The sequence below is a fragment of the Callithrix jacchus genome, chromosome 4 (genome assembly GCF_049354715.1).
Source record: "Callithrix jacchus isolate 240 chromosome 4, calJac240_pri, whole genome shotgun sequence".
NCBI lineage: Eukaryota > Metazoa > Chordata > Mammalia > Primates > Cebidae > Callithrix > Callithrix jacchus.
Genome location: NC_133505.1, coordinates 119,013,749 through 119,135,644, shown reverse-complemented (window position 1 = coordinate 119,135,644; position 121,896 = coordinate 119,013,749). Strand labels below are relative to the sequence as shown.

Here is a 121,896-nt window from a genome sequence, read left to right as displayed (position 1 = left end):
GAAAAGCCTATACAGAGGAAACAATCTGAGATAGAGAAGGAACTGAAAACTTTAGGTGAAGGGACTGGTAATATTTTGCTCAGAGAATAAGCCATTCAATGAAGGATAGTTTTTTGCAAATATTTTTTTAAAAGAGAAACAGAGATAATCTTTGTTTTATTTAGGCCCAAAAGGTGCAGTTACGACAAATCAATTGCAGTTAGAAAGACAGAATTTGACTCAAGATAAGAATGCATTTGTAGCAATCAAAATGTTCCCAAGGTGGACTATATTAGCATCCAAGGCAACTAAGCTTCAATACTAGAAAAATGTTCAGAAAAGGCTCAAAAAGAGGAAGGACATCACAGTGTGAAGCAAGCATTGAAGGGCAAAGTGTATCAGATCAGCTCTGTGAATCCTTCTGCAGCCATTAACCTATTTGGGTAAGAAGATGTTAGTGGCGTTCCTCAGTTTCACAGTTTCCTAAGTCAAGGTATGTTTACATGAAGGCCAAATTCTACAATACTATACTGTGGAGTATGAGAAACTCAAAATCTGGAGCTCTGAAAATCTGGTTTAAAATCAGGCTTTAGCGTTTCCTATGTGTAGATCATTACCTGTAAGTAAAGGCTGGCTAATAATGCAAAAATGTGTGGTTGAATCAGGGCTACAGAGAATTTGAGAATAGTTCTACAACCAAAATACTAAATGTAACTAAGGCTGTAGAAAAACTAATAGATGTTAATAGAGGCAGTTACCAAACCTCTCTGAGTCTCAGTTTCTATCTGTATGATGGAGCTAAAGATACATACTCTATCTTCTCAGAAATGTGTCAATCAAGTTAGATAAACAAAAATCCATGCTTCCTAAAATATTAAATGTCAGTTATGAGTAATTTTATGGCTAATTTAGAAGGCTTTTTTGGTAAATGTGTTAGTAGGTTGATTTTTTAGCAGGCTGCTGCCATAGTTGAATTGTTCATGTTTGTATTTTCCTTAAAGCAGATATTCATGTAACTCATAGTTCAGATAGACAGAAGTTTAATAAATTAACCAAGTTATGTTATAGTCATGAGCTGTCTCCTGGTTTATTCTGTTTTGATTTAGCAGGGAATCCTCTGCTGAATATTTTCACAATTTCAATAGAACAATAACTTTTCTATATAAATAAAAGGATCAAATAGTTAGTTGTTAAGTCAATAATCCAAAGGATTGGAAGCCTGAAAATGTTAAAGTGGCACAATTATACAGATGTAAGTACAATGGGCCGGTAAGATGCATCCTTATTTATGCCCATTCAAGGAGATTCGGAAGAGACTCAAGGAATACGGGTTCGGAATTCCTGCATGCAGTGCCTTCATCACTCCAACTTTCTTCCTTCCTGAGAATATGGCAGTTAAATCTGTCTTTCTCTTGGTTTGTACAGAATTCCAAAAAAAAAGTGCCTGCTTGGATTTCATTAGGCCATTGTATGACATTTATCCCTGAGGATGTGGGAGAAAGTGCCTCCCATATTACACAAAACAGGCTTATTCTAGTTTATAAGTATATGCACAGTAACATATGCAGTTGAACCTTCAATACAATGTTTTGTAGCTAAATCAAGGGAGCAGAATTATTTAATGGGACCATGATTGTAGCTTGAGGCCATGTGCTCACATTTTAAAACTTCATTTTCCCATTTTCATCTTATTAAGATGATACAAATACAAAAATTAATTTTAATTACAAAAACTAGTAACTATTTGGAATATTTTAGAGTTACTTGTATAGAAATGGTATATTCTCTATTTAACAACTAGACAGATGATGATCATTGGTGTTGCAGTCTGGGTCCAGCCAGGAAAATAGAAACCATTTAAAACTGAGAGAATTTGATGTAGCAAATTAATGATGGAAGAACTATTAATCCTAAGTTTGGTGAGGGAACCTGAAGATGAGCAATAACAACATGCCTCCACCCCTAGTCTTAGGCTGGACAAGATTTTACTGTAGTTTAGCAGTTGGAGTGACTCAATAGCAGTTGAGATAGTGGCAAACTTTTTTATTCCTAATAGGAGTTGGAGCCACAGAGAGGATAAAACTGCTGGAGATGCTTCCTGAGGGAGAAATGCACAAAAATAAATACCCTAGCCCCTCCTTTACTTCCATCCTCCAGTTTCCTGTCAACTTCTGTTGGGCAAACACAAGAAAAGCCAGCTAACTCAGTAGGTTAGTAATGAAATATGTAGGATTCAGTCCTCTGTGACACAGAGCCTACCAGAAGAAAGCAGGGAATGAATCTGAGGGAAAGTGAGCCCAGGAATGGCATAGATAGGTCCACATGGTCCAACAATCAAATGTATTTGCTCAAAATTTAATTATCTGTGCTGCAGTGTGCAGGATATTACTAAGAATTGCATTTTTAAAGATCTTTAGTAAATGAGAATAAAAAAAGTGAAATCTCAGAAGAAAAATATCACATTTTAGCTTTATGATGAGAAAAGATAGCACATTTTAGCTTTATGATGAGAAAAAATTCAAAACTATTGAATTTATGAACTCGTTCATCTTTACCTGAATCCTTAGAGTAATGTATTTGTCTCAACTAATGTGGAATCAGGTGCTAAAGGCTGATATTTATAGAGATGCTGCATGTATTTATCTTTGTTTTCGCTAGTAGGTAGCTTCATTTTTTCTCTACGGACACCATCATGAGAGGCACACCCTTTGCCACAGGCAGCAGTAAGATAGAGCAATATCAACTAATCCCAAGTTTATGGAAAACTTTATGGCATATATTCACAGCACATGACACCTTCATATTCAACAACGGAACAAACAAAATTTTAGGATTATGCCAGACTGAAACTATTATAACCACTAGAGGCAAATTACAAAGGAAACTCCTTCAGATAGTCCCTGTATATTGCTGCTTAATCTGAAAGCTTCTCGAGATGAAAATATATAGATGTTGTGCTTTCATGATGACAAATATCCAGATGTTTGGGAATATCCGTAAGTTCCTTTAAATGCTTTTTCACTTTCATCACTCTGTTTGGAGTGACAGCATCATAGCTAACATATGGAAATTAGTTCGAATGACATAATATAGCTAAGAACAAATATAACTGCTTTTGTGTTTTCATAGTTTTCTGATTTTGCACATGTGGACTGTACTGTAATTAGACAGATAATTTTTAAAATCTAGATGAACATGTTCAACGTGGTGAAACCTCATCTCTACTAAAAATACAAAAATTAGCTGGTCCTGGTGGTGCACACCTGTAGTCCCAGCTAATCAGGAGGCTGAAGCAGCGGAACCGCTTGAACCCAGGAGGCGGAGGTTGCTGTGAGCCGAAATTGCGCCACTGCCCTCCAGCCTGGTGACATAGCAAGACTCTGTCTCAAATAAAAAAAGAAAGAAAGAAAGAAAAAATAAGCTTCAATACTATTGTAATTAACCTTAAAAGAACAATACCAAAAAGCTCATTTCTTGACCCTCAAGTCTTGTACTTTCATTCATTTTTCACTGGCCCCCTAGTGAGGTCTCTTGTTAGTGGATCAATGCATTATAGCTTTAATGCATTGAATATAATTTATTGAAAAATAAATACTCTTTAGTTCTATGCTAAGCATTTTACATATATTTACTGAGTGCTTACTCTGTGGTAAGTGCTTGGAATCCTGATATGGTGATATACCATGAAAAATTGTTGTCGTTTTATGAAAGAGGGAACTGAGATTTAAGAAGTTTAGAGAAGTTTTCCAAGATCACAAAATCTAGTAATGTTTTCCTAGGATTCCAGCACAGGAAATCAGACTTCACTGTCAATAATCTTAAGTTTATGGTTCTCTGTCTCCTGCCTTTCAGTTCTTTGTTTCTCTCTTCCTCAAGAAGTATTTTAACTCGTTTATTTGTACTGAGGTATAAGTTTCTAACTAACATCAATATGTAGTGAACTGTGGGTATTAATTTTCTTGCCTAGCAAGCATTCTTGTTTATTTTACATGGTTATAGAACTATCCTTTTGTCACTTGGAATAGAAATAAGTCCTATGCCTGGCCAGCATGGTCATTCATGGTAAACTATAATCCAGGTAATAGTTATTGGTCCATGAAGAGTACATGTGACACAAATTACTGCTATAGGATTACTATAAGAATAACAGAATAAATGGAATCTTTCTCTCTCTCTCTCTCTTTCATGATTATCAATAGGATGAGGTTGCTGGGCATAAGAAAACCCTGTTTACAGAAAAGAATGGAACACATATGCAAAGAGAATAAAAAATAAATGGATAGAGAGAAGAGAGGGGGGAAAAAAGAGAAAGGCAGAAGAGAAAAATCTCCTGACAGCACTAAATCTCCAATTCAATCCCTAAGACTGGTTCCAACAGATATTCCTTTTTTGTTGTTGTTCTTGTTGCATATGGAAATTTTAGTTCTATCATTGAAAATGCACAAAATTATGACAAATTATCCCTTGAAATATAACCGATATTTATAAAAGATGTAAAGCCTTAAGCACATAAGTGTCTAACATGATAACTTTTGGTGTTAATAAGACAATAATAAAGGCATACCTTTGTGCTGGGGGGGCTTATCCCTCACAACATATGCTTACCGACTTCTATGCCTTATTGCTTGTGGCTCTTTTACTTCATTGAACTCAATTTTCCAGACCAGTAGCCTCACAATAGGGATTCTGGGCTGTTTTATTTAGTTAATATCATATTAGGACTGGAATGCTTTTAGGTGGCATAGGGACACTATCACAGTTCCTTACAACTGTTTATTTAACATCTTGCCTGCATGACTTTTCCTGACCTTTAAGGCATTTAGTTTTATAATTCCTGTACTAGAAATTTTCTTGTCATCCTGCTTCTCCTTCAAAACATATCCATTTTTTCCCCAGTGCATCAAGATTGACTCTGATTTCCAAGGCAAAAACTTTTTTTTTTCTGGTACATTAATTCATCTGAATATTCAGCTAGTAATAATGTATGTTTTGTGGTTCCATCCAGATAAGGGATATACAAATTGGAAAGTAAGAATATGAATGAACTGGAAACATCAAGCCTGGATTCCATAGAGAGAACAAAATTTAAATTTCATCATAAAAATCGGCACCCCTGATTATCCAAAATAAATTAAATATAAAATTATTTCAGTTGGCACTCATTTTATAATTGTCGAGAATGCAGTTGATAAGGTTAAACAGCAGGCTACTAATGCTATGGATTGCAATCCCAAGCTCTAATTATTTCCTTCATAGATCAAAGTTATTTGACAACCACTGTATCAGGTGGTTTTAAAATTAATTGAATATTGAAAATATAAATCTTAAAAGTCAATAGTGTATTTGTGATGGAGACAGTGGGATGTGAATTGACTTTTTTAGTTTAACGAAATGGTGTTTAGTTGTTTCAAGAAGACATAATGAAAATGGGTATCTGGACTCATCCAGTCTTCATTCAGATGGAAGCAATGAAAAGGCTAAGGGAGATAGCAAGTCAGGATATTGGCAAAGGTATAATTGAAACCATAAATCATGGATTCTAAACTGGATTATGAGTGAAGTTAAACACAACTAAGCTGAATTGGTTGAGGAAAGTAGAATACATGGGTAGACAAACGAAATAATCATCTAGGAAAAATTCAGACATTTTTCAACTGACATTTTATGTGTCATTTAAAATATTGAAACAAAACTGACATTTTTTTAGCAGAATTCGAGAGAAAGCTAAGAATATTCTATGCTCTTGACTCCTAAGAAGTTCTTTCTGTCAAAGCTTTAAACATCAATTTCTACCTAAGAATATTTCCATCATTTTCTGTAGAAAAACCCTTGGTAAATTGTACTGAACACTTTAGCATGCTGTGTGCTATTTCAATATGGAACTTAATGTCAAATCACCTGTTTCTAGTCAATTTTAAATGGAAACACTTCCTAAATGTGCTACATTTAATGCAATATCTGCCAACTTTCATATGGTAGTTTTCCCATTTCAGATAGACACAAAGCTGACATTGATGGAATCTGAATGGGGTTGGTTTTCTTTAGTGGGATTATCTAAATTTTTATACAAATGACATCTATTAAGTGTATAACTTGCCAGGTTGTGTGGTAGATACTGGGAATAGAGATCTTAATAGGAAATTGTTTCTAATCTTGAGAGTCCAGGAAAGAGACAAACCTATACTGTAATGACATGGTTATAAGCAGAGTGCAGTGGATTTCAAAATTCAGATCTGACTACCTACTGCAATAGGAAAGGTTCATTAAGTAGGCAACATTTGTGATAGGTCGTGATGGATATGCCAACAAGGAATAATGTGTGAGATATACACCATGTTGATAAGAAAATATTCTGATCTACTTCTTCTATCTTTTGGTAGAACTTATCTACCACTTACCTATTTCTTTTTTGGGTAGAACATATTTCGCCACTACTCTGCTAAAGGGCTTGACTATGTGTCTTGCTTTAGCCAATGAAAGCAAGCAGTCATGATGCAAGCAGGGCCCACCAATATGTTCACATGGTTTAATGTGGCCCCTTGCATTCAGTAATCTGCCAGAAAGAGAATATACTCTGAATGGCTGCTGGTCCAGGAAGAAAGAGGAAGCACACAAAGCTGACCTAATTCCAACCCACTGCCTGGACCCAAGCCCAGCAGATCTCAGCTGAGCCTAATCTGAATGAAAGCTGCCCCACAAAGTGCGTAAGTGAAAAACAAAAATGTGTGTTGCTTTAAGACAGTGCACTGCGTTTTGAGGCAGATTTTATGCCTTATTATGCCACATAGCTAAATAATACAAAGGGAAAGCCTTGCTGCATAGAAAGACGAACACCATGTGAAGGAACATAGCTGTTACATTGCTATGGTTACACTATGATTACACATTGAGTGACTACAAAGGAAAAGTAGGAGCTGGAAGACACAGTTTGAGGGCCAATTATGAACTAAAGAGTTGAACAGAATCTGATAGATGATGAGATGTGATCAAAGGATTTTTTTTTCACAGAAGGAATGATATAAGCATACTCCACTGAGTTAATCTTGCAGTTTTATCTAGGAGAATATCTACAAACTCACTATCTCAACAAGGATTAATGAGCATCAACTATGTGTTAGATATTTTTGATACATTAGTAAATGCAAATGAGATCTTTGCTCTTACCTCTTAGTGGAGGGAAATAGACAACAAACAATAAACATGATAAACAATGTACAGGACATATCAAAAAGTGATTAAGTGCCAAGAGAAAAAAAAAGCAGAGCATTGAAAAGAGGGTTGCAATTTTTAAAAGGTTAGTTGAGGTAGGTCTCAATGAGAAGGCAACATTATCTTGGAATCGGCAGTCAAATATTCTTCAAGACTGGCAGCTAACACAAAAAAATGCAAAAATTATCTGGGTATGGTGACACACAACTGTAATCCCAGCTATTTTATAGGCTGAGGCACAAGAATTGCTTGAACCCAGGAGGTAGAGTTTGCAGCAGTGAGTGGCAATCATGTCACTGTACTCTGGCCTGGGTGATAGATAGTGACTGTCTAGAAAAAAAAAAAGACTGTCAGCTATCATGCAGCTATAAGCTTCTAGCCAAGAAAATTATGTAAATGACTACAATTAAAAGTGTAAACTATTTCTTAGAAAAAGCTGGTGATTCACAAAATTGGTAAAGCATCAGGCACAGAGAAGTTGTATAATGTCATGACTCCCACAATAACAGCAAAGATGTCTTTGTCAATATGTACGTGGTTCTATTCTGTGATAAAATGGTTCATCAATAGGCAGTAACTGCTGCTGCTGGGCCACCTGTCATCTTGTGATGAAACATATTTTCAGCACCATAATCTAAGTCTTTGCTGGTGAGAAATGTTGGTTTATGCTCATCAAGGCGTGAAGCAGAACCTTGGCAATCCACCCCTACTCGGCCTTCTGGAAGGTATCTTCATGCTAGAGAATTCAAACACTATGCCAGGCCCTTCTCCAGGAAACAGCTGAACTAATTCTGTTATGGTTTCAAGTTACATTTCATGTTAAGAAAGATGGCATAAAATTATTTGAGTATTGCAGAAAGGGTCCAAAAATTCTTATTTTGCTTTACAGGGGACACAGCATGAATCACAATTATCTTAGTTTGTTTTGCTTTATTTTAAGTAGAACTATACTGGTAGTCACTCTAAGATACAGATGTTGTAGTATAATCTTTCCCTTTTTAAAATCTCTTGGCCTCTGCTCCATGAAAACCAAACCATGAAATTGAGCCATTTACAGCATATTGTCTCCATGCAGGACCAGTGCTGACAAGTACCAGGGCTGGATGAGGACTGGAGGATTCAAGCTGGCATGTTGTCCTGTGAAAGGGATTCTGTAATCTCTCTTCCATTTCTGAAATGAGTTTGAGGGGAGAAAAAGTGGTAGAAACTCCAGATAAATGTTGATGGCTTTCCAAATACAAACTATATGCTCTTAACAACAAAATTTCTAAATAGAAACTATTTCCAAGCCACCTTGGAAATATTAATAACAATCTCAAGTAATTGCCTCTAGCACCTTTGCAGGGCTAGAGAGACGACATAGATCATGGAGATCTGGGGCAGAGAAGGCCTGAGGAAGACCCACCAAGTTGCCATGACCCTAGAGTGCCATGGGAAAGCAAACATGGAGGGGCTTTCTAGTCTAGCTGTGTAAGATGCAGATGTGGTTATGAAGTACACCCATTAGAAACATCAGACTCGTGGTAGACATTAGAATAAAGATCACATTCAAATGCCAAATAGGACAAGGTAAAGTTTAGTGAAGGCCACTTGGATGGGGAATGGGAGCCACCAAGCAGATGTCTGCTCGATGACGTGATGGCATAGAGGTGCTTAGAATATTCCAAGCTGGGGAAAAGACACAGGGAAAGGGAAATATGGAATTAGTAAACTTAAAACTGAAATAATTAATGATATCCTACAATGGATACATCTACTTAAAGTTTAAAAAGTTGAATTTTCTGCTACTAAATATAATAAATCAAAGTAAAGATCCAGTTAGACTAAGGAAAAAAGCAAAGGTAGCAATATTTTTGTACACCTGAATTGGTGGCTTGAAAAATTGTACCTATTCCATTAGGAAATACACAATTGCAATCAGCACTTCAAAAATTTTATATCCCAGTTGTCTATCAAAGTAGCTGGCATGTTTTATTAAAATAGACAAAAGGCATACATTTTATCTATGGCACTAATTCCTCCAAGAAAGGCAACGTGTGCCTTAATAAAAATATTTTCCTGAGAAAAACACATTGTTTCTTCTAATATCTGTATTCAAGCATTATGGAAAGGGTCAAATTTTTACTTATCAAAGACAGATATTCATATTTGTAATGCCACAGCTTATTCTAAGGACAACTCCCCACCATAGTTTGGAAACACAAACTATGGTCTTATTATATACATGGCTTTCTCTCTGGTCACTATGAAGAGTTAATCTGATTCTTAGATTTTCTCACTTCCTCTAACTTGGAGGTTACCCATTGATTGGAATGTAGAGGAATGTAGTCCTCTACATTCCTTGCTCTTCTGTCCCCCTCCTCTGCCTCTCCACAGGTGCCTCTTGGGAAACTGGCATTACACATAATTAAGGCTTGAGATCTGGACAGCATTCATACTAGTAGAGCTCCCCAGTGTCCCAACTTTGAGCAATGACAGAATTCCTCTGCTTCCACTTGAGAAGTTGTTCTCTGTCTCTGTCTTGGTACTAGTTCCCTATTTTTAAGAGATCATTCTTCACAAATTATCCTGTGGGTCACATTGATTCCCCAGGCCCTTTCTATGCCAGCAGCTTCTTCACAGCTAGTTTCTATAGAACACACACACACACACACACACACACGCATATATAACTCCACAGACTGGATATTTGGGGTTAGTAGGGAGTTTCAGTTTTCGCAGTGGTTCTCATTTGCTTCCTTCATTTCCTGGCTTTGTAATCAACATAACACAGATGTTAATTCCTTTTTAAAAAATTAATTGTAGAAAAAAATATGGAAGCTTTCTAAATTTACCCTACAGTGGCTAGTAGTAAATGAAAATTCTCAAAGTCTCATTTCTCTTATTCATAAGCATAAATCATTAGTCAATATTTCCACCCAAGAATGAAAAAAAATGGTTCTTAGACCAGTTTTCATTATTTTTAAAGTACTTAGGCATTTAACCAAAATGATACATGTTGGCTTAATTGCTGTTTCTGTGTAGGTTTTAGTGAATCCTACTTATTTAAGAGTTCAACTAAAACTGATTGGGGGTTGTTTTAAAAGTAATAAACAATGGTTAGGCAGTTTGCATCCCAATCAACTTAAGAAGTTAATGCAATAGGCAGTTTTCAAAATTTATCCCTTGATTTGGAAACCTATATACTAAGGATGCTATGTGATACTACAATCCTCTAGATGAACTATGACTCTTTTCCTCAAAACTCTGCAGAAATTGTGTTGTTGCAAATATAGCAGTTCCCCCTCATCTGCAGTTTTGCTTTAGTTACTTGAGGTCAACCATAATCTAAAAATATTAAATAGAAAATTCCAGAAATAAACAATTTGTAAGCTTTTAATTGTGTGCTATTCTGAGTAGCATGATAAAACATCACACTGTCCTGCTCTGTTCTTCCCAGAATGTGAATCATCACTTTGTCCAGCATTTCCACGCTGTCTACTCTACCTAACCCTTATGTATATCATAGTTACCTCAGTTATCAGATCAACTATTTCAGTATCATGTGGCTTATATTCAAGTTACCCTTATTAAATAATAACCCCAAAGCATAAGAGTAGTAATGCAGGCAATTTGGACATGGCAAAAAAAAGCCAAATATATGTCAAAGCAAGTTTTTAGTCTCCTACTGTGCCTAATTTATAAAGTAAATTAGGTATATATCATAGGTAAATTATCATAGGTATGTATGCATAGGAAATAACAAGGCATATACAGAATTAGGTACTATCTGCAGTTTCAGGCCTCCATGGTGGTCTTGAAATGTATCACCCCTGGATAAAGGGGAAATATGGTAATATTTTGAGCAAAAGCCTGGGGCAAATTTTTATCCTCCTTTTAAAAATCTTACATTTATTCTGTCTCTCCATATAAAGTTGTGTATATAGATATATACATATCTATATACATTTATGCATATGTTATATATATACTGTGTGTAATTTTTTTCCTTGAGAAGGTAAAATAAAATTTTCTTATATTTTCCTTGGAAAGCAATCTTTCAAACTGAGCTCTTTAGTGGTTTCCTTAGGCTTTATTTTCTTTATTTCTGGTGCTTAATCTGGATGCCATTCCACGTTCTAGATTTTCAATTGGCTTCAAAATAATGTGGCTAAATTCTACTTGAGATAGTTCCTTCTATATATCTAGGCAATGTTTGATTTCCTCCTTTATAACTTGAGCAGGAAGACTTGATATTTATATTATCTACTTAGCCATTCAGGTGCTTGAGGAGGAAGTGAAGAACGTCAAGGCCATGGGCATCTGCCATTTGAAAAGGTTTTTCTCTGTATTTGTTGCAGTCCTTTTTCAAGGGCCAGTTCTGCTGAAGAGGGAGCCTGTCTTTTCTTACTTGTAAGCGTGGCCTTCAGGCATGCTACCTTACCAGCCACTCTGTAGCAAAGTCAAGGAGAGAAGTAGCTTTTCATTTAATGTGGCTATTACAGCTTCTGGTAAAATTAGTTGCAAGAAATTGCTCCTCAGTCTTTTATCTTTCCCTCCCTCTCTCCTTTCTCTCTTTCCTTCCCTCCTTCCTTTCTGTCTTTCTCCCTGCCCCTCTCTTTTTCTTTCATTTTTCTTTTTTTCCTCAGCTACTTGTGCCCAACTTCTCCAGATCAGGAGTTTCTTTTAACAGTGGAAGTAAGTTGAGCCGCTATGAGAAACCCAAGTTTAAGATAAAAGGAATGATGAGATGTAAATTCCTACTTTCCTTCCAGCCCCCTTGCAGAGGCTTTGGAGTACTGACAAGCAGCAGTGAAGGTTCTGAATGGAGCATTTCTCAGCGTCCCCAGTGTGTGTCCATCCTTTCACCTTCACATTCAGCTACATTAGTGCTCACGCTTAGGTTTTCATTATATAATTATGCCTTCAAGGAAAACAACTGTGTCAACGCTAGGATTCTTTTTTTTTTTTTTTTTTTTTTGAGACGTTGCTTCGCTTTGTTGCTCAGACTGGAGTGCAATGGCACGATCTCGGCTCACCGCAACCTCCGCCTGCTGGGTTCAGGCAGTTCTCCTGCCTCAGCCTCCTGAGTAGCCGGGACTACAGGCACGCGCCACCGTGCCCAGCTAATTTTTGTATTTTTAGTAGAGACGGGGTTTCACCATGTTGACCAGGATGGTCTGGATCTCTTGACCTTGTTATCCACCCGCCTCGGCCTCCCAAAGTGCTGGGATTACAGGCGTGAGCCACCGCGCCTGGCCAACGCTAGGATTCTTCTCCCAGTTTACCAAAATTGTATCAAAACTGGAAGGTTATCCTCCAGGTCTCTCGTAGGAGGAGGAGGCTGCATTGTACCCTATTCTCAACAGGAGGGGATATTGTCCCAAACATGTTAGGAGTTTTTTGTTTTGTGTGTATACACACAAAGAGAAATATATAAAATTATTCATAGGTATTATTATATATGTATAAAATTAAATTTCGGGGAAACTGCAAGTTTGCACCTTTTCCTACTTCCCTGAATATAAACTCAGATTTTTTTAATTTTAAAAATTGTATGTTCAACTAATATTTTTAAATAATAATCCTTTTAGAAGGTACTTGAAATGTGATAGAACTGAGTTTAAATTCCATTTGAGCCACTTGTATCAAATGGCAATGAGCAAGTTCTCAATTTAGCCCAAATTTTCCATCATACAAAATAGAGGTAATATGATAGGTCTGGAAAAGTTGTGAACATTAAATACAACATATATAAAGCATCAGGGCTGAGTCTGATAAATAAAAGGTACATAATGAATGAATAAATACATTTATTTGAATCTATTTGTTTAAATTAGTTATAAATTTTAAGTTCTACTTTAAGTAATTGAGTATTTGACTACATGATTCCTAAAATAGAATACTCTAATTATAAATGGTTGTTTGATACATGTCCCCAGTAACCATATTGGATGGTGTTATTTAAGTAACGTGGGAACCAGAACCACTTCTCTAAAGTCTAAGGAGACTGAACTTGCTTCTTTTAAAAGAAAGCCTCTGTGGACACTGATCACAATGGCATTCTCAACCACTTCTCATGCTTGTCCTTTTCTCCAATGTTCTTCACAAACCTGCAGCAAATTAGATAAAAAGTTCTGTGGTAATCTCCATGATTGTTCTCTGGCTTTTGTGTTGTAAATAATCATTCTGTATACTCAGCAGGGATACAGAAAATGGGCAGGGATAATTATAGGGTGTACTGCAAAAATAAATCACTTCTTTAAGAAAAGGATTTTTGAAATAGCATCATCCCTTTAATTCTGTAACTTGAGATTTATAAACTATTGTTTATTAGTTTACAACTAATGTATAACTTATTTATAAAATATATTTAAGTTATACATATATAATTTTATTATAGTTTATAACTTGAGAGTTATACTCTACTATTTTATTATTCCTTGGTGGCAGCTAGCATGCACTTCCAGTAGAAATAGCATACTAGCTAACGCCAAGGAATAATAAAATAATATTGTAGTAAAACTTCTTATAATACAAGGTTTACATTTATTTTGATTATTATTTTAATGCAAATAGAAAAACCTAGATCTTTTTCTGGATGCTACAAGGTAAACGATTCTTCATGTTCATGCTTTGCAGTAAACTTTTGAAGAGTTTCTTTCAAACCAACCGAGAAAGGACTAACCCACCAAAGGAGTTTGTCTGAGAATATACAAACTTTTCTTTATAAAAGGCTTTGTTTTCCAGGTCGATATTACTTTCGACTAAGGTCCATCAAGAAAAATGGTTACTTTTTCATAAAGTAGCCAGACTAAATGGCCACTGTATTTATACATTTTCTGCTGTCTCTGTGCAGAGAGAGATTACTTTACCATTTTCTCTGTTGATCTATAATTTGGCTTGGCAGTGAAATAGCCTGAGAAATGGCACTGTCCCAGGAGCTGACTGAGCTGGTCCCAGCCTAGGACAGGAAGCCATAGTCTAAGTCTGAAAGGAACTGAAAGAAGACAAGGAGTGTGCTGACTCTTGTATCAAACTACACATGCCAATTAAAGTAAGATGACCTTACTCAGCACATTTTGCTTTTGACCACAGCTTCACAGGTCTTATTTTTAATCTGTAGCATGAAGTGAGATAGGGATCTCTCGTGATCACCGTAATTCCATGCTTGCTTTCATGAGTCAGGGAACGTGGATAAAGGAGAAGAAGTAGGAATATTGAGCTTCAATAACCACCTGGACTAGCTCTATGGTTACATCATTTCTATTCCTTTTTTGGCCTGATAAGCAAATCTCCATAATACATCCCAAAATGTTCAAGCCAATCTTTGTGTCTGTGAGACTTCCTATCTCAAGGCCTTGTGGCCTTGAGTAGAGTAGTGATCAAGAGAAAAAACCATTAAGTCAGACAGTCTGCATTCAAATTCCAGCCCTACCTATTACTAATTGTGTGATCACTGGCAAGTTACTCAATTCCTCTGTCTCTCAGTTTCCTGACCTAAAAAAAAAAGGGATAAAATTATATTACTTAACACATAAGATTGTTATGAGATTCAAATTAATGTATTTAAAGTACTGAATTTCACAGGTTATACTTGATATATGCCATCTACTTTTATTATTAAATTAAAATACTCTAAAATTGGTTCAGTGGAATATGTATTATAGTATCCATCTTCAAAACACAGAATTTAAGTTTCTAAATCCATAGTAAATGATTCATGAGGGGATACAAATATAACCTGTAAGCCTGACAGCACCTGAATATCAGCTTCTTTGAGCTGAAATTCCCAAATAAGTGCTCCATTTTCATTTCTTTTTTTCTGTATTAACAGAAAAAAAATGTTGCATTGTGCTTTTGAGAGATTAATAGAAAAATCCCACATCACTCCTGTATTGAGGGCCAGATGAAATGTAAATTAGGTGACTTGCCCAAAATAGTGTTGCCAAATAAAACATAGAACTGAAGTTAAGTTTAAAGTCTAGATCAACAGCAAATAATATTTTAGTACAGGTATGTCCTGTGAAATATTTGAAGCATATATATACTAAAAACAGATTAGATTTTTTGAAGTTAAGAGACTTTAACTGAAGGAGATGCCAAAAGTGAACATTTTCTATACTTCCCAGCAGAAGTATCAAGCACAAGAAGAATATCTAATATTCTGCTGCCTGGTTAGGAGTTATTTAAAATACTAACTTGTCTCATAAACAAAAAATCTGGACAAAAATTCTAAACACTGTTCATTTTCCAACCATAATACATATTTATATTTAAACAATTATGTTTGCTATTTGTTTTGTCCTTTTTTCTTTTTCATTTTGAGACTGAGTCTCACTCTGTCACCAGGCTGGAGTGCAGTGGCACCATCTCTGTTCACTGCAACCTCCATCCTGGATTTAAGTGCTTTTCCTGCCTCAGCCTCCTAGGTAACTGGGACTATAGGTGCATGCCACCACAACCAGCTAATTTTTTTATTTTTAGTAGAGATAAGGTTTCACCATGTTGGCCAGAATGGTCTTGATCTCTTGACCTCATGATCCTCCCACCTTGGCTTCCCAAACTGCTGGGTTACAGGCTTGAGCCACTGGATCTGGCCTGTTTTGTCCTTTAAAAGATACAATATGTTCAAAATGTGTCCCACACCTAGAATATGGATGGGATGGAGATCACCTCTAAAAGAGAAATGGTAATACAATTCACTGTGCTTACATATTAACCAGTTCAAGAATGATACTATTAAGGGGTCTAACATGGTGCTTGCATCAGAAATGATCTTTAACTATGTTATTTATAGAATTCCATGCCTGAGACTCTATCAAGAAATAAGCTGTTGTCTAATTTTTGTAGCTTTTAATACCTTCTAGATCTACTATAACCTTCCTTTCCCCACATCTCCAACCCATCTGTAATCTCCCATTCCTTGAAAATCCCCTCCGCTACCCCATTCTTCACAATCTCCATCTTCCTCACTTGTCCCTCCTCCACACATCTCCCTGTTTCACCACACTAGCCATTCATCTCCCCCACCATCTCATCTACCCTCCTTATCACCATCATCCTCACCACTCCTTTCACTATCTACCTTTTTTATTTCTTTGACAAGAGGGCATTTCAGAGAGTAGTGGTTCAATCACATTTGTAACTTCTTTCCTGTCAAGCACCCACTCATTAGCACCTTATTATTGGTGCATGCTATCTTCTTCCAAGTGGTTCCACTACTTTTTCTAATGATCTTAGATGGTTCATACATCTTTATGAACAGCAAGGAGATGTATGAAGGTCACAGTTGCTGTGGGTGAGAAGCCATAATTCTTAGGCTTGTAATTTTTTGCTATGTTTCAATAGCAAACATTTTGCTAAACTCTTTAATTTAGCAACATTCACATGTTTCCTGCAGAGATGTTTAGTCATATAGCACCATTCAGTATGATTATTGAGAAAAAATATCAACTAACTATTTATAAATGAAATACTCTATTTTAAGAACCATGGTACCAAATACTCGCTGACTTAAAATGGAATGTAAATTTCTAACTAATTTAAACCAATAGCTTCAAATTAATTACTGATTTATCATTATGTACCATTACATGCTAAGCATTGTTCTACATCCTTACGTATGTTATGCATAGTCTTCACAACAATTTTCCAGATATATATCACCCCTATTCTATAAAAGGGAAACTTAGGTTATTTCAGTCCAGAACTTGCTCATAGCATTTAAGTGGCTTAAATGGAATTTAAACTTGGATCTATCTCATTTAAAACATCTTTTAGAAAAAAATTCATTACTTAAAAATATGAGTTTAGCATACAACTTTAAAAATCTGAATTCTTCTGCTTGGTCAATTCGGCTATTGAAACTTGTGCATGCTTCGCAAAGTTCTCGTATTGTGTTTTTCAGCTCCTTTAATTCATTCATATTCCTCTCTAAGTTATCCATTCTTGTTATCATTTCCTCAAATCTTTTTTCATATATTTTTCCAAGTTCCTTAGTTTCCTTGCATTGATTTAATACATGTTCTTTTAGCTCACAAAAGTTTCTCATAATCCACCTTCTGAAGTCTAATTCCGTCATTTCATCACAGTCATTCTCCGTCCAGCTTTGTTCCCTTGCTGGTGAGCAGTTTTGGTCCTTTCTAGGAGGCAAGGTGCTCTGGTTTTGGGTGTTTTCCTCCTTTTTGAGCTGGTTTCTTCCCATCTTTGTGGATTTATTCGCTTGTCGTCTGCGTAGTTGCTGACTTTTCAATTGGGTCTCTGAGTGGACACCCATATTATTGGCGATGAAGTATTTCTGTTACTTGGTTTTCCTTCTACCAATCTAGCCCCTTCACTGTACAACTGCTGAGGTCCACTCCAGGCCCTGCTTGTCTGGGGTGCACCTATAGCAGCTGCGGAACATTGAGGGATGCTACCAGTTTCTTTTTCTGCTATCTTTGTCCCAGAATGATGCCTGCCAAATGTCAGTCTTTTGGATATAGAGGGGTCAGGGAGCTGCTTGAGGAGACAGTCTGTACTTTATAGGAGCTCAATTGCTGAGCTGTGAGCTCTGTTGTTCACTCAGGGCTGTTAGGCTGCTATGTTTGATTCTGCTGCAACAGAGCTCATTAAAAAACCCTTTTTTTCTCAAATGCTCTGTCTTGGGGGGTTCAGGCTTTATTTTTGGATGTCGGTTGAGGTGTCCTGCCCAGCTGGGAGGCAGTCTAGTCACTATTTGCCTGCCGAGGGTCCACCCTGCTGTTGTGTGGTTCGCCCTGTTGCTGCAGGCTCTGCTCTTCTGCTGCGGTCTCCACCATGGGCTATGCCCCGCGGTGGAGTCTCTCTGTTGTAGCGGGTTGCCTCTGAAATGGCAGGCTGCATCAGCAGTGGGCGTGTATCTCACTAGGGGCAGGTTGCCTAAGTAATGGTGGATGCCCCACCCCCATGGAGCGTCTCAGGCACAGTCTGCACAGGGAGCGTTTGGAATCACCATTTTTTCCGTCCCACTGCGCTACCCCAAACGCCGTGTCCCTGCAATCCCCTGGGCTGGCCCACTTTCCAAGTCCTGTTCAGTCTCAAGTTCAGCCCTCTCAAGTCTCAGGTTGCTGGTTCAACAGGGCACCCGGACAAGCACGCCCTGTGGGGAGCACTGGGTATGGCCGGTCGCCACCACCCCAGCTGCCGGCTTCACCAGGCAGTACCTCTGCCTGGCATCCCGTGTCTCCTTTATACTTGGGAGGTTCCCCGTTCTGTGGACAACAAAGATCAGTCTGGAAATGCAGCTGTGACTCACCTCTCCACGGATTCACTGAGAGCGGAGTTGTTCTCTGAAGTCAGAGATCAACTCAATGAAATAAAACGAGAAACCAAGATCAGAGAAAAAAGAGCAAAAAGGAATGAACAAAGTCTCCAAGAAATGTGGGACTATGTGAAAAGACCTAACCTACGTTTGATAGGTGTACCAGAAGGGGACGAAGAGAATGAATCCAAGCTGGAAAATACTCTTCAAGACATCATCCAGGAAAATTTCCCCCACCTAGCAAGACAGGCCAACACTCAAATGCAGGAAATACAGAGAACACCACAAAGATATTCCGCAAGAAGAGCAACCCCAAGGCACATAATCGTCAGATTCAACAAGGTTGAAATAAAGGAGAAAACACTAAGGGCAGCCAGAAGGAAAGGTCGGGTCACCCAAAAAGGGAAGCCCATCAGACTCACAGCAGATCTCTCGGCAGAAACTCTACAAGTCAGAATAGAGTGGAGCCAATATTCAACATTCTTAAAGAAAAGAACTTTCAACCCAGAATTTCATATCCAGCCAAACTGAGCTTCATAAGTGAAGGAAAAATAAAATCCTTTGAGAACAAGCAAGTACTCAGAGATTTTGTCACCACCAGGCCTCCTTTACAAGAGCTCCTGAAAGAGGCACTACACATAGAAAGGAACAACCAGTACCAGCTATTCCAAAATCACACTGAATGCTAAAGAGCATCAACATAATGAAGAATCTACAACCACTAACGGGCAAAAAAGCCACTTAGCATCAAAATGGCAGTATCAAATTCACACATAACAATATTAACCCTAAATGTAAATTGACTAAATGCAACAATCAAAAGACATAGACTGGCAAATTGGATAAAAATCCAAAACCCATCAGTGTGCTGTATCCAGGAAACATGCAAGGATACACAAAGGCTCAAAATAAAGGGATGGAGGAAGATTTACCAAGCAAATGGAGAGCAAAAAAAAGCAGGAGTTGCAATTCTCATCTCTGATAAAATAGACTTTAAAGCAACAAAGATCAAAAGAGACAAAGAAGGCCATTACATAATGGTAAAAGGATGGATACAACAAGAAGAGCTAACGATCCTGAACATATATGGACCCAATGCAGCAGCACCTGGATACATAAGGCAAGTTCCTAACGACTTACAAAGAGACTTAGACTCCCACACAATAATAGTGGGAGACTTTAACACTCCACTGTCAATATTAGACAGATCAACCAGACAGAAAATCAACAAGGATATCCAGGGCTTGAACTCAGACCTGGAGCAAGCAAACCTGATAGACATTTACAGAACTCTTCACCCCAAATCCACAGAATATACACTCTTCTCAGCACCACATCACACCTACTCTAAAATTGACCACATAATTGGAAGTAAAGCACTGCTCAGCAAATGCAAAACAACTGAAATCATAGCAAACAGCCTCTCAGACCATAGTGAAATCAAGTTAGAACTCAGAATTCAGAAACCGACCCAGAACCGCACAGCTTCATGGAAACTGAACAACTGGCTCTTGAATGTTGACTGGATAAACAACTAAATGAAGGCAGAAATAAAGAAGTTCTTTGAAACCAATGAGAATGAAGACACAACATGCCAGAATCTCTGGGACACATTTAAAGCAGTCTCTAGAGGAAAATATATAGCAATAAGTGCCCATATGAGGAGAATGGAGAGATCCAAAATTGACACCCTATCGTCAAAATTGAAAGAGCTAGAGGAGCAAGATCAAAAAAACTCAAAACCCAGCAGAAGACAAGAAATAACTAAGATCAGAGCTGAGCTGAAGGAGATTGAGACACGAAAAACCCTTCAAAAAATCAATAAATCCAAGAGCTGGTTTTTTGAAAAGATCAACAAAATAGACAGACCACTAGCCAGATTGATTAAAAATAAAAGAGAGAACAACCAAATAGATGCAATAAAAAATGATAAAGGGGAAATCACCACAGATTCCACAGAAATTCAAACCATCATCAGAGAATATTACAAACAACTATCTGCACATAAACTAGTAAACCTGGAAGAAATGGATAAATTCCTGTACTCCTGTGTCCTCCCAAGCCTAAATCAGGTGGAAGCTGAAACTATGAATAGACCAATAACAATGTCAGAAGTCGAGGCAGCAATTAAGAGCCTACCACACAAAAAAAGCCCAGGTCCAGACGGGTTCACAGCCGAATTCTACCAGACACACAAAGAGGAGCTGGTACCATTCCTTCTAAAACTATTCCAAATAGTCCAATAAGAGGAAATCCTTCCCAAATCATTTTATGAGATGAACATCATCCTGATACCAAAACCCGGCAGAGACCCAACAAGAAAAGAAAACCTCAGGCCAATATCCATGATGAACATAGATGCAAAAATCTTCAATAAAATATTGGCAGGCCGATTGCAACTGCAAATCAAAAAACTTATTCATCATAATCAAGTAGGATTCATCCTGGGGATGCAAGGCTGGTTCAACATACGCAAGTCTATCAACATAATTCACCACATAAACAGAACCAAAAACAAAAACCACATGATTATCTCAATTGATGCAGAGAAGGCATTTGACAAAATTCAACAGCCCTTTATGCTAAAAACCCTCAAGAAACTCAGTATCGATGGAACATATCTCAAAGTAATAAAAGCTATTTATGACAAACCAACAGCCAATATCATACTGAATGGGCAAAAACTGGAAGCATTCCCTTTGAAATCCGGCACTAGACAATGATGCGCTCTTTCACCACTCCTATTCAATATAGTACTGGAAGTTCTAGCCAGAGCAATCAGGCAAGAAAAAGAAATAAAGGGTATTCAAATAGGAAACGTGGAAGCCAAATTGTCTCTATTTGCAGACGACATGATAGTATACCTAGAAGACCCCATTGCCTCAGCCCAAAACCTCCTGAAACTGATAAACAACTTCAGCAAAGTCTCAGGATATAAAATCAATGTGCAAAAATCACAAGCATTCGTCTACACCAACAATAGACTTAAAGAAAGCCAAATCAAGAACGAACTGCCATTCACAATTGCTACAAAAAGAATAAAATACCTTGGAATACAACTCACAAGGAACGTAAGGGACCTCTTCAAGGAGAACTACAAACCACTGCTCAACGAAATCAGAGAGGACACAAACAGATGGAGAAACATTCCATGTTCATGGTTAGGAAGAATTAATATCGTGAAAATGGTTATACTGCCCAAAGTAATTTACAGAATCAATGCTATACCCATCAAGCTACCATTGACTTTCTTCACAGAACTGGAAAAAACCACCATGAACTTCATATGGAACCAAAAGAGAGCCCGCATAGCCAAGTCAATTCTAAGCAAAAAGAACACAGCGGGGCGCATCACACTACCGGATTTCAAACTATACTACAAGGCTACAGTAATCAAAACAGCATGATACTGGTACCAAAACAGAGACATAGACCAATGGAACAAAACAGAGGCACTGGAGGCAAAACAACATATCTACAACTATACAATCTTTGATAAACCTGACAAAAACAAGCAATGCGGAAAGGATTCCCTGTTTAACAAATGGTGTTGGGAAAACTGGCTAGACATGTGCAGAAAGCAGAAACTGGACCCCTTCCTGACACCTTACACTAAAATTAACTCCAGATGGATTAAAGACTTAAACATAAGACCTGGCATGATAAAAACCCTAGAAGGAAATCTAGGCAAAACCATCCAGGACATAGGAGTAGGCAAGGACTTCATGAACAAAACACCAAAAGCATTGGCAACAAAAGCTAAAATAGACAAATGGGACCTAATGAAACTGCACAGCTTCTGCACGGCAAAAGAAACATTCACTAGAGTGAATTGGCAACCAACAGAATGGGAAAAAAATGTTTGCAGTTTACCCATCTGACAAAGGGCTGATATCCAGAATTTACAAAGAACTCAAACAAATTTACAGGAAAAAAAACAAGCCCATTCAAAAGTGGGCAAAGGATATGAACAGACACTTTACGAAAGAAGACATATATGAGGCCAACAATCATATGAAAAAATGCTCCTCGTCACTGGTCATCAGAGAGATGCAAATCAAAACCACATTGAGATACCATCTCATGCCAGTTAGATGGCGTGATTAAAAAATCTGGAGACAACAGATGCTGGAGAGGATGTGGAGAAAAAGGAACACTTTTACACTGTTGGTGGGAGTGTAAATTAGTTCAACCATTGTGGAAGACAGTGTGGCGATTCCTCAAGGCCTTAGAAATAGAAATTCCATTTAACCCAGCAATCCCATTACTGGGTATATATCCAAAAGACTATAAATCGTTCTACTATAAGGACACATGTACACGAATGTTCATTGCAGCAAGGTTTACAATAGCAAAGACCTGGAATCAACCCAAATGCCCACTGATGATAAACTGGATTGGAAAAATGTGGCACATATACACCATGGAATATTATGCAGCAATCAGAAATGATGAGTTTGTGTTGTTTGTAGGGACATGGATGAATCTGGAGAACATCATCCTCAGCAAACTGACACCAGAACAGAAAATGAAACACCGCATATTCTCACTCATAGGCGGGTGATGAAAAATGAGGACACATGGACACAGGGAGGGGAGTACTAAACACTGGGGTCTATTGGGGGGAAAAGGGGAGGGCCAGTGGGAGGGGGTGGTGGGGAGGGATAGCCTGGGGAGAAATGCCAAATGTGGGTGAAGGGGAGAAAGGAAGCAAAACACACTGCCATGTGTGTACCTATGCAACTGTCTTGCATGCTCTGCTCATGTACCCCAAAACCTAAAATGCAATAAATAAATAAATAAATAAATAAATAAATAAATAAATAATCTTGACCCACTTTCTGCACATATTTCTAAAATATATATACTTTCATATCCACCTGAAAAAAAGAAATAAAATAAAATAAAAATCTGAATTCACACTTAAGGAAGTTGGGCACAGAAAACTAATGATTTCAGATGGAGAGTTATGGAGTTTGTTTGAAATAAGAAATTTCACAGAAATTTCTAAATGAATAGTCTAGGTGACCTTGGGGATTATAGGAGTGAAGCTTGAGTAGACTCAGGTAGATCTGAGAATCATATGTTTAATTATAATTTTTGAAAGCTGAAGAATAGATGTATATGCCAGTGGAGAGGATATAGACAGTAGAAAAAAGACCAAGAGAGGAGCTGTGATGCCCTCATTTGGGATGGGAAGAAGAAAAGTGGGTCAAGGTCTGAAATGAGAAGCCATAGTGGCAGGAGGGCAATGTTATGTCAGGATAGGAAAGAAGGTGAAGTTTTCAGAAAATAAGTCATTGCATTGCTATGTCCTACAGGGAACCTGGGTACGGTGAACTGTGAAAGGCAACTGCACAGTAGTCTTCAGTGGGCTGCACTTCTCCAGGTAACACAGTAAAGGGATTGGAGCAGGGGAGGTCAGGACATTGAAAACTTGTGTCTTATATGTATTTTACAAGACATCCTGATGATGAGATTTACCTATCCTAGAAGGAATGACACTTATTAAGTTCTGCCTGTTAAGGTCATCTCTAATCAACAGTAGGCCTTGGGTAATTTGTGTTTTGCAGCTACCAGCCTTTCATGCTGGTTTCTTTTCCCTCGCTGTGCACTAGTAGTAGAACACTCTCCTCCTTGTTGCAGGCATAGAAACATACTCTTAACTTGCTTCTCTCTTTCTGTGATTAACAGTAATCTTTAACCATACTAATTATCTTTACAATCTTATTTCACTTCTCAAATTAAAAAGAACTGTGGTCACATCTACTTTTTTGGGATTTGATTTTTCAAAAACTATTTCATATTAGGTAACATCCCAATTTTATAGATGAATAACTTGAAACAGAAACTGTATATTATGTATTCCCTCTGTACCAAGGACTCTACTAAGTATTGCATGCATTTAGTTTCATTTAGTGCTCTTAAAATAATAATAAATGTAAAAAGGATAGCAAGTGTGACAAAAATATCCTTGTGGAAGATTGGGTAATGGGAATATTGAGGTTCATGATAGTGTTATCATTAACTTTATGAATATTTAAAATTTTTATGAAAAATTTGAAAATCCTGGCTATTAGTGAATTTGAACACTTTTTAATGTACCTGCTGGCCATTTGTATGTCTTCTTTGGAGAAATGTCTATAGAGGTCCTTTGGCCATTTTAAAATTAGATTATTTAATTACTAATCAGTTTCATGAATTCCTTGTATATTTTGAATATTAACCTTTTATCAGATTATGATTTGAAAATGTTTTCTCCCATTCCATATGTTTCAATTTCATCTTGTTGATATTTCCTTTGCTGTACAGAAGCTTATTAATTTGATGTAGTCCCACTTATTTATACATTTATTTATTTATTTTGCTGCTTGTGCTTTTGGGGTTATATCTGAAAATATCATTGCCAAGATCAGTGTTATGGAGGATTTTCTCAATGTTTTCTTCAAAAAGTTTCATAGTTTTGAAATAAAAACAGTGAATTTACATTTAAATCAAATCTATTTCAAATTAACTTTTTTGGGTGATGTAAGATAGGGGTTCAGTTGGACTCTTTTACATGTGGATATCCAGTTTTCCCAGTGCCACTTATCAAACAGACCTCACACCTGGCATGGCTATTATCAAAAAGACAAGTGATAACAAGTGGCAGAAGGAAGTAAAGAAAAGGTAACTCTTGTACACTGTTGGTGGGAATGAAAATTAGTATAGCCACTACAGAAGACAGTACGGAGGTTCCTCAAAAAGTCAAAAATAAAATTATCATAGAACTGAGCAATCTCACTTCAGGATATATATTTGAAGGAAACAAAACTAGTATCTCAAAAGAGTATCTGCACTCCCATGTTTATTGCAGAATTATTATTATTTTATTTATGTAGAGACAGGGACTTACTCTGTCACCCAGTCTGGAGTTGGGTCACAGCTCACGTAGACTTGAACTCCGTGGCTCAGGTGAACCTCCAACGTCAACCACCTGAGTAGCTGAGACTACAGCCACACAACATCATGCCAGCTAATTTAGGTGAGGTTTTACTATTTTGCACTGACTGGTCTCAAAGGCCTGAACTCAAGCAATCCTCCCACCTTAGCCTCCCAAAGTGCTAGGATTACAGAGATGAGCCACAACACCTAACCTCATTGTAGGAGTATTTACAAGAGCCAAGACATAGAAACAACTGAAGTGTCTGTAGGTGGATGGATTAATAAAAACATTATGATATGAAATGAAATATTAATTAGCCATAAAAAGAAGAAAATCCTGTCATTTGTAACAACATGGATGAACCATGAAGATATATGCTAAGTGAAATAAGTCAGGCAGAGAAAGACAAATATGTCAAGTAGAACCAGAATGGTGGTTACCAGTATCTGGAGAGAAAGAGAATGGGCATATGTTGGTCAAAGGATAAAAATGTTTGGTTTTAGAGTGAACATATTCTGGGGATTTAATGTACAATATGATGACTATGGTTAGCACTACCGCAGTGTATACTTGAAATTGTTAAGAGAGTAGATCTTAAATATTCTTCGTGCACACACAGAAAACACATTGTGCATTTGTGTAAGATTTCTAAGAGTAATACTTCAATGCTAAAAAAAAAAAAAAAAGTTGTGAAGCCTATGTTGTTTCATTTTGCAAATGGAGAAACTGAGACTCAGGGAAGTTGAGTGACTTGACCACAGGTATTTATACCACAGGTATATCGTGTGGCAATGTAAAACTGGGGAAATATGAAAATAGGTAAATACAATTTAAGCATTAACTGAATGTGACATCATGGTCACAGACAGACATCTTACAGCTTTTTTCCGTAACTGCTAACAAATAACCACTTTGCTGGTAGAGGAATATTTAGTGACAAGCCAGATGGGAGCACAACTTTGATTCAAAGACTGCTTCTAACCAGTAATGCCACAGCGTCTGTGTGCCCGAGACAGCGTTTGGTGCCATTACTTACCTCAGCTACAGTTCTCACAGCAGCCCTATAGGAAGGGAATTAATATCCCAATCATATAGACAGGAGTTCGATTTGCAGAAGGTCAGCCAGTTGAATAGTGACAGTCTAGTTTATTTTTGATATCGACCTTCTGGTTCTAGGACAAGTTTGAAGAAACCCATTGAAGAAAACACAGCACTTAGAACGTTTACTTCAACCTGGCTCCAAGTCCTAATCTGTCACATAGAGCTACTAAATAATATCCTTTTATGTTATTCTCACTAAAACCATGAATTTTATAATATCACCTTGAAAAAAACACAAAATATTGATGGCAAAAATTTACATATATACTTGCCCTCTGATGTGATTTCACAGACTCGTTTAGAGGATAGGTTTTTATTATCTGCCAAAATATGAAGAATTATACTAACCACTTCAAAAGTTCACAGCAGCATAAAATAGCTAGTAAGTCATAGATAAGCTAAAGTCGCACTAATCCTCATGATTTTTGTGTTTTTGCTGTTCGAATCAGATATCGTTGAGCAAAATTCATCAAATCAGATATACTTTATCTCATTTCACATGACTCTAGAAAGTATAATTAAAACTAGTGATGGAAAGATACTTTACCTGCTAATGAGAAACCACTTCCTGACAACTCAGACTGCCAAAATAATAAGCAGTATTGCTATAAGGTGTAGTCACATCCCAACTCAGTCACCATTTGCAGCAATACTGTAATATAGAATTACATATGAATAGGCTTACAGGCTAGATTTGAATACTCTCTAAACTTCTTCCCAATTTCAAAATTTTGGGATTCTTCTAAATTAAACCCATACAGAATGAGGTGATATGGAAAGAGAAACAGATCATCTGTGAAGAAGAGAGACATGATGGAAAAGGTGGCTCTACTTTAAAATTCTTCCCTTTGAATATCTCTTTACCAATTTTAAAGCTGTTCTTCTAAGAGTATGATGGCAATTCCATATTAAATCATATAATATATATTCTTTAGGATTAGAATAAAATTGTAATAACAAGCATTTCCTGAGTACTGTAATATATTTGAATATTGAGTATAGAGGAAAAAAATTGTAATCGGATACTGGCAGCAAACATGGAATGATCTGAATCTGGCCATTACTAATTACATGTCAAGGTGTGTTTGTTTTGTGGTGAAAAATAAACAAATGCAAATTTAATAGTTCTCATTTTAAAATTAGTCATCTGACAGTTTCTCTAAGTTTATTTTTAGAGTGTGCTTATGGGAACATGCAGATGTTGAACTTGGTACATTTTTATTTACTATTGGTACAGCCTTTCTAATTAATTTCAAAGAGACTTTTTTTTCTGATTTACTTTGGTTTCTTTTTCTGATTTATTTTGGAAACAGTAATTATTAACAGGCACTCTAGGGGCACCTTTTTCAGGTCATTGCTGTTATTCTTTTTAAAATAAAAATTAATATTTAATTCAGTGGAAAGCAGTGAAAAAGGGATTCAATGACTTATTAGTGAGAAGAGAAGGTTTTTAAAAACTTTACTTATTCTTTTGCTAGTATTTTTATTTAGAAAGACAAGGAGACATTATGATTTTACACTTTGTATGATGGAAATACCCAAGGCCAGGTGCAAAACTGGGGAAATATGAAGAGATGTAAATATAATTCAACAATTAACTGACTATGATATCATGGTCATATTATTGCTTTTTCCACAACTGCTAACATGTAATCACTTTGCCAGTACAGGAAAGGAGAGCACCAGATAAGGACATTAAGAACCTTGAGTTTTCCAAATCTGGGCATTTTCAATCTTCCTAACTACTGATGAGTTAAATTTTATTCTTTCTTTATGAATGTCAAAATCGCCCCCACACAAACTTATTAATTTTGCATCATAAAGTTTATTGAATTTTATTAGGCACAATGTAATTTTTGTCCTCTAGTTTCATAAGTTATTTATATTAAAAAGGGTACTGGTAAAGATGATCAACACATATGTTAAACATTAATTTACTCATTCACACAATTGATGACTATTCTGTATACTGAATCATTAGACAGTTCTGTAAATAATTCTGATATGCACCCAGGTTTAGAAATCTCGGGCCTGTATCAGATAACACTAGTCACATTAACTAATCTTGTTTGGCATCAAATCAGAACTATAAAACAACAACAGAGGGATCTCTAATATTTTTCTGCTTCCCCCAATTTCTTTTTTTTTTTTTTAGACAGCGTCTCATACTGTCACCTGACCTTGGAGTGCAATGGCATGATCTTGGCTCACTGCAACGTCTGCCACCTAGGCTCAAGCAATTCTCCTGCCTCAGCCTCTTGAGTAGCTGGGATTACAGGTGCACACTACCACACCCAGCTAATTTTTTGTATTTTTAGTAGAGACAGGGTTTCATTATGTTGGCCAGGCTGGTCTCGAACTCCTGACCTTATGATCCGCCCACGTTGGCCTCCCACAGGGCTGGGATTACAGGTGTGAGCCACCTTGTCCAGCTGCTTCCTCTCATTTTTATTGCCAGGACACCACAACTGGCTGGCACTTGCCCTAACTTCCACAGGAGCCTCCTGTCTTTCTTTACTCTATTCTCTCTACTTAGCAGTTAAAATATCCAGGTTACTAAGCCTTAGTCATTACTCTGGAGTGACTCTTCAGATGATCTCACCCAGGCCAATGACTTAAATCACCATCTTGGCAAAGGCAATCCACACCTTTCTATGTCAAAGCATCTCTCTTTCTTGAGGTTCAGACTCATATATTTCACTGTTTAATGCAGAGTTTGCAAATGAGATACAAAGGTACTCCAAACCTAACTTGTTTAAAATTATGTATCTCTCTTTGACTCTTCTGATGCCCTGCAAACCTGCCCTAAATTCTACCCTATGTAAATTCCATCACTGACTCCTGTTTTACTCACTGGACCACTCTTCTAGTCATTCCATAAGGTAGGCCTGTGAAACTTTCAACTTATTTTTGTTTTTACTTAATTTTTTTTCAATATTTCCTATTTAACAGACATCTACACATCTGTCTACTTCCTTTGTCCACAACAGTGTGTGTCTCCTTGTCTCTCCACCTTTATGGATGTTGTTTTCTTGATATGAATAGTCTTCCTCTCATTGTCAGCATTCTTGCTGATGGTCAATTCTTCATAGCATTGACCCCAGGAAATAAGTTTCCCGTCTCTCTATCTCATATTCTTCACAATAATTTGCAATATCTTGTCTTCAATTACAGTGAAATATAAACATATCTTACATAGTTAATGGTAGAAACTAGATTTTGCTTTTTTGAAAACATGACACATCCTGCAATAGTTCCATGAACATATAAAACTCTAAGTAGATAGTTATAAAAGAAATGAATCATTCCACTCTCTGAAGCTTTATCTTGCTCTTAAAGGTAATTTGTTTTCCCAACTGAAAAATGATTATCTGGATACTTGTTTTTTAATGTTTGAAAATTATTAACCAGTTAGGAAAACAAATTACCTTTAAGAGCAAGATATAACTCTATATAGCTATATATAATATAGATATATATTAGAGAGATTGCAAATATAAAAAAATTTAAAAATTGCCTATTATCCCATTACTCTTGGATGAACACTTTTAACACATGACAGATTTCCTTTTGAATTCTATTCCTCTGCTTACATTTAGGTATTTTGTACAGTTGCACATTGCATGGAAGCTTTTATAATATACTTTGTAGTTTTTGAGCATAACATTTACATTTTTCACAATTTTTAAAGCAACCAACTTAGCACAACCTTATTAATCATAAGTATAGACATTATCAACAGTATTTCTGGTGTTTTTAGAATATTTGTTAGTAACACCTAAAAGACTCTAGAAATACTCTTGAGAAAGTGCAAATAAAAGCTCCAAGAAGAAAGAAACTAAGTGCTGTTTATAGTCTTACTGTTCAATATGTATATAATTCAAGCTTAGAACCTCAGTTCGGGAAATATGTATTCATATTTCTAAGAATACAAAATAAGAGAAAACTATACTTGTGAATTAAATGTGCTCTTTCAGTCATTCGAAGAAATATTACTGAATACCCAGTACTGTATTAAATACACAATGAACAAGACACTCCATGTGACTACCCTTAAGAAGCTTACATTCTAACTGGGGAAATGCTATGTAATGAAACAAATAATTGAAATCATGACAATTTGTCTAAGTGCTAAGAAGATAAAAGGATGCTGCCCTACAGTATAGCAAGAAGAATCTTCTTAAGAATGGATGATCAGAGAAAGGACCAGCTATAAGAAGAGCAGATGAACTGTTCCTAACAGAATAGAAAGCATACAATGCTGAGAAAAGACAAGTGCATTGTCTTCTAGTAAACAACAGAAAACTGACCAGCCTTACCAAAGTTAGCAATAAAGTAAAAGGTAGTGTAAGGAACTTTGAAGAAATGGGCAGGACTTGGATCATAATGAGACATACATTGATCTTAGCTATTAAACAAGAGTATAATATTTTATATATTATATAATTTATACATTACATATGTATAGGTTACATAGAGATATGTATTATAGATACTATATATACATAGAATATATAAATATGTATTTATCAGATGCAAACATATTTACATCTATATATTAATATATAATTATAAATACATTTTTATATAACTATAATACATAAGTATTATCGGTTATATAGTTATAGATTTATGACACATTAAATATTAAACCTGCTTAGACTTTGCAATTCCACCTATCATTTATTTGTTTTTTATATATACACATGTAAAGATAGCATTTGAAATTCACAAGTCTGATTATAAATGATCACTTTTTTTTTTTTGAGACGGAGTTTCGCTCTTGTTGCCCAGGCTGAAGTGCAATGGTATGATCTCAGCTTACCGCAACCTCTGCCTCCTGGGTTCAAGCCATTCTCCTGCCTCAGCCTCCTGAGTAGCTGGGATTACAGATGTGTGCCACCACGTCTGGCTTATTTTGTATTTTTAGTAGAGATGGGGTTTCTCCATGTTGATCAGGCTGGTTTCAAACTCTCAGCCTCAGGTGATCGGCTAGCCTTGGCTTCCCAAAGTACTGGCATTACAGGTGTGAGTCACCATGCCCAGCCAAATAAGCACATTTTTAAATTTAGTCATTTATGCAGCTTACTATAAAAATATAGGTATTTTTAACTTTGGATAGAACAATGCACTTAATGCAGTAAGGCATTTCAAAATGTTTATCTAGTATAAATTGCTGTTACTGCAAGAACGGGGATGTAAAATTCAAGTATACTAAAGGAAATTTATACACCATATCAATTACTGCTGGTCTATATTTTATCTTCTTTAAATAAAAACAATTGAAGTAAGAATCCACAGATATGTAAAATAAGTCTGAATATCAAACCTCATTGTGTTACATTGATGAGTCTAAAATGTAGAGATTATTTAGAGGCCATTTCTTACCACTCAGACATTTCTTGGCTGCCCCTTGCCCCCATATATTGCAGCTGAATTTTGAAGCTGGCCAAAATGTACTTAACACCAGTGCTATGGTAGATGCCCTGTCTTCACATAATGTATTCTACACCACGCCTTCCATCTTAATCTGTTTTCAGCTTGCACTTCCACCTATCTCCCTTTCATCAATTTCTCATTTGAACAGCAAGTCCAGATTCATGACTTAATGTTCATTATTCTGGCTTCTCACCTGCTGATGGTCAGATGTGGGAGTAGCCCACAGGCAGAAGAGTCCATGGGATTATGGTTGGGGTTTTTTTTTGAAGATTTTTCCCCACAAAGCAATCAGGTTTATCAGGAGATGGGGCCAAGTGGTCTATGATGGGTTGGTATAGGGTTGAGATAGGTGTCCCATTTTCCAGGGAGGGCAGCCAGTGAACTCCATGACACCCAGGCCAGGGAAGCTTTCATCTACACACAGGCTCTGGCCAGGGAGCTTGAAGGCCAAGCCACTTTGGGCCGTAGCTGAGCAATACTTCAGCTGACTCTACCTCTACTTCTGCAGGCAACTGTAGCACCACCCCGTCCATTTTCTTGTCCTCAGAGATGAGGTTCCAGTGCTTGAGCTGCCATTACAACAGTTCTCCACAACATCATAGAGCTTCCACATTAATCTTTTGCCCCGTAACATTTTCCTAGGATTCTGAAATTTCCTTGTTGTGAATATATGAAGAAGCCAGGCATAAACCTCCTCTTTCAGTTCAGTATTTATGGAAGAGTGATAGTTAGAAATACATGTTTTAAAAGTAGACATTTTGCTCCAATCACTACTCAAATAAAACTCTCTTGAGTTGGGAACCAGAAGGTATATTCTTATCAATGCAATATTTATTTGCACTATGGCTTGAGAATTCCAGTTCTTCAGAGTTCACTTATTTACACGAATTTGTGTCTGAAATCTGCCTCTTTCCATGGAGAATTTTAGATAGTTAAATTCCTTAATAATCTAGCAGAGTCAAAATTTTTGAGCAAAAAACATTAATATATGGGTGACTATGGAAAATGTAAAAATAGTATTTATTTAGTTAGTTTCTTAGCGTTCCAAAGATATTGGTACCTGGTAGGTAAACTTCCTTCAAACTAGGATTCTTTTTTTTTCAGAAAGAGATACAGCATTTGAAGTGGAACTTAAAAGATTTATATTTCTGGGTGAGCAAAAGCAAGAAAGAGAGACACATTATGGTTGCAGAGCCGCAAGACCTGCAGATACAGATAAATCCAGTAAAATTTAGATAAATATCTAGAAACAGTAAAAACTAGCTGCTTAAATTATAAGGTGTCTGAAAATGAAAAACCAATTTTTACAAAACTTAGCTTAATTGGAATTTTTATGGAAGGCTTCAGAAAACATCAAAAATGCACCCAGATATTCTATACCTCAAAATCAAAGCAAAGACACCTAAGCAATATATCTGCCTTGTAGAAATGATTCTTTACCTACAAGAAAATGCAGAAAATGGTATACTTCATGGTCTAAGTCTGCTTTGACTAAGAGATGGGGTAAAGGAAGTGGCCCTGGATAAGTACTTTTAAAGGTATGTCTCACTTCTCTGTGAAAGAATACTAGTAGGCATGTTTTGAAGAACTGAGCAATCATCCCTCGTGGATCTCATGAAAAAAAGGAAAAAAGCAGATTTGTCTTAGCCTTAGGGTAGTTGAATATATAAAGTGAATTATTAAAAATAAAATGGCATTTTTATATTATGTCATTTGACCATGTTTTCCAAAATGTCATTCCTTTCTCAACAAACATATTTGGCCTAATGTGCAAACAGCCAGAGCGCTATGCCAACACTAGAATTGGATAAGTCAACCACTTATGATAAAATGGATTCAAGGTTTGTTGCCATGGCTCATGCCTATAATTCCAACACTTTGGGAGGCTGAGTTAGGAGGATTGCTTGAGGACAGAGACCACCCTTGGCAACAAAGTGAGACCCCCATCTCTACAAAAAAATAGCCAAGCATGGTGGCACATAACTGTGGTCCCAGCTGCTCAGGAGGCTGAGGCAAGAGGATCTCTTGAGCCCAGGGGTTGGTGGCTGCCATGAGCTATAATCGCACCACCGTACTTTAGCCTGGACAATAGAGTGAGATCCCATCTCAAAATAAAAATAAAACAAATAAACAAAATAATGGATTTGAAGCATCCAATGGTCAAAGGATCTTCAACAACTGAGCACACTCTGTCTTCTGGCCCCAAAGACCAGATTCCAAGCACAGGGTAATGTTCTTGAAGTGGAAGCTCTCAGCCTTAACCTATGTCTCCTGCTTCTTGTCTGTGTAATCTTAGGCAAGTCATTTAGCCTACTGATTGACTTCCTCATCTGAAAACAAGAGCAATGCCTAAAAAATAGGGTTGATGAAAGCATCAAGCAAATATATGTGTAAATACCCTGTGATGCTATTAATTACTTTTGACCTAATAGAATTAATATGCTATTAAAATTATATTTAATAATTCTTGATTTGCACATGACTATCCAGCACTACAGTAATTTTAAACTATACTCTCTTGTATATTACTCATTTATATTTTGGGGCAAGCAATGAAAGTGATCTGACACTTGAATGTTAATGTTCCATCCCTCTATTACAAGTAACATAGCATTCTTCTTTATTACCAACATATGCAGGCTGAAAGGCTTACTATGTACTTTATATTTTGTCTCTTATAGACTGCATTTGTAAGCAGAAAAATTAAATTATTCTAGAGCAGTTTATGACAGTTTGTTTTCTGCCTTTTTGTTTTCAGTTATCTCCAGTAACACTCTGATTTCATGCCACATTGAAGCATGATTTAGCATAATCTTTGTAGCATAAAAGTAGCTAAGCACCCTTACCTCCAAACATCAACCCCAAAACTAGCTGCCATTTTTCACAGTCAGCCAGAGCGTGATGAGCTTGCAACAAGCAGGATTAAGAGAGATAAAATCAAAGAGTATAGTCAGCATTACTGCACTGCATAACCCAAAGGAATGGCAAATGGCACATGAGCAGGAACTAATGGCTGATATCTTATGGTGCATGACAGTGATTTTTCCAATAGTTAGAGGGTTGGAAGGTTATTATTTGGGAGATATATTCCATCCATCCATGGAAATTATAATTAATGGATTATTTCAGGCTGAAATTATTTAAACCAGCTTTGATTTGCTTTTCATTTATTCTGAGAGTTTATAAAGTAGTTATCATAGATAAGTGTATGCACACATAAATAAAAGAGAGAATTAGAACATCATCAGATTCTCTTCCTATACTAGTCATTATATTAACCCAACACTAATCATTTTCTAATTTCAGAACCAGAAGAAAAATTTTATGCTGAATTTAAATACCATGTTTTTTTTCTCTTGCAGTGAAAGATTTTTATTGGCACGTATGAGAACACATGCATGCCTTCTGTAATGAGTGAATGCAGGTGGATTCATTAAAGCACCTTTTCTCAAAATTGAACACGGTTTTAACAATTCACAAAATTACTATTACTGGATTTATGGTTTCACTCCTCTCAGGTAAATAAGTACTTTAATTCCATTTTAACTGAAAAATATTTGCTAAGCAAGTCTATGACACTACTATGGATAGTATCTGTTTCATCTCCCTGAAGCTCCTGGGCTACATATAAATCTCTCTTTTCTATCATTTAATGCTACATAAAATAATGCCAGTAGTGTTTGCCTGTCACTAAGTAATAATTTTAGAGAAAATAAAAATCAAGATAAATGTAAAACATGCTTGAATAATTTATTTAGGAAGGGAAACATAAAAGTTATTGTATACTCTGTTATTTTAGCTGCTCCCAAGTTCAACAGTTAGTTTCAGCATTTCACTGCTTCTCTCTCTCTCTCTCTCTCTCTCTCTCTCTCACACACACACACACACACACACACATACACACCAACCGCCTCCTATGTTGAGAATTTTATTTTACTTTTCTACTTACTTTGAAATATACAATCAACAGAGACTAAATAATATTTATGTGCGTTGGTGGTTCTAACGCATATTTGATTTCTATTTTTATAGGAAGATCTAGACAACTCACAAGTTTCAGGTTTCTTTTTTACGAAATAAGTTTAGCAACTCTTTTGGCTAAGTTACACATCCTGAATCTGTTACAGATTTACACACACACATACACGTTCCACATATTGCAGCAAATGTATTAACATACCTGAATTATTTTTTTTCAAAAATTAGACTATTACTGTTACTAGCATTCCTTTAAAGTATTCTTTTTTTCATTTTGGAAATAATAATCTGCATTATAAACATTTCAGAAAAGATAACATAAAAGAATTACCCATAATTTCCACTGACCAACCATTACAATCATTTTTGTGTTTCTCTAATCTGAGACTAAAACTTGGATCTCAATGTCTTCGAACTATTTATTCGGCTGTGCCCTCATCCACATGTTCTAGAATTTCAACCCTACTTAAATTACTAAAGCTTTCTTAAGTTATCTTAGAAACCATTCAAGAGGTCTTACAAATATCCTCAAACCCCAAACTCGGGTACCAGGAGGGATTCTATAAACCCAACAGTTCCTGGTCTGGGTGATGGCTGCTTTGGAAATGCACCATTCCCTTCTTAGATTGACACTGTTGCCATTGAGCCTCTTTCAAGCCTGCCAATAGCTGAGACAGAAAAATACAGTATCACTGCATAGTTGACAATGCTTTCTACTATTGCTGTCAAAGTTTCTGGCATCAACTTTGCTGAATCCACTCATGCTGATTTGCACTCTGAATCTCCCAAAGAGATTTTAGTAAAATGGCTAGGATTTTATATTCTTCTTCCAAGATGAAGCATAAATCCATAAAGATGGGGCTAATAGCATTGAGGATAATAGTGTAGGTGATGATGCTGATGACCAAGCTAGTCATAATCAGTGGTGCTATATACAGAAGTAGCCCATCCCTCCAGCATGGCCCATTGTCTTTTTCCAGTTTAGAAAATTTGATGCCAGGCAGTCTCAATAAAAGCAAGACCTATCGGACCTCTCAACTAAGTACAAGTTAGGCTCATATCAGGATACTAATAAAGGTAGATTTCCCTCCATTCTGTTTTATTCCACTCAAGAATACCATATGTCAAGCATTAGACTTGAGGCTAGAAATACAAAGTAAATAAAGAAGTTATAGTTTTATCCACATGCAGTTAATTATAGTTATTGGTGGGAAGAGAGATAGTAAACAAATATTTACAATATTGATAACGATTGTTGTAGAAAGCAAAGTATAGGCTGCTATGTAAAGCTATAGAAAGAGTATCTAATGTCAGGCATGAACTAAATCAGCTGTCATGTGTGAGTGATTGTGCATGCATGTGGGGGGTGTGTGTGTGTGTGTGTGTGTGTGTGTGTACTATCTCATGTCCCTATTTTGCCCCAGGTATGACCATGGCATTGTATCACATAGAATGACTTCATGAATTTCAGTTGCCTACTCGGCCTCTCAGGGCAGCTAAGTTCGGAGTCCAGACTTAGCAGAGTCAAAGAAGATACACCAGATGTAGCACTTTAAGATTGAGCTGGAATTACCCATAAAATATGGGTGTGGGATATTGGAAAATAATATTCTAGTAAAAAAAGACCTGTATGTACAACAAATAATATTAACAACAGTATCAGTAATAAAAAGTCATTTTTATCAGTCTCAGGCACTGGTCTAAGTACTTCATATGCATTTTGTCATTTGGTCATTATATCAACAACATAAAGAAATAAAATTATTACTTACCATTTTAGATGAAGAAACTGAGATTTAGAAGTCAAGTGTGCCAAAGTTTATATACAGTCAGCCTATGATTGTCTCAAGATATGAATTCATTTGTGTCAATTTTAGAGCATGAACTCTTAACCACTAACAAGCACAGTATTTTTCAAACTGTGGGTTCTGATTCATTAAAGGGTCATGAAATCAATTTAGTGAACCAATTACCAAGTTTTTTTGACAAAGATAAAGAAACGATACAAATAGGAGACTGCATTATAGCTAAAAAAATAAATATTATTTGGTAAAACTTTGGTTTCAGTAAAATATGTGTATGAGTGTAATGTAGAATTTAACTTATTTTTTTTGGAGTCAATAATGTTTGAGAAAGACAATATTATTCTTATTGACTCTACAGCTCTGGCACAGAAAAGTAAAACAGAGCCTAAAATGACTGTTGCATAGAGCAAAGAAAGAACTAAGAAAGATTATTAGAAAGGTAAGTATGACATGCATGATGAAAAATTTTGTAGGCTCTGCTACGAATTTAAATTTAAGGGCAATGGGAAGATTCTAAAGGATTTAGTTAAGAGAGTTATACAGTATGTATTTTTCAAAGATCATTTTGAAATAAAGTGAGATACAACAAATCAGAAATATTGGTCAGAAAAACATTTTGGTTATCTGGAGAAGCAAAGTGATGGCTTAGATAAAGGTGTGGCAGTGAATATGGGGAAAGGTGAAAGGATGATAGATGTATTTTGGGGGAATAATTGACAAAACAGGTATAGGATCATTTTCTTTGCTTTTATTTGTTCATTGTAAATTATAGATCAGTTTTTTTCTTTTTCTCTTTTTCTTTTGTTTTTTGTTTGTGAGATGGAGTCTTGCTCTTTCGCCAGGCTGGAGTGTAGTGAAATGATCTCCTCTGTCTCCCCGATTCAAACGATTCGCCTGCCTCAGCCACGTAGGTAGCTGGGATTACAGACATGCACCACCACACCCAGCTAATTTTTTGTATTTTAGTAGAGATGCAGTTTCACCATGGCCAGGATGGTCTTGTACAGATCCAATTTTTTACCTGCCCTTTTGTCTCACCATGAAAATTATTTGATATAGTAAAATATTATTTAAAATTATTTTTAAATTATGTAATATTCAGAATTATTAATTATAATATTACAACAAAATAATGCCAACTAACTTTAAGAAATAAAATATGCAGAAAAGAATGTGTGTAGTAAAAACTAGAAATTAACCCTGATGAAAACACTTGCACAAATAATATCTCTATTAACTATACATATTATTCCTTTCTCAACTAGATCGACATAAAGGCTATATAGTTGCTCTGCTTTATGCAAAAATCACATAGACCTAATGTTCATGATTGCATACAGATTTGAATAGATACACCATAATTCATGCAATCAGAGATCAAAATTACAATTCCATCTGGTGGTACTTTATATTACACTGACCTTAATTAAAAAAAAAAAAAAAAAACCACCTAATTATCTAAAACCAAAAACACAAAAGTGAGAGAGAGAGGAAGAGTGAGAGAAAAGAGAAAGAAAGGAAGATGGAATGAAAGAAAGGAATGAAAAAAGGGAGGGAGGGAGAAAGGGAAGAAAGGGAAGGGAAAGAGGAAAAAGGGAAAACAAGAAAAGGAATCTCATAAATAAGTATATGATTTTAAGGGCAAAAAGGTCAATACCATCTAATTAAATAAATTTTTGTTTTATCATTTCTCTTTTGATGAATGACTTAAATGCATGCTTTTATTTGCCTATATGGAGCCAAAGAGCTTCTCAGAATCATATGAGATTTATATTTCCTTTAAAAGTTTGGTTACTATACTTTATTCAATATAATTAAAACAAAAAATAAAGACTATGCAATTTCTAAAATGGAAAGAATAATACCTATGTCATGGGTTTATTCTGAGTACTAGGGTGTTTATTTTTCTAAAATAGCTCCTACATAATTAGCACTATGTAGGCATTTGAAAAAGAAAGGAAGCAAGATAAGAAGGGAGGATGGTTACTCAATGATATTTCTATTTTGAGAAATATTTTCAGGATAAAAAGTTAATTTTTTTTTTCTAAAAGGTGCATTAGCAATTGGAAGGGGCTGATTAGTATTAATTTGTTTTCAGAATTACAGAAATGTTTTTTTAGTTAATAAAAAAACTGTAGAAGAATGTTGGTACCACTTCATCATTCTTTAAGGATAAGCCAGCACCTGTTTACACTATTGGCGACATTGTTTTCACCACCCATTTAGTATGCTGATAACTGATCCTGAAGCTCCTTACACTGGTAATACAATCTGCATGCCTAGAATGGTCCTTTACTTCTATGAGTGTTTCACTAATTGAAATCTTTTGAGTTGCAAAATTATTATATTTTAATATATTAAATAATGATGTTTAGTGCATTTATTTGGAAAATATGTTATCCACTTTTATTTCTCAAAATTACTTTTGTCTAAAGGTTTTTTCCTTGTAAATATAAGGTTCTCCTTGTTTTTATTTATACTATGAGTCAAGAGGTCATGTTAAAGTAAAGACAAAGTAGAGAACTTTCATATAAAAAAGAAAGTTCTGTAAATGAGCCTGAATAGAAGTAACTGGTTTTAAAGCAGTGTCTACTGCTTCAATATGAGGGAAAGAATAATGAATAAGTATCTCTATATGTATCAGTAAATAAACACATTTATGTATGCATACACATATATATGCACATGTACACATTATGTAAATTTATATTAAATTAGTCATTTATATTTTTTATTAGTCTGAACAGACATATAAATATACATATGTATAATCATAGATGAAATAAAAATATGATAGAATCATGTAAATAATCTATACTTGCATACAAACCATAAAGTGTTTTATCTTGAAGTGTTAATGAAAACTTAAATCTTGGTCCTGCAGATTTGGTCTATTTTATTTTTTAAATTAAACACAAAATAATGATAAAAATCATCATTTATTGAATGGTAGCCATTATCAGGTATTGTACTAGAAGTGTTCAATATATTGCCATATTAGATTCTAAAACAATTTAGTGATCTAGGTACTATTATTTGTTTATAAAGTAGAAATAGTGAAAACCAGTAAGTCACAACTGAAGTATAATGCCTCTCACCCTAATTTTAAAATATCCTGTATTTTACATTGTAATGGATATAGCATGTTTCAGGCAAAGCTATTTGAAAATCCAAAGTTTATTGCCTTTTCCTCACAGTGTACTCTTGTTGATGATGATGATGTAAGTGTTCTTTATCTTGTCTTCTGTTGCATTTTGTAATTGTACTACATATATCATTTTATTACATGCAGATCCATTATCTATTTTTCTGTACCAAATAATGCATCACACTTTTACATTTGAGTATCAAATAAATTGCCACATAAAATAATGTTTCCTTGTGGATATGTCTTTCGTCATTGAAAAGACTGTATTACCAATGTAGGCCAGAGATTACAAGCTATAAAGTGAAGTCTATAGCACCTAGGCCAATGCAAAGGACACAGGTGTTCATTAAATACCCATTGTCCTTTTGTCAGTTTGCTGAGAATGACGGTTTCCAGATTCATCAATGTCCAAACACCGCATATTCTCACTCATAGGCAGGTGTTGAACAATGAGATCACATGGACACAGGGAGGGTAACATCACACACAGGAGTATGTTGGGGCTCGGGGGGCTAGGGAGGAACAGCGGTAGGTGGGGAGGTTGGAAAGGGATAACACTGGGAGAAATAGAGGGGGTGGGGGAAGGAGACAGCAAACCACCGTGGCATGTGTGTACCTATGCAGCAATCCTGCAAGATCTGCACATTTACCCCACGACTTAGAGTACAATTTTTAAAAACTGCAAAAAAATAAATACCCATTGTCTCATGAGATTATTTGTCAAGAATGTTACCAGAGGCATATAATAGTTTACCCCATCCTTCAACATGAAACAATTTAGTAATTTTGGAGTATGTTTATTTCAGTCAAGTAAGTCTCTCTTCCCCTCAATTTTTAGATTATTTTTCTATTTAGGTATTAGTCAAGATTAATGTTAATATTGATAGTGTTCATTAGCTTAACAGACAGACTTCATGAAGATAATAGAATTATTGATTTATATAGATATTTACCAACTCCCTTAACACACTTTTCCAACCAAATGCCATATTACACAGTATGTAAGTATGAAAACTATGTAAAATATGCATCAAAAATTGTACTTCTTTATATTAAGAAAATAAAAATTGTTACTCTAGAGCTGGAAAAATTTAATACATAAACTATAAATAAAGAGCAATTTATCACTGATAATTTTAAGTCATATAATGCAAGATCAGCTAAACAGAAATAACTTTCAATTAATATTAAAACTTGTTCACATGTGCTCACATATATTAGTAGATACCTGTTTAAACATATATTTTTTGCTGAGAGACCATAAAGTATATTTTTCTACATTCAGAAAAAGAACAAAATGAACAAATAACATTATTAAAGATGAATGGAACTTTTAGATAAATGAGAAATTCAATGTGAAGTAATTTACTTTGAGCAAGAATAATTTTCATTTTTGTATAGCTATGAAATCTCAGAGGTCTTCTGATGAAGAGGCCCTTTAAAACACTGCTGCCTTTTCTAGAATGGTAAATGTTTGGACATGACCCAAAATAGTCCACATCCCTGTAATCTGAGAACAGGATTCATCATGTACTAGGAATGCAGGAAAATGAGGCACAGAGAAGAAAAACACATATGGGATTTCACAGGGCGCATTATGAGTCTAAGTTGCTCTTTGTATTCAAACTTAAGATAAAAATCCAGAGCTTATAAAATCAAAAGGCCTGAAACAATAACAAAAGCCATGAAGGGATTTTCAGGCTTCTTCCAATTCTGGTATATTGAATCAGTTCAAATGGAGAAGACGGATATTTAATTGGTTAATCCTTGAGTCAAATTTCACTTTTATACAGCTCAAATTCTATATATAGATAGTAAAAGAAAAGGAAAGGGGAAAGACCAATTTTTATTTAGCTGATATTGTCATGATTAAAGGACTCACTGAAATGATAAGCTTGACTTTATAGATTATTCATGCAAAGATAAGGCAATGATGCATAAACACATACATATAAATGCACATTTTAATAATTCTCTTCCTCTCCCCACTCTCTCCTCTCTCTTTCTCTCTCTCTCTCTCTCTCTCTCTCTCTATATATATATATATATATATATATATATATATATATCTGAATAATTAATCTTAGAACTATTTAAACTGTAGCTTTCAGGCAAATGGATTCCAGTGCAAACCATGATTGCCTCAGCCTTGAACACTTTATTGTATATGAACTTTTTTTCCCATTCTTTGTTTTGGGGGCTATGTTACAGAGAGTTGAGTTTGGTAAATATGTAAACTTAGATACAGTTTTACTTTTATGAACTGCTTTCAGTGTATCAATTTCCAGAATCAAGGAAGAAATACAAGGTTACTATAATGTCTGTCTTCCTGAAAAGGGCCTTTTACAAAATTTAACTAAACCTGACAATAATTTACCATATCTTCCTGACTGAAATTAATATAAGAAAAAACATCCCCTCTTGAAGAACTGCATTGCATATTTTATTTTTTAAAGAATTTTAAATGTTATCATTTATCCTAAAATGTTTGCTTAAAATATTTTGTTCTTTTGAATGAAAACAAATTACTTACTGGTTTCTTTATATATAAATTAGTCTAAATAGAAATTACATAAAATTTCAAAAGATTCATTCAAATCTTTGTCTGTTACTTTTATGTTATGAACGGCAATGTTTAAAAAAATAATATAATAATTTTGCATTCTGGTTATTATTCAATACAGAATTACTTATTACATGTTGTCTCTGGGGAATTATAAAGAAGAAAACATTCTGACAGTCAAGACCAAAAAAAAGTAGAATAAGCCACCACAATTCTTTTTCTCAAACACTTACTTACTCTGTGTTTTGAATTATATCCCACAATTTCCCCTCAAATTAACTCCCTTCCTATAGTTCATTTATTTGTTCATTCATAGAACAATTTTGAGTCTCTTTCATGTTTGAAGTGTTAAGATATTCTCTGAGTACATGGAGATTACATGAGTTATAGGCCTCACCCCCCAAAATATCTAGCAACAGTAGGAGACATTTAAAAATTGGCAATAAAAACATAATTGGAAATATGATCATGGTAGAGGCCCATAGTTATAAAATTTCTGAAGAGCCCCTCACTTTATCCAAGAAAATCAACAAAGTTTTCAAAGAAAAGTTATGATTTAAAGTCATTAATAGCAATTATTATTTAAGAAGTTTGAATTGTAAATTAAGTAAAAGATACTGAAATGACTCAAAGGTGCAAGAGAGTATGCCTCATCAGAAAACTTCAAGAATTTCTATAATGCTAGATAAGAGTGATCTCTTGAGGGTATAGCAGGAGATTAGATGGAAATAAGGACCCTGGTAAATATCTAAAACTTTGGACTTTTACCTAACTGCAAAAAGGAGCCAGTAAATGATTTTAAGCACGTGTTGGTAAGACTTAAGTTTTAGGACTGTCACTCTCACAACTATGTGGCAGATAATCTGATTGGGGTCCTGTCTCATTTCAAAAGAAGCATTGGAAATAACAGCAGGGCTAGAATCCCTGTGGTCAGTTAGGAAAATAAAAATGAAAATGGGGCTCACAGTGACCAATGCACAGTTCTTGGTGGTGTTTCTACGTTCCAGCCAACAGTAATACCATCCTAAAGAACTAGCCAATAGCACTGCACTGCAGGAAACATGGTTTACGGGTCTTCTAGGATTACAACCCTAACCAATTTCCCCACAGAGCCTGGGAACTCTCATTACATCTTCCCCAAAGCAAGAGGTAACTGTAGGTAAGCAATTACCCACGAAGGGAACCTCTGACCTCACCCAACTCAAGAGGGTGGTCTAAGTTCTAATGTTTGTATTAAATATTCAAAGCATGGAGGCAACTGCAGGTCAGTTATTACCCACAGAGGGATCTTCTGGCCCCAGTCAATGCAACCACAGTGTGGTGCCTTTACCAAGGTGCTCTGCATAGGTATATCCTAGCCCAGGAGGCAGACCCAAGTCTACACATATCGGTGGAGCATAGCCTCTCCATTCAAGGAAGACCACCTGCAACCCTGCTCAGAGATGATTAGAGAGCAGCCAGCATTCCCATCTGACAACAAAATTTAGTCAGTGGTCTCCCAAGACCATGTAGCACAACCAACAACACCATTTAACCTCAGAGCACAGAAATGACCCAGTCCAGTGAGAAAACCTGACACCAAAGTCTGCTTTTTCATGGTTGCTACTAGTCAACCCACACAAAATCCCAGGCTAGACTAAACAGTAAAGACCTATCACCACCAAAGAACATCTGCAAAGACCAGAAAAGACAACCATTTATCAAGTGTGCTAGCATAAATTTAAGGACACAAGGATTATGGAAACTCAGGGAAATATAATACTATCAAAAGGAATAATAAATTTCTAGTAGTAGGCCCAGAAAAAAAAATGAAGATCTATAAAATGACAAATAATTTAGAATAATCTTCTTAAAGTTTAAGACACTATAAGTAAATAAAAATAGAAAATTAAAATTTGGAAAACAGTTTAGAACAGAAATCAGACATTTTAAAAAGAAATAGTAGCAATAAAAAAACAAATACAAGTTATAGAGATTAAAATATAATAACTGAACTTAAAAAAATCACTAGAAAGTTTAACAGCAGATGTATACAAAAGAATGTGTGAGCTCGAAAACAGGATATTTCAAATTATCTAATTAGAGGAACAAAAAGAAAAAAATGGTAAAAAAGAATGAAGAAGGCCTACATGAATTATGGGAACTAGCCATCAAGTGAACTAAGCTTTACATAACAAGATGTCCTCAAGGAGAAAAAAGGTAAAAAGACTAGAAAGCACATTTTAAGAAAATAATGACTGAAAATTTCACAATTTTGGGGAAATATTACTATGGGAACCTCAGAGGTCAGAATCAAACTCAAACCAAGGAGGACTTTACCAAGACATATGATAATCAAATTACAACAAATCAAATAAATAAAAATGCTGAAAGAAGCAAAAGATAAGAAACACATCACATTCAAGACAGCCCTAATATGATTTTAAGCAGATTTCTGAGAAGAAACCCTACAGACCAGGAGAGAGAAGGATGCTATATTTCAGGTGCTGACAGAAAACAGTGAACAAACAAACAAACAAAAGCAAATAAAAAAAACCTGCCAACCAAAAACACTTTATCCACAAATATATCCTTCAAAAATAAAGGAGAACTAGAAACTTTTTATGATAAACAGAAGCTAAGGGAGCTCATCACTACCAGACCTTCTTTACAGAAACTGTCAAAAAGAATTATTTAAGCTGAAATGAAAGGTTAATAATTAATAGTATAAAATATGCAAGTAAAAAACTTGTTAACATAAATCATATGTAGTTACACTAACTAATACTGTAAGAGTGGTATGTAAAGCAATTCTATCTCTACTAGTAGGATTAAAAGACAAATCTACTAAAAACAACTGTAGCTATAACAAATTATTAAGGAATAAAAAATATAAAAAACAAATGTAAATTATGACATCAAAATTATAAAAGGTGGGGAAGTAGTGAAAGTATAGTTTTTGAATGCTAATACAGCAAGTCGTTATCACTTTAAAGTAGTCTGTTATAAGAATAAAATATTTTATGTAAATATCATGGTAACCACAAAGCAGAAACCTTGTAGTTGCACAAAATATAAAAAGAAAGAATTCAAAGCATACAACCACAGAAAACCATTAAACCACAAATGACAATACCAAGAGAGAAAGAAACAAAAGACCTACAAAACAATCAGAAAACCAATTATGAAATGGCAGTAGCAGATTCTTACTTATTAATAATTTCCTTGAGTGTAAATAGATTATATTATCTTATAAAAGATAGAGTGGCACACTGGGTTTGAAAGAATACAAGGTCCAACCATATGCTCCTTATAGGAGACTTATTATTAGTAAGGACACACATAGATTGAAAAAAATAGAATAAAAGAAATGGGAAAAGATATTCTATGCAAACAGAAACCAAAGAGGAAAAAGGTAGTTATAATTATATAAGACAAAACAGACTTTAAGTCAGAAACTATAAAAACAGACAAAGAAAGTCATGACATAATACTAAATGAGCTAATTTTCCAAGAGGAAGTCGTAATTGCAAATATATATGCACCCAACACTGGAACATCTAAATACATAAAGCAATGATTTAATGATTTAAAAGAAGAGATGGACTGCAATATTATAATAATAGGGCACTTCAGTCCCCCATTTTCAACATATAGATGGAAAGTCAATAAATAAATATTGTACTTTAATTATAGTGTAGACCAAATCGACCTAATATATATGTGCAGAACATTTTATTCGATATCAGCAGGATATACATTCTTCTTAAGTGCACGTAAAACATTCTCCAGGATAGATTACATGTTAGGCCACAATACAATTCTTAATATATTTAAGAAGACTGAAATCCTATGAAGTATTTACTTGGATAACAATGGCATGAAAGGAGGAGTCAATAATTAGAAATCTTGAAAAATACACAAATATATGGAAATTAAACAACATGCTCTTCAACAACCAGTAGATCACAGAAGAAATCAAATAACAAATTAAAAAAATACCTTGAGACAAACTAAAATGGAAATATAACATACCAAAACATAGGATGCAGCAAAACGTAATTCTAAGAGGAAAATTTATAGTGATCAATGAAAAACAAATTACAAATATTCTAATATTATACCTCAAAAACCTAGAAAAAGAAGAACAAAGTAACCTCAAATTTAGCAGAAAAAAGATAATAACAAAAATTATAGCAGAAATAAGTGAAATGAAGGTAGAGATATAATTTAGGAGTTTGTTTTTGAAAAGCTAAAATGGACAAACCCTTAGCTAGACTAGGAAAAAAGAGGTAATAGACTACTCAAATGAAAGAGGTAATAAATGAAAGAGGAGACAACATTGCAATCGATACAACCAAAATATAATTATTATAAGAAACTATTGTAAAAAATTATATGTCAACAAATCAGATAATCTAGAAGCCATGGATAAATTCTTAAACTAAAAAACCTACCAATATTAAATCACAAATATATTAAAAATCTGAATAGATCAATAATGAGCAAGAAGATTGAATGTGTAGTAAAAGTCTCCTCTCAAGTCCAGGACTGAATAGCTTTACTATTGTATTATACCAAACAATTAAAGAAGAACTAATGTCAGTTCTTCTCAATCTCTTTCAAAGAATCAAAGTAGAGCTAATAATTCAAAACTTATTTTATGAAGTTAGCATTAACCTATAAGGGCCAGATAAGGACACTAAAAGAAAATAAATATATAGGCCAATATTCTTGCTAAACATAGCTGCAAAAATCTGCAAACAAAAATATTATATAACCAAATTAAAGAACATATTAAAAGAATTATTCACTATGATCAATTGGAATTTACCCCTACAATGCACGAATTGTTCAACACATGCAAATCAATAATGTGATACACTACATTAACAAAATCAAAGATAAAAATCATATGACCATCTTGACAGATGCAGAAAAAGCATTTGACATAATTCAATACTCTTTCATGATGAAAAACCTCTGAACAGATTAGGTATAGAGGAAATGTACTTCGACCCAATAAAGCCCACATATGATAAACCCTTAGCTAATATCATGTTCAAGCTTGAAAAGCTGAAAGCTTTTACTTAAGATTAGAAACAAGACAAGGATCTCACCATCTCACCATTTCTTTTCAACATAGTACTGGAAGTCCTAACCAGGACAATTGGGGGAAAAAAAAGAGAATAAGTAGAAGGCATTCTAACAGGAAAAAAAGAAGAAAACTTGTCTCTTTTTGCTGAAAACATGATCTTACATCTAGAAAACCCTACAGACTTCCAGTAGAAAACTGTTAGAATTTATGTAAGAATTCACAAGGCTTCATGATACCAAATCAACATATAAAAATCTGTAATGTTTCTCTTTCTATTTACTAATAACAAACTGTCTATAAAAGAAATTAAGAAAACAACCCCATTTACAATGGCAACAAAAAAAAAACAGATTACTTAGGGATAAGTAATTGACCACTTAGGCATAAATTTACCTAAGGACGGAAAAGACCTGCATTCTGAAAACTATAAAACACTGATAAAAGATATGAAACAAAACAAATAAATGAAAAGATATTTTGTGTTCATGAACTGGAAAAAATAAAATTGTAAAAATGTCCATATCACCCAAAGCAATCTAAAGATTCAATGCAATCCCCATCAAAATTTCAACAGCATTTTTCACTGAAATGGACAAAGCCATCCTTAACCACACATGGAACCACAAAAGATTCTGAATAGCCTAAACAATACAATCTTGACCAGAAAGAACAAAGTCATACACATCATAGTCTTTGATTTCGAAACATATTATAAAGCAAGTATAATCAAATAGCATTGTCCTGGCATAAAACAGAAACATAGATGAATATAACAGGATAGAAAAATCAGAAATAAACCTACACATTTACTGTCATCTGATTTTTGATAAAGGTGCTGAAAACACATAATAGAGAAACGGTAATATCTTCAATACATGGAGTTGGAAAAATTGGATATCGACATACAGAAGAATGAAATTAGACATTTATACTACATAGAAAAGTCAACTCAAAATAAAAACTTAAATATAAACCTGAAACTGTAAAACTGCTATAAGAAAACACAGGAGAAAATCTACAGAACATTGTTTGGGGCAATGATTATTTAGATAGGATCCCCAAAGCACAGGCAACAAAAGCAAAAATAGAAGAGAGAGCATCAAACAAAAAGCTTCTGCAGAGCAAAGAGAACAATCAACAAAGCAAAAAGACAACTCACAGAAAGGGAAAAATATTTACAAACCATATGTCTTACTTCATTTTTGTTTTACTGTAAAGGAATACCTGAAACTGGGTAATTTATAAAGAAAACAGATTTAATTGGATCACACTTCTTGAGTCTATACAAGAAGGATGGTGCTAGAATCTGCTTCTGGTTAGGGCATCAGGCTGCCTCCACTCATGAATGAAGGCAAAGCAGAGCTGATGTGTGAGAGACCAAAATGAAGCAAGAGAGAGTGGAGAGAAATGCTAGGCTCTTTTTAACAACCAGCTCTTGTGGGAACTAGCAGAGTGTGAACCAACACAGTGAAAACGCACTCACCTCTCCCAGTCAGAGCATTAATCTATTCATAGGAAATCCTTTCCCATAACCCAAGTGCCTCCCACTAGGCCCTGCCTTCCAACATTGCCACACTTAAATTTCAACATGAGATTTGGAGGTTTAAATCTCAACATGAGATTTGGAGGGAACAAACATCCAAATATACTATAACACCATACATCTGATAGGGGATAATATCCAAAAATTTTAAGACACTCAATTCAGTGGCAAGAAAAACAACCCAATGTTTGGATTAACAATGTGATTTAAAAGTAGGCACAGACCATAATAGATGTTTTTCAAAAGACATACAAATGGTCAATAGAAACATGGAAAAATGCTCAGCATTACTAATCATTAGCGAAATGCAAATTAAAACCACAATGAGGTATCACCTGACACCTGTTAGAATGTTTTCTCTCCAAAAGATGAAAAAAAAATAAGAGAGAGGATGCAGAGAGATAGATTTCATACAGTGTTTGTAGAAATGTAAATTGGCAAAGCCCTTATGGAAAACAGTATGAAGGTTCCTCAGGAAAATAAAAATAGAACTACCAAATGACTCAGTAACCCATTTCTGGTTATATACCCAAAGGAACTGAAATCAATATGTCAAAGGGGTATTTACACTCACATGTTCATTGCAGTATTCATTATTCACAATAAGCAAGATGTGGAATTAACCTAAATGTCCGTCAATGGATGAATGCATAAAAAAGCATGTGGTATATTTGCACAATGGAGTAATATGCAGCCTTTAAAAAGGGGGAAATCCTCTCATTTGTGACACCATGGATGAGTCTGGAGGACATTATGCTAAGTAAAATAAGCCAGGCAAATAAAGGCAAAAACCTTTGATTTCACTTATATGTGGAATCTAATTAAGTTAATAGAAGTAGAGAGTACAATGATGGTTACTAGAGATTGCGGGGTTATGGAGTGAATGGGAATTGTTGACCAAAAAGTATAAAGTTTCAGATAGATGGGAGAAATAAGTTTTGAGATCTATTGTACAGCAGGGTGACTGTAGTCAGTAATAATGCATTATGTATTTCAAAATAACTAAGAGAAAATTTCCAATGTCACATCACACACACAAAAAAAGCAAGGTAATGGATATGTTAATTAGATTGATTAATCATGCCACATTGTAAAATGTCAAACATCACATTCCATCCCATAAATGTGTATAATTATAATTTTTCAATCAAAAATAATATTAATGATAGTTTTTAAGTCAAAAAATAAAATTAGAACAAAAAGAAATCTTGCTCACATTCATGTCATACATTGTTGACTGCAACATCTCCAGCTTCACCTCACATCTTTCTTCAGAGTTCCATGCCTACATTTTCAAATCATTATTGCACATATTTGTCAAACACTTCTCTATCTTGTAGGAAGCTCCATTGACATGCATCCCTTGCCCCATTTGCAACTCCTTTTGCTTTTTCTACCTTCTCTCACTGAAATAAAAATTTAAACTTTGACTGAGATTTCTTTTCCATCCCTTCACTTTTACTACTTTTATAAATTCTACTTCCTCAATCTCTCCTCTCTGCCTTTTCATCTCAATCTCTATTGCCTTTGTCTATTACCAGACTTCACTAATTTTTTGTAGGATTATGACAATAAGTCTCTATGTAAGGATTGGTTACCTTTTTTCCCAGACTCCATACCCACCTATACCTCAGTTCATTCTCCATAATTGTTTCCAGAATAATATTCCTAAAATGCAATCCAACCACATCACTCTTCTGCTTAAACTTGCTCAGATACTTTCTTTCAGGATAAAACCCATGATACACCCTTAAAGGCCTTCGTGGCCTGTCTTTATATTTGAAACTTTATCTTCCTTTTCTTAACCTAGTAACCTACAAAGAAAAGAGTTCCCTGAATATCTTCTGTTCTTTAAGATCTCTGTATTTTTTACTCGCAGTACAGCTGCAGTAAAATACGGCTACATCTTTATTTATTTATTTTTTTGATGGAATCTCTCTCTGTCACCCAGCCTGGAGTGCAGTGGTGCAATCCCGGCTCACTGCAACCTCCACCTCACTGGTTCAAGTGATTGTCCCACCTCAGCTTCCTGAGTAGCTGGGATTGCAGGCACCCATTATCATGCCTAGTTAATTTTTGTATTTTTAGTAGCAATGGGGTTTCAACATGTTGGTCAGGTGGTCTTGAACTCCTGACCTCAGGTGATCCACCTGTCTCAGCCTCCCAAAGTGCTAGGATTATAGGCATGAGCCACCACACCTGACCACAGTGCTTACATTCTTAAACTCCCTTATCCCAGTAACTCTTTTCCAGTGCATTAATTCTTATTTATCTTTCAAGATTCACTTCAAGCATTACTTCCTCTGGATTTTTTTTTTCTAAAAACTATCATCTGGAGGAAAGATCACAAAAATTATCCTCTCCCTTACTCAATCACCACGAAGAACATCAGGTGATTATCTGCTAATGTGATCTATACATCCCTGTTAAAATCATTCATTTATTTTTTCTTTAAGATAGTGATGGATAGATTGGTAGTATTGGTAGTATACCTCTCTTATGACATTCTATCCTCATTTTCCAAAGTTCATTTTTGTTTCTCTTAATGATATTTTTTTCATATCTTCATTTCACTTCAGTTTCCTTCTCCCCATAATTACCTCTTTTCTATTTATGTAAAATATTTCTGTCAAATACAACTTTCACATTTGAAAAGTTCTAACTGTGTGTAGTGTTTCCTAATTCCTCTCTAGAACACCTGCTCCCATTTACATCCCTGGCAGCAGTGCATTGCTGTCTTTGTACATACAGGTTAAAATTTCTTCTGGGTTTTCACCATTGCAAATAGTTTCTCCCACTTTTAGTTTTATATATTTAATATCTCTCCTAGAAAATAAATCTTCAATTGTAATAAAATCATACCCTTCAGTTTTTCTCTTTGTTGTTTGTACTTTCTGAAGTCTTGTTTAGGATATACTTCCTCAACTAAAAATACTCTGGTGACTTCGTCATCCAGATGCTCAAAATTTTGCCAATATACATCCATTCTACTCATTTATTTTTCTCCCACCCTTCTCCCCTATCATCCGCAATTAATACTTTCCTATTCCTTCTGGGAGAGTTTTGATATTCAATCTCTAGGTCACTATTTTTTATTTATTGTATATATTTTGTCATTAAACCCATTCATTATTTTTTAAAACTCATTTATTTCAGACATTTCCTAAAATATCTGTACATTTTCTTTAAAAGATCTGTTTGTCTTTACATTTTAATCTTTTTTATCTGTTGAATATATTTATAATTCTAAGTTTAAATTTTTATTATTTCTGTTATATTTGTTTTGCTTTTAGGGTGACAATTTTTCCAATGGTAATTTTTATTGGAATGTGTTTAAGCTTCTCAGTAACTAGAAACTCAAATTTTATTGGATCTATCAATTGCTTTGACTGATTTTTGTTACTGGAGAAGAGTGACAAAAATCTGGGCTGCAACTTGTGTTCCTCCTGGTGAAAATAGATAATTATTGCTTTGTATCATAGACTTATAGCCATTCCAGCCTTCTCCCACTGTCATGAAACTTGTAGCAACTCTCACTCTGCCATTGCTTTTGTCCCGGCCCCTTACTTTCTGTGCAGTAGGGAGCAAGAGTTGAGATGTAAGAATGTTCAGGAACTTCCCAGGCTGTGCGTCCTCACTGATAGAGGACTTACACCACAGCTAGACTACAGTTCTCTGCTCTCTTATCCCAGAGCACTTGACTGACAGTGGAGCTGGTACTTTTCTATTCCTGCCCATGGAACTGAGGGCTTAGGGAAATAAAAGGGGCACAAAAAGGAAGGCCAACTCAGCCTGCATTTCATTTGAGGCTCTAGCCTTCCCTAATTTGAAAACTTCCCTACCTCCAACTAGCCTGGTTCCATCAAGATCCAAACACCTTTTGGTCTCTCCAAAATTTTTTAGCTTTTTGTAGTTGAATAGAGTTTCTCTGTTACTTTACACACTCCAGGGAGCACAATTCACATTGCATTGTGTACTTCAGAGAAGTGTCATTTATTAAGAATAAAATGTGAATAATGCTCACCAGAGTTTTGCAATGTGTGACTTCACTCCGAATTCATCAGCCTTTCTTACTGTCCAATGGCTGGTTCTACAGAGCAATGTAGGACCTTGCCATAGCTTACCATGTTGTCCAAAAGTGGAATAAACCACCAGTTTTTATATGTAACACTCCCTAACTACTGACAGTTTCTTTAGATGGAGACTATGTCAGTCATTACCCCAACCCAGTATATACTCAGTGTCTGGCACATACCACACACTTAAGAAGGCTTTGTTAAATGAAACAGAAAAGGAAAAGCAATTTACTTGGGAGACATCAGAGAGAGACAGAGACAGAAAAATTGACAAAAAAATAAAGAAGAAAATTGGGTAACTGAAAAATTTGGAGTGAATAATATTGCTGGTAAGTTACACTCGGTTTTACTACCATTCAAAGAACCTCATAACAAGTCATTTTTCTCAAACATATTCACAGGGCATGAGTTTGTTATCAACTGTCACCGAGAGAAAGCAGCATCTCATATCAATCTCTATCTAATTGCAGAGAACCAATAAAATCTATAACTTGTCTTACAATTGACTTATAACAAGGTTTCAAAATAACATTCAGCTTGAGCTATTGGCTTTGGTATCATTATACCACATATTTTCCCTTGGAATAGAATTTAATTAATTCAGTGATGTTCACGTCATTGAAAAAGATTACTAAAGTCAAATTTGTTGTTTGTTATTGTACAGATCACAAAAATAAAAAGTTTATCTGTCTTGGATAAATACTCCTCTAGCTATAAATATGGTCTCCCTACCACCAGACCATCATCACTCATGCTCTGAATCCATAACCATACAGACACCATAATTTAGAGGAATATTGGCAGAGCAGACTTCTCATCATGGAAAATCAATACAGTTTGTGTTTAACATGCACATGTTGGTTCTTCTGGTTTATATAGTTGTTCCACTGGATTTCTCGAAAATGAGAGGAATGCAGTGAAATGGATTTCATACAGTGTTGGAGAAATGTAAATTAGTATAGCCATTATGGAAAATGGTATGGAGGTTCTTCAGAAAATTTTAAATAGAACTACTCATTAAGCACAAGCATGTACTTTTTGGCTTTGGATCATAGAAAAAAAAGAAAAACATGGCTTTCAAACTAAAACTTTAGAAGCATGAGGCAAAAATGCACCAGAATAAATCCAGAGGAGTTTCAGTTACAAAATAACCTTGATATAAGAACGCTTCATCTAGAACATGGGCTGCAAGAGAATATGGTGAATAGCAGTGTGCAAAGTTCAAGCTGCCTGTTAATGACATGGTTATATAAACCATTCCATCTGAACACAGAGAAACTATTTGTATCATCTGTTCTACAGGGGAGTAGAGGAAGAGAGGGTTATAGAATTGCATCTGCCCTAAATATCCAATAGTTTTGAATCAGGGGAAAAAGTGATTAAAAGCTAGCTATGGGGAGAAGAAAAAAGATTTTTAAATTATTATTAATTGAAGTTAAGTCACAGGAGAATATTGTTTTGGGGATTTCAAGTCTAATTTTATTCTTTATTTAATAAGCTCTTGGTCATTTTTCTTTGATTAGTTTTTAGAAAATATGCTATTCTCTAAGTATATTTTTCCTGTAAGAAAGAGGTGTAACCAAACTGCATATATTTTATTCCGAATTTTCAGAGAGATTCTAGTTTTGGTTCTTAGCAGACAAACCCATTTATTGAAATCGTGGTTTATAGTTCAGGTAAATACACTACAGAGACATGGGAAAGCAATGTCAACATTAATCAATTTTCTGTTCTGCATTAAGTTGGAATAAACATTCCTGAGTAACATGAAGAAACCACACTTTATAAAAGAAAGACAAGATCCATATATTTTTTGGGTTTTATCATCAAATCTTGTCAGATTTTTCCAAGTAAAAATTCTTTCTTTAAACCAAAGCAGATAAAGAATCCTAGTACATATATGTAAATTTTGATAGCTTTATCAAAACATGACTTTCTTCTTTTCTTCATTCATTGAAATGGGGTCTCAGGCAGTTGCCTTCTTTAAATCTGCTTTTCTTGATTTAATGACAAATTATTTCCATCATATTGTGCTCATAGCTTCTTTATAAGCAAACAACAATTAACTACATGATATAAATAATAGTCTCATGATGTAAAATCCAGTCGACTTCACAAAATATTAGCTACACACAGCCTTCAGATAAAAAATGTTTTCCTTCCAAACTTTTTTGATTATGTATTATGAATATGTACATGTGTGTATGTGTAGAAAGACAAATAGATGAATATCATTTCATCTTCTTAATTCTACTAAATTGTGATAGAAAGCAATAAGCACAATATGACCTAAATACAATTTTGGCTTAAAACAAAAGAGTATGAAGAAAATTTATCATAACAATACTTACAAATAACTTTATGTGAGTTTTTAATCTCTGGCAGAAAAAATACTTTAAGCAGAAAAGTTGGGGAGCTTAGAAACATATATTCTTTTTGTGTGTATGTCTCTGTATGTCTATATTTATGAACTAGTTTACCAAAGACATCATGTTTTAAATATAAATTACACATCTGTTATTATTTGAGATAACTAAACATGTAGTCAAAGAATGTAAAACAGAAATGATTATGAGGATTGTAACCCTGTTTATATAAAGTATGAAACTTCATGTGATAATCTGATACATTTTAAATTTTAAAAATAAATTCTAAGTATAAATTTTTGAAAAAGTTAAAAAAAACAAATAAAATTTTTACATGTTTACCAAAAATCTAACAGAAAAACTTACTGTTATATCAATGGCATATAGGATCCATTTAAAAAATATTACAAAATTAAAAGATATATACATGTTTAAAGAAAAAAGATACAAACATTTAAATCATAAGTGTAATAAAATCATTATAATGATGCTATATCTACTTTTGTTTCTCTTACTATTTTTCTCTCTTAATGATTGAATATTCATATTCACTATAGTGTGATAAGATCATCCCTAACACTGTTGGAGGGATACACAGCCTGGAAATCAATTAAGGGTCCCAAAAATGGTCACATATTTTGATTTTTAATTTTTCTTTTAGAAATGTTTTTAGAAATATGATAAATACAGACAAAAATTATTTTATAAAACATTCATGCTAGCCTTATTTGTATTAGCAAAACTTTCAACAGATAAAACATTAAATCATAGAGGAGTTGTTTCCTGAAATTTGAGACATCTAACTGATGGAATCTCATGGGATATTCAATTGATCCCATATATGTTTTTGAAAAAATTGTAATGACACATGTAAATGTTTGCAATATATCAATCAAGTAAAAAAAGCAAATGTGTAAAAAATTATTGAAAACATATGGGCTAACTCAGCTCCTGTAGAATATATTTTTCATCTCTAAAATGCATAAAAATATTATTTTATCTAGTTCACAAACTTACAGTATATATTAACTAAGATAGTACATGTGAACTAACTGGTTCTAGAACTTACACATGGCAAATCTTATATAAATGTCAGCTGCTATTGTTAAAGGTTAGCTTTTATCAGAGTATTAAGTCAGAAACAGGGTAGAAGGAAATTCTGTTCTTACTCAAAGAGTTCAAAGAATTTTTTTTTTTCTCTGTGTCTGCAGAAATCAATGACAACCAAAAATTTCAAATTTATGAAAGGGAAAGTAAAAGGTTTATCTTCCTGTTTTCCAGTAATTAATGAATTGACATTATTAACTTGCCAACACAATCAAACATCAGATATGAAGGGTCTATCAGGTCTCAAATGAAGTACCAGTTGACAGCTGTGTTCACTAGCCAAAAGTAGGGTGAAAAAGGGCCAGTTATCTATGCATTTAGTCTAGCACCAGCCTCTGTGTATTTAGTTCCCTCATGATAGCCACCTGAATGCTTTCTACTGTGTGAGCTCTTCAGTGTCTGTTACAAGAGTAGGTTACACTATTTCCAAGCCAATAGGGAAGTAAAATTGTGTCAAGGGACATGTCAGAGGCTCGGAAGTCACCTGAGAGGAGGCAAAGATGAAAAATAGAATCCAAGGTTCTATTGGAAAGAGATGGATACTCATATCAACAAATTCATGAAAGGAGTGACAGAGAGAGACGTATAGAGAGAGAACATGTGAATGTCCTCATACACATGTGCTAGACATGATGAGGTGGGTTTGGTTTGATATTTAGCATGCACATAAGCCTTCTAACACTTCCTAACTTTTGAGCCCTTTTGTTTGTTTGTTTACCAACAAAGCTCTTAGTCAAGCATTGTATTCCTTATTTTATATACATGGAAATTGATGTTCAGTGAATTTAAATGACTCAATGCCTCAGCTAGTAAATGAAGTAGCAAGGATTCAAAGAGATGCCTTGATTCTTCCAGTTTTCTCTTGATCCCTAGCGTACTATAAATGTAGCGTACTTTCACTGGGCTCGCAGATTGCAGTTCAGCAGTTTAGTTCACAATTTAAAGAAATCTCAACCTTTCTATAATATCTAAAAAGCTAATGCCCAGCCTCACAGTATTACAGTGCAATAGAGAGAGACACAGATGTTCATTCTCTGTTTTGATAGTTCTACAATGATGCATTTTACATGAAGCTTTCTCATTCACATCCATTCAAAGGACCCATTTCTGAAACTTTCTTCTTGGAATGGGGTAAACAGAGTCCCTTCCAATCTGGAAGAATAAAATGAGATCACAGGGTCAAAATCTAATGCCCCATTAAAAAAAAATGAAAAAAATCTGCAGAGTTACAGTTCTGATTCCCTTTATATACCTTAATTTATAAATGGCTCATTTTCTTCTAAGGTCATTGACAGTTTTCTTAATGAATAATATTGGTAGGTAATTACTTTTCATTTGTTTGCTTAAAATAATTTAATATTTTCCCCCAAATTAGCAGAAGGTAACTTCAAGCTTCCACTTGTAGAAAGACCAGCATTAAGTAGCAGCTTTTTCGGCTCACACTCATTGAAGTTGTGACCATGTGAGGGTTCATTTTCTAGCCTTCACACCATGACATCAAGTGCCATAACACATACAGGACATAGGTATTTAGCTCTGACTTGAAGTAAATATATTGCGATTAACCCAAGAGTAGTAGTTTTCAATTAAAAAACAGAACTATTGTATTAGATTTGCAAATGATATGTTGAAGTTTTCTACACAGTCATTGTGTCTTTTAAAAATATTTTTTTCTATTTCTCCATGCCCATTTCAAACTAATATTTATTATGTTTTCAATGTCCTCTTTCTCTATAATCTAATAAAGCCCATTAGATAATAAACATTTAACATTTGAAGTAGAGGTTGTAGAACTCTATATAGAGATAGTCAAACACTTTTCAGTTAGCGTATCTTCAATAGAATGAAAAAAGGATTGTTTTAATAGGTAAGGAGGTTTTAAAGGATGATTTCAATGGCCAGAGCTAGTTATATCATTTGTAAGTGACAAGGAATTTTTATTAGAATAACTCGCCTCAAACTGAGGTTAGAGACCAGCTTCCTAGGTCTGCAGGATCCCAACAAGAGTACTTTCTATGAATTTTTATTTTGAAGAACATCTAAAAATCATTCATTCATGTTGTATATTATCTGGTGGTCCTACTTTAATCAAATCTCTCAATAGAATTTCAGCATTCACATTTCTTATAATTGAGCCCAAAGCTAAAGGAACAAACATTTTGCAATATTTTGATTTTACAAAAAGGTATTGGGGAAACGAGTTATCACACAACACCTGGTAAACTTGAACAGCAATGACAAAACACATGCTGTGGCAGGCCTTGTAGTCATGTTTGAGGGAGGTCATCACAGTTTATTTTAAATAAGTATAGCAATAAATATGCAGCAGAATTTTTCTTTTTAAAAAAATAAACAGCAGGCGTTCATTTAATTCAAACTTCAGCAATACTATAAATATTCAAATAAACAGGAAAGCTTTCCAAAATTATCAAATGATATTTCATCAAGTAGATATTTAAGAATTTCTCACCATCAGTTTTACTTCTTTTACTTAAGTAGGCAGTCTGATGGACCTGAACCAACAAGCAGGGTTTTACGGTTTTAAAACATATTTTGACAATATAACTAGGCAAGCCAGTATTTTCTATGCTGCTATTATTAAATTCAAAATATAGAAATAGATTAAATGTAGACCCAGAGCTGAGATGCCATCTTCCACCATTAGCTTGATATGGTGAAGAGGCCACTGGAAGGGCATTCCAGACACCTGGGATCTAGTCAAGAACTTTCTCTTGCTGTGCTATTTTGAGGACAATATTTAACCTTCCAAAGCCTCAGTTTCAAAATAATTAAAGTGGAAGGACCTAAGATTATTTCTCATGCCTCTTCAAATTCTAACGTTCTATGCAAAAAGATGCTCTAGCCATCTGATATAAATTGATGCATAACATTTTTAGTTCTCTAAAATATCTAAACTCCATGAATAGTGTATGTTTGTCATATTCCAAAAGAGTATTATTAATCATCAAATTGAAGAATATGGTGAGTGATTCCAATGTTATTCTAAATAAATACCTAAAAGACCTCCAGAAAATTCATTAATCATTATTATTTAAAGACTATGTTCCAGTAATCTTCTGAGAGCATACATAATATGTATAATCATAGATATTTTAATATTATAGGTACTCCATTAACCATTAAATGTTTGATAAAACTTTAAACAGTAGCCAGTTATTTCAAACAAGAAACATCCATGTAAATCTGATGAAGACAATATATGCATGTCTTGGTGTATTCAAGTGATAGAGATGAGTTACTGTGTCTATGTTGATGAATACTCAAAATTTCTAGGTCTTCTGGTACATTAATTATTTAGAAAACAAACTCTCACCATTTTTATGAATAGCTTATCACAGGACACTCTTCCAAAATACTTCTTCCTTTGTGTATAAAAAATACATGTCTATAGACAAATGGTTCTCAATCAGGGGCAATTTGTCCTCCAAGGGATATCTGGCAGTGTGTGGAGACATTTCTGGTTGTTACAAACTGGGAGTTGGGTCGGGGAGTGCTACTGGCATCTAGTGGGTAGAAACTAAGGATATCGCTAAACATCCTACAATGCACAGTCCCCCATGACAAAGAATTATCTGTCAACAAATGTAAATAAGGCCAAGATTGAGAAACCCTGATGTAAACTGCAAGTCTCCACTCCGTCTGCATCAAGTCTATCACAAAATCAGATACCTTTTTGTGAATCCTCTCCTTACAAATCATGAATTTAAGGCTTTTATTCAACTAATATAATTTTTCTTTTTATTTTTCTGTTGCACTCTATCAGTCTTAAAGATCATAAAGAACTTAAAATCTTTGAAGTGCTAACATGGGGAAATATTTCTGTTATTGGGCAAATATTGTAATTTTATTACATTATTAAAATTATAAAATTTAAGCCTAGAAAAGCTTAATTTGTTTTAGACTACTGTCAATATCATGTTATGCTTTTGACAACTCAGTTGAGCAAGCCAATGCAATCTTTCTTGTTCCACTGTCATTTTTCAGTGTGTGTACATTGGAGTTGCCAAGGGTAAAAAAGATTATTGGGGAATATTAGGGTTATGGAAGACAATGCTGATGTTTAAAATGTGTTGTATATGCTTATATTTATTTCCAGGTTTGTTCTACATCATTTCTCTTTTTAATTTTAAATTGGACAAGTCACTGTTGGCTAAACCTAACTAATTTTTCATTAATGTTTCCATTTTCTGAAAGTGTCCCAAATCAATATCTGGGTAGACCATAATGGAGACTGGTTGGTGGATCTATAATTATTCTTGCAGGATTGCAGCGCCACCTACAGGGTTTCATATGCATATCATTATTTGACCAACAGTGCTCCTAGCATGCACTAATATGCATAAAGCACAAAGGAGAAATGACAAGTCTAGAATGAAATAAAGCAAACTTAGTAAAAACCCAAGGGAAATGCTTACATTGTGTCATATGTCTTTCCAGTATGTACTTAACTGCGGCCTTTTGAAATCAACTAATTTCTTGATTTCCAATTCCATAGGTAAATATTGCTTTCAAGAATGTGGATTCTTTTAATAAATGACTATATCTTTAAAATAAGAAAATTATACCTTTATTTAAAAGGAAAATGTTTGGAAAAGAAATAAGCGGTAAGTGTTGAATAATATTGAATTTTGAAAAATCAACATGAAATTGTATAGATTTGACTGTTCTAGAATTTTTTTAAATAAAACAAATCATTAAACAAATATCAAAATAAAAAGTTAATTATAAGATGTTTTGTTTTTCTTTTGGTATTCTCTTCAAAATATAGGTTTATTCAATTGAAGGTCTTTTTTGTTTTGGAAAAAGTCAGAATTTTCTAGATTTAAAACTCAAACTACAAATTTTTAATATTGATTATAAATACCAACTTCATGGTTTTGTCTCGTAAGTTCCTTTTAATCATCCTCATGAACTTTACTAATGGAAAACTGTTATACCAATCTGTTGGCACGGTGAGAACTTTTAAGAAAGTCCAAGGCATATTTGAACCAAGACATCAGTGAGAGTGTGGAAGATAAATCTCTTGATGGGAGGTGGGATGGGGAGGGAGTGAAGTCGAAGTATAAAAGAAAACATGTAGTTGCTTAGTAAGGTAGAAGTTGACATTCAAAAATCTGTCACTGATCGATCTCCTGTGGAGGGAACATTTAACTCCTGTAAGCCCAGCTTTTACACCAGTCAGAGAGGTAAACTTTGCTAATTACATCATTAAAATCTGTCTGCCTACTGTGTATGTGCCATGCAATTGCATTCTTTGATGAAGTGGAAGAGGGCATTGATATAAATCTTTGTCATGGATAGAATGTTCATTGGTTCCTCTGGAAATTTTATGTAACATGGATTAAAACCAGGCCTTGTCCATTCCTATCAGTAAAGGAAAAGTATGAGGCGTAGAAGTATTTTTAGAGTAAAGACCAACCAAGCAAATTAAATCAGACCATTAAGCTTAATGGAGTTTGAGAAGCCAAGGGACAATTTTTAGTTCAAAATAATGACCTTCAATCCAACATGAAGGAAATATGTAATAGCAGAACTAACTGACTCTCCCTTCTCTCTCTCTCTCTCTCTTGAGTTTTTAACCACAGGGCAGAAGAAATGGAGGCATTAGGGGTCAAAAATCAACTAAAATGACCATGCTGCTTAGTTATATAGCATATATATTTAACAGCATATATATATATACAACATATATATAACATATATATAGCATATATATAACATATATATATTATTCCAATAATATTAATTTCCTCTATTAGGATTAAAATAGCACATCAAAAGATACTCATATGAATTCTTCTAAGAATCCAGGTAAAATAATTCTCAAAAGTTTGGCCCTAAAGGGATTTACAACTATTTATAGTCTGAAAGAGGAACAGTGGCTGTGATAAACTGAAAGCTGTTGGGGGTAATGTCATGAAAATACTTAAAATAACTAAATGGCTGTCATAGGATGTTATCAGTTTTAAGTTGTAGGGGAAACCTTATTCTTTCTCTGTTCTGTTGTGTTGAAGTGGGGTATAAAAGACAGAGTAGGATGTCCAATCAAGGGAATTTTTAAATGCACCCAGATAAGCAGGTTGGAAGCAGAATTATGACCTCATCTTTATTTGCAAGATGGAGATCTATCTACATGTTCATGTTTTAGTTTATTTTTATGTGGTTAAGTGTTACTTAAATGTATTGAATATAAAACCAAACCATTGAATGAAACCAGCTTCATATGCAACATTAAGGTTATTAAAACCTTAATATCTAGTTTAGGTCATAATCTTGTTATCTTGTTTAACAATGCTACACATGGATATGCTTTACTATCATTCATAACTTATGACTTGCAATATAAATTTCATGTAGAAATATTTATAAATGTTATTTCTATACAGTTTTGTAATATGTAAGCAGGATTTTTTTTTCTCACTTCACTTTGGTCAACTTCAGTGTTAAAAAGAATCTACCTGATACCTATTAAGTGAGAAAATACAAAATTCATTTCATACACTTCATTTTAAGTTGTATAAATCTGTATTTTTACATAATCCTGGGAGTTGCTTACAAATAAATGGGTTGAAAGATGTTATGATTCAAAAAAGCAAAATGTCTTTTTAAAAGGAAATACATCAAGAGGGAAATAAACATAAAATAAGTGTATATTCAGTCTTTTCTTCAGATCAAGTTTTATGTTTCAAATAATGTGGGCAAAATTTACAGAGACTAAGACGCTAACTTGACAAATAACTTGAAAGACATTGGAAGTTGTATCAAATTTGGAACACTTGATAGGAAAAATAAAATGCTGTTAAATTTTTAATGCTACACATGGAAATGCTTTACTATCATTTAACAGCTTAGCCTAAAAAGTACATGATAAAAAAAATAAATATGTTACAACAATTTTCCTGGACCTCTTCTTTAAGATAGATTTTTAGAAGCCAGTAATATGTTATTTTACTAAAATATATTCTCTTTGATTCAATCCTCTAAAAGTAGATTTTCAAATATCTCTTCTATAAATATTCTGAGCTATAAAAATGCCTTAAATAAAAAGGGAACAAAGAGAGTTACTGTTTACTGAGTAACAAAATCATTTTCTACTAGAAATAAGATTTTACTTTATTTATGTCAGTCTAAGTAAAAAATAGTACAGAGACTAAAGGAAGCATGGTCTAGTGATTGAACCTCATTCTTGGCTCTGCTATTTTTTGTCTAATGACTAGTGCGGAGGATTATTTACCCTCACTGAGTCCCAGTTTCTGTATCTTAAAAATGATAATAATAGTAACAACAAAAACAACAAGACCTATATCATGGGGTAGCTCTGTGTATGAGCTGACAAACATGTGTAAAGGCCTAGTGTACTGCCTAACATGATAGGTGGTTAGTAGAAGAGGTCCCTCAACACTACAGAGAAAGATACACATATCCCAGTTTTCATCTACAAATTGTTTGTTCTTAGCTATATCTTCATAAAGACTTATTGTGTATAGTGTAGATAACAACATACAAATGCTTATTAAAAGTCCTAATGCATCCCACTGCTGCTTTGGTTAGACAATATGATGGTTGGAAAAAGCTACACAATGTGCCGTAGCAACTCCAAAAGTGTAAAGACTGAATACATAAAAATGTATTTGGAGTAACAATGAACCCACTGGCTGTCCAGGAGACCTTGCTTGCAAGGACTGATACAGACATATTTTAGTACACACTCTGGAACATTTGGCCTTCAGAATCGAGGTAAAAGAGAAAATAGAAGAAGTCACACATAGCTTGAAGAACTTTTGATTGAAAGTGATGCGTATTTCTCTGTATTCAGAACAGGTGGCATGGCCACCACCAAACTACAAGGGAGTTTGGGAAATTAAGTACAGTATCAGGAATATTCAGTGAACCCTATTGTCTCTGGGATGTTGAAGATACAATAAAATCATCAACAAGGATATTTAATACATAGTACATATTTTAACACTTATGATCTATTTTATTTTATTTTACTTTAACTTCTGGGATGCATGTGCTGAAAGTCCAGGTTTGTAACATGGGTATACGTGTGCCATGGTGGTTTACTGCACCTATCAACCTGTCATTTAAGTTTTAAGCCCCATATGCATAGATATTTGTCCTAATGCTCTCCCTCCCCTTTCCACCTACTCCCTAACAGGCCTGGTGTGTAACGTTTCCCACCCTGTGTCCATGCATTCTCATTTATAACTCCCACTTATGAGTGAGAACATGCAGTGTTTGGCTTTATGTTCCTGTGTTAGTTTGCTAGGGATGATGATTTCCATCTTCATCCATGTCCCTGCAAAGGACTCATTATTTTTTATGGCTGCATAGTATTCCATGGTGTATATGTGCTACAATTTTTTTTAATCCAGTCTGTCACTGATGGGCATTTGGGTTAATAAACATATGTGTGCATGTATCTTTATAGTAGAATAATTTCTAATCCTTTGGGTATATACCCAAAGGATCAAATGGTATTTCTGGTTCTAGAGCCTTGAGGAATCACCACACTGTATTCCACGATGGTTTAACTAATTTACATCCCACCAACAGTGTAAAAGTGTTCCTATTTCCCAGCATCCTTGCCAGCATCTGTCATTTCCAGACTTTCTAATGGTCGTCATTCTAACTAGTGAGAGATCGTATCTCATTGTGGTTTTGATTTGCATTTCTCTAATGACCAGTGATGATGAGCATTTTTTCAAATGTTTGCTGACCACATAAATGTCTTCTTTTGAAAAGTGTCTGTTCATATCCTTCACCCACTGTTTGATGGAGTTGTTTTCTTCTTGTAAAATTGTTTAAGTCCTTTGTAGATTGTGGATATTAGCCCTTTGTCAGAAGGCTAGATTGCAAAAATTTTCTCCCATTCTGTAGGTTGCCTCTTCACTCTGGTGACAGTTTCTTTTGCTGTGCAGAAGCTCTTTAGTTTAACTAAATCCCATTTGTCAATTTTGGCTTTAGTTGCAATTGCTTTTGATATTTTAGTCGTGAAGTTTCTGCCCATGCCTATGCCCTGAATGGTATTGCCTAAGTTTTCTTCCAGGGTTTTTATGGTTTTAGGTTTTACATTTAAGTCTTTAATCCATCTTGAGTTAATTTTTGTATAAGGTGTAAGGAAGGGATTCAGTATCTGTTTTCTGCATATATGGCTAGCCAGTTCTCCCAGCACCACTTGTTAAATAGGGACTCCTTTCCCTATTGCTTGTTTTTGCCAGGTTTGTCAAAGATCAGATGGTTGTAGATGTGTGGTGTCGTTACTGAGGCTTCTATTGTGTTCCATTGGTCTATATATCTGTTTTTGTACCAATATCATGCTATTTTGGTTACTGAAGTCTTGTAGTATAGTTTGAAGTCAGGTAGCATGATGCTTCCAGCTTTGTTCTTTATTCTTAGGATTGTCTTGGCTATATGGACTAATTTTTGGTTCCATATGAAATTTAAAGTAGTTTTTTCTAGTTCTGTGAAGGAAGTCAATGGTAGCTTTATGGGAATAGCATTGACTCTATAAATTACTTTCATGATATTGATTCTTCTTATGATTTATTTGCAAAGGTGGAACTTGATGCTGATTTAAAGCCTGTACTTAGAAGATGAGAGGTGAACATGTTCTGCATGTGTTCTATTTGTTTAGAATTTGACCTTTCATAGCATTTTCATACATATCCAGTTTTAAAATATGGGTATAAACTAAAATGTGTTCTCTAACAGTAACAAATTTTGTTTTATAGTTCTGATTTGAAACAAGCTTTTATCTTTCACAGTAGAAAGAGCAAGATTAATGGTAATATACGTATTAAAATCTTATATAAGCTTATTAAAAGTGTCTAATAATAGAAGTGTTTAAAAAAAGGAACAAAAAGAATTTATTTTGTTAATGGATGATGAAGCCAAAGCTTACTATAGAAGAGTCATTATACCTCATTATATAAATCTAAAAAATAATATTTTTCATGGGTCAGTAAGGTTATTTTGAAAATTACAAGTATAGCCTTTTGTTAAAAACAATGTCAAGGTAAGTAGCTCTGAGGCTTAAATTGTCTATGAGGATTATTTGGTCACAAAAAAAAATATACTAAGTCTGCATCATTCTTCTCAAAAGTGAAATAAAATTTCAAGAGAATATATTCTAATTACAGAGATAGAGGTGTGGTGGTATCATAATTTCGTGGAGCACTAATATATAATTTCATGGAGCACTGTTAAGTAATTTCAGGCAAAACTGATCTCATATGCTTTATCTATTAAGCAACAATTGGGAATATGGGTTATTTCAGTTGAAATTGTGAGTAGAAAGTTCATCAAAGTAGAGTTGACCAAAGCTATATACTGTGAATGCTTTGAACTGTCTGCTATTATGCCAATATTCCATCCTCAACTGAGAAGACACTTCAATGGCAAAAGCTTGCAGCTACTTCTTCATGAGTGTAATTTTCTCTGGCACTGGAGATTATCTATGCCTCTAGTTTCTCAGAGGACCTCTTAAAAATGGGAAAATTTTAACCAGTTAACGTTATTTATACTCACTAACATGTATCCAATTTACCTTAGCTTTTTCACTAAAGGTGTTACCAAAAAGGGGGCCCAATCCAGATCCCAGGAGAGGGTTCTCGCTCAAAAGGAATTCGAGGCAGAAACTATAGAGTACAGTGATGGCAAGGTTATTAGAGAAATAAAGAGATAAATAATGACTACTCCATAGGCAGAACAGCAGCTTGGGCTGCGGGACTGATAATACTTAATAGTGATTTATTGATTGTATGCTAAACAATGAGTGGATTATTTATGAGTTTTCCGGGAAAGGAGTGGACAATTCCCAAAACTGAAGATTTCTCCCCTTTTTAGACTATGCGGGGTAACTTCCAGACATTTCCCTGGCATTTGTAAACTATTGTGGCACTGGTGGGGGTGTCTTGCAGTCATGCTAATGCATTACAATTAGTGTATAATGAGCAGTGAAGACAACCAGAGGTCACTTTTATTACCATCTTGTTTTTGGTGAGATTTGGCCATTTTCTTCATTGTAACTTGTTTTATCAGCACGGTTTTTGTGACCTGTATCTTGTGCCAACCTCCCCTCTTTTTCTATGACTTAGAATGCCTAACCTCCTGGGACCCAGCCCCTATTCAAGACAGAGTCACCCTGGCTCAAATGCCTCTGACATAGTGACAGGAGTTTTAAACTCAGGCGTTTTAAACTCAATTCGTCAGTTACTATTACCAGCTATTGTATAAAGCTTCTCAAATCAAACCTATTGATGCCTCTATCTGTATGTCCAGGTTTACCTCCTGAGGAAGTAGGATATGCACCAAATGTAATTTTGACTTTACTATCTATAGGGACAAGTCAGACAGTCTTCATCCTTACCAAAAAGGATTCCACCTTACTCAAGAAATTCTTAGGTACACTGTTGGAACCTAGAGGGTAGTACAAACTTTTCTTATTTTTCCCACGTGGCTGCCTTTGGTTATGCCGAGGCCTCTTTTCATAAGCATTCAAAGTGCCCTTTATATTTTTATTTCCTCCCTTCTACTTTTATTTTTTATTTTATTTTTTGCATATTCCCTTCCCTTCATACGTCTCCATCTCTATCCACACACAAACACACATCTGCATGGATTCCTGATTTCCACTGGGCATCATTGTCACTGAGATGCTAGTAACTATATCAGCAATGCCAAGTCTTGTTTGGCTCTGGTGCACCTTTTGCTTTAGAGTGAAAGAATGTGAGATAAACTTTTCACTTCACTAATATGAATTACTTCTCTCAGTATTAATCTGATGCATTGTTACCTAAAAATCTATTCTTATCTTGCAGAAGACCTAAAGAGACCATGTGAACACTTCTAAGTCCTTCATATGAAATGAAGAGAAACAGCATGAAGAAAAAAGGAAATTGGCTCACAACTATCATCCTGTCACTAATTACCAATGACTTAAGGTCTTGGAATCAAGTCATTTTTCAGGACCCAAGAGCTATTGGCCCAAATATCTGGCAGTTAATCCTAACACATTTTATTTTATCATCAGATTTAATGTTTAATCTTCCTAAGATGCCAAAGCGATTAGTGATTATGACTCAGTACAAATGTGCTTAAATTACAAAAAATTTGAATTTTACACTTTTTATTAACAGAGAAGCTGAGACTAAGCTGATATTTCCTGTACCAACACTAGAAACCAGTTATTTGGAAGTTCTCATTCAAAAGAAGAGATGATCATTTTTCATAAACAATTGCATACCAAATCCAAATTAAACAATTTGCTCATTTATTTTTCCTGTTTCCTGCTCTACATTTCAATTCCTCTTGTTTAGGAGTCTGTATTTACTCATAACTCTTAGCAATCATGTAATAAAATATAAAATAAATAGAAAAGTAAGTCTGACACATTATACTTCAAAGTCAGAAATAACATGCTAAATTTACTTTCCAAGTTCTCCTTGAAAGGACTCAATAAATTATTCTGAGAGTTATTTCAGGATATTGACTGAAGAGCATGGCTTTGATTTTCAGCTTTTCACTATAGCATGTAGGATCCTACAGGGATGTTGCTAACTCCTCAAGTGCCTTACCTGGAGTAGAGAGTGGGAGGAGAATATAAACTGAATAAAAGCTACCTCTGAGTGCATTCATCTACTGGTTTATCATTCAAGGTTTCACAGATAATAATCAACAATATACAGCATAAATTTATCTGTTGGGAGTTTGAATCAGATGAAGGTAACAGTCTCTAAAAATCTTATCAATATTTGGAAAATACAATTATATCAAGTCTATACATTGATTCTACCAGCTCCACTTCTTCACATTACTTTGATTCATTTCTTCACACATAGACAGACAGACATACACACACACACACTTGATTTTTAACTTTTCTATAGTCCTAAAAGTCAAAGGCAAAAGTTTTTCAAATACAAGAAGGCCATAATAATAATGTTTAAATGCTGGTAATGGTTAAAATTAACAGACAAATCAATGGAGAAGAATAAATAGTCCAGAAATAGCTTTACTTACAGAAAAAGTCATATATTATTAAGGATTTGACAAATGTGGAAGGATAGAATTATCAATTATTGAGTAAATGATGTTTAAAAAACTGGTTATCTTTTTTAAAAAAAATTTAGATTATTATCAAAGTATTGCCAAATAAAATATAAGTTGATTGACGTAAATATAAACATTACAGAAAAATTGGAAGAAAATAGAAATCATAAAGTGTCAAATGTCAGGAATGGTATGGTATCTAAAAGCAATGAGACAAACTAAATAAAAAAGGAATACCTTTGTGCACACACACACACACACACACACAAACTAAAATTTTCAAATGTCAAAAAATATAAGGTAAAAGATAAAATATTGAGAATAAATTTTAGGAAATTTTACAAAGAAAATATATGTATTTCAGGGATATACACAAGAGAAACATCAGACTAATATGAGAAACTTCATATAGCACATAAATATATCTTAATTTTTTAAAAAAATGTACAGGTTAGGCTTTTCTAATCCAGAAATCCAAAATCTAAAATATCCCAAAATTCAAAACTTTTTGAGCACCAAAATGATGCCATAGGGGGAAAATTCTACAAATAAGTACAATCAGTAAGTGTGAATAGTTCCACACTTAAGTACCATCTTTGCTTCATGCACAAAATTATTAAAAATGTTGTACAAAATTGCCTTCAAGCTATGTGTATAATTTGTATATGAAACATAAATGAATTCTGTGTTTAGACTCGGGTCCTGTCCCCAGGAGTTCTTATTATACAAATATTCTAAATCTAAAATGTCTGAAATTGGAAATATTTCTGGTCCCAACCATTTTGAATAAGGAATACTCAACCTGTACTATAAAGTACCTCCTGATAAAAGAAAAAAATAGTCTAAGTTCATCCACATGTACCCTTAGATTATATGTAAAAAATATTAACACTGTATATACATTAGACAAAAAGATCCCATAATGTAATCTAATATACATGCCAATTAAAAAGTGTGACATGATGATTCATTTTTTTAGCTATTAATGAAGCACAGAGCTTACAAATAAAAATATCCAATGCTAGGGTGTATGGACTTTTCAAAGGCTGATGCTAATAGTTTAAATATGTATTCTGGAAAGAACGTGGCAACACTTTTATAGCAATATGTGAAAATGGAGCTCTTTGTAAATCAATTTGGGTTAGAGCCCCAAGATGATGGGTGATAAATAATCCCCTATTTTATGATGAAGTGCTAGACCATCTGCAGGAGCTGCAGAGGAAGAGTCCAAAGTCAACAGAAACTCAATACATCATTTACCTCCTTGCTATATAAACAAAGGCCAAGAATTTAATTGATGAAGTTGAAGGCTTAAGAGAAGTGGTGTTTCAAGAAATATCGGGCTGCTTTTTTCTTACTTCCAGAATAGTAAGAAGTGATTTAAGAAAACAATTTAGAAACTTTAATGTGATTTCCCTGAGTTGAGGGACAATGGAGAGTGAAGGCATAGCCTTCCTTAAGGAGCTTCTGTTAAACCTGAGATATCAAAGTGGAAAGAATGTGGCTGAAGGAACCTATAATAGCAGTGTAAAACAACTGTCTCACTGACAAAGTGAGAGGTGTTTGTAAGGCATATGATGGGAAATTGCTAGACGACTTGATGCAGGGAGGTGAAGTGAGCTGATTTATGTTTTTAAAAGCCTACCCAGGCAGAGGAATGGACTAATGATAACAGTATTGTAATAGTTAACTTTTTGTATTTACTGGACTTGAATATTGAGTGCCCAAACTTTTGTCAGGCTATTCTGGGTGTCTCTCTGAGGGTGTTTCTGGATGAAATCAACATTTGAATCAATAGACTGAGTAAAGAAGATTGCCCTCCCAAATATGGGTGGATATCACTCAATCAATTGAAGATCTGAATAGAACGAAAGGGCTGAGTAAGAGGGAAAGCCTGATTTCTGATTACTTGAGTTGGACCATTAGTCTTTTCCTCACTTCAGATTTTGTATTATACTGTTCTCATACTGCTATAGATAACTGCTTAAGACTGAGTAATTTATAAAGGAGAGAGGTTTAATTGACTTACAGTTCAGCTTGGCAGGGGAGGCCTCAGAAAATTTACAATCATGGCAGAAGGGAAAGGGGAAGTAACACACATTCTTCTCAAGGAAGGAGGAGTGCTGGACAAAGGGGGAAAGACCCCCTTATAAAACCATCAGATCACATGAGAACTCACTAACTATCAGGGGAACAGCACAGGAGAAACTGCCCCCCATGATTCAGTTGCCTCCACCTGGTCTCTCCCTTGACACGGGAGGATTATGGGGATTACAATTTAAGATGAGATTTGGGTCAGGACACAAAGCCTAACCATATCAGACTTGAACTGATAAAGTAGCTCTTTTTGAGTCTCGAGCCTGCTAGCTGTTAGACTGGAACTACATCGTCAGCTCTCTGGGTCTCTAACTTGCAAACCACAGATTTTAGGACTTTTCATCCCTGTAATCACGTAAACTATTCCTTTTACTAAATCTCTCGCTTCTTGGTTCTATTTTTCTTGTGAACCTAATACTGCAAAAATAACAATGTTACTAATCTTAACATTGAGTGTTTGATGTAATAGGTGCTATCTAAATGCTTTATATTTAGATATGTCAATCTATATAATCCCCACAACAACTCTAATAAAAGTTATTATTATAGTCACTCTTTTAGATATAAAGCAACTGACACTACTAATTAGAAGCTGGTTCCAAGATTTTCATTTATAGGGTCTCCTTCCAGCACTCACTCTTTTACCTCCTATACTTCATACTCCAGAGTGACTCCAAACAATGACTATGGCTGGGTACAATAATGGGATCAGAGAGACCATTGCAAGGATCTTGCCTGTCAGGCAAGAAATAACAGTGGTTAGGACTAGATTTGGAGCAATTCAAAGCATATATTAGAGGTGCGGTATGAGAGACAAGTGTCAAAACCACCAATAAATGATGTGGGGGGAAAAAACGGAGTTTTTTTGGAGTTACTTTAATGCTCCAACATACTTAAATTCTCCTGTCTTGTACATCAGTTTTGTTTATAATCTACTATAATTTTAACCCTTATCTCATTTTGTTTTAATACATTTAAAATTTTATATATTCATTTAAAATTATATCTATGTATATGTGTGTATATATATGCACATAGCTATTTCATTTAAAATTACATGCACACTTCTTGTTTATGTGGTTTATGTGTATTTTACTGAGAGAGTCTATAGTTATCAAAGTCTTAAAAAGGATGTGCCCTCATGAAAGCTTAAAAGCATGAATTTTTAAAAACTCTGTCAGGCATCACTAGCAGAACCCCATCAGAGTGAAAAAACTCTGGGTTCTTGAGTGAAATCTTCATTACTGGGAATAAAAGTTGCTTCCAGCTTCTGGGACAGAGAAGGTATTGAATGTGGTAGTCTTTATCAAGACAGAAAAGGGTTTGGAGGAGAAGGTTTGGGCAGGCATAGGAGGATTGGTACAAATAATCAGGAGTTGTGCTTTAAATGTTCTATGTTTGAAAAGGCTTTATGCTTCTAAGCAGAGATACTGACTAAGTGATTTCATGTAAGAATCTGGAGCTCAAGGGAGAGTACAGGGCTGGAGAGTAAATTTGAGGATTATCGTGTTATGGATGATATTTCAAGCCAAGAGACCGGAAATGATGAAACTAGGAAGAGTGTTTAAATAAAAACCAGAAGGCAGCACATAACCAAGTCATTCCAATATCTGAAGCTTGGAAATTGGAGACAAAATTAGCAAAGGATGATGAAAAGGAGGATGTGAAGATCAGATAAAAATCAGGAAATATTTGTATTTCAAAAGCCAAGAGAAGAAAGTATTTCAAGAAGAGAGTGCAACTGTGGGAAATGCAGCTGAAGGAGCAAGTGAAATGAAAGATAAGACGTGACAATTGGCAAAATGGAGCTGAGAAAGAGCTGTTTTGTCAGACTGATTGGGAACAAGCCTCAGTGAAGTGGACTGAGGAAAAGCAGACAGGAGGTGGAGATAGTGACATTAAGCAAGGATAGAAATAATCATAACATTCATGTTACCAGTATTATTAGATAAAAATCCAATCCTCTTTCATTAAAAATGTTAACATTTTTCAGTAGGAGAGTCTCAACTGGAATGTTGATATGTGTGTTTGCATGTGCCTCTGTGTGTGTGCATGCGTGCATGCATGCATGCATGTGCCCCTATGTGGGGTGTGTGTGTGTGTGTGTGTGTGTGTGTTTCTCTTTTGGCTTACTTGCTGTCTCTGTCTAGTGTATCTGAAACCACCACACGTCTCATGAATCACCAGGAGACCTCAAAGGACTCAGGGTATAGTCCTACTTGTGGCTATGATTCATTATAGTGAAAGGATGCAAAATATTATCAACAAAGGGAAAAAGCACATGGGGCCACGTCCGGAGGAGACCAGGCACAAGTTTCTAATAGTTCTCTCCCAATGGTATAAGACAGGACATGCTTAATTCTTTCATCATCGAATTGTGACAACACATATGAAATATTGCTGACCAAGGAAGCTCATTAGAGACTTGGTATCCAAGATTTTTACTAGGGGCAGATCACATAGACATCCTCTGCTTAGCATATACCAAACAAAATTCCACACTCACAGAAGAAAAGCAGGTGTTTGACACAAATCGCATGTTTGTAAAAAACTATTTAGGCATGGTAAGCCCCTCTTATCAATTATAGAATGGTAGGAATTGTCCCCAAAATCCATAATCCTAAATGTCAGCCAACAGTCAACCCTGCTTTCTAACGATAGCAATCTCAAGCCTGCTATGTTAACTTTTCTGCACATCATCTAAAGTTGATTGTCTTCTCTGTGTCTTAACATGATTTTAGCAGTTTTCTGGATTCAGTGCACACTCATAAGAAAGGATTAGCAAGGAGAAAGGTAATGAGTGAGCAGACATTATATGGTTTCAGCCAGTTTGTCCATGAAGTCTGGCAGTCAAGCAGACTCAGCCACCCACTCCAGAGGCTTTGGCTTTCAAAAGAAGTGATAAGGGCATAAGGAGACCAGAATTTAAACAAATAGAATATCAAACAATAACATTATTATACAATAGTGCTTAACAAGCCATTCTAGCTCCCACCTTTTATCTGCCATTTATATTATTATATCTAGATAGTAGTATTTCTCAGTTGTTGGAAACAATGCCAGGCAACACCCAGAAGATGGAAGGTCAAAAGAAAACAAGTTGAGGTGTCAGCCACACAGAGACCCTCCCGGTTCAAGAAACTCCGGTTTCTGGTAGTCTCTTCTAGGTATCTGCTGCTGCACACAAATAGATCCTACAACCTAATAACTTAAAACGATAACTATTTTATCTTATGATGTATGTGCATTAGAACTTTGGGCAGGAATTAGCTATGTTGTATTTGAGACTCCCTTTGTAGTTTTCAACTTATTTAGGGATGGGCAGGGGGTACAAGCCGTCTTTACTCATATGACTAGCATCTTGATGGCGATGGCTGAAACACCAAACTCACCTAAGAATGTTAACCAGAGCACCTGCACATGACATCCGTAGGTGGTTGGTCTCAGGGTACTTGGACTTTTTACATGCAGGTCCAGACTCCCAGAGAACTTCTAAGACCAAGATGGAAGCTTCAAGGCTTTTTCTACATAGCCACAGAAGTTCCAGAACATAATTACTGCTGTATTATATCAGTCAAAGAACTCATTAAAGCCAGCTAAAATTCAAGGAAGGGATAATTAGGCTTTACTTTTTGATGAGAAGAGCAGCAAAAAAATTTGTAACCATGTTTAGTCTACCACATTTCCTCTTTCCTAATTTCTCCTCTATTGTAGTGAACCATGGTTGTCTCTTGCCATGCTTTTATTCTCATTTCATTAAAATGCAGGGCACTATTTTTTAAACAAAAGATACACTCCAGTTCTGTAAGCAGTTGCTAGACTATATTAATTAGTTTTTCCTTCATACTCATAAAACACTGATGATTATTTTGAAAAGCAAATAACCTCTAAAAACTTCTCTTGGATCTCTCTCTATATATATATATATATGTTTAAAAATAATAAATTTATCTGATACGTACACAATGAGGTAAGATGTAACTGGGTCTGTTCTCTAAATAGAATGGAGAATTATTTTTTACCATAATAGCCTAGGGTTTAATTTAGTATAGGATAACGTGATAGGACAGAAAAAAATGTGATTCCTATAGAGGGAATAACATTGGCAAAAACATTTAAGGATGGTGTTTAAAGTGATTCAAAATGCAAAAGCACACTCAGTGGTTATAATAAATGACTATATACAAGCACAAAGCCATTAGTGGTTGGTTGGAGTTTTGTTTTAGGACTGGAATACCATGAATTGATTTGTATGCATATATTAAATATCTTTTATATATTAAAAGTCACAATTTTCTTCTTCCAATTATTAATAATTATCCTATTAAACCGTTTGCAAGCTAAAATGAGAACTAGTTTTCAACTAGAAAAGACTTTTCTTTACAGATGGCAAAACAAAGTAAAGAACATTCTTTTTCAATATCATTAGCAAATGAGTAGTCTGTCTACAAACAGGTTATATTATGTAAAAGATAATATCACAAAGTGTGCATATGAGTTTTAAACATCATCCAAATTTACTTTATACAGGTACTGTAGCAGGAGTGGCCAAGGGAAACAGAGCTCTCAAACATCAAATGGGGAAGGAAGTTTATTATTAATTATTATTACTATTATTATTATGGCCAGAAGCGGGTGATGGTTCCAGATTACCCAGCTTATCTAACAAAGGAACTTTCTGTCTTTATATAGGCTTACACTCCAGATATCACACATGGAAGAATTTTAGGTTTACAGCCTTAGAAATCACAATTGAAAAGGTTTGGGGTTTACAGTTTTAGGAATCACATGTGAAAAGGTTCTGGTCTCCAGATGGAGGTTTGATCTTGTTTTAAGTAAAAACAGTGTCTTTCGAAGAGTTTCCCCAATACCAGTTGTGTTATTTACAGGGCGGTAAATTCAGGAGGCGGCAGTTGGCCCGTCTTTTCTTCTATCGAAATGCCTTGTGGAAGTCGAGGGGAACGTTGACCCCAGATGCCTTCCTCAGTACCACTTTAGTAATTACTTTAATAATTACTGCATTGAGCCGGACATGGTGGCTCACGCTTGTAATCCCAGCATTTTGGGAGGCCGAGGCAGGTGGATCACCTGAGACTGAGAGTTCAAGACTAACCTGACCAACATGGAGAAACCCCGTCTCTACTACAAATACAAAAATTGGTCAGTTATAGTGGCACATGCCTGTAATCCCAGCTGCTTGGGAGGCTGAGGCAGGAGAATCGCTTGAACCCGGGAGGTGGAGGTTGGGGAGCCGAGATCATGCCATTACACTCCAGCCTGGGCAAAAAGAGTGAGACTCCATCTCAAAAAATAATGCTAATAATAAATAATAATAATTACTGCATCGTAGCAATTAATAAAGGACTGCATTTCTCAATGCAAATATACCTCAGAGGGTTTATTTGGAAATTCTTAGGAAGAAAAGAGATATTTAAGTACCTTCTTAAAGGAAACTTGTCCTCTTTTTTCTCTTCCTCTTGCAATAAAACTGGAAATGAAAACGGAGACAGTGATTGTGCTTATACTTAAAGCACAGCCCTGTCAATATGGGGCTAACTTGAGCCTTTTCATTTTCAACTCTCAGGCAAGACTTAGATGGATCTTAATTCTCAGTTTTATTTCACAGATATTATGTACTGTCCCAGATGAAAAAAGTGGTGAGATTTTTAACTTTTGAGCTAAACTTTTTTTTTTTTTTGAGACGGAGGTTCGCTCTTGTTACCCAGGCTGGAGTGCAATGGCATGATCTCGGCTCACCGCACCCTCCACCTCCTGGGTTCAGGCAATTCTCCTGCCTCAGCCTCCTGAGTAGCTGGGATTACAGGCACACGCCACCATGCCCAGATAATTTTTTGTATTTTTAGTAGAGATGGGGTTTCACCATGGTGACCAGGATGGTCCCGATCTCTTGACCTTGTGATCCACCCGCCTTGGCCTCACAAAGTGCTGGGATTACAGGTTTGAGCCACCACACCTGGCCCCTTGAGCTAAACTTTTAACAGCTGCCATAGAAAATGTTTTTCACTTAAACTAATCAGCAGAAAGTTGTTAGGCAGTTACCTCACCTGTGTGTGAGTATTCATTATCAAGTCAACAGAGAGACCAGTGGTTGATCCGATTTTATCTTTTCTGGACCTGGAAAACATTGCCATGAAATCTTTATTTATGCCACCCTCCTCCAGAGCTACCTCAGAACCAAGGTTCCAGATGGCCTGTTGGAGTCCATCCCCAGGGCCTCTGCTTGTCAGAGCCAGATCTGTACCTCAGCCCTCAAGCTCAGAGACCCGTGGCTGGAGTCAAGTTACTTTGTGTGCCAGGAGCACCTGTCATTGTGATTAGACCCCTCTCACATCTACCTGACAGCCTCCAGCCTTCAGCAAGGTCTTTATATAAACTCTGGGTGGAGTGAAAATAAAGATAAATACAAGAGGAAAAACAAGAAGGCTTTAAAGTTGATTTTTAGTTTAGATTTTTATATTTTAAAAATTCACTCCTGCCCACACATCATTCCCCTGATTTGGAGTCAATGGCCCAATTAATGAGGACTCCAGCCTTTTTCAGTTAAATCAATCAGCCTAGGAGATAATGAAATGAGAAATGTGTCTTAACACTTAAGGGACAGCAGGATTTCCCAGTTATTTTCTGCAGGTTGAAATCTACAGACTCAAGATCTTCTGTTAGTGATGTTAGAGATTGGTTTTGTAGAGCTGCCAGATTTTAGCAAATTCAAAATAAAACAAAATGCCCAATTAAACTTGAATTTTGGTAAACCAGGAACTTTTTAGTATAAATACTTATTTTGCAATACTTTGGAGATACTACTTCTAAAAATATTATTCATTGTTTAAAATATATTTAAACTTTACTGAGTGTGCTGCATTTTATCTGGTAACCCTCATTTTATAAGTATTTAAATATGTGTTGTATTTCTATAATTGAACTTAGAAATCTCTTTTGAATTTAATAGAAGAATAATATCTAAATGGAGAAAACTTTTTAAAAGAAGAAATGCCATGTCACAGAAATCCTTATAAATACCCTGAAATCATTAAACATCATATTATTTTGATTCTCCTTTCTCCCCTCAATGAATAGCTACAGGGTTGGTTGAAAGGTAAATGGCGGCCGGGCGCGGTGGCTCAAGCCTGTAATCCCAGCACTTTGGGAGGCCGAGGCGGGTGGATCACGAGGTCAAGAGATCGAGACCATCCTGGTCAGCATGGTGAAACCCCGTCTCTACTAAAGATACAAAAAATTAGCTGGGCATGGTGGCACATGCCTGTAATCCCAGCTACTCGGGAGGCTGAGGCAGGAGAATTGCCTGAATCCAGGGGGCGGAGGTTGCAGTGAGCCGAGATAGCACCATTGCACTCCAGCCTGGGTAACAAGAGCGAAACTCCGTCTCAAAAAGAAAGAAAGAAAGAAATGTAAATGGCAATTCAGTGGCCTGAGTATTTTATAACTTACTCAAGAGATGAAATAGTTAATTAGGAAACAATGACTCCTTGTCGTATAAAAAAAAAAAATCTGTTTTACTGGTATTATTGTTTATTCTAAATTAACAGAAGGATACTCGGAAAATAAGGCCAGTGATAGAGAAGGCAGAAGGACCTATGGGTTGTAGGGCACTATTTTTACACATGTCAGTGACAAGAAAAGTCAGATGGAGCATATATTCAACATTTCAGCATTGTCACAAAATACTAAGAGACCAATCCTAACTAAATTCCGTTATCTATAGTACTTTACATTAAAATTACTGTTTTACTTCTTATGATGAATGGTTAACTGAATCAATAGTGGGCTACTGTATGTTTTATGTTATGTATGTGTATATGTGTGTGTGTGTGTTTGTATATATGTATGAATGCATGTGTATTTATACATGTAGAAAAATATGTATGTAGACACATATATACTCATACACAGTCACCTCCCAGACCAAGAATGGCAGCATTTTATCATAAATTTTATTTACAAACCTGTATTTAATGTTGATAAATGCAACAGAAAAAACAAAATAACTTTAATATATATTTAAGGCAGCTGCAAGTTTTTGTATGTCTGTCCTTCACAATTGTATATATTCCATTAGCATTTGAATGTTTTCTCTTTTTAAGCGATTAATTTATTAATCTGCAAAATTTGAAGTTGATGGTGCTTCTTCTTTCCTTCCTTTCACTTTCCTGTTTTCCTTTTCTCCCTTCTACCAAACTTATCCATTTCCTGGAGAAAAGAAATCCCATTTTAATAAATACAGCTGAAAGGTGTTTCTAAGGCATGTGTTATTGTGAAAATCGTCAAGGTAATTCATTTGAAGCAAATGCCATTCACACTATCAGAATAGGTTAAGAGAAAAAAAAAACATTAAACAAATTAATAGTATTAACAATACTGTAAGAAAAACATTAACCTATGTAAAAGAATACATAACCTCAGAAGCAACAAGAATGACATTATTATTATCGAGTCTTCAAAGGCCTAGTATAACACTAAGTAAATTCACATTCTTATTATAAAATTTAATAAATCCAGTTTACTTTGAGAATATTCTGTAAATTTAACTTTATGAACTCACCCTGGCTTTTGCTGCTACTAGAATGAATTAGTGGAATTTTGATTTTGTACATGCATGTGTATGTTTATGCACAATACCCTTTCATGTCTATCAGTTACAAAGGTTATTGTGGTCTTATTTGTATGTTTGACTAAAGGGACTTGTGTACCGGTAATCTTTTCATTGTTAATAACAATGAAGTTCACTGTTGTCTTTTAGGGAGTAACTAAGTAGTAGGTATTAAATATACCTCTTTGCATTTAAAAGGATCCACGCATTTAGAAAATACTTCAGGTAAGTAGGTGTTGCCTTGAGAATTATGGTTTTAGAAAAATTGCAATTAAAGTAGTGGAGATGGAGTATGAGAGGAGTTAATATTTAACTAAGTGATAATTTATTTTGTTGAAAACCCAAAACCCCATTAGAGATTTCCACAAAGTTTCACACTCCTAATGATTCTAACTTTTCACACTGAGGGAAAAAGCTCTTGTTTAGGTATTTGACAGCAGAGCGTTGAAAGGTCATTTGTCAGCAGGGTCACTAAGCTGCAGAACTTGTTAGGAAAGCTTTATGCTGCTTAGCCACACATTGTTGCTCTCAAATCCCAGGGGCAGAGAATAAGAACAATTAGGCAAATTCTGGTTTGGCTGAGAATGACCCTTTTCAATATTTTGAAACACACACAAGTGCCTGTCAAAGTCTATCAACAGAATCTGTATTTGAAGATAAGAAGAAATGCTGCTGGCAGTCCCTACATCCTGAGAACTGAGAAAGACCATTTCACTCATCTACTAAGCTTTGCCAGGGGAAAGGTTACTGAAGGAGGTGGCAGATTAATGTTGAAAAGCCCAATATTCATCTACACGATACACACGTCTGCATTTACTCTACTGTGCATCCTCCTAATTTCATCAAAGTTACAGATCAGAAATATGCCAATTCACAACTGAGTTCATTCATATGTTTTAATATATTTCCACTGAAAACTTAAAATCAAAATTAAGTTGCAAAAAATCATCGCTAAAAGTAATTCTTCCTTTATTTTATTATTTCTTTGGATAGTAAAATATTTTGTGTGAGCATGAGAGAGTGTGCATATGCATGCACATGTGTGCATGCAGTGTACACATACACAACATACACATGCAAAATCAAATTTTTTGTAATAACTTTCAAATGAAGAGATAATCAGATGTGTGTACCGTCTCTCTAATTATTTAGGAAGTCGTTCTTAATTTTCAGGTAAAATTTGAAAATATGCAGCCAGGTGCGGTGGCTCAAGCCTGTAATCCCAGCACTTGGGAGGCCAAGGCGGGTGGATCACGAGGTCAAGAGATCGAGACTATCCTGGTCAACATGGTGAAACCCCGTCTCTACTAAAAATGCAAAAAATTAGCTGGGCACGGTGACGCGTCCCTGTAATCCCAGCTACTCAGGAGGCTGAGGCTGGAGAATTGCCTGAACCCAGGAGGCGGAGGTTGCGGTGAGCCGAGATCGCGCCTCTGCACTTCAGCCTGGGTAACAAGAGCAAAACTCCGTCTGAAAGAAAGAAAGAAAGAAAGAAAGAGAGAGAGAGAGAGAGAGAGAGAGAGAGAGAGAGAGAGAGAGAAAGAAAGAAAGAAAGAAAGAAAGAAAGAAAGAAAGAAAGAAAGAAAGAAAGAAAGAAAGAGTAATAATTAAGAGCCATAAAAAAGGATGAGTTCGTGTTCTTTGTAGGGACATGTATGAATCTGGAAACCATCATTTTCAGCAAACACACAAAAACAGAAAACCGAACACTGCATGTTCTCACTCATACGCGGGTGTAGCACAATGCGAATATCACACAGTGGGGTCTGTTGTGGGGGTACAAGGGGGGGGAGGGGAACTTAAACTATAATTTTAAAAAAGAGTTTATACACTTGAAATATTTTGCTTGCATCCTATGAAATTGTTAGCTCTTATGTCGTATGTCTAACTCTCCACAAATTCAATTTTTAATAAAACTAGCACATATGCTTCTATTATTTATTTATTTTTCTAACAAATATTTACTGAAGCCCTACCTGTTCCAGCCACAATCCACAAAAAGCTATAAAATCTACAGAAAGACAGAATAGGTCCCTGATCTCCTGAAATCTGGAATCTAATAAGTAGGTCTCAGCGAATTGATCCTGAATAATTCAATATATAAGTATTCTTTATTTTGGGTGGTGAGTCACTCTAGTTTAAAAGAGACCTTCTTTAATGTCACTGAATTGAAAGGAATCTAAGCTATAATTTTACAACAAATGTCACCGTATTTTTAGGAAGCCAGGTTACTGGTGACTAAAAGGGTCACTCAATTGAAATCCAGAAATGAACATGTACATAAACACATACACACACATAATTCATTTCAAACAATGTAGTAGCCAAAATAATTAATTTTATATGCTTTTATGCCAGTTTTATAAACGTTCTTATAACAATCATTTGGACTTTTTGTCAAAAAAAACTTGTGTCCTGGGACAACTTCCCAGACATTCTGCTTTAGTAGCTTTAGCTTTTGTGTCCATCCCAAGGATATATATCAACAATCAGTCTACTCTGATTGAAGTGCTCCATGGCTTAAACTTTAAGAGATATTGACTTCAATAAAACATAAGCTCTATTTATGAGTTAGCAAATTAAAACCAGGCTCTATTTCTGCTCATAAAGACTTATTTGCTAAGGAATGTATCCTCTCATTATAAAAAAAAAAAAAACTTCAAAACTTTGAAATATATATGTAAAACAATAATTTTCAGATGTTTCAAACAAGAAAAAGAAAGACTTTGATCCATCAGAAGAGGGGAACAAATAAGATAAGCCTACAATTGCTCCATAAGAAGTAATTATCGGACCTCACAGCCAGTAAAGGGAGCTCAAGCCTCTCTGAGGGGACAGCACAGAAAATGAACTCTGGGGGGATTTAAATGGCTAGGAATTAAGCAGCAGAGTACAAAATTACAGGGATCTGGATAGAGAGAGGAAGGGTTATTGACATATGTAGAGGTGTCCCTTAAGTCTCAGCTGTGTGTCTGAACACATGTGGAATGAAAGTGACTAAGGCTGGGGAGGAGAAAGGGGACACCAGGAAACAGGTTGAATAACTCCCCAAGTTCACAGAGCTAAAAACGTTTTGCATTCCAATCAGTCAGAAGAGATGTGTCTCATAATGTACTCACAGAGTGTTGAGTAGAGTCTAAGAAGGGTTTACCCTAGTCATGGGCTAAAAGAACAAAAGACCAAAAATTGCTTTGGATTAACTTTAACAATGTTTAAAAGAAAACTTTGAAAGTATCAACTTGATTTCAAATAGCTCAAATTAATGCTAAGCAAAACTCAATACTCGTTAAAGGCATTCAACAAAATCCAGTAACTTACAACACAAAATTTATTAGCTAGAACGTACAATAAAAAATTTTGAGGCATGTAATGACAGATGAAATATAATAATATCAATAAAAATAAACTGACCTAACAATAAAAAAGATCATTAGAAGAAGCCATAAAATAAAAATTGAAAATACTATAAATATGCTCAGGATTGGAAAGAAAAATTTACACAGATATATCTGTATTGTTCCCTCAGAAAGTTTTGAGCTCCCTTTACCTGCTCTGAGGTCTGATAATTACTTCTTATGGAACTACTAACAATGAAACATATAATATTGGAAATAAAAAATACACTGGAGGGATCAACAACAAATTAAAGAAGAAAAATTAAAAGATACAGAAGAAAAAGTGAGTTAATGAATGCATATCAATAGAAACTAGGCAAAATGTAGTTTAGAGCAAAAACTCATTGAAAAAAGGTTACAGTGTATCAGCAACTGTGGAGCAATATTAAGCTAACAACTTGTGCAATTGGAACCCCAGAGGCCTAGAGAATGAATGCTAGATAGGGAAAGAGGAGACTGTTCAAAAAGATTGAAAAAATAATGGCTAAAATGTATTCGGAAGTGATAATGAATATAAATCTTCAGATCCTTAGGATCTCAAAAGATTCCAAGAAAAATGAACATACAGGTATACCAAGGTGCATTAAAATGACATTCTGAAAACAATGGCAAATAGAAAATTTTTAAAACTGCCGTAGAAATACACATGATATAGCGAAGACCAAAGAAATGCTGATAACGTCAAGGATATTAAATCCATGCAACTTTGTTGGAAACTATGCAGAATCTTTTCCAGAAACTTCCACGAGATAAGAAATGGCACCTTTAAATTAAGAAGATAAAACAGTCTGTCAACCTTCAATTCTATATCTAATGAAAAGATTTTTTTTTGTAAGTGAGGCAAAATAAAGACTTTTTAGACTACGAAAAAAAAGAAAGAAAAAGGTGGGTAACTTTATTGCCATCAGACCCTGTACAGAAAGAAGGAAAATGATACCAGATGGGAATCTGAATCTTCCCAAAAGAGTGAGCAGTGCCAGATGGCTGGCTGTTTAAGGAAAAAATAATATCAGCACATTGAGAGGTTTATATCATATGTGGACTTAATATGTATGGCTATATTAGCATCAAGTCAGGGAGTGTAGAAATGCAAGTTAAATAAATGCAATTTGAAGTGATATTTTAAAGTGATAATGGTAAGTTAAAGATGCAGAGTTGCAAAACCTACAGAGACAACTAAAACATGAAACAAAGAGATATTTGTTAAAGAGTCTTTAGTGGAGACAAAATATTATGAAACAATGGTTAATTTCTAAGAAAGCAGGAAAAGAGTAAAAATAACTAAAAAATAAAACACCAAATAGTAAATTTAAAATTAAACACATTAATAATCACATTAAATTTAAATGGCCTAAGCATTACAATTATAATAGAGGAATTGTTGGACCAAATAAATGAGATTCAACTACACAGTCTGTATGAATTCCAAATTAAGAATACAGATATAAATAAGTTAAAATTTTAAAAATGCAGCAATATGCAAAATATTGCTTGGACAAATTCTTGAGGATATGGATACCCTGCTCTCCATGATGTGCTTATTTCACATTGCATTCCTGTATCAAAACATCTCTTGTACTCCATAAATATATACACCTACTATGTACCCACAAAATTTTTTAAAAGCTTTAGCATAAAGAATATTACCAGTGTAAAGGGCATCATCTCACAATAATAAAGAAGGTGATTCATCAAGACATAAAAAACCTAAATATGCCTGCACCTGATAATATAATTTTAAAATATATGAAACAAAAACTGAAAGAACTAAAAGAGAAATAGACAAAATCATTCTTTATTTTTTTTTTTTTTGAGATGGAGTCTTGCTCTATTACCCAGGTTTGAGTACAATGGAGCAATCTCGACCCACTGCAACCTTCGCCTCCCGGATTCTAGTGATTCTCCTGCTTCAGCCTCCCAAGTAGCTGGGATTAAGGCATGTGCCACCACCCCCAACTATTTTTTATATTGATAGTAGAGGTGGGTTTCACCATGTTGACCAGGCTAGTCTGAAACTCCTGACCTCAGGTGATCCACCCACTTCGGCCTCCCAAAGTGCTGAGATTACAGGAGTGAGCCACCAAACCTGGCCCAAAATAACAATTACCGTTGAAGATTTCAACTTGATATTAGCAATGAAATGAAAGTGATAGAAAAAAAGACCAAAAAAATCAATTAAAATGTGGAATACTTTAACAACACTCTTAACCAATTTTATGTAATCTGCATATGGAACACTTTACCCAACAACAAAAAATACACATGCTTTCTAATTACATGGAGTATTCACCAAGATATACTATATTTTGGTTTATAAAGCAAATTTGAATAAATTTAACCCTATTAAAATCATATATATGATATTATCTGCCATAATCAAATTCAATTAGAAATTAATAAGAAAATATATTCATATGTTTATCAATTTTAAAATGCACTACTACATCATAAATTGAAAGGCTATCACAATATAGATTAGAAAATATTTTGACTGACATGAAAATAAAAACATCAAATGTGCTTCTCACACAAGGAACAGAGGGAAATTAATAGCATCAGCTTATTAGAAAAGAAGAACCCATCAAATGTTGTAAACTTATACATAAGAAACTGAAAAAAGTAGAGAAAATTACTCACAAAATAAGTGGAAGAGGATAAATAATAAAGATAAGAATACAAGTTAATAAAATAGAAAGCAGAAAAGCAATAGAAAAAAAAGTTGCTGAGGGCAAAAGTTAGTTCTTGGAAAATATCAATAAAATTTCTAAATATCTAGCCAGACTGATTTACAAAAAAAAGAAGAACAGAAATTAGCAGTATCAGGAAAGAATAGAAAAGATCACAAATAATAAGAAATACTATGGACAACTTTATGTCTCAAAATTTGAAAACTTAGATGAAGTGGACAAAGACCTTAAGAAACATAAATTAGAAGTTCACTAATGAAGAAAATGTAATACGGAAACACAATATGTATAAGAAAATTGGATTCTTATTTAAAAGCCTTCCTACAAAGAAAATTCCAACTCAGAGGTAATACCATGATGAGAGTTTTTTCAATATTCAGACCTCTGGAACTCTTATGCAACAGAGATGCCAGGGGGAGAGTTGAAAGCAATGTGAATTATGGCCTTTATTTCACATTATATACAAATACTAACTTCAATGTATCACACGTCTAAAATTTCTACAACAAAAAGAGCAGAGTGTCTTTCTGTCATAAGGTCATATAAATATTTTGTAAATAGGCTACAAAAACATAAACCATAAAAGAAATATAATTGTCAAGTTAGATTTCATAAATTTGTTTAAATGCTTTACAAAATACACCATTAAGAAAATGACAAGACATACCATGGATTGGAAGAAAATAATTGCACAGTATGTATCTGACAAAAAACTTGGATTCAGAACACAAAGGATTCTTAAATTGCAATATAAGGAAACTAATAAACTTGTTTAAAGTGGGCATAAATTTGAACAAATGCTTTAGAAAATAAGATATGTAAGTGGCATATAAGTATATAATAATGTTCAATATTGTTAGTTATTAAAAAATGCAAATTAAAATAGATACTATCATATATACAATAGAAAGTTTGAAATTAAATGTAATGACATTGGTAATTGTTAGGATAATATTAGGGTTCTTCAGAGAAAGAAAACCAAAAAGAAAATACATAAAAAACATAGAAAAAGATATATTATGAGGGACTGGCTCATGAAATTATGGAGGCTAAGATGTCACATAATATGCCATCTGCAGACTAGAGACCAGGAAAGCAAGTGGTGCAAATGCAGGTGTGAGTCCAAAAGCTCAAGAGCTAGCAGCACTGATGACCAAGGGCAGGAAATAATGGATGTTCCAGCTCAAGAAGAGACAGCCAATTCATTCTTACTCTGCCTTTTTGTTCTATCCAGGCCCTGAAAAGGTTGGATGGTGCCCAACCATATTTATAAGGGTAATCTTTATTCTGTCTATCAATTCAAATACTAATATTTCCCAGGAATGCCCTCAAAGACACACCTAGAAATAAATTTTTACCAGGTATGTGAGCATTCCTTATCTCAGTCAAGTTGACACATAAAATTAATCATGACAGCAAAGATATGGAAGAACTCAAATATGCTATTGTTAGTGCGAGTGCAAAATGGTACAGGCCTTTTGGGAAATACCTTGGCAAGTTTTTTTAAAAATATACAGAGATAAATATTCATTTATTGTATTATCCAGTCATTCCATTTCTAGATATTCTTGAGAAAAAATAAAACATACGACCATAGAAACTTGTATGTAAATGTTCATAACACCTGTAATCACAAGCCCCAAACTGGAACTATAAAGAATATCCACTTACTTGTGAATGAATAACAACCAACCAATAGACTACTACTCAGCAATAAAAAATAATGAACTACTGAAACAGCAACACTGGTGTATTTCAAAAGCATTTTGGTGAGTGAAAAAAATCAGATACAAAATACTACATACTGTATGATTTCATTTTATGAAATTCAAGAAGCCAAAACTGTAGTGATGGAAAGTGGGTAAGAGGCCAAGAATGAGGTAAGAGGAAGATAGCCAGAAACACTTTTTAGATGATGGAAATTTGTCAAACAATGATTTAGGTGGTAGCTAGTTGACTACATAAATTTATCAATCTCTACTTGCATACTTTAAATGATGAATTTTTCTATATATACGTTATATGTTACTACAGTTTTTGTAAAAAAAATGCTATTTTTCATTACACCTAAGCATTTTTTATAATAATTAAAATCTATATTCAAAGAAAAGCAGTCTTTAGACACACTTAGCTTTTTCATACAGAATAAAGTGACAATAGTTCCTCTTTGAAATTTCACTAAGTTTTACAGTCCCATGCAGTATAATACTATTATGAAATTTTGGTTTATGCATCTTCTTACTTGATAAGTCAAACATAACTGCCTAAAAGCAGAAATATTTCACATTTAAATAAGAAAAATTTAGAAAGTGTGAAGATTTTTTTAGCAACACATTTTTTTTTCTAATTTGAGATTATTTCTAGAGGCAATAGTATAGTCTGAGGCAGTTATGAAAACACAAATATAGATTGCATGGTAGAAGCTATAGAGAAAAATGCTCAAAACCTGCTGAGAGGGATTACATCACTAGTGCACATGCCTCTAGCTGATAGGGTGGAAATTCCTGTTTCAGACCTTTATAATATTTTTTTAATAAGAGGGCTATGTTATCAGTTGGTCATTTGAAGTAAGCTTTCTGAAGAACATAAAGGACTCACTTTATAAATCAGAAATAGAATGCAGTAGTTGTTTCTTTAATGAAAATTGCGTGGAAGTGGAACTTTACATGTTCATAAACAGGAAAGCAAGTAAAGAAGTGTAGAAAAAGAAAATTCAGTTAAACCTATATTTCAAAGGTCAAACATCTGGTTAATTCCATCCTTCAGGATTTCTTAGCAGAAGGAATATAGAGAAAATGAGACATTAAATACAGAGTTATTCAAAAGTCTCTATATTAAAGCTTTGTATTTCACTCTTTAAGTCTTTTTCATGAAAACAAAATGAAGAAATAAGCAGCATGTCAGCTTTTGGAAAAAAACAATCTTTGTCGGATTTCCAGTTCTGCTACTTCTTATTTATAACCTTTGAAAATATATTATGAATTTCATTCAATTTACTTGTCTATAAAACTGGAGGAAATATTTCTACTTTTCAATGCTGTTGAGATGAATATAGATAGTATATGGTGCCATTTAAGATTATTAGATATTATGTGCTTCTTATTTAATCTTGATTCTTGTTTAGCCCTAATATCCACCCATCACAGATTAGAAGCCACAAAAAAGCAACAAAGTATAGACAGAAAAAGGAAAAGATCAAATAAGATCTGCATAATGACATCATAAAAGAAATGATAATCAGTCAGAGACAAAAAGTAGAATTAAGTTGTCATATTTCATGCATGCCCAAAAACTGTTTTATGTCATTTATGTACAAAATGATGGTAAAATAGAATGTATCGAAAAAGTTACATTTTTTATTCTCTGCTTGATCAGATATACAATTTGTATCAGAATGTAGCAGGTACTGATGGATACTGACACTCATGTCCCCACTTAAATTAGCACCGGTCAGGAAAATCAAAAGCAACTCAACAATCAGCAACACCACTGTGAAAAAAAAAAAAAGGAAAAATCTTCATGCACCAAAGATTAACTATAATTCAACCACTTACATCATGAATTAAGAAGGATATTTTGAAGAACACAACATATGTGCCAACATCTGAACTGGAACAAAGGAATCGTAAATACATAGCAAGCAAATGGAGAGGAAATATAAGGAGGAAGAGAAGAAAGAGAGGAGAAAAAGAAAGAAAATTATTTGGAATGAGATATTATTTTAGTTTTTTCATCTTTTAAAAAAAACAGGTAATTCATATGCTTATAATGTGTTCCACAGAATAGAAAAGTATAAGAATTTCCTTTTAAACCTATTCTTTCTATCCCAGATACCCTCCCTGACAAAAATTTTGCCTTTACGTTTACAGTCACTTTGGAATACAATTTGACAGTGTCTTACAAGGCAAATGACTGCCTTCAATAAATACCGATTATGCTCCTAGATATTTATTGAACTGGTTGGAAACTAATAACCACACAAAACAATGCATGCAAAAGATTATAGCATCTTTATTTATAATCCCTAAAAACTGAAAAGAAGCAAGATGTTCTTCAATTGATGAAAGAATAAACAGTGCTACACCCATACTGTTCAATAACAAAAAGGAATGGGCTATTAAGCGACAAAAACATTAATAAATGTAAGTGCACATTGCTTAGTAAAATTTTGAAAACGAAATGCGCTGTACGATTCATTTACCTGACATCTTGGAAAATACAAAACTTTAGAGACAAAAAGCAGATCTGTGGTTTCCAGGAGTTTAGGGAATAGGAAGGATTGGATAGGTAAAACATAGGAAATTTTTTGAGAGCTGAGAAACTATTTGGTTTGAAAATGTCAGGGTGCATTTATGACACCCTGCATTTATGACACCCAGAGTACTTTACTTCACAAAGAATAAACCTAAATTTATTCAAATTTTTAAAATTTATTTCAGAGATCAGGGAGTTTCAGGTTGGAATATAAACTCTGGCAAGGATTCTACATCACAAATCTGTAAAATATCCTCACTAAAGGATGCTGTCCTAAGTAATTTTGTAAATGAGTAGTCTGTAAGACTAAAGACAAAAGCAACTGTCCATAAGCTCCGTACGCTAATTTATAAAATTATTTCCCATGAGTGTACAGGTTAAAAGTTCTGATTATGTTACACGCGTATGAATTGAGATGCAGCTATACACATATGAATTCCATATGCTGGAATCAAACAGTTAAGTAAATTAATGGAAGTAAGATTTATCATTGTTGAAGTGGAAGGTTACAGAAAAGCAAGAGGACAAAGAATTATCTATGTAATAATGATTGCAGTTGGAGACATCATGTTTCGTCTAAAATAAATAGAAGGTTATACATAGAAAACGTTTACAGATATGTGTGTATAGTTGGGTCAGTATGTACATATTTCTTTGCTTTGTCAGTTGAGAGGGCTAAAAAGCAACAATATCCCAATAGCAATGAGCACACATAGGACTCAGATCTTGGTTTCTGACACAATTCTTCAATAAAAAGAACCATGGTTCCTCAGAGATATGTCTTACTCTATAACTGAGGCAAGAAATATACAAGATGAGCCTGGAGCATCTTATAGTGCCATAAAGTAAGCAAATGCTAAAACAAACAAATAAATACAATGATGAGGGCAAAGAAACTTGAGACAACTGAAATAGCTCCCATGAATAAAACTGGAGTAATTTGAGCAAGAAAATACATATACAGTATTGAATTGTAATATAACAAATAAAATAAATAGCCATGAGTTCACACTGATATAAACAAACAACAAACAAATACATAAATTAATGGTATAGAAGGAACAAATTACTCATGCAGAAAATTCCAAATAATTTATGTAAGTACTCTCCTTTCCAGGAAGTGAAGCAAAACTTCCTTAATGTGAGCTGACTATAATGACTTTTTTCCAAAAAGGAGAGGATAGAAAGGGAGAGAAATTATTAGCTTTATATTGAAAAGACCTAATGAACTCTCCCTTACCCAGATGATTAAGGTTAATGTCAACAGCAATAAGTCATGTTGCTAGCAACGTAGCCTTAATATGAAGTGATGGGAAAGTAAATTTAACACTGTGCTATTCCTCTCCATAAAACAGTCAAATCACAAAAAGAAAAAAAAGTCAAATAAACCCAGTGAAGAGACGTTCTACAAAATACCTGACCAATACTCTTCAAAAGTATCAAGGCCAAGAAAAGCAAGGAATAACTGAGAAACTGTCACGGCTAAGAGAAGCCAAAGGAGACACGATGACGAAATGTAATTTGGTATGTTAAATAGGGTCTTAGAGCAGAAATATTTAAAGGGCAATAGGTTAAAATTAAGGAGATATAAATTAAGTATGGATTTCAGTTAATCATGATGAGTTTATATTGGTTTATTAGCTGTGACTATGTACCATACTAATGTAGGATGTTAGCAATAGGGGTAATGGTGGTGGGTGTATGAGAAATCTCTGTATAATTTTTGTTAACTTTTCTATCTACAACTAGAATTTAAAACTATTCTAAAATAAAAAGCTTATTAAAAATTAGAGAAGTATCTAATATATGAATACAGATGTAGAAATCTTAAATATTTGTGTTTTTAATAAAATGGTGATTTGAAAGACTATTTCACCTAAACAAGACAGTTTTATTCTGGTAATTAGAACAGAGGCACAGTGCAGTGCATTAATTTTTTCCGGGAGCCTGGCCTTTCTCCTTCCCACTCTGCTACCATGGTCAAGTTTTTAATTAGTAAATCATCTCAGAGTCTGTAAAACTGACACAATAAAAACCTTTCAGGGTTAATGAGATAACGTAAGTAAGTTTCCTAGTACATATTTACATATTTAACACTAAATCTATTGTAGATTTGTACTAATTATTTTTTATTATTGTTAAAAATATTTTATTGTTCATTTAAAATGTGTTTGAATTGTGTTTAAATCACAAAAGGCTAAATACAAGGCAAAGGAGCTTTCACCAGAATAAGTCATTCAATAAATGTTATATTACTATACATAGCACAGTTGAGATATAAAAACTGGGCATATTAAATTTTGACCTGTCGCACATTATACTAGACACAAAATATTCGACAATGAAGTGAGAAGTTTTTAACCAACCTAAAATCTGATAAATTATATACTTATAGGCATCTTTGAGAAAGAATTACCTCTTATTAAAAAAAAACTTTCAATGACTTTCTAAAAGGCCTTGGCTAATTTCATTATACTTAATAAGAGTCGATTACATTTCTGTTATTATATCACAGATAACATCTTTGAGAATTTTAGCAAAAATGGTCTACTTTACATTAAAATTATGCAAGACAGGGAAAGGAATACAGAGTAAAAGACAAATTGTAATAATTTCATATCACAACTAAAACTTTGAAAGCACTTGCAGTCTGCCAAACTTTGTTCTAAGAGATTTACATACATTAACTTCATTTGCTTAAGATCGGACTTACATGGTCTTAGAAAAGTACCTGTACAGATCATGTTGCCAAGCTCTCTTATTTCATAGATAAGGAATATTCATCCAAACTAAGCTAAGTTCTTGAGATCACACAGCTCCTTAGCAAAGTCAAGTCTAGGTGAGCTTCCTTATCTGATCTCTACCCATTACATCACATTTTCACTAATATTAAAAGAATATTAAGTGTCAACTTGATTGGATTGAAGGATGCAAAATATTGTTTCAGGGTCTATCTGGGGATTTCTGGTTATCAGTTGGCTGGAGGAGAAAGACCCACCCTCAGGAAGACCCACCCACAATGCGGGTTGGCACCATCCAGTGGGCCTTCATATTTCTCCTGTGCTGGATGCTTCCTGCCCAGAATGTCAAACTCTAAGTTATTTGGCTTTTGGACTCTTGGATTTACACCAGTGGTTTGCCAGGGGCTCTCGGGGTCTTTGGTCACAGACTGAAGCTTCCCTACTTTTGGCTTCCCTGCTTTTGAGGTTTGGGACTGAGGTACTACTGGATTACTTGCTCCTCAACTTGCAGAAGGCCTATCATGGGACTTCACCTTGTGATCATGTGAGTCAATTCTTCATAATAAAAATCCCTTTCATATATATATACTGTTAGTTCTGTGTCTGTAGAGAACCCTAACTAATACACCTGTCAACTCACTCTCATAAAGCTTATCTATAAAATTTTACTTGTTTATTGTTTTTCTCCACAAAAGCAACTGAAACATAGTTTAATGGGTATAGGATCTGCTTTGTATTATTCACTATGATATTCTCAGCAGCTACATGGTTCTGAATAAGTAGTTTTTGAATACATATTTGTTGACTGAATAAATTCTTTCTGAATGTTCACCTCTGAACTTGTGATGGTTTCATACTTCCCAGGAAGACAGTCAGTGGTTTATACTTCAGAATGTCACTCAGATATTGTTGGAGAATCAAGTCTCTTTGATGATTAAGAGTGGATCAGTGCCAAACCAGTCCTATAATGAATCCCATTAGAAATCACAGGCCTAAAAAGGATTCTTTTACCACTAATAAAATAATTAATAAATTCTGCAGGTGAGCTATGGAAAGTCTCCAATGAAGGGTGCAAGGGAAAAGGAATAGAAAGTAGCAGCATCAGTCAAACCTGAGTCCGGGTTTTAACTATACTGTGTTGATCATCAAGGACTAGCACCAGTCTCCACATCATTAGATGCAGCCGGAGTCCATCCCAAAGCCCTAATTCCTCTAGCCCTGTGTTTCCCTTTGTGCAGCAAAAACAGTGCTTTTTGGAACCTCGTCATCTATATGCATTGAAGATGCTTCCTTAAATCACTAAAATACAGTTGGAAAAAATAAAAAATTTGAAATTGACCCCCCCACACACACATACTGCTGCTGTTTAAAAGACAACTAAAATATAAATGAATTTGAAGAGATTTAAAATATCTCACCTATTCAAACTAGTCGAGCAGAGTTAGAACACAGGCTAGTAGAATCACTTAAAAACTCTACTTACTAATGGTACACACACAAGTTCTGGAAAACCACATTCACACAAAAACTAAGCTTGCTTATTTTGCAATTCTATGCACTTGTTCCTTTACAGTTTCTTATAAAAAGTATCCAATTACTTGTTTTCTTTATCAAGTAAAAACTTTTTAGTTTCTATGATGAAATGTGTAGTATAAGACACAGAGATCCCTACAGAGAGTTTTAGAAGACATACTCTCCTAAGAAAATGAAGGGAGGAGCTCTGGTCTTTAGACCATCATTTTTGATGTGGAGGTCATCTTTATTCAAGAACATCTTGCCCATTCTAAGGCATGGTGGTCTGCTGCTCACCTCTATTCCTGCTGTATATCTCAGCAAAGAAAATCCACCATGACTCTCAAGACGTAGGTTTAAGTTTCTCCTCTCAGTGTTTAGGCATACCTTTTCCTCTCTTGAATAATCCAACTCCTCTTCTCTAAAAGCTAGGAAAACAGAAGTGTCTTTGTATTTTTCTGGAAGACTTAAAGCCTTGGGTTTTGGTAAGCAATGTTCCTGCCTTGTCCTTTTGCTAAAAGAAGTGAAAAATGACTTCTCATTAGTGAAGATGAAACTACGGGGGAGAAATTAAATTATTCTTCCACATTCAAATAATTCAAATTCTAAATAGAAATTAAAGATGTTTTATAAAATTATAAGAAAAAAATTTTTAGATGTTCCCAATTATAGTATTTGATTAAACTAGTTTACTGAGATTCTTTTTATCAAGCTCTAGGTATCAGTAGAGTGGGTGATAAATTATCAAGAAGTTACCAGTAGAGTGACTATAATGTCACATAAATACATATATATGTGTTTGGACATATATATATATATATGTGTGTGTGTGTGTGTGTGTGTGTGTGTGTGTAGTGCGTGGGTATGTGTATATATATATTATAAAAATTCTGCATTTTTTCAAAATAGTAATGTTAAGCTGTTAAATATCTTGCAAACTGACATTTTAAATTGCACACTCAAATTCTTTCTTATAATATGCAGTAGTGATAGCTGTTGTTGACCAACTTTTCCAGTACTCCTTTGCCTTCCATAAGAGTTACACTTCTCAAACACATTTAGATATAGATGGCCAATTTGACTTTTTTTGGCAAATGAATTATGAGTTGATGTAATGAGTCTTTCTTCTGTACGACAGCATTTTCAAGCCATCATATGATCTCTCTCCTCACTTGGCTGGCCAGCAAGTTCCAGATTTTGTGGCTTTAGGATGGTGCAGCCTTTCTCAGCCAAATCAATAAGTTGTCTCATGGAGATCAATTGCCTACAGAATCTCCTAGACATGTGACTTGGCTTAAAAGAGAGAAAAATTTGGATTGTCTTAAGACACTGTGTCTTTTCAAAAATTTTTGTTTTGCTTTTATTTGATTTTGTGATGTTGTTTTTGTTTTTTCAGTTAACCCAGCTTAATGTAGCTGAATCTCACTAAGATAATACCAATAACATACGAATCTCTGGTATTATGAAGATCTCTGTCCTCTAGAGATAGAGAATTGCAAACTGGAGATAGTTTTCTTTAACCTGTGAAAGTTGATTAATCTCTAAAGCAGCAAAGGTACAACAACCAAAACATTATGCTCAGAGTACCAAGGAGTGGTCAGTTTCAGGAAACACTGATCAAACTCACATAGAGTTAAAGAGAAGCTGATTTATGTATTCCTAGTGCTGTCAAGAAGACTGGCCAGTTCAGCCCAAATCTACAGGTAAGACTGTCCCTTTATTTAAGGGCAAGCTTAATTATAATGAAAACTCTGGTAATGAGAAGAAAGTCAAAGTATAGAGATTTGGTTGCATGATCCTAGTGGCTGCAGAAACTTACTTCCTTTGGTAGGAAGAGGGGTCTGCTTACTCAAGATTCCTGGCCATTGAATTTCTCCCTCATGAGGAAGTAAAATACTGTGACGGTCTTTCCCTAAAGGCTCCCTTTTCCTGACTTCCATGTAAACATATTCTTTGTTCAGATGTTACTACCACTGATACAGCTACAGATTCCTCTTATTGTCAAAATAGGCTTAGATTTTCTTGTCCTTTTATCAACTTAAAATTATGAAGAGATTTAAAGTGATTTCTGCAGATAATTCATATTATCTATTATATGTTATTCTCTCTACTGCAGCTCTTACAGATTGAGTGGTGCCACACAATGTCCTCATTTAATAAGTATTGGTCATACTCTATGTATTGGGCATGGTTCTAGGTGATGAGGATAAAATGATGAGCAAAATGAATACTCAACTCATAAGACTTACATGCTAATGAAGGAGACAGATAATAAACGAATAAACATGTAATGTAAAATCAGTAATGGAGAGTACTGTAAAACACTTTAGTAATTAATCCTTCACCATCACAAATGTTTTATTTGCAATGAACACTGGAATTTCTATAATCTTTAAATAAAAATAAAAAATACATGCATAAAGTTTATGAATAGTACCCCATTTAAGGAAAACATTTAGTGCTAGTTGCATTACAAAGCTTGATCCACTATCTAATATTTATTCAGAGTCCCATATATCTATATATATATAACACATATATAAAACCATACCAAAAAGTATGTGAGCCAAGAAACACTCTAAAAATAGAGTAAATAATTAGCACATTGCATGAATTTAAATTCAAACACTTACAGAAGTGCTTTCAACCACCCCAAAGCTATTTCTGTGGATGAAACACCTAAGGAAAATGCTCCAGAGTATAGTAACATTGCTTCTGATTCTTGATTCACTGTGCTATAGATAGATTCAGGAGTTTACAAATAGCCAATCTGCAATGCCATGCTGATTTCTCTAGGAAACAAGATTCATTTTAATCAAGCATTACCCCAGGACAGGGAGTGTCTGGATGACATGCGCAAAAAACCATACCACTAAAATGTCTGCCTCTAAATCACAGGTTAGTAAGTAGTCCAGTATCAGATGACAAAACCGTATCTTAAACCACCAAGAAACAAAAATGATGGGCCTCAGTGCATCCTAAGGAACCTCTTAAATCACTGCCAAATTGATTTTCTCTTCTCTAGTTATCCTTCAAGGTGTGACTTCAGATATCTCTGAAGCAAACAAGACTATTCAGCAGTTGACAAGCTGTTGCACATGGACTGTAAAACAGGAAAAGGACAGAAAATGTCTTCATTTTTCCAAAAAGGGAGAAGCAGAAAATATTAGGCTATTCCTATCCTAAATCTGGGTATGTTCTTAAATGTCAGCTCCAAATCTATGCCTTTCAATAGCAAAGGAACCTGGTATTCTTTCTCTTGTTTTGTTCACACACTTTTTTTCTGTTTTAAATGACAAAACAAAAAGTTAATCTAAGCCAACTTACAGGCTCATATGTCTAGAGAGAAAAAGATAATCTTATCAATAAGTTAGAAGCCACCAGAGAAAAGATGGCACCCAGATTGACACTCAAATTGGGAAACTGAGTAAATGATGCAAAATTCAGGTTGAAATTCAGCTATAAATAAAGAAATTCACTATTCCAGGGGTTGGTACATGTTTTCTACAGAAGACCAGTAGTAAATACTTTAGACTTTGTGGGCTGTATGGTATCTGTAACAACTAATCAATTTTGATTACTGTGTGAAAGCAGACACATAGGCAATATCTAAATTAATAAGCATAGCTCTAATAAAACTTCATTTATAGGCACTAAATTTAAATTTTGAATCACTTTCATGTATAATAAAATATTTTTCCATGTTTCAAACATTAAAAACTGTAAAAACTATTCTAGCTCCCAAACTATTCAAACACATGCCACAGAGCAGATTTGGTCCACAGGCCAGAATTTGCCAACCTTTATACTATATTGTCCTAAAAACTTAGCCGCGTAAAGGGCTGCATCAAAGTTTCTTTTTACTTTATGGTGCCCTGCATGCTTTATTTCTTATTGAATTATGTACATAATACATGAATAAATAGTTTTTTTAAGTGAATGTGTGACTAGGAAAAGAAAGTGATATTTCTTATTTTAGTTAAGTCTGAATGGCTGTAGCAATTTACTCCCTTTGGTAGGAAGAGGGGTCTGCTTGCTCAAGATTCCTGGCCATTAGGAGAAATACCTAACGTAGATGATGGGGCAATGGATGCAGCAAATCACTACCATGGCACATGTATACCTATGTAACAAATCAGCACAATCTGCACATGTACCCAGAACTTAAACTGTAGGAAAGAAAGAAAGAAAGAGAGAAAGAGAGAGAAAGAGAGAGAGAGAGAGAGAGAGAGATCGAGAAAGGAAAGATTCCTGGCCATTGAATTTCTCCTTCATAGGGAAGTAAAATACTGTGAAAGTCTTACCCTAGAGGCTCCCTTTTCCTGACTTCTATGTAAACATATTCCTTGTTCAGATGTTACTATCACTGATTCAAATATTTCATTGTCTCATGATATAAGATCTACACAGGATGAGCAGTGAGTATAACTAATAAATTAGCTCCTTGAGAGCCAAAAGTGAAAGTCTGGAGCACAGAGGTAAAATCATCAAGGCATTGCCAAAGTATGCATGAGACAAAAAAAACAATTGTAGAAATATTTTGATTATATTAATATTTAACTTCATCCTCAAAATATGGAAAGAATCTTCACGTTCTCACCAATAATCAATTTCTGTATTTTCACATTTATTTATTTTGGATTTCCTGATTTTCTATCTTTAAACAACTGTTTCCTCAGAAACCACAGTACTAGAGAAAAAGACCTTTGTTCACAGTCATGAATCCTGTTCCAGTCATTCATAATCTGGGGACCTGAATCCTAAGGCTTCATGCTACCTTCTATGCTCTGAATTTATCCAGTGATGGGAAATCAAATGGTAAAGGCCCTTGTTGGAAATCTTGATGGCTCTTTTGTCTAGGAAGATATTGGCTAAGATTAGTAAAATGATTTATATATGGGGGAAAGTATTTCTGGAGCTTCACTGTGCTGCAGAGTAAGCAACAGCGAAACCACAAATCAGAAATCTAACCTTCAAAAAATGCTAGATATCTTGCTGGAAGCTTGGAATTACCTGAAAATTAACTTATTTACATCAGTTATTCTTCTTGTATAATCTTCACGTAATCTTTGTAACTGTAGTCATGGTAGGCATAACTACAGTTGAATTCACTGTTTTTCAAAATTTTTGTTTCTTTTTAAAACAGCAGTAAGGTTAAGAAACTAACAGAAAATCTCAAAATATAAATCAGATTTATTTAAGAATCTATCGGAAAAGAGTCATCAAGTTGGCTATCAATGAATCCATTGCTTTGAGTTCCCCCATCTAACCCAGTGGCTCCTGAGGCTCTTAAGAATATGAAAGTTGATGACTGCTAATCTTTATTAACTTACTATTTTACCTTTGTCTCAGTTTTCCCCGTCACATGTAGAAATGACAATATATTAAAAATTCTCTCAGATCATAATTCGGTACAAATTCAGTATAAAGCTATAACACATTTCAGATAAAATCTGTTCAAGTCTATACCCTTTTCCATTAACAAATAAGAACCTTCTATGTTTTTCACGATCAATTACTATTTTGTCTATTTTCTTTTCTGTGCCTTTGAAAACATTGTCATAAAAATGAAATTTACCTTAATTTCAAACATTTTATTTTAGAAGTAATCCACATAGTGTATTCTTCTTGCACAATATTCACAAATACTCCTATAGAAGACAGAAGCATAGAGATAGGCAGTAGGGAAGACAGGGAGAGAGAGAGTTCTTACTAACAGGAAGCAACTTAGTGATTCAATTGCAAAGATTTCTAGAAAAACCAGGGATGGAGAAGCAACCCCCAACTGCGAGCAGTCATGGGAAATGGAAAGATAGAAGGACATGCATAATTTAGCCTGGCTGACAAATTAGCATTTATCCAGTCTATGAATACACTGCTTTGGCCTGACCACAATTAAAGTGTCAGCTTAGCTTTTAATTCAAGGGGCATTATGAAGATCAGAAGAAAAAAATAACAGTTTCTAAAGTCTTTTATTCAGAGTACTGAAAACATCTTGAATTAAGTTGAAAGAACAGCTCATTTACTTTCAACTACTCTTGCCACTTGTTTCCACAGACCAAGAGAAATGCAACATGGAAGCTGCCTGGGACATTTTTAGAACTCCAAGAATTATTGGTACCTGCTAATGATGATGATTAAGTGGTTTAAATTTTTGAAATATTAGTTAGGGCTCCAATTACAGTTTAACCTGATCAATGTTAAATATAATTGAACTTATTTTTTTAAAAAAAAACTTTGAATTTAAGAAATTCTGCCTTAAATATAATAATTTGAGAGCTCTTAATATAAACAAACTTCTTAAAATTAGAAGCTGATTCAGCACAGGTTTAAAAATGCAAGGAGGCACATCTGGAGACAAAGTTATGTGTTAATTTGCTCCCTGATCTCAAGTTGCTTCTCAAGAATGCAAGGATTTAATTTATTGTAGATTATTTGGACTTCTTTCCAGGCTTTGTTTTCTCAACCTGGGAGGTCATTCCTGAAGGGGATGAACTATAATAGTCAGTTTCAAGAAACATTATTATTTCAAACAGGAACCTTCTGAGGTTGTATTTTTATCCCAAATATGAATGTGAATGTATGTGTGTGTATATGTATTTTCCCCTAAATCATATAATTGGATCTCCTGAGGATAGATTTGAGGTTAGCAAAAAGAAAGTTTTATTTATTTACTAAAATTTCTTAAAATTCAGTTTCCATTTTTCCAAGTTCTCAATACATTAAAAGCCCATTATATACATGTGTGTATATATATATGTATGTATGTGTGTATAGAGATATACGTATATGCTTATTTATTTATTTTGACATTAACTATATGCCATTTGTGCACCATTCTAAACTCAATTCTCTGTGAAGGTCACCAAGAGTAGATCAGCTCTTCATGTAGCCTATGGCATAATACAACACACCAGATAATGAGCGAAACATTTATTTGGCTGTTACTGTAAAGGTCAGAATATATTTGCAGAAGGGTCACTAAATAGAATTAACTCTAATAAAATAAGAGTCTTATGGTGCTAAAAACAGCCAAATGAAAAGTGAATATCAAGTCAGTCACTAAAGTATTCTGACAGTGTTTCTCCATCACAGTATTTATCCAATGTATCAGCAGACAGTAATAGTTCACAGCATATATGTCAAAGGAAGAGACACTTTCTCCAGTAAAGAAAAATAAACATCATCATTATCATCTAGATGATTGTTATAAGCTTTAGAAAAAAGAATACACATATTTCATCACAAAAATCAAATGAACAAGTATGTTAGTAACAGAAGAACAGTATTTAAAGGGGAGATGGATAAAGACTGTACCCTGGATTATGGGTTTTTTTTCTTTCAACAGCTTTATTTAATTTCAGCGAGAAAATGGAGATTTGGGCCTTCTTCCAAGACATTCCTTATTTACTCCTCCCTGATGTCCAAGAATTCTACAATCCTAGACAGAAGAGTTGGCAGAAGAAGTTGATATGTTGGTGGCAAAGAAAACCATTTTAATTCTAATTTCTCACTTTTAACACCTTGTCCTCCAAAAAAGTAATAATGTAGTAAGTATAGATAAAATGCTACATCATAGTGTTATGCTTGGCATAATTAGTGAGCAAAACAAAAGTTAAGACATAATCTCTGTTATGAGAAGCTTGTACTCTAGGGTTACCAGAGGCTGTGAAAAAAACACTGAGCCTCTCTGCCCCAGGGCAGCCATGTAGGCCTTGGAGAAGATGAGATTTATGGCCAGTAACTTCAGCTGTAAGCGGCCTTATTTTGAGTTCCCTGGAGATCACCTTAAGTCTACTGGTACTTTCTGTGGTACTCTTGAGCTGCTGAATGGTGTTGAGGAAGTTCTCTACCAGACATCCACTTCTGAAGCCAGCAAGTGTTTGTGGGATAGTGATAAAAGGGGTTTTCATAGATGCTCCTTATCAGGCTGAGGAAGTTTCAATCTTATCTTTTCCTAGCTTTTTGAGAGTTTTGATTTTAATTATAAATGAGTATTTTTCAGAAAACATACTTGCATTATTTTAAATTTATGGATACCTATATTTTATGACCCATAAAATTACATCTTCAAAAATTACATTTTCACTGGACAGTAATATTATTCTGCTGTTTTATGGTGGGGTGGCCTATAAATGTCATGTTGTTAACCTTGTTCAAATCTCCTGTATTCTTATTGATTTTCTGTCTACTTGTTCTATCAATTATTGAGAGATGAGTGCTGAAATATCTCACTATAACTGTGAATTTATCTATCTTTATCTTTCATTTCTATCAGGTTTTGCTTCATAAATCTTAAAGCTCTATTATTATGTGTATAAGCATTTAGATTTGTTATTTTTTTTACAAATTAATGACTGTCATAAAAAGACACTCTTTATCCCATAAAACATTTCTTGTTCTAAAATCTACATTTTCTTATATGAATATAGACATTCCATCTTTCTATTGATTAATGTAAGCATGAAATATCTTTTCACATACTTTTACATTTCACATATTTGTATTTGTTTTTTAAAAGAGAGGAAGCAAAATGTATGCTTTATGTAAGAAAGTATACCTTCAGGTAATTTCATTCTACCTCACATATTGTGTAAGGCCTTCATAACAGAATTCTTCCACTTCCTCTCTCCCAGCTTTTGTTCCTGCATTTTCATATATTTTACTTCTACAAGCATTACTAACTCTATTTAGTAGTGAGATATCTGTGCTTGGCATTTTCTTTGTGAGAAGATTTTTAACTATAAATCCAATTAATATTAAGAAAATCAAAAGGAAAGGCACAGAAGAAAATATTGACAAAATATAAACCCAGCAAATGATTTATATCTGGACTACATGGAAAACTCAAAACTCAATAATTGGTAAACAAAGAGTTCAATAAAATATGCTCAATATTGGAATAGATACTTCAGCAAAGTTATATGAATATCAAATAAGAACATAAAAAGATTCTTAATATCATTAATCATTAAAATAATGCAAATTAAAACAACAATGATAAACACTATACACCTATTAAAATGGATAAAATTAAAAAGAATTACCATGCCAAATATTAAGTAGGATATGGAGGAACTTTAGCTCTCATAAACTGCATGTGGAAGTATAAAATAGTATGGCCACTTTGAAAACACTCGGCAGCTTAAGCATATAATGTGATCTGGCCATTTACTCAAGAGAAATGAAAGCATCTACACAAAGATTTGTGAATGACTGTTCATAACAATTCTATGTATGGTAGACAAAAATCTAGCAATAATCCATATGTACTTTAACAGATGAATATAGAGAGAAAATATATTCTGCTATAGAATACTACTCAGCAACACAAGGAATAAATTATTAATAGATTAAACAAGAAGAATGAATCTCTAATTATGCTGAGTGAAAGAAAACTGTATGATTTTACTTTCATGTATGATTTTATTTTAGACAATGAAACCTAATCTGTAAAAATGGAAAGTAAATTAGTGGTCGCCTGAAGACATAAGGGAAAGAGAGGTGGATTATAAAGATGTATAAACAAGATTTACATATCATTTTGATATGTTCATTTTTCTAATAGTAGTGACAGTTTTATTGGTGTATACATATATAAAAACCTTAACTTATACAATTCGTAGATATGTAGTTTATTGTACATTAGCTGTATCTCAATAAAGCTGGAAATGAAGTATTTTATATATTTTAAAGGCAATATTGAATTTGAAATCATACGTGTTTTGAAAAACTTCAATATTACTGTTATCAATAAAAAATGGAGAATTGTATATTCTTTAAGTATAATCCCAATTATAAAACGTTTAATGCTTTAATAAATGATTTTACATTATTTATCACTTCCTGGCCTGAACCATATGGCTTATCAATTGTGATCTTTTAGAATTTTAAGAAAGTAAAATGAAAGTCTTGATTAGGAATTATATCTAGTCACTTCAAATATAACATCTATTATTTACAAAGAAAAAGCTGTGATCATAAGTGAAAATTCATGGAAAGCTTTAATTCAAAAAATTGCATATAGATTTAGTATGTAATACCTTTCTAATTATTTGTATGTTAATTTGTTTGATAAAATTATTTAATATAAATAAACATTGACTTTTTTTAAAACTGATCCCCAGATAAATACCTCTAGATTACCTACAGTTTACTGTACAAAAATTGTCACTGCACTCTGATATGGTTTGGCTATGTCCCATTCAAATCTCATTTTGAATTCTAGCTCCCACATGTCATAGGAGAGGCCCAAGGTGAGGTAATTGAATCATGAAGATGGATTTTCCCCATGCTGTTGTCATGATAGTGAATACATCTCATGAAATCTGATGGTTTTATAAAGGGCAGCTCCTCTGCAAACACTCTCTTGCCTGCCAGCATGTAAGACAGGCCTTTGCTCTTCCTTTGCCTCTGCCTTCTGCCATGATTGTGAGGCCTCCCCAGCCAGCTGGAACTAAGAGTCCATTAAACCTCTTTTCTTCATAAATTTCCCAGTTTTGGGTATTTCTTCATAGCAGTATAAAAATGGACTAATACACACTCATATGAAATGAGTTAATTGTTTTTGGAAAAGTTATTCTTAATGAACTAACATTGATTTAATACTTGCAAATGCTAACTTTCTTTTTTTACCAGAAAAATGTTTTATTTATTCTTTAAAATAAGGTGCAAAGTAGGATTACAACAACAAACTTCCTCATCCACACCTCCGATTACATCTCACTGTTTAGCATAATCTACCATGAACTGACTCAGGGGCACACCTAGAGCTATAGTCACAGCTCCCGCATGTACCATGTCTGCTATACCAGAGGCCTGTTCAATACTTTCAATAAATAAAATACTGAAATTAAAGCTGTACTGAGTGATACATTTCCATTTCCATTATTAATTTAAAATATCCACAGAAAATGGAACTTAGATTTTGAACTCTGTGTTGCGTACTTAATTATCGAGAGTCTTAAACTTGGGGTAAAATAAGGTGGAACAAAGAAAGGTAAAAGAAGGAAAGCACAGGAATAGCTAGCAAACCACTCAAGTTGCCACAGCTACTTTGACTCATTCAAATATTGGCTCAATATTGAACACCTGACTGTGCACAGAAGATTTTTAAATGTCCCGCTGATACTTTCACACATACTTTAAACAGTATTTCACATATAAATTGCCATATATTGTTCATATGTTTTAGTCGTTAAATCTTTTTTACATCTTACCTAAGTCATATTGACTACAGTGAATACAAGCACAGTTGCACATGTATTTAAAGTCATCAGTACGTTTCTGCTTTACAACGGAAATTTAAAATATTTCAAATAAATAGTGACATTACATCCCAATCACTAAATACCAAGGAGACAAATTTGGTATGCCATAGCTGACCCATAGGCCATCATCAGTTCATGAAAAGAAACAATGTGTAGGGTCTATGCTAAGGCAGGGAGAGCAAGGGTAGAAAAGAGCAGAGAGAAATAAACAGGACTTAAGTGTAGAATTAATAGGTTTTGACAACCAAAGGTTGTTCATGGGGAAGAGAAAAAGAAGATTCAATAACTGTTTGCATCAATTAAAAACAGTGGTTTTTTTTCATAAAGATCTAGATTAAGGGGAAAGAAACAATTTGTGAGAACATATTTAGTTTGTTTTTGCAGATGTCAAGTTCTTGGTGTAAGCATTTAATTCCAATCTGCATCTCATGAGGAGAGAGGTCAAGCAGGAAGCATGTCAATTTGGAATTTATTCATACATATGTAAAAAGTGAAAAGTAAAAAGTGAATAGTGTTACTCAGAGTACATAGGTCAGAAGAAAAAATAAACAAAGATTGAATTTCTAGAGAAAACCAGTCTTTAAAATGTAGTCAGATAAACATATGAGTCTGAAAGAGAACAACCAGAGAAGAGACGGTAGAATCAGAGGGAAATAGTGCCCTGAAAGATGAGTTTGGTTGTTTCAAGTAGAAAGAATAGGCTTCATTACCAAAAGTGTCCAAGACGAAAGAAGAGGCCCCTGAATTAATCTAGTAAGAGGTGATTTATTAAACTACAGAAGCCATAATTCTAGAGAGATGGGATTTGGAGCCAGATCACCATTGGCTATAAAATCAAACTAGAAAGACTTTGCCAGCATCTCTAGTAGACTTTTTAAAAAATGGTTTAATTTGCATCTTACCTCCCTTCTGAGTTTTGGGGGAGTCTTCATTATGTTTAGTCTTGGCAAGAGAAATTGCCCCATTTTGTTACAGAGGCAACCAGAGCACAGGACATGTGATCAAGTCTTGACTAATCATATACCCCCACCTAAGACTTTACATCTGTAGAGAATAAGGCAAAGACAAAGGGAGAATTGCAATTCACTTATAATAGTCCCACAACAACGGAGACATCGTCCTAGCTAGCCATGTTTCTCCTGGTGAAGATGGTTGCTGTATCTTAGATCTCGATCTGAAACTGTCTTCTTCATGTATGCCTATTTTCAAATCATAGTCCAGTGTGCTGTTACGTCTACAAGCCCTGGAGAGGCTTTTAATAAGTCTAGATTTCATGTGCTAGGTATAGTTAGAGTTTGCTATATGCAAACAGAAATCCTCATTAAAACAGTCTCAACAAGTTTACACAAGAATATTTTGCTTTGTCTTTTCAAATAAGTTTTTATTCTAGTTCCATATATTTGGTTTCCCTGGTAAACATTATGCTAGTCTTCTAAGATCATCTCTATGTTTATAAGAAGTGCTTCGGGCATTCATGGAGCTGAGCACTGCTTTAGGATGTTTCCCTGTACTTTCAGCTAAGATATATGTTATATGTATATGATATAATATTAATACATATATAGATAGACATTGATATGAGTATGTATGTGTGTGTGTGTGTATCTTTGAGTGGTTATTGTGATGTATTCCTTGATTCAATGTATATATTAAATTAAATGTTATCATCCCCTACTATTAATTTATTTATTCTCCCCCCTTTTTTTTTATTAACAGAATCTCCCGCATATACCCCTTTTGACTGAGCTGCATGGCCCTAAGTGTAAAGACTTGCAGCTGTATGTGGCCATGAATGATAGGTATGATCCACAGTCAGTGAACAGCTTCCATTTCAAATCATTTAAAATGGTTCTTGACCTCCATGTTCTCTTCCTGGCTCCCAGGCACTGATGAGATATCTTTCACCCAGTAGAGAAAATTACTGGAATAACTTCGCTAGACCCAGAGATGGAAGGTTCACAGCATATGTGGCAGAAGCGGCAAAATTCACCACACATCTGAGTCCCTAGATGGCCTTGTGGAGAAATGTCTACCTGCCATCCTTGACTATTAGGTAAAAGAGAAAAGCACTCTATTTTTATTTATAAATTTTTGTGGAGTCTCTTTTGAAAAATAGTTTAGAAAAGACCCTAAATAATACCTCCTAGAAAGCAAATTTTCCACCAAACCTAATATATTCATATAGAGTCGTATATTGTTTCATGACGGAGATACATACTGAGAAATGCATTGTTAGGTAATTCATTAGTGTGTGGCCGTCATAAAGCATACATACACAAACGTAGATGGTATAACCTACTATACACCTAGGTATAGGCTACAAATCTGCACAGCATATTACTGTACCATATATTACAGACAACTGTAAGACAGTAGTATTTATTTGTGATATTTCTTGAGATATATATGTTTTCTATATATATCTAAATATGGGACAGATACAGTAAAAATATGGTTTGATGGCATTATAATCATATGGGACCACTGACATATTTGTGATCTGTCATTGACCAAAATGTTGTTATAGGGCACATGATGATAATCTGGTAGAGAGTGTTCCATAGATGTTTTATCAAATATATCTATTTGAAGTTGAAAGATAAGTGGTGGCTCCTGCTATCAACTTGTAGTAAATACTTTCTTTGTTATGACAAGGGATCACAGCCTGTGGCAGTCAAATTCTTAACCACTAAAGTTCCATTACAGATGGGAAAAAGACACATGCCAGATATGGAGTGTCTTCATGGGGGAGATTCATAAGCCATGGATGTTGTGGAAAGGTAAATGAATTCAGCTGCATTTAGCATCCAAGGCTGCCAAAACTGCCCCTGGCCTAACTGAGCTCTTTGGGAAGCTCTTGGTCTATAAGAAGGGTTGAAAGGTATGCTGATGACCATTGCAGTATTTATCAGAAGTGACAAGATTAAACAAGAGCCATTCATGGTAATGAAGAGTGTTCAGAGATTATAGGCATCTATTGCTTTCCTTACTCTCTTAAACCTATCGCCACCATCTTTTTTTTTTTTCCTTGAAATGGAGTCTCATTCTGTCACCCAGGCTGGAGTACAATGGCATGATCTCAGCTCACTGCTGCAACCTCCGCCTCTGGGGTTCAAGTGATTCCCCCGCCTCAGCCTCCTGAGTAGCTGGAATTGCAGGCGCACACCACCAGGTCTGGCTAATTTTTGTACTTTTAGTAGAGACAGGGTTTTGCCATGTTGGCAGTTTGGTCTTAAAGTCAAGTAGGATCACTTGATGTCAAGCGATCCTACCGCCTCGGCCTCCCAGAATAGTAGGATTATAGGCGTGAGCCACAGTGCCCAGCCCATCTCCACCACCTTACTTTGCAATAATCTCTTGTTTCATCTAATGATTGTCAATCTAATATAATGCCCATACCTTTCTATGCCATCCTCATCACTCTGTCCTCAGGAGCATAGCCAACTAGGAGTGGAAAGGAGCACAGCAGATGTTAGAATCCATTCCTATGTAGAGTCTGGGGCTGGTCCAGGGTGGGTACTGACCAGAACTAACCAGATACACAGGGCCAGAGATCAGAGTCACATCCAAGAGCAAGGGAGCAAGCAAAATCATGACTTGTGCAGGTAGTGGAGGTGCAAATGCTTGAAGACAAGTCAGAAAGAACACAAATTCTCAGCTAAGGCCAGGCCTAACAGGATAAGTAGTGCAATGAAAATAATCACACAAATTATGTAATGCAATCGAAACAAGCAGCTGTGGAAATTCACAGAAGGAAATACCCTTTAATTTATTGTTTCTTATTTATTTATAAGTAGAAGAAATATTCTTCAAACAAAATCTTATGAGGAACAGAACCATAGCTCCTGAAACTGTGTGAAAGCAAGAGAAAGAGAGTTCCTTGTCAACAGTCTGTCCACACATATCTAGACCCAACCCAAAGTTACCACCTGACCTCCACAATCACTCTCCCTATGGGGACCTCACTATAGTAAGCAAATATGGTAAAGCAGTTCTGGTTTAAGAATGGGTAGAAAGTCCAAAAGCATTATAATTTCCACAGAGTACCAGGAGTTTTTGAATTGAAATGTGGAATTACTGATCTTATAAAATATTTTTAATTTACAGAAGAAGACTCCAAAGTTGAGAAAGGGTAAGCTTCTTGCCCAACTTCAAGACCAGTGTTATTCTCTCATGCCAAGGCAGGAGGATCACTGAGGCCCGGGAGTCGAGGCTAGAATGAGCTATGATTGTGTCAATGCACTTTATCCTGGGCTATATACCAAAACTTTATCTCTAAAATATAAACAAGTACAATAAATTTAAAAATAATTGTGGCTGGGCGCAGTGGCTCAAGCCTATAATCCCAGCACTTTGGGAGGCCAAGGCGGGTGGATCACGAGGTCAACAGATCGAGACCATCCTGGTCAACATGGTGAAACCCCATCTCTACTAAAAATACAAAAAAATTAGCTGGGCATGGTGGTGCATGCCTGTAATCCCAGCTACTCAGGAGGCTGAGGCAGGAGAATTGCCTGAACCCAGGAGGTGGAGGTTGCGGTGAGCCAAGATCACACCATTGCACTCCAGCCTGGGTAACAAGAGCGAAACTCCGTCTCAAAAAATATATAATAATAATAATAATTGTGACATGTGGCAGTTATCAAAAGTGCCTCTTAGCTCCAAATTCATCCTTGGTTGCCTTCCATGTGAAAATAAATATAGGCCCTTCATTATTTTTCTTTTTTTGGCTATCATGATGCTAAGTTTATCAGTAGAGGTCAGTACAAAGACATTTCTTTTTTTTTTTTTTTTCAATCCTAAATAGACATTTTGAGAAGGCAGAGGCTTCCCTCTTGGTAGTGTATTTTTTTTCCACTGCCATGTGGTTTTTACCAGTGTCAAGGGCTTAAAGGGTACAGTTTTTACATTGTGTTTTATACAGTTCTTGACTCAGGAAACAATGGCATAGTAGGAAGCCCCAGAAAAATCTGACCTGTGCTCTAGCCCTGTTAACTGCTGCCCACAAGGTCACTTTAACCCTGGGTGGTATGAATGTAGGGTGTATTGGGGGGCTAAAAATCAGCAAGCTTGTGGCATGCTCTTCATCCTGTGCAGCCCAGAGCCACTCAACCCAAGCCAGAAACAGAAAAGCTCTGGGTTTTGATGCTGACTCTCTATGCTCCCACTTCTTAGCCTCAGATCACCTGTGCTGTAGAGAGTTGTGCCTACTTGCCTGGTGACTGTGGACCAGCTCTGCAGGAAGCAATTTGCCAAATGTCTTTACCATCCGGTGGTCAACAATCACACCTTCTTCACTGTGGTCATAAACCTCTTTCCAAATTTGTCCTTCCTTAACTACTCTTCCTGTTTTCATCTTTATAGTTGTTCTCTTATCATTGTTTACTAATTTTTATTTTAAATTTCTCATGTTTAAATTACTAAGTCATTATTGTCTCTTGATTGTCCCCAGGCCAATACATGGTACTAGAAATACTGTGTTTATATTTCAATATGGAAGTTTTAAGATGGCTCCCATGGAGTTTATAAGTAAGATAATGCTTGAACAAATTCTAGTACCTTGCAATAGTAGATAGTAGCTTTCAATTGGAAAACTAAAAAAAAAAAAAAAACTAGAGAAAATTTGATGGATGTCTTAACACCCACCATCCATGTCCTGCTAGGAATAGTTGTTATAATTAAATGTAAAGAGTATTTCATCAATTGATAAACTTGTTATAAGAACAGTCTTAAAAATTTAGAGATGTGTGAGGAGGTTTACAAATGAGTTTATTAATTATGAATGTTTTTGTGTTACCATGTTTTAAAAATTACCCAAGTTGGTCACCCAAGGTGACCACATTTCTCATGTAATAATCATTTTTATGTTTTATAAAACAGGATATGAATATATTATAAAATATAAACATGAATAATTAAACAGAAAATAATAGCATATGCTGTGGCAAAATCAATAAAATAAATATATAGACAGTAGAAGCAACTATAGAAGAGTAGGACTTGCAACATCATATAAAAGGAATTTAAGAACAGAAATTGTGTAGTCATTCTTGTTAACAGTGTATTCATTTTGTTTTCATAATAATTCTTACGTTTTAACTGTATTATTAAAGAGACATTGATAAAGACATGCTTTGTCAGTTAAGGCAGTTTAAATATCAGAAAAAAAAATTTAGAAACTTTGGAATTGTCAGTTTAAGTATAGTGAATCCAATTCAGATCACATACTTGTATCTCTAGATAATTTCAGTATTGTCAGACACTTTTTGAAAAAAAATATTTGATTAAAAGATATCAAGAAAAGGCTGTTTTCAATTGGAAAACTAAAAAAAAAAAAAAAAAAAAAAAATAGAGAAAATTTGATGGATATCCTAACAGCCACCATCGATTTTCTAGGAATAGTTATTATAATTAAATATAAAGAGTATTTCATCAATTGATAAAGAATGTTATAAGGAGCAGTCTTAAAAACTTAGGGATGTGTGACGTTTACAAATGAGTTTACTAATTATGAATGCTTTTGTGTTATGTTTTAAAAGTAACCAAGTTGGATTTTAACCTACAAAAGATAAAGTTTTTGTTTCACATGTTGGATTCCTTTACCATGTAGTATGTCAGTTCATTTGTTTTGTTTTATTCCTTGTCTTTGTTTAATTTAAGGCTGGCACCAAATAACCTTTGATGACGTGGGCCATATGTGGCAACCGAGGCAGATATCAGATGTCCACATTACACTCTGTTTAGGGCTGTTTTTGCATTCTGTGGCCATTAGAGTTGCATCTCTGATCATCCATTTGAGTCTACTGAGCATAGAAACTTGTCTCTAACAATGCCTAGAGAGCATGTGCTATGAATATTTTATTTTGAATTATGATTGTATTCTACTTTTGAACCATCGTGAAAACGCCCTTCCAGGACCTTTGGCAAACCAGTTACCAGTCCTCATTTGTTTTCCAAGGGCCCTGGACTGACTTGCAAAATATGAACTTGAAAGTACTACAATTTCAATTTTTTCAAAATATTTAATAGCTCAGATCTTTTACTTTAAGTTTCTTTGCCACGGATTTATATCAGGAGTTAAATTTTGCAATTATCAGTAGAAATGTTCAATCTCATTTAATGTATTATATAGAAATGTGATATTTGCAATGTATTAACACTATATTGTTAGCAAAATTTTAAAAAAATTAACCTGGTTTCAAAACATAAGCATTTAATGCCTTCAATATAGGTAAAAGAAAAAAAACTTTAATATGGAGGAGAAATTATAGTAATATATATTAGTTATTATATTCCAGATCTTTGTCAAAAAATCATTGCTTATTCCCTGACCGAGTTATTTAATTCCAAGCAATTTTTTAAAAATACTAGAGTATCTATTTTTTCAACAAATAAGATCAGGGCAAATCTTTACTTGACAAATAAATTATCTCGTAATTTATCATTAAATAAAGGAAGCAGCAAAACAAGTTCCAGAACCTTAAAAATGTACTAAAATTATCATATTTATTCTCAAAGTTCAAATTTTTTAATTCTATGACCAGGATTCAATAGAAGCTCAAAAAGTAATTGCTAAAAACTCCAGGATATTCTTTTGTGCTGCACTGTTTCATCTGTGTTGTTTTAAGTATATCTATGTATAAAAAAATAATATACGGACTACTTTAGTAATGGAACAAATGACATCAAAACAAGTTTTGGCAGGTGGTACTTTGCAATTTAATTTTTATAATTCACAGTCACTTCACCTTACTTGTTAATTAAATCCTAAGACTTACTGAGCAACAACTATACTTCTACAGCTCTGTTCATTTAATGGCACAATCATATTATCCTAAAGACATCATTATTATGCCTATTTATATACAATGGAAGGTGGATTCTAAGATCTCAAGCAGCCTAGCAGAAATAATGTGATAAACAGAGCTTGAATTTTGAGTCACAATCCTAGAAACAAGCCTCATCTTTTGACCCACTTCTTCCTTTTTTCTTATTTCCTCATCAAAATGAGGATAATGATAATCTCTACTTTACACAGTTGAAGAGAGGAGTAAGTAAGTTAATAACAGTCCTATCAAAATGCCTGTAGACGCCCAATGCACATGATTTTTTTTATTCTTTACCCAAAGTTGCACAAATAATAAATGCCAGAGCCATAATTCAAACCCAGATTTCTTGACTCCAAAATGAAGTACCATTTTCCACATGGTAGACTCATTCACCTATTCAAAAAAATACAGTTAAACTGAAATGCACGCTACACTCACTCAGAGCCTATTATGTCAAGTACAGGGTAACCATGCTCTGCCATGTTTTTGCGTGATTACAGTTTTTCTGTGCAAGATGCATACACGTGAGAGAAAGGTGCTGTGGCCTGACCTCTCTCATAGGAAGCTGGCTGCATTTTGCTAATTTTCCTATTTATGCCTCTTAGCAGTATATTGGCCTTTATTGGCACACACTCTCTTTTATGTACCATGCATGCAGTGAACTGTCAAGGTGCTACATGTCTAGACTTCATTTATCTGCACCAAAAGGAAGAAAGGCACAATTTTAATAGTGAAGGATGATGAACTCCAGGGGAAGTGCTTTTTCTTCAAACGAGTTTCCGTAACCCACAGAGAAGTAGATCCCAGTGAGATGGAACAACTTTTAACTATTTTCTCACCAGTATGTGTTGTAAACATGCTCACTGTATGGCAGGCCATGTACTAGACACTGGTGACAGAACGAGCAGCAATAATACATGGTCCTGTCCTAGTGGATCTAGCAGTGTTACTGGGGGTTGGGGGGTGAACATAAAGCAAATGTTAACTGTGATGAGCTCTATGAGGGTGTTGTACGGAGGGTTTATAAAAGTCTACAGTAGGATACTTGACCTGTTCAGAAAAGCCAGGGAAGTTCTCCTGGAGGGAATACATCTAGAACTGACATCTGAAAGAGGAGTACGAATAACCTAAGTGAAAAAAAGATAAAAAGTACATTCTCATATGCAGAAGAGTGTTTGCAAAGGAAATGTGCCACATGGCAAATGTGAGGGACTGAAAGTTGCAGTGACTAGAGTAGAAAGAGGCAAGGGGAGACTCATCCCCTCACAAGGTCAAAAATGAAGGTCACAGAAATAAAAGGATCAGTACCTATAGTCTATTTAAGAAGGAGGGAGTATGACTGTATGGGTCATAGCTTTGGCTGTAACATGCAGAATGGATTGGAGAGGGACAGACATAGAAGCTTAATAGTGCAGTAGGAGGAGATTTAGGAAAGGAACACACAGGAGAAAATTGCAAGTTGGTAATGAATCAGATACACAGCAGGGAGAGGAAGCTGTCAAGATGGATTCTGGGCTTTGGACTAGTGTGGCTCAGATGAATCAGCAATTGGTCCACCATGAGCCTAACAGCACAGTAGAGGGAATGAGCGGTGTCTGAGTCCATCAATATCTCACTCCAAGAGGACAAGTTCCTTGGCTGCTGAGCCCAGTGCCTGCCCTTCTCAAAGAGACATCTGAGTTTAAACCCACTAAAACGCATGTCTTGTTTTTTATCATTTGATGCACAAAGTGTACTTCCTTAGGGCCCCTACTGTCCTCCACAGCACCTTTGTATGAATTAGGAAAATGTGCCTCCATGGGTGAATGCAGTGTGAGTGGATTTCATCCCTCATCTATTGGTCATACAACAATGTATAATCCACGACTGTTCAACCACAACACCGGTGCCCTCTCCAAGCCTTGACCTAGGACCTATACATCCTCCACCTTCTACACCCTTTCTACATGTCTCTAGGAACAAGCAAATGCCACCATGCTCCATAATTTGGGGGATGTTTTCCTCTACATTATTGTTTTTAATCCAAAACCTGACTTACCACTGAGGCTACCACGTTCCTGTAGCCGTTGTCTTCCAAATTGTGCCTGGTTTCCTCACATCCACATACCTGAGAGCCAGGACTCTCATTGTCACTGTCAGTTCATTACTCCTACATGCTTTTTAAATAAAAAGCCTCCTTGGGGGTTTATGCATTATACCATAGTCGGATAAGTACAAGGGCTCTGAAATCTGACTCTCTGGACTCAGATCCAAACTCTTTGACTCTTATTAGCCCTGAAACCTTCATCAAGTTATTGGACCACTCTGTGACTTATTGTCTTCGTTTTATAATGCAAAAAATAATGTTACCTAATTCATAGGATTATTAAGAATATTAAATAATACATGAAGAGCATTTTAGTTATGTTTCACATGTCATACCCAATATGTTAGATATTATTATTAGTATTAATCAGCTATAAAATTGTTTTCCCTTATTCATTTACCAAACAGGAAATTCTGATTCACCAGATACACAGTCATCTGAACAGTGTTTAATCATGCTACCTGACATCAATACCCACATGACCAACTTGTACTCACACTCTGCTCCCATAGTGATATCTTTGACCACATCATTAATATAAAATTCATTTTCCAAAATCACTAATTCAAATCTCCAATTTTCTGACTGACCTTCATCCAACTCTTTGCTCAATTTTTCTTGCTAAAAATCACTAATTCAAATCTCCAATTCTCTGACTGACCTTCATCCAACTCTTTGCTCAATTTTTCTTGCTCTGTTTTCTGACCACAGAAGGAAACTTTAGCCAGTGACTCCTAAACTGTTTCCTAAACGAACAGCCCTCTTCTCTCTTCACTTCCTTATCACATTAGGCTGAGATTTTAGGGTTTGTTATTCCGCAAACCTTCTTACTTTTACGCTAAGTTCCCTTCATCATCTTTCTTTTTGGGATATGGCTCAGAAAAAAACATAGCCTTCTATCAATGCAGTAACATTCTTTTTCTGTGCTAGGCAAAACTACAGGAACCAGCAAAAATGATTCTGCTAAAATTCATGAACAACAAAATCAAACAGATCAATAATGAACCCAGTTTTCCACATTATTCCAAATGAGTTCCAACTGATTCCTTTCACTCAGGCTTCTTTGCAGTAATCTGTAGTCTGTTAGATTGCTGTACGAGAAAATGAGGGAGTTTTTATCATCAGGCTTATATTCTCAGGCCTACATTTAATTGACATTCCAAAATCAAATGGGCAGATATATTTGTACGAGAGCTTATAAGCTAACAGTATCTCCAGACATGTTAATAATGTCATTTTTGCCATTACTATTTTGCTGGTTTGCAGATTGAATGGATGTTAGGACTGAGGTACAGAACCCTGAACAAGACCGGGTTTGGGAGCGGAGGCAGGAAGCCATAAGCCCTGAATAAATTCTACAATCATATTACAGTTCTACTCCTAATATTTAGTAATGTTCATCTCTAAAATTCATTTAGCTAACTAACAAAATACCAAAGGCTATTTTGACAGATGCACTGACAATAGTTGCAGCACAACACTTGATTAAATTTAGCAAGTGATTATGTCACTTAAAGCAAAAGGATCCTTGACCACAACTTGGATTTTAAATTAACATATTTCATTTTCACTAAATATTAATGTGCTGATTGGTCAATGCTCTAATCTGTGTTGACAATGAAAGGGCAGTGTTATCTTCTCCCAATGTCAGTGGAAGCATAATGCTAATGATTCACACATTCATGACACTTAAATACTATTTCTTTTCAAGATACTCATAGTGCTTGACATATTTATCATCCTAAGAGCGAGAATTGAGACAGACCAAGTATTATTGATCATATTTAAAATATAAAGAAATTTAAGCAAAAAAGCCTACTTGATTTATCCAAAGATGCATAAAAAGCAAGTGGTAGAACTCGGATGAAAGCTGTTTCTCAGATTCCCAGCCTTTCCTATTGAAATTTTTTACCAAAGATCATACTTCTTTCACTGTAATTGTAATTTACGATGATTACTTAGGCTTCACCTATTTTTTAAAAATCATCTTTTATTAAATGCCAGTGGGTCAGGCACAGTGACACAGGCCTGTAATCCTAGCACTTTGGGAGGCCAATGTGGGTAGATCACCAGTTCAGGAGATCGAGAGAATCCGGGCTAAAATGGTAAAACCCTATATGGGCTAAAATGGTAAAACCCTATATATACTAAAAATACAAAACTTAGCCAGGCTTGGCAGTGAACACCTGTAGTCCCAGCTACTCAGAAGGCTGAGGCAGGAGAATTGTTTGAACCCAGGCGGCGGAGGCTGCCAGTTAGCTGAGATCACACCACTGCACTCCAGCCTGGGTGACAGAGCAAGACTACATCTCAAAAAAATAAAATGCCAGTGGAGGAGATATTCTATTCTCGTTTAAGAAATTACTATAGCTTGCCCTTGATCTCTTACTCTGCTACATAAGAGAAATTCCTGGTTTTAGGCAATAAAATATAATCATTTATTGATCATATCTCATGAAAGGTCAGTCTGCTCTTCATGTTTCCGATGCCTTGTCTTTAGATAATTACAAAATACCCATCAGATGCTTCTCCCACTGAACACAAGTATAGAACATGGCGTCTTTATATGAGAGGTTTGAGAGTCAAGGAGTCTCTTACCCAACTATTTCAGTCCCCTGCAAATAACATAAAAGCTGCTTAATGGGAACTCCAACACATTATGGTTTGTTCCTTTCATATAAGAGCTCCAGAGATAGACAGCACATGGGCTACTTCCTTTTTTTTTTTTTTTTTTTTTCTGTATCATTTTAAAAATGGCTGCTTCCAGGCATTACTTGTTCGATCTATACAAAAAAGAAAAGAATAGGGAAAGAACCCTACAGCAGACTCTGGGCAAAACAGTGTCACCTGGAAAATCCTAGCTGCGAATAGCCTGAGAATGTAATACTTGCCTTTTTTTTTAGAGGCAAAGGAAAAGTGGGGTGAAAGGTATATTAAATGAGAAAACCCACTCTTCGTGCTCCACAATCTGTCTTCCACCTCCTCCCAACTCTATCTTGCCTAATTAAATCAGCTGCTGATTCAGAGGGGAAACAACAAGAGATGCTTTGGGATATAGACTAGGAAATTTTCCCAAATTAGTTCTTTTTTTTATACACACACACACACACACACACACACACACACACACAATTATATTTTAGGTTCTGAGGTACATGTAAAGAGCATGCAGGATTGCTGCATAGGTACCTACATGGCAATGTGGTTTACTGCCTCCATCCCCATCACATATATCTGGGATTTCTCCCCATGTTATTCCTCCCCAACTCCCTACCCCACACTTTCCCTCCCCTAGGCACCCCTACCCACAGACCTCAGTGTGTGATGTTCCCCTCCCTGTGTCCATGTGTTCTCATTGTTCAACACCCACCTATGAGTGAGAATATGTGGTGTTTGATTTTCTGTTCTTGTGTCAGTTTGCTGAGAATGAGGGTTTCCAGGTTCATCTTAAGTACAACCCGTACAAGCTCTCTCTGGCTCCTAGAGTCATAATTTAATTTTTTTCATATAAGTAGGCATCCACAAACATCAAAATAATTAATAAAAGATATATACAATCTGTACCAAAAAGCAAAGAAAAGCTCTTACAGTGAAATAACCAAGATATCTTAGGTAGGAGATATATTAAATCGCTATTTCTGCTGCATTTTTCACTCTCAATTTGCTAGTTGTGTGTCTACTTAACAATAGAGAGCCCTGTAAATAGCAAGGTCATTAATCCAGTCTCATGAATTTGTGTTCACATCTTTTTTTTTTGAGATGGGTCTCATTCTATCGCCCAGGTTGGAGTGCAGCAGTGTGATCTTGGCTCACTGTCAACCTCTGCATCTCAGGTTCAAGTGATTCTCCTGCCTCAGTCTCCTAGGTAGCTAGGATTACAGGTGCCAGCTACCACACCCAGCTAATTTTTGTATTTTTCTGTAGAAAAGGGGTTTCGCCATGTTAGCCAAGCTGGTCTTGAACTCCTGACCTCAAGGAATCTGCCTGCCTAAGCCTCCCAAAGTTCTGGGATTACAGGCATGAGCCATTGCACCCAGCCTCACATTTTTTTTTTAATGACCTAGTCCTCTTTTCTACTCAGGACTACCCTGCCTCTAGGAAAAAGACTGAGGTCAAAACTACCTGTCATGTTTAAAATAATATAGGACAAAGTTTGTGGCATTTGCTATGTGACCTTGAGCAAGATATTAAATCTTTCTGAACCATGTTTGTACCATCTAAAAACAGGATCTTTATAAATATACCAGAAGGAGGCAGTGAATGTCACATGAAAGAGCACTTGTCACTGTACATGTAAGAAATTATTAGTAATGCATGACTTCATTCCCAAAGAACACTTTGAGAAACAGTGAAAATTCTGAGTGTGTGAAAATGGAAGATCACCCACAAATGATATTGCTCAAACTCCTGGAGCCAAAATCTGCCAAAGATGATAATGATGATAATATTAAATAATAATGTATTCATCATAACAATAATATTAATAGTTTTTGTTATTGACAATAATTGTCTATTATTTTTATTATTGCTATTATTTAGTTTAACATAATTTCTGGAGCTTCCTAAGTATCAGAACATTAGCTCCTTTATTCCTCAAAGAAATCCACAGCATAGATGGAGAAACTAAGATTTGTGCAATTATGTAATGAGTCCAAGTAAGTTGTGACCCTAGATTCAAACCCACATTTTTTTTTAAGTTTAAATTATTTCCTAGGACATAGTATACTAGGTAATCAATAAAGA

The 121,896-nt window shown here is 34.9% G+C and overlaps 1 long non-coding RNA gene across 3 annotated transcripts; it reads left to right on the top strand.

The window, feature by feature from the left end:
• The first annotated feature begins 343 nt into the window (after positions 1-343).
• On the top strand, positions 344-69,880 carry LOC144582348 (uncharacterized). Of its 3 annotated transcripts, none has more exons than XR_013534879.1 (5): positions 344-472; positions 23,773-23,840; positions 35,279-35,434; positions 62,096-62,204; positions 69,426-69,880. It is a non-coding gene; the product is annotated as an uncharacterized LOC144582348 (long non-coding RNA). The 3 variants fall into 3 exon arrangements; XR_013534882.1 differs by lacking the exons at positions 62,096-62,204; positions 69,426-69,880 and adding exons at positions 38,058-38,138; positions 38,519-41,071; XR_013534881.1 differs by lacking the exon at positions 23,773-23,840.
• Positions 69,881-121,896: the final 52,016 nt, after the last annotated feature.